This window comes from Sciurus vulgaris, assembly GCF_902686455.1.
Source record: "Sciurus vulgaris genome assembly, chromosome: 11".
Classification (NCBI taxonomy): Eukaryota; Metazoa; Chordata; class Mammalia; order Rodentia; family Sciuridae; genus Sciurus; species Sciurus vulgaris.
The window spans coordinates 62,867,246-62,985,354 of NC_136472.1; the positions used below are offsets into that span (position 1 = coordinate 62,867,246).

At 38.4% G+C, this 118,109-nt stretch overlaps 1 protein-coding gene and 1 long non-coding RNA gene across 4 annotated transcripts; one reads left to right on the top strand and one right to left on the bottom strand.

Annotated features, from left to right (window-relative positions):
• Window positions 1-11,842: 11,842 nt before the first annotated feature.
• Window positions 11,843-117,581, top strand: DENND5A (DENN domain containing 5A). 3 transcript variants are annotated; one of them, XM_079104254.1, is made up of 23 exons: window positions 11,843-12,257; window positions 49,591-49,662; window positions 50,419-50,528; window positions 53,321-53,978; window positions 61,924-62,111; window positions 81,589-81,906; window positions 83,108-83,323; window positions 84,399-84,633; window positions 88,340-88,490; window positions 90,117-90,210; window positions 92,612-92,743; window positions 94,801-94,953; window positions 101,463-101,547; window positions 104,125-104,209; window positions 104,676-104,804; window positions 109,975-110,096; window positions 111,281-111,426; window positions 112,145-112,263; window positions 112,649-112,830; window positions 113,515-113,597; window positions 114,134-114,257; window positions 114,849-114,985; window positions 116,519-117,581. In XM_079104254.1, exons 1-23 carry the CDS (start codon window positions 12,149-12,151, stop codon window positions 116,594-116,596), a joined length of 3,726 nt encoding a protein of 1,241 aa, XP_078960380.1. In that variant the 5' UTR covers window positions 11,843-12,148; the 3' UTR covers window positions 116,597-117,581. The 3 variants fall into 3 exon arrangements, with proteins under 3 accessions (XP_078960380.1, XP_078960378.1, XP_078960379.1); XM_079104252.1 differs by having other exon boundaries at window positions 11,844-12,257; window positions 114,849-115,017; window positions 116,517-117,580; XM_079104253.1 differs by lacking the exon at window positions 49,591-49,662 and having other exon boundaries at window positions 11,844-12,257; window positions 114,849-115,017; window positions 116,517-117,580.
• LOC306640213 lies at window positions 56,914-61,917 on the bottom strand. The gene is made up of 2 exons (XR_013757769.1): window positions 58,721-61,917; window positions 56,914-58,678 (listed from the first exon to the last, which is right to left on the bottom strand). It is a non-coding gene; the product is annotated as an uncharacterized lncRNA (long non-coding RNA).
• Window positions 117,582-118,109: the final 528 nt, after the last annotated feature.

Here is a 118,109-nt window from a genome sequence, read left to right on the forward strand (position 1 = left end):
GAGTGCCCCTGAGTTCAATCCCTGGTACCCCAATAAATAAATAAATAAATCCTAGGGAGAAAACATTGAAAGTACACAATGATACAACTAGTACAAGAAAAAAACATGAGGTTTAAATATTACAAAATATATTAGTGAAATTACAAAGGTAATCAAGCACTTCCCCTTCAAAAAGCCTCAGGCTGATATTTTTCAGGTTAAGTTCCAACAAATGAGAAATCTATCCAGTTTATAAGACATATAATTTTCATTCCAAGTCTAGTGAAAATAATGCAATAAAAGTACATACTCATTTCACTTATGAACCTCAATGCAAACAATCCTAACATTGTATGTCTACATCCAGGCCTTATATTAATATATATTATATTAAATATGTTATATATTATATTAACTTTATATATGACATATATATCAAGACTAAAGACTTTAAAATGTGGTATGTATACAATGAAATATTACTAAGCCTCAAAGAAGAATGAAATCATGGCATTTGCAGTCAGTTGAACGGAACTGGAGAATATCATGCTAAGTGAAATAAGCCAATCCCCAAAAACCAAAGGCCAAATGTTTTTTCTGATATGTGAACACTGATCTATAATGTGGGGAGGGTATAGGGAAGAATGGAGAAACTTTGGATTGGGCAGAGGGGAGGTGGGGTAGGAAGGATGGTGGAATGAGATGGACATTATTAACCCTATGTACATATCTGATTGCACAAATGGTGTGACTCTGCATTGTATACCGCCAGAGAAAAAAAGAAGTGCTCCATTTGTGTACAATGAGTTGAAAAGCGTTCTGCTGTCATGTGTAACTAATTGGAACAAAATAAAAAAGAAAGAATAAAGAGTTTAGCTGGGCACAGTGGCACATGCTTGTAATCCCAGCAACTCAGGAGGCTGTAGCAGGAGGATCGCAAGTTTGAGGTTGGCCTCAGCAATTTATCAAGGACTTAAGCAATTTGATGAGATCCTGTCTCAAAATAAAAAGGACTGAGAATGTGGCTCAGAGGTAAAGCACTCCTTAATTCAATCCTCAGTATTTAAAACAAAACAAAACAAAACAAAAAAACAGTTTATCCTAGACCATACGGACAATTTAACATCTGAAGAATTTATTAGTGTAATTCACATTGAGGAGAGAAATATTATTTCTGTATATTTGGGAAAAGTTGGTAGAATTATACCTATAAATGATAAAATTGTAGATATATGATAAAATACTACCAAGTCAGTTATGGAGGGGAATTTCTTTAAATTGATAAATGGTTTACCAAAACCCATAGCAAAAAGGCTTTTCGTGTGTGTGTGTGTATGTATGTAGCTAGGCATCAAACCCAGAGCCTTACACATAGGTAGGCATGTATTCTACCCATGCCTGCAATTTTTTTTTTTTTTTTTTTGTACCAACAATTGAACTAAGGGGCACTTAACCACTGAGCCACAATCCTGGCCCTTTTTATTTCTGAATTTGGCTAAGTCGATGAGACTGGTTTTGAACTTGGAATCCTCCTGCCTCGGCCTCTTCAGACACTGGGATTGCAGGTATGCACTACCATACCCAGCTCAATATCATTCTTTTTTTTTTTTTTTTTTTTTTTAAGGACTTTATCTTTTTTTTTTTTTTTTAATTTTCCAGTTGTAGATGGACACAATAAATTTATATTATTTATTTGTATGTGGTGCTAAGGATCGAACCCATGCCTCCTGCATGCTAGACAAGTGCTCCACCACTGAGCCACAACCCCAGCCCCTAAATGTCATTCTTAATGGAAAACTTTAGATGCATTCTCTTTAGAGTTGGAATCTAAATAAGTGTTCCTGCTATCATGAGATTACCTGCTCAGTGCTAAAAAGAAAGAGAAATGTGAGGCATGAAGATTTGAAGAGAAAGGGAAAACTGCCATTATTTGCAGCTGACATAGGACTACACACACACACACACACACACACACACACACACACGCACACCACTTGCGCAGTAGAATAAACAAAGCTAAACTAAAATCAGGTTTTAGTATGATCGTTGGACATGTTCAAATGGCCCTCCAGTTAATAGGACCCACCATCTTAGAATCTTTGGAATCTTATCCTTATACCACAAGGTGACCTCTCCCCCCAGTAATCTGTTTACAGCTGCTAATAGAATAAAAAGCGCACAATGTGATTGGATTTTATTTACTCTTCTGTCTCTCCCAACTAACCATGAACTCTTTGAGGGCAGGAACTTTGCTGATGAGAGGGAGGGTTTATGAGGTCTCCACCAACTGGTATTGCTTGAAGAAAGGAAGAATAAAAGGGACCAGGGATAGTAGCTGCAGGGAGAAGTTGGGTCTGGAGCTTTCTGTTTAGTGGTTAAAGACTGAATCTGAAACCTAATCAAAGGTTGTGAGTAGTGGAATCTCAAGTTTTCTACTTTACATTGACAGAAGAGAAATGCCATTAGAAAAGTTGTGAACTTGAAGTCTAGAAATCCGAGTTGGGACGTTCATGATAGTGACCAACATTGTCAAATAAACTCCAGGTTTGTTTCTTTTTCCTTTATTTATTTATATGTGGTGCTGAGAATTGAATCCACTGCCTCTCACATGCCATGCAAGCACTCTACCACTGAGCCATAACCCCAGCCCCAGGTTTATTTTTTATTTTTGTTTATTTTAAATAAAGATTTAATAAACACAAGTTGTGTGTTGTAGTTTTTAAATTGACCAGATATTTAGCTTAGTTTAATCATTACTGGTGGTGATATGGTAGCGAGAGAATCCATTATAACATCTGATATTTTGGAGTCGGTTTTGAGCAACTATATACCAGGTGATTGGAGTAACAGGCTTTATGCTGCAGATCCAAACATGATTTGTAGACTACCAGTAACTGTAAGAACTCTCCACTGTAGCTGTGATTCAGAAGAATAGGATCTGAACTATCATAACAACCATTGATGCCCTGACAGAGTAAGCCAGCTTACTGCCTTGGCCACTGCAATCTTGTCACATCTTCAACAAAACTGGACATGGATATTGGTATCTCTGCAACCCTACCTGCCCAAGGAATGCTGCCTAAAGTAGCAGGAGAATGACTTGTTTCTTGTTTTTCCATTCAAATCTCTTGCAAGTACTTTTAATTGTGGAATCTATTTTGTATGCAGAATCCTAACTTTTAAGTGTTTATGTTTCCAGCCTATGCAAGGCAGTAAAGAATAATTGGTTCCAGATATATAATATACGTGGCTCAATGCAAATTGAAGGTGCCCAGAGTCCATATTTGAAAAGCAAGAAAAAAATAAAGTGCCATTAAAAATACTAAGAGATGGCCCAGTATGGTATTGCATGCCTGTAATCCCAGCAACTCAGGAGGCTGAGGTAGGAGAATCACAAGGTCAAGGCCAGACTTAGCAATTTAGCAAGGGCTAGGGATGTGGTTCAATGGTTAAACACCCTGGGTTCAATCCCTGGTACCAAACAAAACAAAACAAAACAGAATAAAAAGATAAACACTTTTCCTTTCATCTAGTCTCCCTCTTGACTTGTCATGCTATTTTTATTTTCTACTTAATGTCCTAAGAAAAATTACAATTTTAATTACTTGAATTTTACTTTTATCTTTACATTTTCCAGTGCCAGTTTTTAATATGAGTATTTACATTGTGGAATTGCTGAAATTAACACAATTCTATTTTGTAGCTTTTACATTCACAGGTATTTCATTCTTACCAGAATAGTAGAAATGCTGAAAAAAGTAATCCCAACTGTTGATCGAGCCCAGAACCTCACACCTGGTAAACAATACTCTACCACAGAGCTACATCCCAGTCCTTGTTATTTTGAGACAGGGTCTTGCTAAGTTTCCCTGGCTGGCCTGGAACTTGTGATCCTCTTGCCTAGACCTCCTGAGTTTTTGGGATTACAGGCATGTGCCACCATTCCAGACTTTATTTCACTTTTCGATACGTACATGTTCTACCAACACCCTCTGCCTTTAACTTAATGATGAATAAGGAAGTACTAAAAGGAAAGGAGATACAGGCTGCCCTATTTTTCTCTTTCCGTTGTTTTTAGCAAGTGATTCATTAATAGAGGTAGTCAAACTAATAAGAATGTGATAGACAGGCATGGTGGCACATGCCTATAATTCCAGGGACTCAGTTTGAGGCCAGGCGAAGCACTGTGGCACACACCTGTAATCTCAGGGGCTTGGGAGGCTGAGGCCAGGAGGATCACGAGTTCAAAGCCAGCCTCAGCAAAAGCAAGATGCTAAGCAACTCAGTGAGACTCTTGTCTCTAAATAAAATACAAAATAGGGCTGGGGATGCGGCTCAGTGGTTAAGTGCTCCTGAGTTCAATCCCTGATACCCACCCCCCCCAAAAAAAAAAAAAAAAAAGTTTGAGGCCAACCTCAGCAACTTAGAGAGGGCCTAGGCAATTTGGTGAGACCCTGGCTCAAAATTAAAAATAAAAAGGACTGGAGGGTTAGGCACGGTGACGATGGCTTGGACGGCTGAGGCAGGAGGACCACAAATTCAAAAGGGCTGGGTAAAGTACCGCTGTATTCAATCCAGAGTACTAAAAAAATGAATAAGTGATAGAACACCATTGCCTTCTTGATGTTAAGGGCTAGTTTGAATGGATCAAACTCATGGCCCACATGATAGGCAATCTACCACTAAGCTATGCCCCCAGCCCCCAAAAGGTGAAGCATTCCTTGACACTCCAGCTTATGCAGTTGTAGATGTAACTCCTTGTCCTGGCTTCATCTCTCTGAGGTCCCATCTATCACATATGCACTGGAATTCTCTACTCCTGGGGGATTGCAAACATTATAAGGGAACAGAGGCGGTAAGGAACAAACATGCATAGCTGATAGACCTTCAGTTATGTACACGCTCCTTTGGCCCACCAGATGTCACTTATAAAACACGAATTCAAAAATAAGATTATTTAGAATTTTAGGTCAGCAACAGCAGAGCATTAAAAGCAAGTGTGTGGCTCTTCTGAGCACAGGGCCCTGTGCATAAGTGCAATGACAACCAGGACAGTTCTGGGCACAAAAGGAGGAGGAACGGATGTTGAGAGGTCAATGACCATATCCAGTACAGACTGCTTGGAAACAGATAAATGGGAATAGAAGGTGAGAAAGGTACAGAGGACCAGAGGAAGCCATGTGATGAAAGAGCACAGCAGATACTGACTTAATACTTCTGCAAGTCCTGTGTCCTGCAGTTCACTAGCCCTGAGTTGGGCAATGCAAAGATGTGCAACCCCCCACTGCTAGCTCATAGTGGCTTTCGGTGAACTAGAAAAAGATGCCCCTTTCTTCAGATACTTTACTGCCATCTGTTGGAAAATTGTCATAATAATGATATTAGCTAATAATGACTGCAATGAGTGTCAGCAGCAACCTTGCCTGTTACCCTCAGGGTACCCAGGGTCAGAGGCACAAATGCTCATAACTGGAATCCTGAACTTAACAACTTAGCAAACAATGTGTGGCAGGTCAGAGCCCCGCTACACTCCTAACTCCCAGCCTCAGAGGTAGTGAGTTAAATATCAGAACTAGTGATTCCTTATTTTATATTGTTTTACTCCTGGCTACCCATGACGATTATTGTGCTGGGGTCTTTTAGATCACTTCCAACATTTGACAAAGCCTACTTCATGGAATAATTTTTTTTTTTTTTTAATCTGGGAGAAGACTAAAAGAGCCAATAACAACAAAATCCATTCATTTTTGCTTTTGACTGGAATTCTAGCAACTTTGTGGTCCACATATCTTATGCTAATTAAAGGTTTGAGCATTAGATATAATGTATATTTTTAGTAATAAATATAAGAAACTGACTATAAATTTAGTTTGTTTCAGAAACAACATCTTCCTTATAGGGTCCCTGGGGTAGGAAGGCAATGAGATGACGTTTAAAGACGCAGACAGTAGAAGCTACTACTTATGTTCAGGCCCTTCTTCTCGGAGGTGTTAGGTCAAAGATTTGAGAGACAAAGGTCCTGCCTTATGTCACATCATATGAATAAAACTCAGACTTCCTGGCTTCTGAGCCAGGAAATTTCTCAGCTTCCAAGAGTAGGCAACTGCTTCTCTCTTCCTCCTTCTTTCTCTTGAAATTTTATGAACCTTTATTCAGATTCATAAGGAAGAAAAACTTTTTATTAACATTTGCCAAAAGATGATTGTACATTGTGAATAACTTGTATTAACCACTATAAACGGGTGGTAGAACAAACCTATAATCTCAGTGACTCAGGAGGCTGAGGAGGGAGGATTGCAGTTTTGAGGCCAGACTCAGCAACTTAGCAAGACCCTGTCTCAAAATAAAAAATAAAAAATAAAAAAAATAAAAGAGTTGAGAAAGTGGCTCAGGGTAAAGTGCCCCTGGGTTCAAACCCCAATACCAAAACAAACAAACAAAAAATGCAACTATATTAATTCTCTTTTAAGAGTCACCATTTCTAGTGACCCGATGACATTTCTTCCCACAGAGCACATTAAACTATACTCTAAAAGCAGAGCAACTCCTTATGTATGTATATAAACCAAGTGTTCCCCAATACGTTCTAAGACATGATGCTTTGAGAGAATCAGTTTCTCTTCATTACAGTTAATTTTTCATGTGTGTGTATGGTGCTGGTGAATGAACCCAGGGTCTCACTTATGCTGGGCAAGCCCTCGACCACAGAGCTACACCCCTGGCCTCCAGTTAATTCTTTTTATTTTATTTTTTTTAAATTTTATTTATTTATTTATATGTGATGCTGAGGATTGAACCCAGTGACTCACACATGCTAGGCAAGAGCTCTACCACTAAGCCCCAGCCCCAGCCCCAGCCGCAGACCCCCAGTTAATTTTTGATATGTTAAAAGTCTAGCCATAGGGCTGGGGATATAGCTCAGTTGGTAGAGTGTTTGCCTTGCAAGCACAAGGCCCTGGGTTCAATCCCCAGTACCGCAAAAAAAAAAAAAAAGTCTAGCCAGGTCTGGTGGTGCATGCCTGTAATCCCCACACCTCAAGGGGCTGAGGCAGGAGGATCACAAGTTCAAAGCCAGTCTCAGCAACTTAGTGAAGCCTTGAGCAACTCAGTGAGAACCTGTCTCTAAATAAAATACAAAAAATGCTGGGGATGTGGCTCAGGGGGTAAACACTAGTTAAAAAAAAGAAAAAAAGTTTTGTGGCACTTTAATTCTTTAAAATTCATTATTATAAATTTAATCATTTGTTAGTTGAATATATTTTCTCTATATAACAATTATTATATGTATTTGTCATATCAAAGGCAGATTGAAGCAATCTAGAAAACTGATACTGATTCTGCCTTAATTTTATAGTCAACATGAAAAAATACTAAAATATTCACTTTTCAATTGCATTTTTCACCATTTATGAAGGTATCATTTATATACAGTAAAAGCCACCATTTTTTAGTATAGTTCTTCTAATTTATGGCAAACAAACAATTGTGTAACCATCACCACATTGAAGATGCACAACAATTCCATCACTTTCCCAAATCCTTGAGAGCTCAGCTACAGCTAAATATATCTTTCCTTTGGGATCTGAGCCAAGGGCCTTTCAATTCCCCTCACTAGACCATCCGGCCTTTCCCAGGAAGCTCTTGGCCCCAGGCTGATGGGAATAACAAGGCCACTGTGTTCACAGTCCAAGGGAGAAGGCTGGGGGCAGCACGTATAAGGCCATCTGTCCTGACTCTAAAGGTTGTCAATCCAGGCAGACACAGAGGGGAGAGAAAAGGGGTTGTGGGATACACCAACTGAGTCATTCCTTGGCTTGGAAACCCAAAGATACTACTTTGTTTCCTGTGTTTGACCACCCCACCCTGCCTCAGCTTCCTCAGATAAACAGGGACAGACACACTCACTTAAACGTACCATTATTTATGCTTGCAAAAACACAATCATACATCTGATATATATATAAGCATGTACATACATGATCACCCCTATATACAATTGCTCACTCACATTGAAATAGGCATATATATAGAGAGATACACACATACATACTGCACATGTTCTCACAGTACTTTTGGGAAGCTTGCATCACTTGGGGACATTATCAGCAATGAACTCCTCCTCTTGCTCAACTTGACACTTCCTTATGGGTGTGGAAGCCTGAGGCTGACTCTTTGGGGCTTTTTTGTTGCTGTGGGTTATGGTGACTGAAGGGTGATGGCTTATTTTCAACAAATTTAGGGAGCTTGTGTCATTCAGAGAATGACATGAGGAGCCTGGTTAGAAACAAACTGTCGTGGGCTAGTGAGACAGTAGAAGGATATGGGAAAGTGAGGGTGTGTGACTTGTTTTGTAGAGATGAATTATAGATAGTAGTGGGTGTTATCATTTATTATGGAGGAACTGTTATTCTGTAGGATCAGAGGGATGTATTTCAATTTGCATAAGCTGGAGTCTTCATTGAGCATGGGACAGGAAAGGTTTGATTACTTGTGGATTCATTGACTGAATTTTTTTTTTTTTTTTTTTTTTTTTTTTTTTTTTTTTTTTTGGTGGTGGGGATCAAACCCAAGGCCTCAGTGCTGGTCAAGTGCTCTACCACTGAGCTACATCCTCAGTCCTCAGTCCTTTTCTTAATTTTTATTTTGAGATAGTGTCTCACAAAATTGTGGAGACTAGCCTCAAACCTGTGATCCTCCTGCCTCAGTCTCCCAAATTGCTGGGATTACAGGCATGCGCCACTGTGTCTGTCCAGCTGGCTGATTTTTCTGAGCTGGGGAGTAGACAGGTTCTGTCTTGCTGGAAGAAGCACCCATACTAGTAGTGTGGTGGTGCAGAACTGTAATCCCTAGTAGTAGAAGTATGGACTACCTCAAGGAGGAATAAAATGAGGCATTGTTAACATTGCTTTGGGGAAAGAAACTGAGCAGCTGAAATCAGGACCCTCTGCAATTAGACGCAGAGGGCTCCAGGAGTCTCCAGTGGAGAACTCTTAGAAGAGGTGGGGCTCCAGCCCATTCTGTAGGAGTAAAGGACCAGAATTAATCTGGTTTTAGCCTGGCATCTGTCCTTATCTCTATCTTCCCTTAACCTTTCTTTTACCTGGGACCAAGGTTAGAAAGAAAATATAGGAAGGGGTGAGGGGCTACTCCAGCCTCATTGCCTATATGACGTGGCAGGCAGGGGAAGGATTTTCTTTTCTACTTAACACAGTGTCCTACTGCTCTTTTCCCCTTAGGCTGAGGGCAAGAAAGAAGATGAAGTTCCTGTTTCCTGAGATGTTTTGCTTGTTTGTTTGTTTTTCTGGTAAGAGAAGGTTGTTGGCTCAGGCATTCTTGGATCCAGATAACTCTTCTTCCTTCTAGGAGGTACCACTCTAAGGTGAGGCAGCGGGACTTCATTCTAAGACCTGAACTGCTAGGTTGCTGATCAGGCTTAGGTAGGGTCAGATGTTTATTTGCTCTCTCATGTCCTTCATGCTGAAATGGGTGCTCTGGATTACCACTTATTAACAGTATATTATGTCCTAGATATTTAAAATTCCTTTTTTCATTAACTTAAAATTAATTTATGAATCTTGAGTATAATCTGGTGAGGGGTAAGAATGATGAATCTCATTTCAGAGAGATTAATGATATGATATGATGTCTTAGTTTATATAGGTATTAAGAGTGGGAGTGGGGATTGAAATATTAAATCATAAGAACATCCAGTTCTATATTTCTTCTGGCTCTCTAACAAGCAATCACTCTGCCAAACATATTTCCTACTGGGAAGGAGATCACTTTACAGTTGAGTATTCTGGGCCTCTAAGCCGTTACATTTCCCAGAGCAAATTAATACAGTTATGCTTTTGTTTTTACTTGTGTTTTATGAGTTGAGTTAGTATGAGAGGTCTTCTAGCACTTGGTTACTCTGGACACAGTGGATATAAGGTTTCTGGACTTCTAAACTAGGGCATTTATTCCTTTTCCAGGGCTTTTTTACATCACCCCCAGAGTGATCATTCTAAGATGTGGGTCAGATCTTTTTAGTCCTTGGCTTAAATTCCTTTAATTTATCCCATCTGCACACCTGATGGGATAAATTCTTTAACCTGGCACTGTCCTCCCTCTTCCTGATTTCAACCCCTTAACTGTCTCCTATCTTAATGGATTACTTGCTATTGTGAAAACCCCTGGAGATTGTGAAGTTACTTTCTCCTTCCCACTTTTCTTGGAGTGCTGGGGATTGAACCCAGGGGCCTCAGTGCTTGAGAGGCAAGCACTCTACCTAAACTGAGCTATCTCCCAGCCCTCCTCTCCTACTTCTCGCCCACCAGTTAGGGCAGGTTAGATTCAGGGAGGAACTGGTGCTATGGTTTCCACTGATGTTGCCTGTGACCTCCAGGTCATCCCCCCCAAGAGAACCAATACTTGAGAGAAGTACCAGGGAGAGAACCCAGGAGAATGCCCAGGCTCAGCCCTTAGGGACGTGAACTGCCTTCTACTGCCCTTAGTGGCAGCCTGCTGGAGCAGACCTTTCTGGAACAATAATAATTGTAATATTTAACAAGTGCTCTATATTCCAGGCACTATTCTCACTATTTTACCTATACATGCATTTGTCTTATGTAATCTCTCAGTTCCCCCACACTTCTCCCACCTGGGAATTTAACTCGGGCGATTTACCACTGAACTACATCCCCAGCCCTTTTTAATTTTTAATTTTGAGACTCGGGTCTCGTGAAGCTGCTGGGGCGGGCCTCGAATTTGCCAAGGCTGGCATTAAACTTGGGATCCTCCTGCCTCAGCCTCCGGAGTCGCTGGGATTATAGGAGTGCACCACCACACCTCACTTGTTTTATGTAATCTTCACAAAAACAAAACAAAGCAAAACAAAACTATACTAGCCAAACAAACAAAACCATGACTGTTGGCACTTGGAGATTAACTAACTTGCTTAAAGTCATACCAAAAAGGACAAAATCAGAATTCAAATATGAGAATTATTTCTAGAGCCCATGATGCCTCTAATCTCATTTCCAGTAAAGTCACATCTGCTAGCTTCTGGGGTAAACGAAATTAGAGGGTCCCAAACCAAGGACCAGGAGGTATATTTCCCTCTGCCTTATATTCGTATTTCGCACAGGAAGGCTGGCTCAGGAATGCACGGAATATTCTCACAGTTTGAAGAGAAAGGGGAACTTCCAAGTGGCAGGAACCTCTGAAGACTCCCAGAGAGAAAGCGGGGAAAGCTCGTGCGTGGGAAAAGGCCTGGCTGTGGGTGGGGAGCAGCGAGCAGACCGCGAGGTCGTAGTCCAGGTTTTTGTCTCTTAAACTCAATGTAACCTTAGTGAAGTCGTTACTCTTTCCTCAGCCTCCGTTCTTTTTTTTGTAAATTAAAGATAAATATAAGACGGAGCTGATCCGCGCCAAAAGAAGGGGCATCCTCAGTTTTACTGGGGAAAAGGCCCAGCACCAATGCCAAGGAGAGGGGGCAGGGAGAATGCGCTGTGTGGGGTTTGGGGCGACAGCCTGGCAACAGGATTGGGTGGGCTTCGGAGCTCAGTCCTGCGATCCCATACCGGTGACAGGGCCGGGCTAAGGAGGAAATCTCCGGACCTCGAATGGGTACATAGGTGGCGGCACATGGGCCAGGGTCGTGGCTCTGCGGGATGCGCCCATTCTCCCCACACCTCCTCAGCACTCTCAACCCGAGTCGCAGTCTCCGGGGATGCCTGTTACAGGCGGCCAGGCAGCCGCCGGCCGCGCTGCGGCGACCGCCCGGGAAGCTGCAGCCGGTGGGGGACCGAGAACATCACGTCATCCTTTCCGCCAGGCGCCCGCCCCCTCCCCGACGGCGCCTGCGCAGGCGCGGCGGGAGGGGGGTGCCGCGGCGGGGCTCTCCCGGCGCTTTCCGCCCTTCCCCAGGTTCGCTCGGGCCGCGGCGCTCTGGGCTGGCGGCGGCGGCGCGGAGCGAAGGTGTCCAGGATGCGGCGCGGGGCGGCCCGGTACCCCCCTGCCCCGTCACGGCAGCGGCGGCCGCGGGGACCGGGCCAGGATCGGGGGCGGCGGCTCGAGCCGCGGTAGCGGCGGCGGCGGCGGGAGGGGCGGCCTGAGGGCGGGCGGGCCCCGGGAGCGGGGGCTCCGCGCCGCTCCGCACAAGCCGGCCCGGCTCGGCCCCGGCGCCATGAGCGGCGGCGGCGGCGGAGGGGGCTCAGCGCCCAGTCGCTTTGCTGACTACTTTGTCATCTGCGGGCTGGACACCGAGACCGGGCTGGAGCCGGACGAGCTGTCGGGTGAGTGCGCTGAGCCCGGCCGCTTCCCCGCACCTACTGCGGCCGGCGACCCCGGGGGAGCCTCCCCCATCCCGCTTTGTCCCGGGAGCCCGGCGAGGGTCGGCCGACAGGACGCAGGGCGGGCGCGGGCGAAGGGGGCGTCGAGCTGGCGGAGGGGGACGGGATAAGGGGCCCTGCGCGGGGAGGAGTCCCAACCGCCGCTCGGGCGCTCTGCGCCTTGGGCACTAAGCGATGGGGAAGAGGGAAGGGTCGTGTGCACTCCGACTGGTTGTAGGTCGAGTGACTTAGTGTAAAATAAAGGGAGACTTGTCTTCCAATACCCTTCTGGGAGGGAAGAACGCATCCCGCGTCCTAGTCAAAGTAAGTTCCACTCAGACTTTTAAAAAAAGCAAAACAAAAACTTGGTGTCTTTATCTGGCCTCTTCCCAAGAATCCTGCGAGACCAGTTCCTTAAAACCGTTATAACCCGCCTGGGTTTTCCGACGGATTGCAGTTCTGCCTAATCTGGGACATAAAGAACTGAACTTGGGCAGCACCAAGAATATGTGAACTCCCATGGCACTTGAAAGAGCTTGTACTCCAGGACCATAACTTTTTTATGAAAAGCAATTTATGTCCTTTATGAGGCCAGGGTCATTTGTGAATAAAAGGGCGTCATCCTTCTTGGGGTGGCTGTGTTGTGTTGTTTCTCAAGTCGTCTTTCAAAGGGGGAAGTGGTGAGGGGAGGAGTGGCCATGGGCCCTGATCAGATTTGGAACTCACTGTGGAATTGTGTCAGAATTATAAAATCCCCGTGAATTCCACCCACGGTCATCCAAACCTTTGAATTGTAATAGTGTTGAAAAGTTTTTGTCTGAAGTATCCAGTTAGTGGGTGGAGGTTCGTTATGTTAATACTTTAAAATTATGTCATCTTGATTTGGTGAAGAAAATTCCTTTCCACTCTTTCTTTTTTCCTTTCCGTTTTCTCATTCTTTTTTGGTACTGGGATTGAACCCAGGCCACCACACATGATCTGTCATGATGTCACAGTTTGCCATGAAGTTTCTCTTGATTTTTGTTTTTGTTTTCAGTACCTGGAACTTAACCCTACTGAGCCACATCCCCAGCCCTTTTTGTTTTTTTGTTTTGAGACAAGGTCTCCTTAAGTTGCTTAGGGCCTTGCTTAAGTTGCTGAGGCTGACTTTGAACTTGCAATCCTCCTGCCTCAGTGTCTGGGTTTATAGGCATGGGTCACCATCCCCACAAAGTTTCTCTTTTGAAAGTAATCATCCTCTTGATTAATTTTACTTTGCTTCAGAGATGACAGGACAGTTTCTTTTCTTTTGCCACCAGAAAAATTCCAGTGTTTTTTAATGAAAAATATAGGTGCACATTACAAATGACAAAAATGGGTGTCTTTTAAAAATATGACAAATTGATGCTTTATCAAGGCAAAAAATAAACTGTTTTCTCAGATTGATAGCATGTAGAGAAAAAAATCACGAAGCCTTTTGTTGGGGTAGCTTTATTTATTAGTACCAGGGATTGAGCCCAGAGGTTCTCTACCACTGTGCTACATCCCCAACCCTTTTATTAATTTTTAAAATTTTGAAACAGAGTCTTGTTAAGTTGCTGAAGCTGACCTTGGACTTGTGATTCTCTTGCCTCAGCCTCCAGAGTGGCTGGAATTAAAGGCATTTGCACTACACCCAATTGGTTAGCTTTATTTCTTCAAGTTCACTATTTTAGGTCTTCAAATTCTCATAATTCTGATTATTTGTTTCTTTTGTATTACATTTGTGACTTTGGGATGATATAGTTGATGGAATTCAGTGCAAGTTATTGGTGCTAGAAGCGAGCTCGGGGAGGAAAATGAGGCCCAGGAAGCACAGTAGGGCCAACATTCTACTAGGTCATTGCTTAATCTTTGTCTGGTGCTCCTCTCATGACACTAAATTGAATCTCTTTGGCCTGGCTGGAGGTCTTAAGGGGGGGGGGGATATATATATATATATAACTCAGCATAACTCAGCAGTGTTCTACTACTGAGCTATGTCCTACACCTCCAGCTTATTTTCTTTTAAATTTTAAATTTTGAAAAAGGGTCTCTCTAGGTCACTTACAGCTGAAATTCATGATCCTTCTGCCTCATCTGACTGGAATTGCAGGCATGTGCCACTGCATCTGCCTCTGACTGGATGTCTTTAGAAAATAGTAGCATGTTGAGGAAGAGTAAAAATACCAGTCTCAATAAAAGAAAATTAAAGGTGGAGTAAACCAATGTTATTATTGTACTGTGCTTTTGAGTGTATGATAAATTGTATAGAAACTTGGTTTTAGCAAATGAAGACAATGGTTGGCAAATGGTAAAACAGGAATGAAACTAGGAAGTTACTCTTAGTGAGGGCATGGTTTTTGGGGTCTGCTATGCTACCAACTATTTCTGTGATTGGGGGGCAAGTTTAATAACCCTGCTAGGGAAAAGTGAATATAGATATTATTATAATTCTCTCTTTTTTGCGGGGGAGGGGGCGGGTACTAGAGATTTAACCAGGGGCAGTTTGCCACTGAGCTACATTCCCAATCCTTTTTATTTGAGACAGGATCTCACTAAGTTGCTTAATGCCTCGCTAAATTGTTAGAGGCTGGCTTTGAACATGCTGTCTTCCTGCCTTAGCTTCCTGAGCTGCTGGGATTACATGTGTGTGCCACCATGCTGGGCTGTTCTCTTTTAATGAATATCTGTTAATTTCCTGGCTTTTCAGCAAGCTAAAATTATATCCCTGTGTAAATTTATTGGGAGAATAAAAGGGAATGAGTTGTATAAATGTATAAGGAAGGTTATTTTCGCCAGGCGTTGTGGTGCATTCCTGTAATCCCAGTGATTTGGAAAACTGAGGCAGGATTACAAGTTGGAGGAAAGACCCTGTGACATGAAATAAAGAGGGCTGGGGATGTAGCTCAGTGGTAGACTTCCCATGAGTTCAAAACCCAGTGTGGCACAGGTGGGAGTGGGTGGGGGAGGGGCAGGGCCTTTTCTTTCTTAAAATGTGGTTGTACAAATGGAATATGAAGATCATTTATCAGTAGGTGGTCTTTGTTAGAACAGATATTGATTGAAGGATTAATTTTACCCCCTTCACTCATTTCTTATGGGAAATCTGGACTACCCAGAGGAAATTTTTGAATAACAATACAATACAATAATAAATAATATTATATAATAATAGATTATTATACAATAATAAATAATATTTGAATAATAAAACAATACAAATAGCTCACCCTGCTGAGACTCCCCAGGGTGCATTTTCTTTCCTTTGCCTTCTCCATACCTCCCAAAGTGATGATGTCATAGTCAGTGAAACTACAGGAAGTTGTGAATTGCACCCAGGTTCTCAGAGAGGTACTGAGGAGTCTGTTTTCTCCAATTAAAGTAAGTTATATACCTCACCCAGTTTCTGAACTTTAAAAAAGTGTATCCAGAGCAAGTAAAGCAAAGATGCTTAGTGTTCCTTCTGGTTTTGGGAAAAATTAAGATTCTTTCCTCTCCTTTTACAACAATTAGCATGTGGAGTTGCTGTGTTGAATATAGACTCAGATCCTCCTGCCTCAGCCTGAGTCACTGGGATTACAGGCATGTGCCACCATGCCTTGCACCATCTTTCAGCTGGATTCACTGTTCACATCTTGCCCCATTTTCTTTGTCACTTACATGTATGCCCCCTCTATATTATATATAGGTAAAACAAACTGTATTGAGATATAATTCACATACCATACAATTCACCTGTTTAAAGCATAAATGATTTTTAGTATATTCATAGTGGTATAGGCATCACTACAGTTAATTTTAGATTATCACTCAGATATTAATCACTCTGTCCTTGAAACCTGTACCTATTAGTAGTTACTCCCAAATTTCTTCTAATCTCTAAACCTCCAGCCCTAGCGGGATATCTTATTTAAAAGGAAGAAAAGCTGGTCATGGTGGTGCATACCTGTAATCTCAGCAACTGGGGAGGCTGAGGCAGGAGAATCACAAATTCAAGGCCAGCCTGAACAGTTTAGCAAGACACTGTCTCTAAAATAAAAAGAGTTTTGGGGATGTAGCTCAGTGGTAGTGGTGCACCCCTGGGTTCAATCTCCAGTACCAAAAACAAAAACCAACCAAACAGACAAACAGAAAACTACACAGAAATAGAGCCTGTTTCTCCTAATTTTATAGAGATGAAATGATTGTAAAAAGTTTAGTGAAGGGACTGTGTTTGTGGCTTAGTATAGTCAAATAGAGTGCTTTGGTATGGTATATAAGGTCCTGAGTTCTGTCTCCAGCACTGAAAAAATAGAGAGAAGAAAAAGAAAAGTTCGATGCGCCAGTTTCAAACTGGAATTCAGTATGAACTAAACTTAAATTTTTATTTTCCTTTGCCAGTTTGGTCAATTCTGGGCAAATTGTCTCATGGTCGGTCGTCTCTACTTTGAAGCTTAGATTACTAGTTGTAGTGGAACTCAAATCCTGCTGGCTTACCTCAGGCATCTGTGGATACTGCCAGAAGTCAAGGTGCTGTAATGGAGATTTCCTAAGTCATGTGTTTTCTTTTGTTTGTAAGGTAGAAGAAGGAGGAAGTCAGAAAAGACTAGCACACAGGAAATAGAGTATCCCAAGACAGTTAAAAGCACGTATTGAATGTACTTGGAGAGAGCCTATATTCCTAGAACGTAAGAGAATCCCATTTCACTTCCTCAGATAGGAAAGATCACATAGAAAATAGGTGGATTTTACTTTAATGACACTGAGGCTCTGTTACTCTCTTCTTGGGAGGAAATCCTGAGTCAGTGTTTGGTGCTTAAACCAAATTCTTAGACTCTGCTTAGCCCTTCCTTCCGAGGTTAAAAATAAAGTTTACTTTGCTTCAGGCCTCCTTTGGCATACCCTTTTCCAGGCCTATATCCTTTTATAAACTTAATTTTTTTGGCCAAGTCTGGTGGAAGGTATACTTGGGCTTGGCCTAGTTCCTCAATTCCTGTTTTGTTGTCCTTTGGATTGGAATTACAGTCAGACGACTTTAGAGGTTTCTCAGGGACCTGCATTCACACGTGGGAACCTATACTTGATTTGTTTTAGGTTCCTGCTGGATGCGACATAGAATCCAGTGAGAGAGCCTCTCAGAACCTTGTGTCTTTTGGAAGTCAGTGATTAAACGCTGCCTACCATTGCCAGATTTTTAGATTTAGTTCTTGAAAGTTATTAAGTGAGGCAGATACTAATCAAGTGCCTACGTTTCATTTCCATGATTGTTGATTTCAGTTTGTAATATTTAGAACTACAGGGCTGAGTTCTAAGAGTGGCAGAGTCCTGTCACCAAAGGGAGTATATGTGCCAGATCTCAAGGTGTTTTCAGTATATTCCTAGGAGATCAGATGTAATTCTAGGAGATAAGATGGCAACCATTGCATTTCTCAGATATTATACTTAGAATATTTGCTTGTTTGACATCCATGAGATTTCTCATACCTTCCTGTGAAAGGTTAGCCTTTATTCTTGTTCATTAGTGTGATGATTAAGTCAGGTCAAAATTTTGCTAAGCCATCTGAGTCTGCTGAGTGAACTGAACTAGCTGGGTAAGTCCAAAGTACTTTTATGGAACACTGAGATGCTTGAGCAGTGAGAAAATCTGTGGAGATTCCTCTCATTAAGTTTCATTCCCTGGTGAGTGTGAGATTCCTTGATTTCTAAACTGTTTTCAGTTGGCAAAACACAGTATGTGTGTGCATTCATTTATCTTGGTCACAGAATCAAAAAATGTCAGAGCTAGATATCAGAGATAGTCCAGTCATTGCTTTTGGCAGATGATAATGATTACCCTTGTAAATGGCCTTAAAATTTCTTAGTATACTTTTAAACCCATTTTAAATTTTTCAGCCCCACTCAAATAAAATTTTCTGTCCAGTGTCACCTAGTAAGTTAGAAAGAACAGTTAGAATCCAAGTCTTCTGTGTGCTCACTATTGATGTGATTTTTGTAATTAAATTTAATTTTTTCTTATAGTTGTGGGGAAACTGAAGCCATGGCTTAATCATTGCATCTTGAGTGTGACGTGGCTTGGAATGAAGTGACTTCTTAGTGGTTCATCCCCAATGCATTTTGTAGTAGAGATAGCAGACCACTTATTTTTTTTTAAATGTAATTAAGGTCGATTATTTTTTCTTCTCTTTACATTCTCTCATTGATTGATTGTTTATTTGTAGTTTCAGAATATTTAATATTTTTTGCCTGAGATATGTTTCTTTGATTAAAAAAAGAGAAGAAAAAAAAAGATTCGCATTTGCTAACCTCAAAAATTCCTCCGAATAGTTTTGTAGTTTGCGTTTTTTCTGATTGTAGTTTGGAGTCTGACTGTGATGTCCAATTAACCATATTCTTTGTAGTGAAAAGATATGGGAAATGACCGAGAAACGTGTAGATTTTTTTTTTTTTATGCTGGCGATTGAGCCCAGAGGTACTATATCCCTTCAGTACATACCCACCTTTTTTTATTTTTAATTTTTATTTTGAGATAGGTTCTTGTGAAGTTGTTCAGGGTCTTGCTAACTTGCTGAGGCTGGACTTGAACTTGTGATCCTCCTGTCTCAGCCTCCTGAATTGCTGGGATTGTTGGCGTGTACCACTGTGCTTGGCATTTTAGGATTTAAGGCATTAAGACAGAAGAGAAATGACTTAGATATAATAATCACAGGCCATGATTTATAGGACAGTAAGTAGATAATCCCAATTTACAGCAGATTACTTGTGCTTTTGTTATAAGACATTAAAATTACTTTGCAGGAATGTCAAAGGTCTTGGTTCTTTTCTCAAGATCAGGAGTATCATCTCTTAAGTCATTTTCTTTCCTTGCTTTTATGCAAAACATACATAAAATCTGCAATTTTTAAGCGGTTTAAAATGAATAATTCAATAGTATTTGGTATATTCAGTGTTGTGTAGCTTATCACCCTTATGAGTAGTTCCAAAACATTTCATCACCCCACCCACTAAAGAGTAGCTTTACCTCTTTTCCCAAGCTTGTGGCAAGTACTGATTAGCTTTTGGTCTATGTAAATTTACCCATCCTGGATATTTTGTACAAATGGAATCATGCAAGCAAGATGTGACCTTTTGTGTCTGGCTTCTTTTACATAGTATATATTAAGGGTTCATCTTTGTTATAGCATGTGTCAGTAATTCTTTCCTTTTTATGACAGTACTATTCCATTTCATGAATATATCACATTTTATTTATCTATTCATCTGTTGATGGACTTTGGGTTGTTTCCTCTTTCTGGCTATTGTGAATAGAATTTCTGTGAACATTTATGTATCAATTTTTATTTGAACACCTGTGTGGATATACACTAAGAAGTGATATTGGTGGATCATATGGTAACTCTGTTTAGCCTATTAAGAAATGGCCAAACTGTTTTCCACAGTTTCTTCATATTTTACATTCTTACATGCAGTGTATCAGGTTTCCACTTTCTCTACATCCTTACTAGTACTTATTTTCCAAATGTCGATGTCATTGTGTTTTAATCTATATTTCTTTACTATTAAGAGATTTTTAAAAGGTACTTACTAACCCCTTATATTATTATTGTGGATTATCCATGTATACTTGCTATTATTTCTCTATTTGCTCTGGGTTTTTAGGGGACATGGGGAAAATTGAATTGGGGTGCTTTTGAAGGTAATTATTGATCTTTCATGCTTCAGAAAACTGATGAATCTATAATAGAAGTGGGGAGGGTAAATGAATGTGGTTTATAGGGTAGTTTATAGGTAGTTCTTATGGGCTTCAATGTCAAATTACCACAAACTATCTTTTTTTTTTTTTTTTTTTGAGGCACTGTGGTGTATCTTTTTATTTAATTAATTAACTTATTTATTTTGCAAACGGGGTATTTTAAAACAATATGATAATTTATTTTATCACTGTTCCAGAGGCTAAAAGTTCAAACTCAAGGTGCCAGCAGGCCACAGTTCCTCAGTGGCTCTTGGGGAGAATAATTTCTTGCCTCTTTGAGCTTTTGGTGGCTTTTGCCATTCCTTGACCTCTGACCACACTAATCCAATTTCTGTCTCTGTCTTCACGTTTGTCTTTGTGTTTTTTCTTCTTTGTATCTATCTTATAGAATTCTTGACATTGAATTTTAATTCTACCCAACTAATGCAGGATGATCTCATCTCAAAGTCCTTGATTATGTCCATATGATCCTTTCCCCAAATAAGATAGCATTGATTGGTTCTGGGGATTAGGATATGGTCATACCTTTTGGGGGCTACCATTTAACCCATTATAGAGGGCCTAAAGGGTTATCTTGAATTTCTTTGTGAGCAAGAAATATAGAGGAGTAAAAGGGGACAGTCTAGAAAGAATGGTTAAGTAGAAAGGAGCCCAATAATACTAGTACTGTTATAGTTACTATACTTGGTATTCAGAGATGTCACAGGATTTTAGGATAGATAAAAATGACTTAGATATAATTTTATTTGATAGAAACCATGTAACTCAGACAAGAAATCAAGTTTCTGCTAGGGTAGAACATTATTATCTAAAATTAAAATACAAGCATTTCATTAACAGCCATGGAGATGGTAGAAAAAGTCAGATTCTGTTTTTATTCTTATCAGCAGTCACCGTCATTTCTTTTTTTTTTTTTTTTTTTTGTGGTGCTGGGGATTTGAACCCAGGGTCTTGTGCTTGCGAGGTAAGCACTCTACCAACTGAGCTATATCCTCAGCCCATCACCATCATTTCTAAGCCTAGAATTTATACTATATTCTTTTAAAATAGGCAAGTTAGTCTTCACTGATGATAAGCAAGAGTAAGTTAGAATTTTCAATCTTCTTATTTTACAGAGGAAGAAATTATAGCCGAGAGTGTTCTGAGTAACTTGTCTTGAGTTCTCAGCTGGTGCCAGAGCTGAGTCTTGAATTTGGGGTTCCTTAACTCTTAGGTGACTGGATTTTTTTTTTTTTTCCATGATAAAATGTGAAGCTGTACAAACTTATCAAAGAATTGAAGGTTTGTGATTATTTATACATTTTCCCCCTTTAAAGTAGAAGTTCTCTACTAGGGCAATAATGAGGATAGTATAATCTAGAGGTTACTTGTGTTTAAAATTTAGCTCTTCTGTCTTTCCTCCTTCCCTCCATTCATCCCTTCATCCCTCCTTCCCTCTTTCCTTCCCTTCCTTCTTCCTTTCCTTCTGATTGAACTCAGGGGCACTCTACAACTGAGCCACATCCCCAGTGCTTTTTGTTTTTTATTTTGAGATAGGGTCTTACTAAGTTGCCAAGACTGGCCTTGAACTTGTGATCCTCCTGCCTCAGCCTTTTGAATTGCTGGAGTTACAGGCATACACCACTATTCTCTATGTCTTCCTTTAACTATTTGTGTGACCTTGGGCAATCTCCTTTTCAGTTTTTTGATCTTTAAAGTGGAAGTAGAACTCATCTCACAGAGTTCTTGTAAGGATTAAATGAATCAATACACTAAGTGACTTGGAACAATGCCTGGCAAATGGTATCTGTTAAATGTTCACTATTACTAACATTTTTATTGTTTTCATTTAAATTCCTTTATAATTTTGACATTGATGAGAAGTTATGATAGGATAATAGTACTGCACACATTATCTCATTTGGGCTTGTTAGCAACTACATGAGGGAGATTTTATTAATCTCATTTTATAGATGAGAAAACTGAGGTATAGCACAGGTAAGTAACTTGCCTAAGGTTACACAGCTAATGTGAGGAAAGACTGGGATTAAAATTCAGATCTGCTAGAATTCACTTTTTTTTAAATTAAAAATCCGTTGAAGTGAATATATATACTCATATCAAAATATGCAGTGATAATATTTTTATAAACTGAATATACCCATGTTGCTAGTACCCCAGAATCTTTTCTTATACCCCTTTCAGTCTTTTCTTATGTCCTACCACTCACCAGTGGTAACTGTCATTCTGACTTCTAAGAGCATAGATTAGTTTTGTCTGTCTTTGTACTTTATATATGATCATACACCATGCTTTTTCATGTCTGGATTCTTTTGCACAACATTATGTTGAGAGAATCACTTCATGTGTAGTTTTGGATTGTACATTCTCATTGCTGTATAACTTTTCATTGTGTAACTTTACCCTGATTTATCTCTCAGTTTACAGTGGATGCTTGAGTAGTTTCAGGATTTTGAGTATTATAGTACTAATGTGTTGTGAACATTCACATATGTTCCTTTTTGTGAATATACCTTTTGGTCTGTTGGGAATATATTTGGGTGTGGAATTGCTGGGTCATAGGTATACATATGTTCAGTGTCAATAGGTGTTGCCACACAGTTTTCTATAGCATTTGTACCAATTTCATTCCTACCTGTAGTGGATGAGATGTAGATTGCCCCCCATACTCAACAGCACTTGGCATTTTCCTTTCTTTTCATTTTGGCTATTCTGGTGGTTACGCAGTGATCTTACATTATTGTTTTTGAGTGTTCTGGATGACTGATGAAGTCGAACACCTTTCAAAAGTTTATGGAACATTTTGTATGTATCCTCTTTCTTGAAGCATCAAGATCTTTTTGCTATTTTTCTTTGTAGGCTTTCTTTTTATCTTATTGGTTAAATGGAATTTTATATATGTTCTGGGTATGAGTATTTTGTTTTATGTATTGCCGTTTCTTGTATTTTGTATGTTCCCTTCTTGTCCACTTAATGGCGACTTTCAAGGAACAAAAGTTTTGAATTGTAATATTTATCAGTTTTCTCTGTGTGTAGTGCATATTGTATCTTTGCTATTGCTGAGTCATGAAGATGTTCTGCATTTTCTCCTAAAGAGTTTATTGTTTTTACCTTTCACATTTAGATATGTAATCCCAGAGCTAACCCTTCTAAATACTATGCTGTAACACTGCTCTGTACTGGATGAAAAAAAGCTCCCCATTTTTTTTTTTTTTTTTTTTTTTTGGCTATTTTTCAGCTTTCTACAGAGTGAAAGAGAAACATTTTCATTGCTCACAGCTGGGCTTGAAGTACAACAAGGCTTTGATATGACCAATACAGTGCTTTTAATGCACATTTTGTAAAACAAATGCTAGTCTTTGTGCTTTGATATAGTACCAATTTGTAAGACTTTAGTGGTTAGAAAACTCTGTAAGAAAAAAATTGCTATTAAAGGTTTTAAGGGAAAGGAAACTTTCTCTTTTGTTATTGAGGACAAATTTTCAGGAGGTCCCCGGATTCTTAAATCTTCTTGTATTTTATAGGAAAGAAGAGGCTTCTGGGTGGTCCCTGATAAACTGGTTTAAAATTTGAACTCAAGACAAACCAGGTTTCTTGAGATAGCCGTATGTACTGCCCTGGGCTCACAAATGCATCCTGTGAAGTGGATATATATTGCCATTTTCATGCAGTAGAAGCTTCTTTTTTGGGAAGTATTTAAGAACTTTCAGGGCATTCCTGTGTCTCATTTTTAAGGCTAAAGGTTTGGTGGCAATTCTTTATATATGATAGTCCTTTTTTGGAAGAAAGGAGCTAATTTTTGTTAAATATCACTTGTGCTTTATGTTTCATATGCTTTACACACACACACACACACACACACACACATACAATATCTATATATATATCTTTGTGTGTGTGTGTGTGTGTATATATATATATATATATTTTTTTTTTTTTGGTACTGAGGATTGAACCCAGGGGTCCTTAACCACTAAGCCACATCCCCAACCACTTTTTTTTAAAAATTAAATCTTTTTTAGTTGTTGATAGACCTTTATTACTTATTTATATGTGGTGCTGAGAATTGAACCCAGTGCCTTATACATGCTAGGCAAGCGCTCTACCACTGAGCCACAACTCGGCCTAAGTTGCCTAGGGCCTCACTAAGTTTCTGAGGCTGACTTTGAACTCACTATCCTGCTGCCTCAGCCTCTTGAGCTGCTGGGATTATTATAGAGATTTTATTACTTTGAGTCCTGATTGATGTAATCATTGCTTATCAGCAATTAGTTAGCTTCTTTCCTCTTGGATCAGGAAGAGATGAATGGGGATGGGTAGAAGATGGGTTAGCAGAAAACCATGGGCATGTTTTGGCAATATTGAAGCATCCCATTTGAACAGAAATATGGTATTCAGAGAATGATAATTGGGAGAAAAGGTTAAATAGTTATACCAGATACACCAGATGGACTATATGATAAAAGAATAGTGGGGGAAAAGAGAGATGACTATGTTTGACTTTAATAGCATGGAGACTATCAGTTGCCACTATTACTTCTATAAACAATCTAGTTGTAGGAAAATCACTATCCTATTAGTTGTTTCTGCTGGGATCCCCATTTTAGCATCTCTTATAAACCTAATAAAAGGAAAGGAGGAGATTGTAGGATTGTTGGTGTAAATGTATTTATTTTCAAAGTTTGTCCAGACAGGAGGGCATGAGAGATGTAGAACACTGGACATTAAGAAGGTGGAGAGAAAGAATTGATATAGTGTTTGCTCTTTTGGATTCTTTTAAAAAACCTGTAGCTTTTCACTTTTGGCAACATTAGTAGCTTTAGTTTTTTTTTTTTTTTCCCCCTGTGGACTGGTAGAAGGCCTTAAGCACATGTCTCTTATATTCTTCTTACTAATCTCAGTAACTGGCAGGTTGGGATTACATTTTATCCTTATTTGTTAACTTTCCCTAGATTTTTACCATTCCAGTAGTAGCATGGGAAAGCTCTGAGGGACAGTCTTTTTCCTGCTGAAGTGTGAGGCAGTTTGGAGATTGTTGGTGCTTCATGTAATGAAAGAATCCAGGTTTGGGGTTGCCTTGATTGAGGAGGAACCCTTTCATGACCTGTGTGTTGAGGATATCCTCTGCATCACAGAGGAGAACTTGGGACTTCCTGGCTCTTTAGCATTGTTTTTTTTTTGTCTGCCCCCCCGCTTGGTACTAGGGAATTCAGAGGTGCTTTTCCACTGAGGCATATCTCCAGCCCTTTTTATTTTTTATTTCCAGACAGTCTTGCTCATTTGCTGAGAGTCTCACTAAGTTGCTGAGGCTGGCCTCACACTTATGATCCTCCTAAGTCACTGGGATTACAGTTGTGTGCCACCATACCCAGCTGACTCATTAGCATTCTGCTGAAGATGATTTACTTTTGAAGGTTTCCTTTCACCAGAATTGTGCTTCTTCTTTTTTTTTTTTTTTTTGCTGTGCTGGAGATTGAACCCAGGGCCTTGTGTTTGCAAGGCAGGCACTCTACCAACTGAGCTATAGCCCCAGCCCAGAATTGTGCTTCTTGACTACTCTAAAATCTGAAGTTCTAAGGTGATAGAACCTTAGCTGGGTATTTGGAAAGGAGTTTCTAATTCCCTTTTGCTTCATCCTCACTGGATATTTCCTTCATAAAACTTATCTCAGGGATGGATGCAGTGAAACTTAAGTAAAATGGTATTTGTGAATTTTTAATGAATTCCAGGTGGGATGTATGTGTGTACACATGTATATGTGTACATGAGTGTGTGTATATGAGTGCATTTTTTTTTTTTTTTTTACCTTTTGCAGGCAGGATTTCTTGTTCCATGTGTTAAAAAGAGGAAACAATTCATTGAGATGTGGATAATTATGGAAAGTTTGATTTCCATAATTGGTTTCATGAAGTGTCATGTTGATCTTTTGAGGAGGAATACTTTTGATTTTCTAAGATTTTAAAGTACATATGTGGAAAGCTCTAGTAGTGAAGTTTTTAAAGCATTGGTAAGAAGTGTATTTTCTTCTTTGGAAATATTATCAAAACATATAGAAAGTGGCTATTGGTGAAAAGTCTGGGAAGGAATAATTATTATTTTGGAATTTTGTTCATGAGATGACCTTGCTTTCTTTATTTGGTAGTCTGGGAAGGAGGACCAGTGCTGACTCAAGTTGTAAACTTAAATCCAGTATTGGTAGATTTGTACTGCAAAGTATTGGGTTATGAATTCCACATACTCTCTCTTCCCATGGGAGATTTTTAGTAACAAGGCAGGGAATGATGGGTATTTTCCTTTATGCTCTCAATGAATAATATAGCTATGCATCGCTTTAAAGGTGATGAGTCAGGACTCCTACAGTTGTTTTGGCTTTGAGTTGAATTTAAAGTTTTGTTCATTTATGTTTTCAAACATAATGTTAATATTGTATAACTACATCAGATAGACATTGCTGTGGTTTAATGGAAATACAAATGTGTTATTCTAGTATTCAACTTTTACTTAGTTGCAAATAAATAGGAAGAGTTATTTTTGCCTCTCTATATTTTTGTACTGATAGGAGATGGAAAAATGGTTTCTTTCTACCCCATTAGGGTTTTTGGCTTGGTTAGAAATTAAATTGACACAAGACAGATTTACAGGAGAAAATCCATTTGAATAATGTATATATGAATGGGAAGGAAATCTCACAAGACTTTTGAAGAATGGCCAGATTATAAAAGCCTACATAGCATTTAAAAAATATTTTTCTTTAGTTGTGGATGGACCTTTATTTTATTTATTTATATGTGGCACTGAGGATCAAACCTAATGCCTTATACATACTAGGCAAACACTGTACTGCTGAGTCATAACCTCAGCCCTTACATAGCATCTTGAGCTATGGAAAGGAATGGGGGCTTTGGGCTTTTGGAGTGGCCTGGAAACAAGATTTGGGAGGGTGAGGGGAGAAAATGTATGGTGAATAAAGGTTACTTTGTTAATCACATAATATGTCTCTGAGGTAATTTGTTAGGGTGAACTTCTCTCTTTGAATGAGGTACTTTTACTAATGTATCTACCTCTATAGATGTAAATTTCCTTTATATCAGGGCAGCTTTTCAGAGCTACTCTCCTGTGTCTGCAGCTTCTTAAGAGAACCAGCTAGAAATATGCCTAACAAGTGTATTTTGGAGTGACATAACTTGGTCCTAAGACATATTTTGGGGTGGGTGTTCTGAGTCCCTACATACTTTTAATAGTTAAATCAACTATCATTGCAATATTGAAATGGAAATTAATATTCTAAATTCTAGGTTTAAAAAAGTATCAGTTCAAGAGGAATGCACTATTCAATTATTCATGTTGTTTTAGTGTATTCTTTTTTGTCATACAGATTATACATGTTTATTAAAGGAAATAGATAAGTATTAAAAAAAAAAAAAGGCAGTCACTTGTACTCTGACCTTCCAGAGGCAGGGCTTTTTTTTTTTTTTTTTTTTTCTTTTTTCTTTTTTGGTGGTGCTGAATATTGAACCCAGGGCCTTAGTGCATGCTAGGCAAGCACTCAACCAGCTAAGCTATATCCCTAGCCCCAGAGGCAGTATTGTTATAGAGTAAGGACCTGCTATGGAGGTGAGGCAGCTGCAGTGGTCCTTAGTTACCTTTTTTGCAATCATGCTGAAAGGATTTCAGACATGTTACTCAGAGTAGCAGGTATGAATTTATTAGAAGGGACAGGAAAAGAGAAAAAGGGGACACTTTTAAAGGGAAAGAGTGGGTCCTCTCAGAGAGGAGCATACCCCTCTGGCTCTCCTATTTAATTGGGGGTCTCAGGGAAGCTTCCTGAAAGTCCTGCCCAGGTCTACCTCTTGACTTTTTTTTTTTCTTTGGTTGGGGTGGGGTGTGGAACACCAGGGATTGAACCCAGGGGTGCTTAACCACTGAGCCACACCCCCAGCCCTTTTTTATTTTTTATTTTGAGATTGGGTCTCTCTCAGTTGCTTAGAGCCTTGCTAAATTGCAGAGGTTGCCTTTGAACTTGTGATCCTTCTGCCTCAGCCTCCAAACCACGGGGATTTCAGGCATATCACACTGTGATGTGCCCTCTGGACTTTTTTTTTTTTTTTTTTTTTTTTTTGGTTGTGCTGGGGATCAAACCCAGGGCCTTGTGCTTGCAAGTCAAGCACTCTACCAACTGAGCTATCTCCCTATCCCTGCCCTCTTGACTTTTGATGACAACAGGATTGCATCATACTTTTAAGTTTGCACTGCACATGATCCTACCCATGGAAGGGAGGTTTGCCATGCTAAAAATCCAAGGCTATTCCTGCTCAATTCACAATAGCCAGACTGTGGAACCAACCTAGATGTCCTTCAGTTGATGAATGAATAAAGAAACTGTGGTATATATATACAATGGAATATTACTCAGCCGTAAAGAATGATAAAATTATGGCATTTGCAGGCAAATGGATGAAATTGGAGAATATCATGCTAAGTGAGATAAGCCAATCTCAAAAAGCCAAAGGATGAATGATATCGCTAATAAGTGGATGATGACTCATAATGGGGGGAGGGAAGGGTTAGTGTTAGGGTTAGAGTTAGGGTTGGGGGGGCAAGTATGGAGGAAGGAAGCACTGTATAGAGGGAAAAGAGGGGTAGGAGAGGTGGGGGGAAGGGAAAAAATAACAGAATGAATCAAAAAAAAAAAAAAAAAATCCAAGGCTATTCTAAGTCACTTTGGTTCACATTGACCAGTTCTAATTATCACATCTCTCTGAATTCTGGAATCTAGTCTGTGTAAAGGTTCAAAGTTCCCTCCTTCAGGGTAACTTGGGTTCTTCTTATCCACAGGTAGGAGGAGCCTTTTGGGCCTGCATTTCTCCTGCAGATAACAGGTTGTTTGCTGAGGAATGTAGCATATCCAGGCAGGGCTGCAGGTAAATCACTTGTTAAAGCATGGGGGGCGGTCAGCGTAGTAGGCCCAATTTATAGAATTATCCCCTTAATCATATATTCTCAGTGCTCATGTCTGTTACCTATTCTTATAACAGTGCTTAATGTATTTTAGGGCTAGACATGTAACTCAGTAGCAGAATGCTTGCCTTGCACAAATAAGGCCATAGATTCAGTCTTTAACACTCCCCAAAAAAAGTTTATTTAAATTTTTTCTGTGTTGAATTGTTTTAAAATATCATATATTACAAATAAACTGTCATTTTTTTTGCAATTTATTGGAAAGTATTTGGGCTTAGAAAACATAACCTTAAAGCAGTGTGCTTTGAACTAAGGAGATTGGAAGACTTCAGAAGCAAAATCTCCTGTCTTCCTTCTGTTCCTTTGGTTCTTTCTGCAGTGAGTTATAGAAAGTAAAATTCCTTTTCCCTCAGTTGAGTCATAACAACTACAACTTTTCTCCCCCAAAGTAAGTCACAAAACCTAGAAAGGTCGCTCTCTCTCTTCTTTTTCCCTTGGTCCCATATTTCAGAGAGGTCCTTCCCTGTTGTGGGAGAAGGAATGATGCCCAGAGAGGCTAAGAAAAATTTGAACAGATAGGCCTTGCTGGGTTTTCCCCTTCAGTCTCTTAGCATTAGATAACATATATTTTTTTTTTTTAATACTGGGGATTGAACCTGGGGCACTTTACCACTTAGCTACATCCCCAGTCTGTCCTTTTATTTTGAGATAGGGTCTCACTAAGTTGATTAGGGCCTCGCTAAATTGCTGAGGCTGGCCTCAAATTTGTGATCCCCCTGTCTCAGTCTCTCAAGTTGCTGGGATTACAGGGGTGCGCTTCTGCACCCAGCTAGATCACAAATGTGATTTAACAATCACATTTTTGTACTGCTGTCCATTCTTCATTGAACCTGAGCATAGGAATAGTTAGTTTTCCCTGGGCTTTTGGATGTACATTTCTGAAGGCTCCTGTGTCACATAAAAGTTGATAAAGTTGTTATGCTTTTTCCTTATTAACTTGTCTTTTGTTAGTGTCAACTGTGACCCTTATGATGGAGGAAGAAAGGTATCACATCTTCCCACTCTATGAAAGTTCTCTCTCTTTCTTTCTTCTTTTGTTTTCTTTTTTTGTAGGAGGTGCTAGAGATTGAACCCAGGGGTACTTAGCCACTGAGCACATCCTCAGTCCTTTTTATATTTGGAGACAGGGCTGAAGCTGTCTTCAGACTGCCTTAGACTCTCAAGCTGCCGGGATTACAGGCATATGCGACCAGGCCCCAGCTCCTGTTTCTTTTAATACCTTTTGTCCTGCTTTAAATTTTTTTTTGTATGGTTTTTCATATATACCACCTATTTTTGTGGTAAACAAAAGTAAAACCACTGTTGTCTCTTCATATGTCTTGAGTTATGTGTGTTAAGGTATAAAACTTCATTTGGAGTCACATTTACTAGACTTCTAGCGTGCTTTAACTGTTCCTCTGTTTTCTTTCCTTTTGTTTCTAGGTGTTGATTTCCAATCAGGAAAATTGTTAATCTACATCATTATGCCATAATTTTTCCTTTGAGATTTGTAGCATCTGAGGTTCTCTTTGTTAAGGAGTCTGTTGTGGTTTTCTCTTGTGGGAGACCTGTAATGGATGCTTTAAAGCAGTGGTTTGAAGTAGTTGTTGTTTCATAGATCTCCTTTTTAAAAAAAAAAATATTTTTTAGTTGTAGTTGAACACAATACCTTTATTTTTATGTGGTGCTGGGGTTGGAACCCAGTGTCTCCTCACATGTGCTAGGCAAGCCCTCTACCACTGAGCCACAACCCCAGCCTGCTGTTTCATAGATCCCTTTGAAAATATGATGCAAGTGGGGCATGGTGGCTCATGCCTGTGTTCTTAGCTACTGTTTGGGAAACTGAGGTAGGAGGATTCTGAGTTCGAGGTGAGCCTAGTCAACTTAGTGAGATCCTGTATTCAAATAAAATAAAAGCACTGGTATCTCAGTGGTAGAGCGCTTGCCTAGCATGTTTGAAGCCCTAGGTTCAATCTGTAGTCAACACACACACACACACACACACACACACACACACACACACACACACACACACACACACACACACACACACACACGATCTGATGCAAGCTTTCCCTAGCCTTATCAGTCTGGATTGTTTCATGTTTTAGGCTGCCAAGCCTACTGCACGTAAATCTTGGAACAATTCTTTGCTTTGTCTTGAAGTTATCCTTTGTTACTTTCTTGTGCTGGAAGTAGCTTCCTACATATATACATCTTCATTTCATATATACAACTTTCTTAGTTAATTCAATTTTGGCAAAGCATATCCTTCCCTTCCCAATAAAGTATGCATGGAAAGCACATTTAAAAAAAGATTAAGTGTCTGAAAATGTCTTTCTTTTATTCTTTACTTTATTGATAATTGGACTGAGTATAGAATTATAGTTGGCAATAATTTTCCCATAGGATTTTGAAGACATTGTTCCATTGTTTTTCAACTTCCAATGTTGCTACCGAGAAGCCCAATCTGTTCATATTCTCTGTCCTTTGTAATTCTTTCTTTCTGGAAATGTCTGGAATTTCCTCTTGTTCTTGGCATTGTGAAATTTCAACATAATATGCCTTATGGGTCTGTTTTCATTTATTGTGCTAGAGCCTGTAAGAACACTTTGAATTTGGAAATTCATGTCTTTCATTTCTAGGAAATTCTGTTCAATTATTTTATATTTTATTTATATTATTTTTATGTTATTTTATTTATATTTTATTATTTTCTCTTTTAAAATTTCTTCATGGAATATTATTATTTGGATTTTAGAACTCATGGACTTGAATCCAATTTCTTACTTTTTTTCCTATAATTTTATTTGGCTTTGCTTATTTCTGAGGTTATTTCCTCAAGTCTATTTCCCAACTCTTCTATTGAGTTTTCAAATGCCTTTTTTTTGTTTTGTTTTGTTTTGTTTGGTACCAGAATTGAACCCGGGGAGCTTAACCACTGAGGCAAATCCCCAGCCCTCTAATGCCATTTTAATTTTTAAAGTTTCAAAAATATCCTATGTGGTGGTCCACACCTGTAATCCCAGCTACTTAAGGTCACCCTCAGCAATTTATTGAGACCCTATCTTGAAATAAAAATGACTGTGGGTTAGTTCAGTGGTAAAACATCTGTCACTTCCATCCCCAGGTGGGGGGAATTATCATCCTACTCTTGTTTCATGTACACTATGTAGTATGTTTTAAAATCTTTGAGGATATTTATTTACTCTTTTTTTGGTATTGGGGATTGAACCCAGAGGTGCTTTACCACTGAGTCAACTCCCCAACCCTTTCTATTTTTTATTTTTATTTTTTTAACCTTTTTTTTTTAATTAAAATCTTTTTTATTTTTACAGACTTCATTTTGATTCATTGTACACAAATGGGGTACAGCTTTTCTATGATTGTACACAATGTAGATTCACACCATTCATGTAATCATACATATACATAAGGTAATACTGTTTCATTCTACTGTCTTTCTTTCTCCCACCCCCTCCCACCCCATTTTCCTCTACACCATCCAAAGCTCCTTCGTTCTTCTCCCCACCATCTATTTTTTATTTTGAAACAGGATTTTGCTAAGTTTCTGAGGGCCTCACTAAGTTGCAGAGGGTGACCTTGAAATCGTGGTCCTTCTGCCTCAGCCTATCCAGTTGCTGGGATTACAGAGATGCACTACCATGCCCAGTCTCTGAGGATATTTATTATAGAAATTGTTTTGTATGTGGGAAAACCATTTTGTTAGAAATGACACATGCTGACAGGAGACTATATTTTACTAGCATACTAAATTTCCTGTCATTATCTTTTTGTTTTTTAAATAACTTTATTGAGTTATAATTTACGTACCATAAAGTTTGTTTAAGGTGTACAATTCAGTACTTTTTAGTGTAGTTACAGAATTGTGCAGTCATCACTGTAATTTTTTTTTTTTTTTTGACACTGGGGATTAAACTCAGGGGCACTTGACCACTGAGCCACATCTCCAGCCCTATTTTTGTATTTATTTAGAGACAAGGTCTCACTGAGTTGCTTAGCACCTCACCATTGCTGAGGCTAGCTTTGAACTCACAATCCTCCTGTCTCAGCCTCCCAAGCCGCTGGGATTACAGGCGTGCGCCACCGCGCCCAGCTGTAATCTTATTTTATCACATTTTCATCGCTCTGTAATGAAACCTGGTACCCATTAGCAGTCACTTTCACTTCAGGCAACCATAAAGCTAGTTTCTGTTTCTGTAGATTTACGTATTCTAGATATTATAGTTAAATGGGATATGATTTTTGATTTTTAAAACATTCTTGATACACTTTATTTTGGAATAGAGTTAGAGAAAAATTGATAATGCAGGAGAGTTCATACATACCTCACACTCAGTTCCCCCTAATATTTGCATCTTATATTATTAGTGTGGTACATTCATTACAATTAATGAACAAATATGTTGTTGTTATTATTATTATTATTATTATTAACAAAAGTCTGTACTTAGGTGTTGTTTTTGCCTAATATTCTTTTTCTGTTCCAGGGTACCATTCAGTATATATATATTACATTTAGTTGTCATGCCTTCTTAATCTCTTCTTGACTGACAGTTTTTCAGACTTTCCTTGTTTTTGATGACTTTGTCAGTTTAAAAAAAAATTTTCCCCCCTGGTACTGGGGATTTAACCCGTGAGCACTCCATCACTAAGCTACATTCCTAGTCCTTTTTATTTTTTATTTTGAGATAGGGTCTTGCTAAATTGCTTAGGGCTTTCCTTGCTAAGTGCTGAGACTGGTTTTGAACTTGTGATTCTCCCCTCCTCAGCTTCCTGAGTCACTGGGATTAAAAATCTCTGCCACTAAGCCCCGTGACTTTGGCAGTTTTTGAAGGGTTTTGGTTAGATATTTTGTTGAGTATCCCTCAGTTGGCATGTTTGTGAGGTTTTTCTCATGATTAGATTGGGGTTATTATTTTTGGGGGCAGAAGATATCAAGACATAAAATGCCATTCCTGCCATATCTAAGATACATATAGTTGACATGACTTATCAGTGTTGATAACCTGGTAATATTGTGATTTTTCTTCAATGTAAAGTTAACTCTTCTTTCCTTCTTTCCATGCTGTACTCTTTGGAAAGGAGGTCACTGTGGACAGATAAGACTTAAGGAATAGAAAGTTATATTTCACTTCTTTGGAGCAAAGTGTCTACATAAATTATTTGGAATTCTTTTGCATGAGAGAGTTGTCTGTCTTCATTTATTGATCTATTACTTATTTGTTTTGGTACAGACTCATGGATATTTATTTTATAATTTCAGTTATAATTCAACTTCGTTATTCAGATTGTTTGAACTTTGGCCATTGTGAGATCTTTCACTTGATTTGAGTGTCCCTTTGATGTGCCTAAGTTATTGTATTTGTTTTTGTAGTATTTCCTTACTTTCTGACACTAGAAAATGCTCCAGGCTCATTTTGTATGTTTCTTGCTCTGGTTGTAGAAGCAGCCATTTTGCCAAGGGACTCTGGTTCTAATGGCTCTGTTTACTGGAGAATGGTATTAGAGACTAAGATGTGTGCTTGTTGTGCTTGCTGTTACCAGGATGATGTTTCTTGGGCATTTTTTTTCCCTGTATAATTTATATTTCCTCAAGGTTATGCTATTATTTATTATTTAAAAATTAATTTAGCAAAGGACTTTTTTGTTTTTAGTTTTAGTCTTTTTTCCCAGTGTCTCAAAATTTCTGGCTTTCTGTTTACATTTAAGAATATTGACCAAGTGTGGTAGTGCATGCCAATAATTCCAGTGGCAGGGGAGATGAGGCAGGAGGATTGCAAGTTCAAAGGCAGCCTTAGCAATTTAGTGAGGCCCTAAGCCACTTAGCAAGACTATGTCTCAAGGAAAAAGGAGTGGGGGTACTAGGGATGTGGCTTATTGGGTTCAATCTCCCATACCAAAATAAATAAATAATAAAAAATAAGGGAAAATAAAGATAATATGCGGAGAAAAATACCAAACAAAACAAAATCAAAAACTGGGCGTTGTGTTGCGTTGTGTAATCTTAGTAACTTGGGAGGTTAAGGCAGATGGATTGCAAGTTCAAGGCTAGCCTTAGCAATTTAGTGAGGCTCTCATGCTCCATGCAATTTTAGTGGGACTTTGGAAGACCCTGTCTCAAAACCAAAAAGGTCTGGCAATGTAGTTCAGTGGTAGAGCATCTCTGGTTTCATTCTCCAGTACCAAAGATAAAAACAAAAAAACAAAAACACCAAACCCATCACCACCACTACAACAAAAAGACCAAAAATAATAATACATTAGGAAACTGACTGGATGTTCTGTGTACATAGGTGATTTTGGTGACTGAGAAGTTGACTGTAGAATAACCTGGTTGCAGAGTTTCTTCCCTAAAGGTATCATTAGTATATCTGTGGATCTTTTTTCTTGATCTGCTCAGGTTCACAGAAAAGACTTTTCCAGTTCTCTGTCTTGAGTGCATAATCCTAGCTACCTGCTTTCTGAGAGCCAAGTATTAGAACACTGGGGGTCTCAACTTTCAGCATGTAAAATTTCTTTTACTTCCCTGTTTTTAGAATGAGATACCCTTGCTCTCATCTGTGTCTGTGGTTTTCCAGCTGTTGGTGTTTGATACCTCAATTTGAATCCCCAAGTATAAGTACCCATTCTTTTATTTATCCTTCGTAAAGAATAAGCTTCAGTTTTCTTTTGAAATGGAGGAGGCCACATGGAGGGAAAGGTTATGGGGTATGAGGTCCAGTTGGTTGTTTTTTAAATAATTGAGATATAATTAATATAACTTTACCTTTTTTAAGTGTACATTTTCGTGTTGTTTAATATATGTATATTTTTTTTTCCTCACTATATTGCGCAACCATCACCACTATCAAGTTTGAGAATATCTCAGTCTTTCCCAGTAGAAACTGCATAATACTTGGAGTTAATTAATCCCAGTTTTCCCATTCCCCCATCACCTGACAACCACTAATCTACTTTTTTCTTTCTATTCTTGACATTTTATATAAGTGAAATCATATAATATATGGTCTTTTTTCCCTAGCTTTTAGGATTCATCTGTCTCATAGCCTATTACAGAACTTCATTCCTTTTTTTTTTTAATTAAAATTTTTTTTTATTTTTGCAGACTGCATTTTGATTCATTGTACACAAATGGGGTACAACTTTTCATTTCTGTGATTGTACACAATGTAGATTCACAGCATTCATGTAATCATTCATATACATAGGGTAATACTGTTTTATTCTACTTTCTTTCTTTCCCCCACCCCCCCCCACCCTATTTTCCTCTACACCATCCAAAGTTCCTTCATTCTTCTCTTCCCCCTGCCACCCCCCTCTTGTATATCATCATTTACTTATCAGAGAAAACATTCGGCCTTTGGATTTTTGGGCTTAGCCTATTTCACTTAGCATGATATTTTCAACTTCATCCGTTTACCAAAAAATGCCATAATTTTATTCTTCTCTATGGCTGAGTAATATTCCATTGTGTGTATATACCACAGTTTCTTTATCCATTCATCAGTTGAAGGGCATCTCAGTTGGTTCTACAGTCTAGCTATTGTGAATTGAGCTGCTATGAACATTGATGTGACTGCATCACTGTAGTATGCTGATATTAAGTCCTTTGGGTATAAACCAAGGAGTGGGATAGCTGGGTCAAATAGTGGGTCCATTCCAAGCTTTCTGAGGAATCTCCATACTACTTTCCAGAGTGGCTGCACCAATTTGCAACTCCACCAACAATCCCCACATCCACGCCAACACTTATTATTGCTTGTGTTCTTGATAATAGCCATTCTGATTGGAGTTAGATGAAATCTTAGGGTAGTTTTCATTTGCATTTTTCTAATTAACAGGGATGATGAGCACTTTTTCATATATTTGTTGATTGCCTGTATATCTTCTTCTGTGAAGTGTCTGCCCATTTCCTTAGCCCATTTATTGATTGGGTTCTTTCTATTTTTAGTGTAAATTTTTTGAAGTTCTTAAACTTTGGAGATTAGTGCTATGTCTGAGGTGTGTGTGGAAAAGATTTTCTCCCACTCTGTAGGCTCTCTTTTCACATTATTGTTTCCTGTGCTGAGAAAAAGCTTTTTTAGTTTGAATCCATCCCAATTATTGATTCTTGCTTTTATTTCTTGCGCTATGGGGATCTTGTTAAGAGTTTGGTCCTAAGCCAGTGTGATGGAGATTCGGCCTACCTTTTTTTTTATTTAGTGAAGGGTCTCAGGCCTAATTCCTGGATCCTTGATCCATTTTGAGTTGAGTTTTGTACAGGGTGAGAGATAGGGGTTTAATTTCATTTTACTGCATATGTATTTCCAGTTTTACCAGCACCATTTATTGAAGAGGCTATCTTTTCTCCATTGTAAGTTTTTGGCACCTTTGTCTAGTATGAGATAACTGTACTATGTGAGTTTGTCTCTGTGTCTTCTATCCTGTACTATTGGTCTGCCTGTCTATTTTGGTGCCAATACCATGCTGTTTTTGTTACTATTGCTCTATTGTAGAGTTTAAGGTCTGGTATTGTGATACCTCCTGCATCACTCTTCCTGCCCAGCATTGCTTTGGCTATTCTGGGTCTTTTGTTCTTCCAGATGAATTTCATGATTGCTTGTTCTGTTTCTATGAGAAATGTCATAGGGATTTTAATTGGAATTGCGTTAAATCTGTATAGTACCTTTGAAAGTATGGCCATTTTGACAATATTAATTCTGTCTATCCAAAGAACATGGGAGATCTTTCCATCTTTTAAGGTCTTCTTCAATTTCTTTCTTTAATGTTCTGTAGTTTTCATTGTAGAGATCTTTCTCTTTGATTAGATTGATTCCCAAGTATTTTATTTTTTTTGAGGCTATTGTGAATGGAATTGTTTTTCTCATTTCCCTTTCAGATGTTTCGTCGCTTATGAATAAAAATGCTTTAGATTTATGCGTGTCGATTTTGTATCCTGCTATTTTGCTGAATTCATTTATGTGTTCTAAAAGTTTTCTGGTGGAGTGTTTTGGATCCTCTAAATATAGAATCATGTAATCAGCAAATAATGACAGCTTGAGTTCTTCTTTTCCTATTCGTATTCCTTTAATTTCTTTAGTCTGTCTAATTGCTCTGGGTAGTATTTCAAGGATGATATGGAATAGAAGTGATGAAAGAGGGCATCCCTGTCTTGTTCCTTTTTTTAAAGAGAATGCTTTGAGTTTTTCTCCATTAAGAATGATGTTGTCCGTGGGCTTAGCATAAATAGGCTTTACAATTTTCAGGTATGTTCCTATTATCCCTATTTTTTCTAGTGTTTTGAGCATGAAGGGGTGTTGTATTTTGTTGAACGCTTTCTCTGCTTCAGTTGAAATGATCATATGATTCTTACTCTTGAGTATATTGATGTGATGAATTACATGTATTGATTTCCGAATGTTGAACCAACCTTGCATCCCCTATATAAACCCCATTTGATTGTGGTGCACTATCTTCTATATGTTTTTGTATGTGATTTGCCAGAATTTTGTTAAGGATTTTTGCATCTGTATTCTTCAGAGATATAGGCCTAAAATTTTCTTTTCTTGTATCTTTGCCTGGTTTGGGTATGAGGGTGATACTAGCTTCATAACATGAGTTTGGAAGGGTTCCCTCCTTTTCTATTTCCTGAAATACTTTGAGGAGTACTGGAATGAGTTGTTCTTTGAAGGTGTTGGTAGAACTTGGCTGAGAATCTGTCTGGTCCTGGGCTTTTTTTGGTAGGCTTTTGATGGCTTCTTCTATTTCATTGCTTGAAAGCGATCTGTTTAAATTGTGTATGTCCTCCTGGTTCAGTTTGGGAGGAGCAAATGTCTCTAGAAATTTGTCGATGTTTTTGGTATTTTCTGTTTTGTTGGAGTGTAGATTTTCAAAGTAGCTTCTCATTATGTTATGTATTTCAGTGGTGTCTGTTGTGATATTTCCTTTTTCATCATGAATTTTAGAAATTTGAGTTTTTTTCTCTCCTCCTCTTTGTTAGTGTGGCTGTTCCTCCCTTCGCTGACCCACATTGTTGTTTTTCATTTCCTCCTCATGTAATATTTTGCTAAGAATATTCTGTAGCACAGGCTTTCTATTTGTAGATTCTTTTAACTTTTGTTTATCATCATAGGATTTTATTTTGTCTTCAAATCTGAAGGTTAGTTTTGCTGGGTATAGGATTCTTGGTTGGCACCCATGTTCTTTCAGAGCTTGAAATATGTTGTTCCAGGCCCTTCTATGTGCACCACGTGACCCGGCTGCCTTCACTGTTTCTGTTGAGAACCCAGTGATAATTTCAGTTATTTCCCTCCTGAATGTAGTATATCCTTTTCTGTCTCCTGTCAAGATTTTTCTCTTATCTTTGTTTTCTAAAAGTTTGAATATGAAGTGTCTGTGTATTGTTTCCTTGGTATTTATTTTACTTCAGGTCCACAGAGTGTCTCAAATCTGTATGTTTTTGTCTTTTACCAAATCTGGTAGAAATTTGTTCACTATTTCTTCTACTTCATTCTTTCTACTTTCCTCTGGAACTCCAGTTATATGTATGTTAGTCTTGTTGCTCCACAGATCTCTGAGGTCCCCTTCTCACTGTCTTTTCTTTCTCTCTAATCTTTTTTTCTCTGTTCTTCAGATTGGAAAATTTTTGTTTTTCTCTTTTTAAATTCACTGTTTCGTCTATCATCTCTAATCTACTGTTAAGCCTACCCACTGAATTATATAATGTATATTTCTCTGTTGAGATGTTTTTTAATTCATTATTATCATAGCTGTTTTAAAAATCTGCTAATTCCAATATTGAGGTCAATTCAAGGTCAGTATATTGGTTGACTTGTCTTTTGAGAGCAGATCGTATTTGCTTGTTTGTTTGTTTATGTGTTGAGTAATTTTGAATTGGGTTTTTTTTCTCTCTCTCTTTTTTTTTTTTTTGATACTGTGGATCAAACCCAAGTGCGTTACCACTGAGCTATATCCACAGCCTTTTTTTATTTTTCATTTTGAGACAGGATCTTGTTAAGTTGTTGAGGTCCTTGCTAAATTGATAAAGTTGGCCTTGAACTTTCAGTCCTCCTACCTTAGCCTCCCAAATTGCTGAAATTGTAGGTATTCACCACTGTGCCTGGCTTGATTGTGTTCTTGACAGTTGTAGAGGCTGTGATTTCTGATTCTACTGTTACCCTCTTCCATAGAGCAATGATTTTTGTTTTGTTAACTGTTTCTTTTCAATGAGTGGAGAAAATCAGTTCTTTTTTTAAATTTATTTTTCCTAAGTTGTTTAGGGCCTTGCTAATTTGCTGAGGCTGGCCTTGAACTTGTAGTCCTCCTGCCTCCAGTCTTCTGAATAAGTGTTCCCCCTCCCTCCTTTTTTTTTTATTAGAGCTTTATGGTTATGCACAGTAGTTGGGTTCATCCTGACAAACTCATACATGCGTGGAAAACTCATTTCTTTTTTTTTTTTTTTTTGTGGTACTGGGGATCAAACTCAGGGCCTTGTGCTTGCAAGGCAAGCACTGTACCAGATGAGCTATCTCCCCAGCCTCATTTCTTTTTTAAAAATATTTTTTTTTCGTTGTAGATGAACACAATATCTTCATTTATTTTTTTTTTTTTTGTGGTGCTGAGAACCAATCCCAGTGCCTCACATGTGCGAGGCAAGCACTCTACCACCGAGCCCCAGACCCACCCTGAAAACTCAGTTATTTTAGTCCAAATTTGGTAACTTGGTGTCTGCTCCATATGTGCGTGGTTCAGAGATGGACTGGAATTGTAGGCAGAGTTCTAACACGGATTTCGAAGTACCCCTTTCTAGTTTTGTGTAGAATTTACAACCCTCTCGGTTGCTGTGGTTGTCTTAAAGTTTGTTCTCTGATTCTTCAACCTGGGGTTTTATCAGAATTCTAGCCACCTCTCATGCACAGACTGGGACATGTCTAACTGGAAGCCACCCAGTGTCATTATCTTTTTTGAAGTGTTGACTGAACTCTTTCCCTGTCAGAATTTGCCTGCTTTTCATTCTCTACTACCTTTAAGTAGTATTTTTTTTTTTTTATTTTTGCAGTGCTGGGAACCAAACTCGGGGCCTCACCCATACAAGGCAAGCGTCCTACCACTGAGCTAAATCTCCAGCTCTAAGTATTTGTTTTTTGTATTTTGTCCAGAGTTCATAGTTGTTTGCAGGAAAGTTCATTGATAGGAGCTGCTCTGCCATGACTGGGAATAGAACTTTTATCAACTAGATAAAAATTATTTTGTTGACAAAATCAATTTTTTAAGTTGTAGTTTCACAGACATTTATGTTATCTTCCCATTTTCCTCTAAGGTGCCAGATGTTAAGAATGACTTAGCACTGCTTCTTTTTTTTAAACACTTTTTAAATTTGATGTAAATCCTCTTAAGTGTCTTTCAAGTTTTCCAAATTGTAATATTCATCTTATTTCATATATGTAAAATCTTTAAGATGTAGATGTAATTGATATGTCCCATAAACAGTTTTCTGGTAAATGATGGTTAGTTTATTTTGCTTCAGTTGAAGCATCTTGGTCTGTTGCCATAACATAATATCTAAGACTTGTAAAGAAAAAAGGTTTATTTTGGTTCATGGTTCTGGAGACTAAGAAGTCCAAGATTGGGTAGCCACATCTGGTGAGGATTTTGTGCTGCTTCAATATGAAGAAATGTGGAAGGGCAAGTGGGCAAGAGCAGAAGAGAGAAAAGGGGGCCATACTTCTGCAATAAATAATAATTCCTGTGAGAGTGCCATTAATCCATTCATGAGGGTTCTGCTCCCATGACCTGACTACCTCCCAAAAGGCCCCATCTCCCAACACTGCCTCATTGAAGAATTAATATTCTCAAGCATGAACTTTTTGAGACACGCTCAAGTCAGAGCACTTAAGTTATGTTGTGGAATAGCTTTGTGTAGTACAACATAAAGGTCAAGGTATCACCATGTGGATTTTTCCCATGTAACTGTTTGGAATATGCCTTTTCATATTCATTCTTACCATTTCAAAAATGTCATTGTCTTTCACAGATGTAATACATTGAACATAAAAGTACAGCTTTTGCATTTTGGTGATATTTCCTGATGACCTTCTAGGCTAGGCAGAAAGTTTTGAAAAAAAATTTTTTTAAACTTACATGTGTTTATGTTTAAAAGGAAAGAATTCTCATCTATTCAATATAGACTTCTTATGATAGGAAAGGAGTATAATGTTGCCCTGATTTAGGTCAGCATCAACCTGGAAGTGGTCATTTAGTAGTGCATGTATCTTACCTGCTCATTTAGTTTAATCTGTAAATGGTCAAAAGTTTCTTGCCCAAATTAGGAGAAACATTTGGAACTGTGGTTTCTAATTTTTTTGAAAATTAAACAATGATTTTATTGCTTGAGTATGTAGACAAATTTATGCCACCAGGGCAGAGGCTATGAATGACTCCAACTTTGGGGGACCACCTGCTTGGTCTTATAATATTGAGCCAATTAGTAAAATTGTCTCTCTATCAGAATCAACCTTATCCTTTGTCTCTCTCAAGATGCTTTTGAACATTTAATTGGTCTGTTGCCATAACATAATACCCAAGACTTGTAAAGAAAAAAGTTTTATTTTGGCTCATGGTTCTGGACACTAAGAAGTCTAACTTTTTAAATTAAATGGTAAAGATCCTCAGGAAGATTAGACCCAAGTTCTTTGCATTTAAGGATTCTTAAGATTTTATTACCAGTCACGAAGTGTACTTGTAGAACGTTATGTTACTTCTTCCCTCAGTATCGCACCTGTTTGTGACCCTTCTTGATCAGTTTGTAAATCTGTTCCTTCATGTTGTCAGATGTCAAATCAGCCACATGGGGACACTATGGTGATAAGGCAGAGCCTACTGAGACAGGCCCTTCCCTAAACCATGCATGTGACCCATGATGGCTGTGCTCTGGCAACTTTTTTCTAACTTTTAAGAGTTATGGAACCCTTTGAGATCTGATGAAAATTATGGATGTCTCCCCAGAAAAATGTACACATCTTCATGCAAAATTTTATAAAATCACTTCAAAGAATTCAGAGCTTCCTTTGAAACTTCCTGGTTTAAGCAACCCTCATTTAAGGTTATTCAAATCAAATTAGTATCAGCAGACTAATAGCATTACAAATATTTTGTTTCTGACTTGATCAAAGTAGAACAAATAAACAAAGAACTCATTAGAAGTTCTTGTAAGGCATGTAAGCTTTTTAAAAAATCTGCTATGATTGAACTGTATTACCCCAGAGGCAGATTCATACAGACAGACCAACACTTGCTTGATTAATTTTTTTTTTTTGAGGCCAGTTCTAAGTTGCTGAGGCTGACCTCACACTTGGGATCCTGCTTCCTCAGCCTCTTGAGTAGGTGGGATTACAGGAGGGCCCAGTTTTTTTCTTTTTTTTTCCTTTAAGGAGATACATAGACAGGCAAAAACTGCTAGGAAATATTCCAAACTGCCTGGCATGTTTTGTCATTTTACTTGCTTCAGAAGAACACTGAGGTGAAGGAAAGATAGCTGTCAGGAATTCCATTTAGAACTGTAGAGTTGGAAAATGTCTGAGACTGCCTGTTATGACTTCTCCTTTTATAGGTGATGAAATTTAGGGATCTTGAATAAATTTTAAGTTACTGTTAGAAATGTTTGTGTTTTGTGTTGGCAAAAAATTACTTGTTATTTCTAGGAAAGTATGACACTTGTGATGTATTACATGTAATATTGTTTGAATTTCCAAAGGTTATTAAATGATTGAATAATTAAAGTACTTGTGATATATAGGTTTCAGGACATAGGTCTATGTAGGTGTTTTTGAAGCATTAAGTTTCCTTACTGTTGTTTTTAATTTTTTTTTTTTTTTTGGTACTGGGGATTGAACCCAGGGCCTTATGCATATGAGGCAAGCACTCTACCAACTGAGCCATTTTCCCAGCCCTGTTTTTAAATTTTATTTATTTATATGTTAAGACAGGGTCTTGAAAAGTTGCTGTGGGTCTTACACAGTTGTTGAGGCTGGTCTCAAACCTGGGATCTTCCTGCTTTTGCAGGAGTTGTTGAGTTGCTAGGATTGTAGGCATGTAGCACCAGCCCTGGCTTTATTGCTTCTTTTTAAAACTCAGTCCTCAGTAAATGATGAATGGTTGAACTTTCAATAAAAATACCCTAGGTTTTGTCAGTCCCCTTCTTACATTCTTTATAGGGTGACTGAAATGAATATAATTTATTCTCAGGGCCCTCATACCTTTTATTCTTTTTTGGTACGGGGGATTGAACCCAGGGGTGCTTTACCAACTGAGCTACATCGCCAGTCCTTTTTATTTTTATTTTGAGACAGGGTCTCACTAAGTTGCTTATGTTCTTACTAAGTAACTGAGGCTGGTCTAGACTTGTGATCCTCCTGCCTCAGCCTCCAAAGTCTCTGGGATTACATGTGCACACCACTGAACGCAGCTTCTCATACCTCTTTTTATACTTCCTTTCCCCTTGCAGTGATAGTGTGTTCCTGCTACTGGTTGTCTCATTCATAGGGCTTTTGTTTTAATATTGGCCCCCTGAGTGGTGTTTTTACTCAGAACCAGGCCCTTTGATAGGAAGGGAGACTCTTCCCTCCACTGCTTTGAAGAAGGGCAGGAAATGAAGTGTTTGTGGAGGGGATGGAGACTCTAATAGCCACCTTTCCCCTCCCTCCTTTTTAGCCACACTCCAGATCAGGTCTCATGCTTACCTCTAGTTCTACTCTTTATCACACTGACTGTTTATGATTCTCTCCTTACTGTGCTGTTCTCTGAATTCTCATCATGTCTTGGGGCTATCTCATATGCATCAGGAAAATAACTTTCTTACAGGACAGTGGTAGCTGCCCTGATTTCCTGTATATTAAGATATAAATATATTTTTTTTCCTGAGGGGATTTTCTAGCCTAGTTAGGAAGAAATGAGCAAACTGACAACTAAAGAAGCTTATGAGAAAGAAAGTTATCTTGTCTCAGAACTGAAGACAGTTTAAAAATGTATTTTGGGAATGTAAGTCTGTAGACAAGATCATCATATCAGGTGCTTATTGCTTAATTACTTTGTTCAGTAAGTGCAGGCTTGCCATGGTTGGGCTCAGAGGAGGTGTTACTGAAAGCAGAGACCACCTCTACATAATCCATAGCCCTTTATTGCTGTAGCTATTGCCAGCTGCTTTCTGATTTTTGCCAGTTTTCCTGAGTGAAGATAACCAGATGTAATCTGGTAATGAAATGAAATATGCTCAAAAAGAAAATTTCAGATGAGTTGATTTGGAAGAAGCGATCAGGAAATGAGTGGACGTGAAATTGTGAAACTTGCTTTACTCAAAAAAAGAAGGTTGGATCATGTCAGAAGTTGAAAATTATGAATAAATGGGCTGTTTCTTCTGAGGGTGAGCAAAACCTCCGAGTAAACGAAGATGACATTTTTAGTTATAAAAGCAATAACTCTGACTGGGATTACTTTTAGTTTTTGAAGCAGGTTCCTTAGAATTATTATGAACTTGTGTTTGTATGTGTGGCCAGAGGTACTAGGGATTGAATTTAGGCACTCTACCACTGAACCACATCCCAACACTCCCAACCCCCCTTTTTTGAGATAGGGTCTTGCTAAATTTTTGAGGCAGTCCTTGAACTTGTGGTACTCCTTTCATGGCTTCCCAAATAGCTGGAATTACAGGTATATATCACCATGCCCTCCATGAACTCTTTTTAAGAAACCTGTGAGGTGACTCTGCTGTGATTTAGGGTGAGGAACTTTCTAACTTTAGACCCATCTCATCCTGTGATGGTGAAAAATGCATCTTCCTTAATAATTATCAGCCTCTTAGTTCCATAGCAACTTAAAGAAAACTGTAGTTGGAACAATTTTTTCTGTCAAAACCTGGAGCCTCCCAGAGAATTACCTCTCTGTGAAATGATTTTTTTTTTTTTTTTTTTTTGTGGTGCTGGGGTCCTGGGGATTGAACCCAGGGCCTCTACCGACTGATTATTCATGTGTGTGCATTCATTTTTCTTTTCTTATTTTTTTAAATTATTCTTTTTAGTTATACATGACAGTAGAATGCATTTTGGCAAATTATACATGCATAGAGTATAACTTATTCTATTTAGGATTCCACTCTCATGGTTGTACATGATGTGGAGTTACCCTGGTTGTGTATTCAAATACAAGGCTAGGAAAGTTATATCCAATTAATTCAACTGTCTTTCCTATCCCGCCCCCTTTTCTTATTTTTTAAGTTGGTGTTGGGAATCAAGTCCACAGCCTCACACATAACTAAGCAAGCTTTCTACCACTGAACTAGGTCCCTTGTAAGATTCTTTTTTTTTTTTTTTTTGAGTGTCAATTTTTAGAAATTTATTGGTTCTTTTTAGTTATATATGACAGTAGAATCCATTTTGACATAATTATAAAAGCATGGACTATATCTCATTCTAATTTAGTACCAATACCTCTCTTTCCCTTCTCCTTCTGCTACCCCCTGTTCCCTTCCCTCTACTGATTTTTCTACTATTTCCCTATAGTTGTTATTTTAAATTAATTTCTATGGATGTACATGATGGTGAGATTCACATATGTACATATATGAAAGTTATGTTAGATTCATTCTACTGTCTTTCCTTTTCCCATCCTCCTCTCTTCCCTTTATCCCCTTTGTCTACTCCACTGATCTTTTTTTTTGCAGTGCTGGGGAGTGAACTCAGGGCCTTATGCTTGTGAGGCAAGCACTCTACCAACTGAGCTATATCCCCAGCCCTGATTTTTTTTTTTTTTTTCTTAAATATCCTGTTCTTATTTTGGGTTAGCTTTCACATATCAGAGAAAATATTTGACCTTTGGTTTTTTTGGGATTGGTTTATTTCACTTAGCATGAATGTCTCCAGATCTGTCCATTTACCAGCAAATGTCTTAAAGTCATTCTTCTTTATGGCTGAGTAATACTCTATTGTGTGTGTGTATGTGTGTGTGTGTGTGTGTGTGTGTGTGTGTATACATTCCACAATTTCTTTATCCATTCTTCTGTTGAAGGGCACCTAAGTTGGCTCCATAGGTTAGCTGTTGTGAATTGTGCTGCTATAAACATTGATGTGACTGCATCACTGTAGTATGCTGACTTTAAATCTTTTGGATATATGCCAAGGAGTGGGATAACTGGGTCAAATGGTGGTTCTATTCCTAGCTTTTTTTTTTTTTTTTTTTTTTTTTTTAATTGTAAACAAATGGGATACATGTTGTTTCTCTGTTTGTACATGGCATAAAGGCATACCATTTGTGTAATCATAAATTTACATAGAGTAAGGTTGTTTGATTCATTGTTATTTTATTCCTAGCTTTTTGAAGAATTTCCATACTGCTTTCCAGAGTGTACTCCAATTGCAGTCTCACCGACAGTGTGTAAATATATCCTTTTCCCCACATTCTTGCCAACGTGTAGTGTTACTTGTATTCTTGATAATTTCCCTTCTGACTGGAGTGAGATAAAATCTCAGTGTAGTGTAAATTTGTATTTTTCTATCTGCTGGAGATGTTGAACATTTTTTCATGTATTTGTTGACTGTTCTTATTTCTTCTTTTAAGAAGTATCTGTTTAGTTCCTTTGTCCATTTATTGGTTGGGTTATTTGTTTCTTTGGTGTTAAGGTTTTGAATTTTTTGTATATCCTGGATATCCTTATTTGAGGAGTAGGTGGCATAGATTTTCTCCCATCCTGTAGGCTCTCTTCACACTCTTGTTTCCTTTGCTGTGCAGAAGCTTTTTAATTTGATACTATCCTATTTATTATTTATTTTAATTCTTGTGCTTTAGCAGTCTTGTTAAGAAAGTCAGTTCCTGAGCTGATATGTTGGAGTGTTGGGCCTGCATATTCTTTTAGAAGGTGCGGGGTTTCTGATCTATTTTGTAGGCCTTCAATCCACTTTGACTTGAGTTTTGTGTAGGGTGAGAGATACAGGTTAAATTTCATTCTACTACGTATAGATTTCCAGTTTTCCCAGTGCCATTTTGTTAAAAAGCTATCTTTTCTCCAGTGTATGTTTTTGGTACCCTTTTCAAGTATGAGATAAGTCAGTATTTATGTGGGTTTGTCTCTATGTCTTCTCTTCCATTGGTCTTCATGCCTGTTTTGGTGCCAACACCATGCTGTTTTTGTTACTATAGCTCTAGTATAATTTAAGGTCTGGTATTGTGATACCTCATGGTTTGCTTTACTTGCTAAGGATTGCTTTGGCTATCTGGACCTCTTATTTTTTGAAATGAATTTTATGATTGCTTTTCCTATTTCTATGAACAACATCTTAGAATTTTGATGGGAATTGTATTGAATCTGTATAGAGCTTTTGGTAGTATGGCCATTTTGACAATATTAATTCTGCCTGCCTAAGAACATGGGAGATCTTTCCATCATTTAAGATCTTCAGTTTCTTTCTTTAGTGTTTCATAGTTTTCATTGTAGAGGTCCTTCCCCTCTTTAGTTATATTGATTCCCAAGTATTGTATTTTTATTTTTTTTGAAACAATTGCAAATGGCCTTTTTCAGCAGATTTAGGAACTCTATTAGTTTATGGTTGTTGATTTTGTAATCTACTACTTTGCTGAATTCATTATGAGTTATAGAAGTTTTCTGGTGGTGTTTTTTGGGTCTTCTAAATATAGGATCATGTCATTAGTAAACAGTTTGAGCTCTTCTTTTCCAATTTGTATCCCTTTAATTTCCTTCTCTTGCCTAATTGCTATGGCTAGAGTTTCAAGGACTATGTTAAATAGTAGTGGCAAAAGTGGGCATCTCTGTATTGTTCCTGTTTTTAGAGGGAATGCTTTCTTACTGTAAGATTCTTGAGGGTAAGTGTTGGGTCTGGTTCATCTCTATCCCTACAGTACCTAAGTTCTTTATATAACATGATAACTCAGAAAATAGGTATAGAATTCAACTCAGTTGTCCTTGATCTGGTTTCCTATGTTTTTCCATGACACTTGTTAAACTTACTTGTTTGAGCTATTTAGGCACATATAATTTGTCCCCAACCCCTTAGGAAAAGCAATATTTGGGGTGATTTCTTTCAAGTAAAACCCTAATGACTTGATAGTTAATTAGTATCAGTGGAGCTCTTTATTATATCTTATTGTAGTGTTTTTCAAACCATGAATTGTGGTCATTAGTGGGTTGACAATCAGCTTTTACATTTTTTTTTTTTAGTCGTAGATGGACACAATACTTTTTATTTTATTTAGTTTTATGTGGTGCTGAGGATTGAACCCAGTGCCTCATGCATGCTAGGCAAGTGTTCTATCATTGAGCCACAATCGCAGCCCCAAGGATTTTTTAAAAAAATGATAGAGTAGAAGATATGAGAGGGCATCACATATGGTAAAGGTAAGTATTGTTTTATGAAGTTTTTGTCTTAGGTAAATTTATGTCTACACATACATGTATGTGTTTATTACTTCATGACAATGTATAATGTGTTTGTACTGGAGTCGTGGTCAAAAAGTTTGAATAACACTGCTTTATTGTAATACTTTGTTATTTCATTTATCATATAGCATTATGCCAGTACATACAGGCTTCTAAAGCCAGGGATGGTGCCAGATCTTTCATTTCAAGTACGACTGAAGGTAAAAACAAAACAAAATTGAGAAAACCCAAAGCTTTCTGGTGATTCTTACACGTCTTCATTGGCATTCTGTACCCTGTGACCTTCTAACTTTCTTGTGCTTTTTTTGACCAGTAGATTTTTCAGATTTATAGCTATGTAGGTGGTGGGTTCTTTGTTTTTCCCCTCCTCACTTCAGTATTCTTTATTTCAGTATACTCTACTGTTTTTCAGGAGGGGGAGGGGAGAAACAAAGAATTTTAGAAATTTGGAATGATTCCAAACAGAATAGCTTAATTAGATTTACCCTGAAGTCTGCTTTCTTGGTGTTCTTGTATCTTTTAGTCTCTTTTTTTAGTGATCACAGAAATGTATAGCTTATTCTGAACTTACAGTATTCTGCTTCTAATGATGTTTTCAGTTGACTTTTAACAAATTAAATGTGACTTTCAGGGAAAGAAAAAGATATATACAGTCCTTTGTCATTCCTTGTTCTTATTCCCCTCTCCTCCATGAAAATTGACTATTGGTTTTATAGTAATAATTTCATTTGAAAGAAAAGCAGAGAGCTAGTGGTGTCCACTATTAACCATATTATACTTTTTCAGCTTCTTTACTGATCTAATAACTTTAATGCCTTTCCTATTCTTAGATGGTTGGCATACTAACCCCTTTGCCTTTATTTCTGTACCTTGCTGGACTCCCAAGCTCAGACAGGCATAACCCTGTGATTTAAAGGAACTTATAGAATTGATTTGTTTCATTCTTTTTCTTATAGGAGAAAATTTTGAGCAGACACCATTGAGACGAACATTCAAGTCGAAGGTCCTTGCCCGATATCCTGAGAATGTAGAATGGAATCCCTTTGACCAAGATGCAGTGGGAATGGTTTGTATTTGTCAACTACAAGTATAAGATTCTTTACAGTTATCATAGAATTATGTTCTATTATCATAGAATTATGAGTCCAGTCTGTGGTAGCAGTGCCTTTACCCCAAGTATCAGTCAGTACCTTTTGGGGGGCAGGATGAGGGAGGGCGGGTACCAGGGATTAAACACAAGGGTGCTTAACCACTGAGCCACATTCCCAGTCTTTTTAAAATTTTTTATTTTGAGGCAGAGTCTCACAAAGTTGCTTTGGGCTTTGCTAAATTGCTGCAGCTGAATCCTCCTGCCTCAGTCTCCCAAATCACTGGGATAGGATGCACCACCACACTGTCCTGTTTATCAGTACCTTTTTCTTTTTTTGTAAAAATTTGTTCTAATTAGTCATACATGACAATAGAATGCATTCTGTATGTATATATATATATTTTTTGCATTAAATAAATATAAATTTTATTAAAAACACTCACATAGCATTATCAGGAATGATATAATAATAAATAGCTTTCAAATAACCTGCATTCATAACGTTACAATACTTACAGTATTTATAACCATCCTCAGATTTTATAAAAAAACTAAACATCTCATGAAAATGAAATAACTACGTTAAGAAAATAAAGCATAGAAAAATGCACACAGACGTTTATTATCTTAGTGTCGAACTGCAAAAATCTCCTACACAAGTTAACCACTAGCTTTAGAAGTGAACTGTACATCACTGTGCGTCAATCAAGATGAAAAATTCATTCAAGTAATATATATATATTTTTAAGTTGTAGGTGGACACAATACCTTTGTTATTTATTTATTTATTTATTTATTTATTTTTTGTATCTTTATTTTTATGTGGTGTTGAGAATCGAACCCAGGGCCTCATGTGTGCTAGGCCAGCACTCTACCACTGAGCCACAACCCCAGCCCCAGTAGAATACATTTTGACACACTGTTATCAGTATCTTTTGAGGAAGGAATTGTAATGCAAATTGTTTGTGATTCTGCATTTTGGTCAGTGTATCAAATATATATAAAATATCATAATGTTTTCTTTTGTGTCAGACAAATATGTAGTATAGAGTAAGTGAATTTATTTTGGAGTACTATGCTATTGATTGCTTATTGCATTGATATTACAAGACTGAAGTTTCAAGTGGTTTTCTCTCATTCTCCATAAATATCTGAGTAATATGGCAGAAATGGGTCTTTTTTTTTTAATAATAATTTTAGATAGAACAGCATTTTAAATCTCATGGACAAGAATACTACTTGGAATATTCTAACCTTTATTAAATATTTATCTTGGGGCTGGGAAGATAGCTCAGTCGGTAGAGTGCTTGCCTTGTAAGCACAAGGCCCTGGGTTTGATCCCCAGCACCCAAAAAAAAAAAAAAAAAAAAAAAAAAAAAAAAAAATATATATATATATATATATTTATCTTGTAGCAGGCATTCTAGTAAGTATTTTACATAAATTAACTCATCTAATCCTAATATCCCTTAGATAGGTAATATTACAGATAAGTGAATTAAGATCTAGAGAGATTAAGTAATGTGTTCAAGGTCACATGGCTAATAAGAGTTGCAATACTGCAGTTTGGTTCCAGACCCCCTGCTTTTGACCACATCTTTATACTGCCTCTTTTACATTTTTCATAGCATTCTATGGTTTTTAGAGGATGTTCATGTTTGATGCACACAATAACTCTCTGAAGTGGGCAGAGTAAACTGTGTTATTGTTGTTTCACAGATGAGGAAACTGAGTCTTAGAGAATCTAAAGTTTTTGACCATTGCTTATTTCATTTTTACAGTCTATATTTTAGAAACACATAGGTTTCAGAAAATTAAGTTCAAGGCTAATGTGTGCAACATAATGTATGTAGGTCCTTATATTTGTTAACCCAGGCTATTATTATTTCATTTATATAGCTAGGTTTGTATAAAATGGGAAAACAAGAACTGATTGATTCAGGGCAGTTTAATTATCTAAGCTTTTTTATATAACTCATCTGAGTTAAAGTGAAAAGTTTATCCTGGTTATGTCATCTTCTTGGATTATATATGAAATGAGCATGTTTTTTGATGTGAAAAGAGAATGTTTTATTGATGACAGAATGTTATGATCTAGTAAAATCTAAATCTATTTACATGTTTATTTTATTTTTAAGTATACATTTGCATATATCTGGTTTTCAGATGTATTTCCTTAATATGTATCTTACTATCATGCTGTCATGCTTGTCTACCTAAATTTTCCAAGGGATTGAACCCATAAGTACTTTGTCACTAAGCTATTTACCCAGTACTTTTTATTTATTTATTTTGAGATAGCATCTTGCTAAATTGCTGAGGGTCTTGTTGAGTTGCTGAGACTGATCTCAAATTTGTGATCCTCGGTCCTCAGCCTCCTGAGTACCTGGCATGTGCCATTGTGCCAGGCCAAGCATTCTTCTACTTCCATATCTTCGTATATTTTGTTCCTGTCCTTGAAATGCCTTTCTTTTGTCTATAAGATGAATTTTAGTATAACCCCACTTCTGAAACTTTTTCTGATGTTTTCAGACTGAGTTGTCCGTTTGGTGTTCTTCCAGCACTTTGTATATACTTTGGTACAGCTCTGATGACTGTATTATAATTTTATTTACTTGATTGTCTTGTATAAGAATGAAAGAGTTTAAGACAAATAGATATACATTCAGCACAGTAGGTGCTAGATAGGTAGGTATGTAGATAATGTGTTCAGAAGAGGATCAGCAGTGAGTGAGTGTTCTTACTACATGTTGCCTTATCTTTTGCAGCTATGCATGCCTAAAGGGCTGGCATTCAAGACCCAGGCTGATCCCAGGGAGCCCCAGTTCCATGCCTTTATTATCACAAGAGAGGATGGCTCTCGAACATTTGGGTTTGCCCTCACATTTTACGAAGAGGTGACTAGCAAGCAGATTTGCAGTGCAATGCAGACCCTTTACCACATGCACAATGCTGAGTATGATGTTCTACATGCTCCCCTTGCTGATGGCCAGGACCAGAGTGGCATGGAAGATAGTGAAGGCACTCCTGGGACCAAACTTCAGCGCTTCAACTCCTATGACATTAGCCGGGACACACTCTACGTCTCTAAGTGCATCTGCCTCATCACACCCATGTCCTTCATGAAGGCATGTCGGAGTGTACTGGAGCAACTTCACCAGGCAGTCACTTCACCTCAGCCCCCTCCTCTGCCCCTTGAGAGCTACATATATAATGTACTCTATGAGGTGCCACTCCCACCTCCTGGCCGGTCCTTGAAGTTTTCGGGGGTCTATGGGCCAATAATCTGCCAGAGACCAAGTACCAATGAGCTTCCCCTATTTGACTTTCCTGTCAAAGAGGTCTTTGAACTACTTGGGGTGGAGAATGTGTTTCAGCTCTTTACTTGTGCCCTTCTGGAGTTTCAAATCCTGCTCTATTCACAGCGTAAGTCAGTGGTTACTAGAGCTTTTTGCCTGCACAGGGCCTCCCTGCTTTCCATAGTCATGAACAGTGAGTGACTTTATAGTCAGTTGGACTGACTGTAAAGGTCAAGGCTGTTCCAGTTTGAGTAAAACCCAGATCTTTTGCAGGTAAGTAGGGGATGAAAAACTGATGAAACATGAGAGGGCTAACATTTTTGATTGGTCATCCTCATGACCTTTTGCTCGGCACTCCAGTGTCAGAGGGGAACCCTACCTCCTAACATTCCTACTTACCAAGGCTGAAAAGAGGGGCAAATGGTAATGGTCACCAGAAGTAATATTCCATCAGTTCTGCTCTGTCATTCCACAGGGTTATTTTTGCCCCTTCCTTAGACTGACAGTAAAATCAAGGATTCACAAAAGATGATCCTTTAATATATGAAGAAAATGTATTAGAAAAAATGAGTTTTGCTTCTTTCCATTGTTTGTTTCACTGAATTCGTTTTATAAATGATCAGTTGAATGTGAGCAGCAGATTTGGAAAAAATAGTGGGTCGAACAGAAGGAAACAGGGGCTTATTTAATAAGCCACATAAATAATATAAAATTTATTCATTCAGGATATTTACTGAGAGCATACTATGTGCCAGGTATTGTGGTGGACAAAGCAGATAAAAATTTTTTCTATAGTGGGAATTATATTTTAGTGGGGAAAGAGTGGAAGTCAATGAATACATTATACAGCGTGGAAGGTGGTTAATAAACTGAGGAAAATAAACTGGGAAAGGGATAGTATTTGAAAAAGAAATTCCAGTTTTTAATGGGGTGTTTAGGTTAGGCCTCTCTGAGTTACCTGTTAGTGTCCGTAGCAAAAGTATTCGCAGTAAAAGGCACAGGAAGTATAGGGGTCTGAGGCAAGAATGTGCTTTGAAGAAAAATGAGGAAAGTAGGTGGATGAAGTGAAGTGAATGAGAAGGAGAATAGCAGGAGATGGTGGTTAAAGACTTACTAGGAGGCCTGATCGTATAGAGTTTTGAAGGCTGTTGTAATGACTTTGACTTTTACCTTGAGGTATGCAACTATCAGAAGATTTAATTTTTTTGCTCTTTATTTAGAAATAATTTCCAACTTATGGAAGAGTTGCAAGGAATGTTCAAAGAACTCTTGCATACCTGCTCACAAATTTACCAGCTGTTAATATTTTGCCGTATTTTCTTTAGTACTCTTAGTATTCTGTATGTGTGTGAACATAGCTGAACCATTGAGAGTTTTTACAGACACCATATCCCTTGACTTTCTGAATGCTCAAGCATTTATTTCCTAAAAATGAGGACATTCTCTCATATAACTGTGGCATTATCAAGTTTAGGAAATTTAACATTGATACCATATTTAAGTTTCACTATTGTCTGGTAATGTCTGTTATTGATAATTTTATTTCTGCTCCAGAATCAGTTACTGCATGCATTGCTTTTAGTTGTCATTTTCTCAGCCTTTAAATGTCTTTCATAACGTTAACATTTTTGAAGAGTACAGGCATGTTATTTTGTAGAATGTTCCTCATTTTGTGTTTGATATTCCCACATGATTAGATTCAGGTAATACATTTTTGGCTGGAATATCACAGAGGCAGTATTTTGGTTCTCTTAGTGCCTTATATCAGGAGGCACATAATGTTGGTTTTTACCACTTTAGGAGACATGTATTGTCATTCTGTCTTATTTTTGGGTGATGTTAATTTGATCACATTACTTGGTTAAGATTGTGCCTGCTGTGTTTTTTAACTGCAAAATTATTTTCCCATTGTAATTAAAAAGTAATTTATGGGAAAACGCTTTGTGTACTAGTCCTCTTTTAGTTATACAAGATAGTAGAATGTATTTTGACATATGTTCATGGAGTATAACTTTCCATTCTTGTGGTTGTACATGATGTGGAGTTACACTGGATGTGTGTGCATATATGAACATAGGAAAGTTATGTCTGATTCATTCTACTGTGTTTCCTCTTCCCATATCCCTCCCTTCCCTTTTCCCTTTGTCTAATCCAATGAACTTCTGTTCCCCACCTCCCTCCCCCATTGTGTGTTAGCATCCACATATCAGAGAGAACATTTGACCTTTGGTTTTTTGGGATTGACTTATTTGACTAGCATGATAGTCTCCAGATCCAGCCATTTACCAGCAAATGCCATTAAGTCATTCTCCTTTATGGATGAGTAATATTCTATTGTGTATATATACACATTTTCTTTATCCATTCATCTGTTGAAGGGCATGTAGGTTGATTCCCATAGCTTAGCTAGTGTGAATTGAGCTGCTGTGAACATTGATGTTTGCCTAATAGTTTTAACATCTACTAATTGTTCTGACCTGAATCAATATATTTCTATGATGATTGAAAAATAGTGATTTTCTAATTCCATTTATATTTAGTAATTGGCATTCTACTACAAGGAAGAACATTCCATTCTTCCTTATTTGTTTATTATTATATGGAATCATAGATTTTAATTTTGTTTAATAGGTTACACTTTTAATTTTGTTTAGTAGGTAATATTTATTTTGATACTCAGATTGTTCCAGAAATTTGATCCAGAGGCAAAGGACATTTAACCTTCACAATGGCAAGACTTCTACCTTTGGCTCACTGATGTATTCTAAGTGTTAGAATGGTGACTGGTATATAAGAGTGCTCAAACGTTTTCTGAATGAATGAACAACTTTTAATAGGATATTTTAGCCACTATCTAAAGAGTATATTCCCAAAGGAGGAATGGAGGAAATCCAAGAGTCTATTTAGAAGGCCATTATAGTAATTCAAGTGAGAGATGATGCTGGCCAGGACTGAGGAGGTAATCATGAAGTGGTATGAAATGATTGGAGTTTGGGATCTAGTTTGAAGGTGATACAATGGAAGTGATGTTGAATCAAAGAGCACATATCCCATGTAGAGTGAATAGCCACAGCCTGCAGTTCATTTCTTGTGGGAATACTGGCCTTATGTTACTTAAACTTTTTAGTTTTTTACAAGGACCCAGAATTTTTTTTTTTTTTTTAAACATGAAGTCTGTGATTTTTAAATGTTGACAGCAGCATTTTTGCTAAGTCCTGCAGGCCAAACAAAAAGCATCTGTAAGGTGACTGTGGTTCTTGAGGCTTCACTTTGTAACTTCTGGTTTAAAATAGAGTCTTGTGTCAAATAATGACTTTTTGGTCAATGGCAGACTGCATATATGATGGTGGTCCCATAAGATTATATAATCTAGTCATAGCTATCTTTGTGTAAGTACACTGAGATGTTTATACAAGGATGAAATTGCCTGATGATGCATTTTTCAGAACATGTCCCAATCATTAAGTATCATACAACTATACTATATAAAGTTGCAGACTCTTGTCTGTATAGGTCATTTCTTTCCTGGATGTTTTTTGGCTGAAGCTTAATGAAAATACTTTGAAACAGAGATTTGATTGACTAGCATAGGCTTGTCTGGTTTAGAACAGAAGAGAAAAGAGGAAACCAAACTAAATAGTTAGGGTTTTAGAAGAGACAGCTGGTATTTAGTTTCCTGAAATGCAATGGGGATGTATAGAGGCAAGGACTGAAATAATATGATGAGGGGCTGAGATTGTGGCTTAGTGGTGGAGCGCTTGCCTAGCACATGTGAGGCACGGGGTTCAATCCTCAGCACCACATAAAAATAAATAAATAAAATCGAGGTATCTACAACTAAGAAAAATTTAAAAAAAAAAGAAATAATATGACAAATATGATGGAAAAGAGTAATATTATTCCATTCGAGATCCTTCTGTATTTTCCAGAATATGGGTTCTTATTTCATAATAAGAGTTTTAAAAGGTATGAATGCAGTTGACAAGATTTGTGTGTAAAATGGAATTGAATTCAGTTATGCTTAGCATGGATGAGAAAAAGCTTTTTCCAGAAATTTCCTGGGCATTGCTAAGGTATGACTCAGTTTGAAGTGGAGTAGATTGCCATTTGTTGGATATATCTTATGCTGTTATTAATAATATACTTGAAACAATTCAGGTTGGTTTTCTTAAAATGATGTTTTTAAATTTTTGATTGAAATTCATCATCCTTTTGTAGATGAAAACCTCTGTGGCTCAAAATATACCAGTACCACTGCAGTTGGTGTTGCCTGCTTCATGTCCTGCCTTCAGAATAGAAGAGTTACTCAGGGAAAAGGAATCCAGACTAAATTGCAAGATTCAGTGTGTAACCCTTTCAGTGACTTAACTGATAGATTTGAGCAGTGTTTTGTTTGTTTGTTAGGTTAGTTTATGTTTTATTTTGGTCCATATGGAAAAATTTTAAATAGTATTATTTTTTAGTGGTGCTTTATTTTCGTGGTGCTGGGGATAGAACCTAGAGCCTAATGCATGTCAGGCATGTACTCTACCGCAGAGCTAAAACCCCAACCTTAGTGGTTGTTTTAAAGTAATGTGTAGAACAAAATCTCTTTACCTGATGTGGCTTAGTAGGGTTGTTCATAGCATACTTGAAAAAGTCAGTTACGTCTGGAAATCCTAAAAATGATATATGCATTTATTAAACATTTTAACTTAAGACATGTAACCGTAGTCACCAATCTTTTGATGATGAGTCTAGGCATTTCCATTGATTAGGGGTCCACAAATTAGATGTCTGTCTTGCTTTTCTTACATAAACCACACTCGTAATATGTTGTTTAGGTTTCTAATTACTCTTTAAAATTTGCTTTTTAAGTGGAATGTGAACTTAACCGTGCAAAAAACCTGAGTGAAGACTGCCTCTAGATTTTTGCAGTTTCCCCTAGTTGTTTTTGCTTAATTGCCTCTTGGTATGCCTATTCAATTACAATATTTTTTTTAGTGATTTTGCATTTACTCAGTCTTTTAAAAACATTTTATGTGTTTAGAAAAACGACCATTCTTTTCTATTTTTCTTTTTCTCTCCCTCTACCTCTCTCTCTCTTTTCCCTTTTTTCTTTTTTTGGCACTGGGGGTGCTTTACCTCTGAACCACATTTTTTAAAATAGGCTTTTGCTTATATCTCTTGGCAGTCTCTGCATCCTTGCGTGGATGCCACAGATTGCTGGATCCCTGAGGCATTATTTTTTAGACTGTCCTTCAAGGTGGGATGTTGCTTTAAAAAAATTAATGTACAGGAAGAAAACCCACAATTAGACCAAAAAGCCAAAAAATTTGAAATTTAATTTAATTTGCTAATTCAAACTTTACATGACGAGAAAGAGGTTAACCTTGAAAGGAATTATTATCTCTTCCAAAAGAATTTTGTTTCTGGGAATGCCACAGATAAGTGCATCACAGGAATTTCAAACAAGTGCATCTTCAGAGATTTCAATCTGAGGCAAATAAAATTATCCACCCTCCCAGAAACAAATGGTCTGAGTTTCAAATACTAGATTACAGTCATCATGAAAGATAGACTAGAACAAGATTTCTGTACTGTTAAAAACCTTGCTTTTATGGAATAGTTAAAGCCTTTCTTTTTAAACTCTAGCATGCCCTGATTTGTCCTTATGGAGTAGATGTTCCCAGACCCTGCAGTTCTGTACTGAATAGAATATCCAGTGTCCAGGAAGCCTCACAACAATGGCATTTCAGGAACTGCCATACTCAGAATATCTGTTGGTACACTGTGAGAAGTTACTGTCCTTAAACAGAACTGTCAGGAATGCCAGCCACATGAAGCAATATTATCTGTTTTACTGACTTCAGGTGAGGGAAGGAAGAAGCTTTTTGCTTTTCTTGTGATTAAAATGACTTCTGGTACTTACCTTTTTTTTTTTTTAATCTAGAAATTGTATGTGTGTACACTGAAAGAAGGGAATATTCTGTCAAATGTTTATTTAGGATATGTGTTCAAGCAATGTGTGGAGTATAGTGGAGATGGATTTAAATATCAGTTGAAGGTTTTCTCCCATGCCTTTGCACTCCTTTGAAATATTAATTTTTAATTTTAAAATAAATTGTTACATTTGGGATTCTTAAGATGCTTGTTCTTGGGTGGATTATTTATAGATATTCTTATCTCAGTGGGGGAGCAATCCTTTGTACTAAATTGGTTTTTTTTTTTTTTTTTTTTTTTTTTTTTTTTTTTTTTTAATGGTACTGGGGTTTGAATTCAGGGCCTCCCACAAGTATTCTCCCCTAGCCCATTGTTTATCTTTTTTTTGGGACAGGTTTCACTTTGTTGCTCTTGGACTCAAGTGATCTTCCTACCTCAGCATCCTTGGAACTATAGGCACATGGTACCAGGATCTCTGAGCTCGGTTTTACTCACTGATTGGCTATATCACTGATCTGTCAAGTGCATTAGTTTCCCCAAAGAAGCATATAGGCAATTTCACGCAGTTACTCAAAATGTGGTTTTTTTTTTTTTTCCTCTCCCTTCCCTTTTTGGTGGTACTGGGGATGAACCCAGGGTCTTCCACATGCATATGCAAGTGCGCTACCACTGAATTATATCCCCAGCCCATTTTAATTTTGTTTTGAGACAGTCTCTCAAAACTGCTGAGGCTGGCAGTGTATCCTCCTTCTTTAGTCTTCTATAGGTGTGTGCTGCTGGGCCTGACTCAAAATGTTTTAAAAAATGAATTTTAACTCTTTAATTCCTATTTATTTGAATTACTTACTTGATATCTTTCTACTCAAAATATACTTCTGATACCAAATACAAGAGGGTTTTCCTCATACCAATCAATTTTCCAGCTTTCTAGACGCAGTTTAATTAAATTCTGATACTACCTGAAGTTATTACAGACCCCACAGGGAGAGGCCCAGTCTTACAAAACTACCCCCTCTTAAGATGCCAATGGCTAGTCAGGGCCAAGCTGTTGACCTTCAGGCTATATATTTGGGAGGTTCCCACAATGCTCTATTTGTATTTGATAATTTGCCAAACTGGCTTACCAAATCCAGGGAAGTGGTTTACTTTTACTCATTTATTATCAGTAATGATACAACTCAGGAACAGCTAAACAGAAGAGATATATAAGAAAAGGTTTGGGGGTAGGGGCATATAGCCTCCATGCCTTCTCCCTGTGTTACCTCCCAACACCTTAATGTAGTTTGCCCAGATCTTTGAACTATCTTTCATGGAGGTTTTATTACTCTGTAGGTCTGATTGATGAAATCTTTGCTCACTGGTGATTACTTAAATCTCCAACTCCTCTCCTTCTCCTAAGATTGGGGTTGAGCTGAAGGTCCCAACCCTGAAATTGTGCCTTGGCCTTTCTGGTGACTAGCACTCATCCCGATGCTATCCAGGTACATTCCCTGCCTTCCCCATCCCAGTCACCTACAGTCATCTCAACATATAAAAGTTTTCAGGGGTATGTGAAGAACTGGGGATCAAGACCTAATATGTATTTAGCACAGTAATTAAAAGTTATTTACAGGTCATACTCTTTGATTAGCCAGGAGCAAGGCGATAGGCAGCTTTCAAAACTTAATTACTAACACTGTTTTGGCTTCCATGTGGAGTGAAGACTCTGACCACTGTTGCTTTTCTTTTTGTTCTGTGTCTTCCTGTGTAATTAAACATATGCATGCAACATATTCTGGGGTAGTATCTGGAGCAAGGTGTCCGTTATAATTTGTTTATTTCCACACTAAATTTTATTACTAACTGGACCTGTGTGTATGGGATAAGGGGATAGTATCTGGAGGAAGGGGCTGTTTATTATTTTTCTTTATTTCATATTAAATTTTATTATTAGTTAGACCTGTGTGTGTATGTGGAGGAATCTCTAAGTTGTCTCTGACACCTACGAGGTAGTCACACTGAGCATGTCCTTTCTGAAGTTTATCCTGATCCTTTGTAATGTGAAATTGCTTTGAAGGTTTTAACTTACTATTTGAGAAGCAAGTACCTCATTTTTGACTGGTTTGTGTGTGTTTCTTTCTTTCTTTTTTTTTTTTTTTTTTTTGACCTAGATTACCAGAGACTGATGACTGTGGCGGAGACGATTACAGCTCTCATGTTTCCTTTCCAGTGGCAGCATGTCTATGTCCCTATTCTCCCGGCTTCTCTCCTGCATTTCTTAGATGCTCCTGTTCCATACCTGATGGGCTTGCATTCCAATGGCTTGGATGACCGGTCAAAGCTGGAACTGCCTCAGGAGGTGAGAGCCTGAATATTGGTGCTCTGTTCCTAATCCAGGTTTTGAAGGGGGGAAGCTTTGGGATAATCCCAGCATGGTGTCACTAATTTTTTTTTTTTTTATTTTGGGGGACACGAATAACTTTTTAGGAAAAAAGTATAATCAGTAGACATTTAGCTCAGTTTATATTATTCCAGAGATATAATCTTTTATTACCTGACATTATAATTTTTAAAAAAATCGTCTTTTTATATACTTTGTCTTTTTTTGTACTGGGGATTAAATCCAAGGGCATTTTACCACTGAGCTATATCCCTAGTCCTTTTTATTTTTTATTTTGAGACAAGCTCTTGCTAAGTTGCTGAGGGTCTCACTGAATTGATGAGGTTGGCTTCAAACTTTCAATCCTCTTTCTTTAGCCTCTCATATTGCCGGGATTAGAGACGTGTGCCACTGTGCCCAGCATCATACACATTTTTTCAAACATGGTATTTTATATACTTTTTTCCTTCCAGTATGATTATTGAACCCAGGGGCACTTTACCACTGAGATATATCCCCTGTCCTTTTCATTTTTTATTTTGGAATAGAGTTTCACAAAATTGCTAAGTTACTGAGACAGATTGGGATTTCCTACCCCAGATTCCTGACTAGCTGGATTGCAGGTGTGAACCCTTATAAGCTGGGGTATTTTACATATGTACATTTATTTATTTATTTATTATGTGGTGCTGAGGATCGAACCCAGTTCCTCACACGTGCCAGGTGAACACTCTACCACTGAGCTACAACCCCAGCCCTATTTTACATACTTTTAAAAACATTTATTAGAGAAATGTTTTATTATGTAAAATTCTATAGATAAAATACACAAAAGAATATCACAGTGAATCCCTGTGTTCTCAAAATCCAGCTTCAGTTGTTCTCATATGTTGAGCTGAATTTTATCTCCTGATTTTTACTTTTCATTTCTTGTTATTTTAAACAAATCCCATATAATATAATTTAATAAATGCCTTAGAAGTTAGACACATATTGATAAGTCAGTGGTTTTCTTTTATAGGCCAGAGTTGGTCTATAGAAGTTGATCTGATCATAGTGTTTCTTGTGGTCCTGAGCCAGTTTTGAAACTCTCAAGACAAGGAAAGTCTTGAGAAAATACTTTTCCTTTCTTGCTTCTATTTCTTGCTTCATTCTAAAACAGGTTGTGAGCATGTTTAGAAAAAGATTATTTGGAAGCTGGAGATGTGGCTTAGGGGTGAAGCACTTGCCTAGCGTGGGCCAGGCCCTGGGTTTGATCCCCAGCATCAGTGATACACCAGCACCACCAAAAAAAAAAAAAAAGAAGAAGCTTGCTTCATTTTTAATTTTATGGTCTACCTTTTCATATTTTGTCACTGATAAGAAACTATATTCAACATCTTCCGCAATTAGAGAAATACAAATCAAAATTAGACTGAAATTTCATCTCATTCTAGTCAGAATTGCAGCCATCAATAATAAATGCTGGAGAGGATAAGGGGAAAAAGGAGCACTCTTACACTCTTGGTGAGATTTTAAATTAGTACAGCCACTAAGGAAATCAAGATTTCTCAAAAGACTAGAAGTAGAACCACCATATGATCTAGCTATACCACTCCTCAGTCTTTATCCTAAAGAAAAAAAGTCATTGTACTATAGCAATACATGCATACCTATGTTTATAGTGGCATAATTCACACTAGTCAAACTTTAGAATAAGCCTGGGTGTCTGTCAGTGGATGAATGGATAAAGAAGTTATGGAGTTTTATTTGGCTAAAAAGAAGATTGAAACCAGGTGTGGTGGTGTACACTTGTAATTATAGTGGCTTGGGAGATTAAGGCACATGGATCATAAGTCCAAAGCCAGCCTCAGCAATATAGCGAGACTCTAAGCAACTTAGTGAGACCCTGTCTCAAAATAAAAAATAAAAAGGTCTGGTGATGTGGCCTAGTGGTTAAATGCTCCTGGGTTCAATCCCTGGTACCAAAATAAAGGGGGGGGGGGGGGGTGGGAGGAAAGAAAGAAATTACGTCACTTGCAGGAAAATGGATGGAATTTGAGAGCATTAAGAAAAATAAGCCAAAGGGTCATGAGTTTTCTGTCATATGTGGAAGGTAAAGAGGGAAAAGGTAGGCAGGGGAATCTCCTGAAAATTCAAGGGAGACCAGTAAAGTAGAGGAAAGGGACCAGGGGAAGGAGGAAGGGAGGGAAAGGGCAAATCTTGGGAAATGATACTGACCAAATTGTATTGTTATTTCATGTGCATATATAAATATGTAACAAGGAATTCCACTATTATGTATAATTATAATGTACCAATAAAAAATATGGGGGAAAGGAGGATTTAAAAAAAAAAAAAAAAAAGGCAGGCCTGGGAAGAAGATTTTGGGAGTACACATAACTCTTGTTTCGTCTCTCTCTACCAATTCTTTTTTTTTTTTTTTTTTTGCGGTGCTGGGGATTAAACCCAGGGCCTTAGTGCTTGCAAGGCAAGCACTCTACCAACTGAGCTATATCCCTAGCCCTCTACCAATTCTTTTCCTCCAATGCTGGGGATTGAACCCAGGACCTTGCACATGGTAGGCGAGCTCTCTACCGGTCACCTCTAAATACTTTTTTTGCGGGGGATGATCTAAAAAATATATATACATATGGGGAATATGTGTAGGAGATCTCTGAACAAGAGAACATTCTCATAGAATTGCATAGGAACAAAACTCAATTGGGCATCTGGGAATTGTCCTTGGTGAATGCCCTGATAATTAGACCATATTTGTGATACTTAAATTATAGTCAAGTGCATGTTTTTGCTCCTTTTCCTCTTTCCTCTGGTTTAGAATAAAAATATCTTCCTCGACATTTCCTTCTCTTTCTCCTTTGATTCCTCTGAAGTTTTTGTTCTTTGGGGTGGCACAAAATTAATTAAAGAAAAAAAGAATTAAATGATGGAGAAAACTGTTGAGTTACTGGATTTTTTGTATACTTGTTTACTATAGCCATAAATGTTCATGAAGAGTAATATCAAAGACTGGAGAAAGAAACTTTTTGGTTTTTGCTTTAAGCAAATATATATATATTAAACATTTTTTATATTTTTAAATTTGTTCTAATTAGTTACACATGAAAGTAGAATGCATTTTGACACATCATACATAAATGGAGTACATGATGTAAAGTTAAACAGATTGTGTAATCATATATGCATATAGGGTAATACTGTCTGATTCATTCTACTATCATTCCTACCCTCATGTCCCCTTCCTTCCCTTTACTCCCCTCTGTCTAGTCCAAAATACCTCTATTCTCCACACTCCCCCTACTTATTGTGAATTAGCATCTGCATATCAGAGAAAACATTTAGCCTTTGGTTCTTTGGGACTGACTTATTTCTAAGCAAATGTATATTTAACATTGATAGCTACTTCTAGTTAATCTAATTCTGATTTTGTAAAGTCAAAATAAGGAATAACAAGAAATGATTGAAGATGGAAGTCCAAGGAGGGATGCTATATGCATAATCTGGTAAATAGGTTATTAACCAAAAAGGCAAATTTCTCAGTATACGTGGAACAAGTTTCTGGTTTTTTTTTTCTTTGGTACTGGGGATTGAACCCAGTGGCACTTAACCACTGAACCACATCCCCAGCCCTTTTTTGTATTTTATTTAGAGACAAGGTCTCACTGAATTGCTTAGGGTCTTGATAAGTTAGGACCTTGCTAAGTTGCTGAGGATGGTTTTGAACTTGCTATCCTTCTGCCTCAGCCCCCTGAGCTGCTGGGATTATAGGTATGTGCCACTGTGCCTAGCTTGGAGCAAGTTCTGTTCCCTCTTGGATCATTCAGCAATGATCTTTGTGTGCTTCATGTATGTGGATATATAAGAGGGTGCTTGGAGACCAGCAGTTTTCTTAATGGGACTGTTTGACCACTTTTGCAGCACTCCCCATCACTACTGCTGCCTTTGTACATGAGCTCCTGGCTTCTCCCTGGACTGCTTGGGAGAGAGTGGTGACACTGGGATGATAGAATACCAGTGTGTGCTTCATAAGTAGTTCGAGGGTCTTGGAGTCCCATTTCACCCAGGGTTTTCCTCTGAAAGTCACATATTTTAGGACAGTTAAGAGCTAGTAACCAACCTCTGCGATATTTGAATCTGTGTAGTCCCTATGGAAAATCCTAGACTGGGGAGAAGAGAGCTGTCCTTCTAAGGGAGAGAAGCACTATGAGGTTACAATAATTAAAGGGGAGTGATAGTGTCTTTGAAATGTAATTTTGAGGTATCTCAGAAATGATCATGTTTATAGTGAAAAAGTCAACAATAAAATTATTTCAAATTTTATTACCCAGAGATAACTAATTTCAGCATCTGGTGGATATTTTTTTTTTTTTTTTTTTTTTTTTTTTTTGGTACTGGCAATTGAACTGAGGGGTACTTACCACTGAGCCATATCCCTGACCCTTTCTATTTTGTATTTTGAGATAAAGACTTGCCAAGTTGCTGAAGCTGGCTTTGAACTTGGAATCCTCTTGCCTCAGCCTCCCAAGTCTCTGGTATTACAGGTGTGTGTCACTGTACCCAGCTGGTGGACATCTTTAAACTATGTGATATCTTAGCCAGGTGTAGTGACACACGTCTGCAATCCGAGTTACTCATGAGGTTGAGGCAGGAGGATCACAAGTTCAAGACCAGCCTTAGCTACTTAGAACAAACCATGTGGTATCTTTAAACTCTGCTTTGAGGCAGGACTAGGGATGTTCACCTGGTCTGTGCCAAAGGCCATCATCAGGGTAGCAAGGTAGGACAAACTTGGTTTCTAAAAGGGATTTCCTCCAGAGGGACAGAGAGTGTACATTCCCTAGCCCCCCAAATTGGAATTCATCAGTTGTTGCCCAATCTTTGGGCATCAAAAATCTATAAAAAGCCCTTTGTTTTTTTTTTTTTTTTTTTTTTTAAAACACCAACATATGAGCACTCAACTGACCCTGAGCAAGAGAAAGTGTTGAGCTGATTTTGTGAGGCATCCTTTGTTCTGTGCTTCTCTTTGAGGCTTCATTGTCTGAATCCAGGAAGGAGGCATTTCATCCACAGCCATGTCAGGGAAGTAAACAGGGGATATTAGAATAAAGAGGTATCACTTTTTTCTTTCTTGGTTGTTTCTTTCTTGCCCCTTCTTAGAACACTCTTAATAGTTTTTCCCTAGTAATCTGTACGTTGAGCGTCCCATCAGATGTGAGGATAGACTACTGGGATAAGCTGGCTGTGGTTTTCTTCTTAGTAGGGGTAATAGGGATTTAACCCAGAGGCCCTTTACCACTGAATATATCACCAGCCCTTTTTTATTTTTTATTTTGAGATAGGGTCTCATTATGTTGTTTAGGACCTTGATAAATTGCTGAGGCTGGTCTCAAACTTGAGATTCTCCTATCTAAGCCTCCCACGTCGCTGGGATTACAGGTGTGAGCACTGTGTCCAGTGCTGACTGATTCAGCATTAGAAACTCAGGGTTGAGAAAAGGACATTATGACCCCTCCACAGGAAGAGATTTGGGAGACTTTTGAATTTGGGAAATTCACATGATCAATTCCCCAGAGTGGCCAAGCTTCCCATGGCCCTTCCAACAATAGAGATTAACAGAGGAAAACTGATCACTTGGGGTTTAGTACATCTTTTAGGCTATTACTTCTCTCAAGAGCTAATAGGCAAGAACAGGGCTCTTGTCAGCTAAGGAAGGAGTACCCAAAGAGTTGGTGGTAGGTTTATAATTTGCTTCTGTTTGCCATATTTCTCTGTATGCTGGGAGAAAACAACATGAGGCTTGTATGAGCCTAGAAATTAAATGGCTTTCTTTTTCATTTTGCCTTCTTTCTCCTTCCTTTCAACCCATTTTTGCAAAGAATGTCTAGTAGTGTTTGTTGGAGGATCCTGTTTTATCTTCATATGGTCCATCTTTGTGATGTGTCTGAGCTACTTTCTCTTCTCGGCCACCTCTGACCAGGGGATATCCATAAATGTGGACTCATCATTTGGAGTTTATAAAATTCTTTATAGACACTCTATATTTGGTTCATAGCAATGGGAGAAAAGCCAAGCAAACATTGTTTAGTGGATTTAGTTTTTAGCTTCCTCTATATTTCCATTTAGAGAAATTGCTTTTTTTCCTCCAAGGAGAAGAGAACCAAGGAAATAAATGATCACATTGTGTGCCTCTCTGGTGGTCATAGTGTATTATTCTGATAGGTGCACGGATTAGGACCTGTGAGGCAGGTGATCTTTATGACAAGGTGAGTTCATTCTGTTTTTAGTATCTTTTTTGATTGGTTGGCCCAACAGCATTTATAATTTTAAAATCTTAAAAGGAATGAGCAAAAATTAGCCAATTTGGGGGCAAAAAGTATTTATTTGATCCTTTAACCAGGGAGGACTCAAAGTTGTTCTTGTGGAAGAACTCTAAAAAGTGAAATTTAAAGAGATTTTTCTAGTCTTTGAATTTCTTGAGTTGAGAAAGCTTTTTTAGTTGTATGTTGGTAGGCAGACTAATTTATTGATTCAGCAAATGTTTATTGAATGATACATGCAGGACCTGTAAAACATACAGTTTTAATTAGATTGAAAGTTTTTGAATAGCTATGTTAAGCTGGTCTTAATCATGTTACCCTCTTGCCTCTTTCAAAATATGATTTATTGGCACAGGGATAAACAGGTCAACAGAATGGCATTTTGATATACAATTGGAGATACCATGTCAAAGGAGAGACTACTTAATGATGATGCTAGAAAAATTGTATATTATAGTTTGTTTCTAGAATGTCCCCCCAAAAGCTTGTATGTTGAAAGCCTGGTCCCTAATGTGGCAAGATTCATAGGTTGGGTGTTTAGGCAATGATTGTATCATGAGAGCTCTGACCTCATCAGTGGATGAATCCATTTGATGGATTAATCATTGGATTTCCTGGGAGGTGATGAAAACTACAAGCAGGTGGGACTTGGCTGGAGGAAGTAGGTCACAAAATTGGGGTCTGTGTGACCTTGGAGATTCTGTCTGTTCTTGGTGCATGTGTGTGTGCGTGAGCATTCATATCTCTCTCTCTCTCTCTCTCTCTCTCCCCCTCCCCCTCTCCCCCCTCCTCCCCCTTCCTTCCCTTTCTTTCTCTCCCTCTATTTTTCTCTTTTTCTGCCATGAGTTGAGCAGTTTTCCTCTGCCCCACCCTCTACCATGATATTTCTTGCTTGAGGCCAACCAACCATGGACTGAATTCTCTGAAATTGTGCACCAAAATAAATATTTTCTCTTCTGAATTGTTTTTGTCAGGTATTTTAGTCAAGTAACAAAAAACTAAAAAATAGAGGGAAAATTAAACAAGGAGCCGTATCTCATGCCACAACAACCTCATGCCATAACAAAATCAATTTCAGATGGATTTAAAAAGTTTAAATGTCAAAAGCTCATGTTTAAATCTTCCAGAGAAGAAAATATCAATGAACACCTTTCTGACCTCTGCATAGAGAAGTATTATATAAACAAGGTACAGAAATCACTATCCATAAAGTAAAAGATTGACATATTTGATTTTCTTAATAAAGAAAAAAGATATCTTAAAGATAGCTAGGAGAAAATATGAATAACATCTAACTCATGAAGAGTTAGCATCAGGAAAATACAAAGTACCAGGTGTGGTGGCACAAGTCTGTAATCCCAGCAGCTCTGAATACTGCAGAAGAATCAAGAATTCAAAGCCAGCCTCAGCAACTTAGCAAGGCCCTACGTAACTTAGTAAGACCCTGTCTCAAAATTTTAAAAAGGTCTGGGGATGTGGCTCAGTAGTTAAACACCCCTGGGTTCAATCCCCAGTACTACCAAAAAAAAAAAAAAAAAGGAAAAAAAGAAAGAAAGAAAATTAAAGATAAATAACTATAAATTATTAAGAATGTTTGATAAGCAACACAGTAGAGAAATGGCATAAGAAATGAATAGAAATTACACAAAAATGTACATTTCTTAATTTCATTAGCAAAGAAGTATAAAGCGTATGTACCACGCAATACCATTTTATTCTTTCATTGACAAAATTATAGAAGTGTGAGAATACCAAGTTTTGAAAGGGATTTGAATCGGGTTGCATTAGAGTACTGGTAAAAATATAAATTGTTGCAATTACTTTGGAATGCAAACATGATCTACCTTAAAGTTGAGTATTTGTATACCATATAACAGTGCATAGGGAAAATGTTTTTCAGGAATAATGGGGAACCATGTTATGTAGTGATCCTGAGATAGGAAAGACTTTGGCACAAAAAGATTAAAGAAGAATAAAGAAGTTTAAAAGTATGAAGTGTATGACTTATGCAGGTTCCCGTTACAGGTGTAGGTGAATGACTGTGAGTATCGTACAGACCTATAAAGTCACTTTTCCTTTACTAAACTGCCACTTAGGGCTATGGGTGTACATGTGCACTGGGTTTGATCCTCAGCACCACATAAAAATAAAGATATTAAAAAAAAAGAACCACCATTTAATAAAGTCAAGGCAAGGTAGAGAAGTGTTCAGATTTACATTTGACAACATTTTTCTGCTAGGTAAGAATGTATGGTAATGGGTGATAGTGTCTAGCATATAGGATTTGTTTTTTTGTTTGTTTTGTATTCCAATGACAATAATAGCTTCTACCAGGATACTAACAATAGAGAAGGAAGAATTGGTAGTATCGATGTGGAATGTATTTAGAGGTGGAGGGAGAAAACATTATCTTGGATAATTTGGTGTGTGAAGTAAATATGAATATACTGAGCTGAAATCTCCTTTTGATCAGAGGCTCAGAATTTTTTCTTGGAATGTACTTTGTGGGTCAAAGCATATGAGCATATTCAGCTTTCCAGAGCAACATTATTTTTCCTCCAAAATGGTTATACTCATATGGAGCTTAAACTGCCGTATTAAAATTTCCCTTTGTATTATATTCTTTCATTTAATATTAAGGCGGTTTGCTTGATTTTTTTTTTTGCATGGAATGAGTATAGTCAGTGTCTTATTGTGATCTTAATTTTAACTTCCCTATTACTAAAGAGAGTATGCATCATTTATATTTATTGACCATTTTCTGTTTCTGTTTCCATTTTTCATTATTTACAGATTAATCCCAGTCCCTGGGCTATCTTGTTACAATATCTTCTAATGAGCAATTCGTGCTTATTTTAATTTGTCAATCTCTCTTTTGTGCTTAGTATTTTGTGTTTTAACAAATGCTACTCTATTCTGATATCAGAGATAATTTTTCTCTCATATTTTACAAAAGTTTTAAAGTTTTCCTTTCAAATTTAAATAATTAATATGCATAGAAATAGTTTCCATGAATGATGTGAGTTACAGATCTAATTGTATTTTTCCTCCTTGAATAACTTATTGTAAAGCATAATGTGTCATGTAGCCTTATGTCACACCGACCACTGATGCTCCTGTCGTGTGTCAGATTTCTATATCTGCATGATTCTAGTTTGGATCAATTGAACAATTTGTCTCTCTGATGTATTCAGTTGAAGCATTTGTCCCTGAACATTTGTACCTAAACATGGTAAAACCAAAAGACAATACATAATATTAGGTAACAGGAAAGTGTTCTGGTACATATAGTAAAAGAGAATTGAAGGTATTATTTCCAAATCAAAGTTTATTGCCACATAAATTTCATCAAATACGAGTCTACCTATGAGTTCAACACATCACAATGAACTCCTTTTATGGTTCTGTTCTTTGCTTTATGTTTGTTCCAATAGTATTTGATGTTTTAGATATGCACACCAAGAGGTGACATGAAACAGTAATTGGGATCATTATGGTTAACCTGAGCTTGTTGGCATCAAGGGAGTGTTGAGTGATGTTACAGGGTGTCTAGAGTGAATGTAGAACCTGACTGAATTATGCATTTTAAAACAGGCAGAAAAGTATGGGCACAGTGGTCATCAACAGTTTCCAAATAACCAACAGCTGGTTTATGGGTGGTATTTGTAATACTAAACACCCACAGAATTTGGTCCCCAGGAACATCCTTGCTGTGCAATTGAAGAATCAATTGAAGATTTTAACACTCGAGGACCAAATACTGTTTCTGTATTTCTCTTCTTCCTAATCTGTTTCATTGGTCAGTTCCTTCACAAATACTATATACATTTAATTAATACAACTCTATAGTAAGTCGTGATATCTGGTAGGGTAACTGTACATGCTTCAGTCTTTTTTTGGTACTGGGGATTAAACTCAGGGGCACTTGACCACTGAGCCACATTCCCAGCCCTATTTTGTATTTTATTTAGAGACAGGCTCTCACTGTGTTGCTTAGCGCCTCGCAGTTGCTGAGGCTAGCTTTGAACTCTGAATCCTCCTGTCTCTACCTCCTGAGCTGCTGGGATTACAGGTGTGTGCCACCACCCCTAGCTGCTTCAGTCTTCTTTAGGAAAGTTCAGCTGTCCTGGAATCATGGGATTTTTCCACATCAATTTAGAATGAAATTATAAAATTTCCTTAAGAAATCCTGTTGGGATTCTGATTGGAACTGCCTTGAATCTGAAGATGAATTTTGGAATGATTTGTGTCTATAAGGTACTGAGTCTTCTGTCCATTATTATAATCCTTAATTTGTTTAGGGACTTTAAATTTTTCAACAAATATTAACAATTATATCCATAAAAATAAGACCTTGAAAACATACAGAACAGTGTAAATATGATAAGCAGGAAACAACCCATACCCTTTATTAGGAAAATGGATAAATAAATTATATGTTGACATGGTGGAATATTATAGAAGATAAAAATTTAATATATCTACATGCAACAAAATGGCTGAATCTCAATGTTTTTTCCTTTTGAAATTTTTTTTGTAGTTGGGGATGGACAGAATGTCTGTATTTGTTTGTTTTTATGTGGTGCTAAGGATTGAACCAGTGCCTCACACAGGATAGGCAAGCGCTCTGCCACTAAACCTATTAATTTTGGTGGTGCTGAAGACTGAACCTAGGACCTTGTACAAGCTAGGCATTCATGTTGCCGACTGAACTACATCCCCAGCTCCCTGAATCTCAATGTTGGTTGAAAATGTGCCAAAATACTGCTTAAAGAATGATAATTCCAGGGCTGGGGTTGTGGCTCAGTGGTAGAGCACTTTGCTAGTATGTGTGAGGCACTGGGTTCGGTTTTCAGCACCACATAAAAATAAATAAAATAAAGGTCCATCAATAACTGAAATATATACATATATATTTTTAAGTACAAAATGATAATTCTAGTATAAAATTAAAAATCTTATATAAAATTTAAAAATTAACCCAAGGCAAAAAGTAAGTATAGTTACAAAAAATTGTTTAAAATTCAGGGTAGCTGTTCCCTGGGAGCAAGAATGTATAGGTTGGGACATGGGGTTGGAGAGGAGCATTTAGGGAGAGAAAAGTAGTGTCGTTAATGTTCTAGTTTGTGGATTGGGTTTGGGGGGGAAAAAGAGGCTGTAAGATTATCTGCAGAAAGTTATTTATTTACATTCCTAATAACAATATATGACATGTTTATTTTCTAGTAGCTGTCAGCTTTGGACGTTATACATTTAAAAAATTTTTACCAAGCCAATGGAATGAAAATTTAGGTGAAAAATGTTTTGTTTGCACTTCTTGGTTCAAATGAAATTGAACACTTTTTTTTATATATTTGAAGTTAACTAATAGAAAGTTTTTTGGTTTGCCTTTCATGCCTATTCCCATTTTTAAGTTGGGTGAATTATTTTTGTCTCAGTGATTTCTTTGTATATGAACTTTTAATGTTATGTGTGACAATAATTGTTTCCTAGATTATTGATCTTTTAATTTTCAATGGCAGTATTTGCCTCCAAGATTTCTATAAAGTTTAGAAAGCCAAATTCCACCCTAAGATAGAATCATAATCTTTTATTTTTTATTTCAGTACTTTTGCAGGTTGATTTTAATTTTTTTACTGTTCATTATAGATAATATCAAAAGCATGTAAGAGAAGAGAGGCTAGTGTCCATCATTATTCAGTAATTATCAGTTTATGGCTCTTCTTCTTTCTTCCTCCTCCCCTTCCTTCTCCTTTTTCCTTCCTCCTTTTTTTCCCCCTTTTTCTTTTTTGGTGCTGGGATCAAGCCCAGGCCCTCACGCTTGCTAAACATGCCCTCTACCACTGAACGACACCTCCAGCCAGTCACTATATCCTCCCTCTCCCTAATCTCTCTGATATTATTATTATTATTAATATTTTGGTACTGGTGGATTCAACCCAGGGACTCTTAACAACTGAGCAACATCCCCAGCCCTTTTTATTTTTTATTTTGAAACAAGGTCCCACTAAATTGCTGAGGCTAGCTTTGAACTTGTGATTCCCTGCCTCAGCCTCATGAGCTGCTTGGATTACAGGCAGTATGCCACTGTGCCCAGTTCCTACTGAGTTATTTTAAAGCAAATTTCACACTATTATGTCATCCAATTATATTCAGTATGTATGTGTAAAGATAAGGACTCTTTTGTTTGTTTTTGTAGTGGAGATAGAACCCTGGGGTGCTCTACCACTTAGCAACACCCCTTTTTATTTTTTATTTTGAGACAGGTTCTTGCAAGTTGCCAAGAGTGACCTTGAAATTGCAATTCTCCTGCCTAAGTCTCCCAAATAGCTGAGAATATGGGCGTGCACCACCACACCAGCAGATAAAGATTCTTTTTCTTTTTCTCAGTAGTTATATATGACAGTAGAATGCTTTTTGACACATCATATATAAATGGAATATAACTTCTCATTCTTTTGGTTGTACATGATGCAGAGTTATACCAGTTGTGTAATCATACATGCACACAGGATAATAGTATCTGATTCATTCTACTATCTTTCCTATCCCCATACTTGCTCCCCTCATTTCACTCCCCTCTGTCTAATCCAAAGTGCCTCTATTCTTCCCTAGCCACCCCTCACCCTTATTGTGAATTAACACCACACATCAGAGAAAACATTCGTCGTTTGGTTCTTTGGGATTAGCTTATTTTACTTAGCATAATATTCTCTAGCTCCACCAATTTACCAGCAAATGCCATAATTTCATTCTTCTTTAAGGCTGAGTAATATTCCATTGTGCATGTATATCACATTTATCCATTCATCTGTTGAAGGAACCAAACTAGGTTGGTTCCATAGTTTAACTTTTGGGTATTGAGCTGATATAAACATTGATAAGGCTGTGGTGTCACTGTAGTATGCTGATTTTAAGTCCTTTGGGTATAAACTGAGGAGTGGGATAACTGGATCAAATGGTGTTTCCATTCCATACTGCTTTCCAAAGTGGTTGCACCAATTTTCAATCCCTTCAACAATGTATGAGTGTACCTTTTTCCCCCACTTTCTTGCCAACACTTAATTATTGCTTGTATTCTTGATAATTGCTATTCTGACTGGAGTGAGATGAAATCTTAGAGTAGGTTTCATTTGCATTTCTCTAATTGCAAGAGATGATGAAGAACATTTTTTCATGTTCTTTGATCAATTTTATTTCTTCTTCTGTGAAGTGTCTTTCAGTTCCTTAGCCCATTCATTGATTGGGTTATTTGTTTTTTTGGTGTTAAGTTTTTTGAGTTCTTTATATATCCTGGAAATTAGTGCTGTATCTGAGATGTGTGTGGAAAAGGTTTTTTTCCCTTTCTGTAGGTTCTCTCTTCATGTTATTGTTTCCTATGCTGAGAAGAAGCTTTTTAGTTTGAATTCCTCCCATTTATTGATTCTTAATTTTACTTCTTGCACTTTAGGAGTCTTGTTAAGGAAGTCAGATACAAAACCAACATGATGAAGATTTGGGCCTACTTTTTCTTCTATTAGGCACAGGGTCTCCATTCTAGTACCTAAGTCTTTGATCTACTTTGAGTTGATTTTTGTGCAGGGTAAGAGATAGAGGTTTACTTTCATTTTGTTACATGTGGATTTCCAGTTTTCCCAGCACCATTTGTTGAAGAGGCTATCTTTTCTCCAATGTATATCTTTGGCACCTTTGTCTAGTATGAGGTAACCATATTTATGTGGGTTTGTCTCTGTGTCTTCTATTTTGTGCCATTGGTCTACATGTCTATTTTGGTGCCAATACCTTGCTGTTTTTGTTACTATTGCTCTGTAATATAATTTAAGGTCTAGTATTGCTATGCCTCCTACCTCACTCTCCTTACTAAGGATTGCCTTGGCTATTCTGGGTCTCTTATTTTTCCAAATGAATTTCATAACTGCTTTTCTTATTCTATGAAGAATGTTATTGGGATTTTAATAGGAATTGCATTGAATCTGTAGAACACTTTTGGTAGTATGGCCATTTTGACAATTTTAATTCTGCCTGTCCAAGTATGGGAGTTCTTTCCATCTTCTAAGGTCTTCAATTTCATTCTTCAGTGTTCTGTAGTTTTTATTGTAGAGGTCTTTTACCTCTTTTGTTAGATTAATTCCCAAGTTTTTTTTTTTTTTTTTTTTTTTTGAGGCAATTGTGAATGGGATAGTTTTCCTAATTTCTCTTGTAGTGGATCATTGCTTACTTCTAGAAATGTATTTGATATATGGGTATTGACTTTATACCTGCTATCTTGCCGAATTAATTTATGAGTTCTAGAAGTTTTCTGGTGGAATTTTTTTGATCTTCTAAATATAGAATCATGTTGTTGGCAAATAGTGATAGTTTGAGCTCTTTTCCTATTTGTATCCCTTTAATTTCTTTCATCTGTCTGATTGCTCTGAGTATGGTTTCAAGGATGATGTTGAATAGAAGTGGTGAAAGAGGGCATCCCTTTCTTGTTCCAGTTTTTAGAGGCAATGCTTTCAATTTTTCTCCATTTAGAATGATGTTGGCCATGGGCTTAGCATAGATAGCTTTTATAATGTTGGGATATGTGTCTACTATTTCTGGTTTTTCTAGTGTTTGGAACATGAAGAGGTGCTGTGTTTTTGTCAAGTGTTTTTTCTGCATCTATTGAGATAATCATATAATTCTTGACTTTAAGTCTAGTGATATGATGTATTACATTTATTGATTTGTGTATGTTGAACCTTGCATTCCATGGATGAACCCCCCTTGAATGTGGTGCACTATCTTTTAAATATATTTTTGCATGCCATTTACCAGAATTTTATTGAGAATTTTTGCATCTATGTTCATCTGGCATATTGGTATGAAGTTTTCTTTCCTGAATGTGTCTTTGTCTGGTTTTGGTATAAGGGTGACACAAGCCTCATAGATGAGTTTAGAAGGGTTCCTTCCTTTTCTATTTCATGAAATAATTTGAGAATTTTTGGCATTAATTCTTCTTTGAAGGTCTTGTAGAACTCAGCTGAGAATCCGTCTGGTCCTGGACTTCTCTTGGTTGGTAGGTTTGGGCTTCTCTTGGTTGGTAGGCTTCTGATGGTGTCTTCTATTTCATTGCTTGAAATTGATCCGTTTAGATTGTGTATATTCTCCTGCATCGGTTTGGGTAGATCATATGACTAACTTTGGTTTGAAGTCCATTTTGTCTGATATGAGGATGGAAATCCCTGCTTGTTTACTCAGTTCGTATGAGTGATATGTTTTTTCTCAACCTTTCACCTTTAGTCTGTGGGTGTCTTTTCCTAGGAGGTGAGTCTCTCGTAGACAGCATATTGTTGGGTCTTTTGTTTTAATCCAGTCTTCCAGTCTGTGTCTTTTGATTGATGAGTTTAGGCCATTAATATTCAGGGTTAATTTTGAGATATTATGATTTGTATTCCCTGTAATTTTGGTTTATTTTTGGTTTTTACCTTGACTTAGTTTCTCCTTTGATTGACCTTTCCTTTCGTGTAGTTCTTCCCTTTGCTAGTTTTCATTGTTTTTTTTTTTTTTTTTTCATTTCCTCCTCTTGGAATATTTTGTTGATAATGTTCTGCAGTGAGACTTTCTAGTTGTGAATTCTTTTAACTTTTGGTTATCATGGGAGATTTTTAATTCATCTTCAAATCTGTAGGTTAATTTTGCTGGATATAAAATTCTCAGTTGGCATCCATTTTCCTTCAGAGCTTGATATATGTTATAGCAGGACCTCCAGGTGTTGAGGGTCTGGGTTGAGGAATCAGCTGAGATCTGAATTGGTTTTCCCCTATATGTAATTTGATTTTTTTTTCTTTTACAGCATTTAAAATTCTATCTTTATTCTATACATTAGTAATTTTCATTATAATGTGTCTTGGTGTGGGTCTGCTGTAATTTTGTACAGTTGGAATCATGTAAGCCTCTTATACTTGATTTTCCATTTCATTCTTTAGATTTGGGAAGTTTTCTGATATTATGTCATTGAAAAGATTGTGCATTCCTTTGATTTGTATCTCCACACCTTCATCTATTCTCATAAATCTTACATTTGGTTTTTTCATGTTATCCCATATTTCTTGGAAGTTCGATTCATGGTTTCTTAACCATTTTCTCGGTGCAGTCAACTTTATTTTCTAGAGTATATATTTTATTTTCATTTTCTTAGGTTCTGTCTTCCAAGTGATCTAGTCTGTTGGTGTTACTTTCCATTGAGTTTTTAATTTGGTTTAGTGTTTCTTTCATTTCAAGGATTTCTGCTTGATTCCTTTTTATAATCTCTGCCTCTTTATTGAACTGATCTTTCACTTCCTGTATTTTCTCTCCAGTACCATCCTTTATTTTTTTGAAGATCAGTCTAACTATGTATTTTATAAACTTTCTCTGACATTTCTTCTACTGTGTTGTCTATGGATTCTATTGTTGGAACATCTTGGTTTGTTTGAGGCACTTTGTTTCCTTGTTTTTTCATGTTGTTTGTGTGCCTTCTTATCTAGTGGTATGGATCTAAGACAGTACAATTTCTACCTTGTAAGCTTATAGTGTCCCTGTAGGCTTCCAGTCTCACCTTTAAGGGGGAGACCAATATTAACAGTATCCAATACAAACAATATTTCACCTTAAACCAAATGGCTCCTATTAAGGCATTTACAGTTTTGTCACAATAGACAGAAATGAAGTATTCAATTTTTGTCTACATTATAAACTGTAAGTTTGCTAAAATAGTTTACCGTTCCAAATGATGGACAATGAGGGAACAGAAGTAGTGTAAGATATGATGTTTATGAGGGAGAGGGAGAGAAGACAGCGGTAAAAATTTATAGTAAGAGCAAGGGAGGAATTAATATAGGTTGGCTCTTAGAATGAGAGAAGTGAGAAAGAGAATCCAGGGAGACAGGTAGGTGAGAGGAAAATATATACAGATTTTTTTTAAAGTAAAAATATAAGAATACACAACAAAACTGTCATATACTATTCAGACGTCCCATTCCTCAATAAAATTGATGCATGAAAAATATATGGATTTAAAGATGGTAAAGGTTTGAGAGAGAGGGTGAAAGAAGAAAAAATGAGGAAAGTCTCAATGAAAAATGGAATGATTGCTTCCTTTGACTTTCAAAAATTTTCTCAGTTTCTCTTCTCTGCTGATAGGTGGGGCTGTGAAGTTTGATGTTAGCTCTAGTCAAGGGGTGGCCGAACTAGTTGGGTGGGTGAGCCAATAGCAAGATGCCCTTATACCCTCTTCCAGTCTTCCCACCCGTTATAGCTTTCCCCCTCCATCCCTGCACACTTCAGGAGTCACTGAGCTGAAGAGAGCAGTTTTCTCCAGTTTCTTCAACCTGTACTCCCCCTGGGAACTGCCCCTAGTCTCCGGCTTCCCACAGGCTTACCAGACCCAGACTGGCCCATGAAAACCCAGCTGCAATCTGGTCGACCTGGGCTTCAGCTTCCCCAGGCCCTGTCTTTCTGCAGTCCCAAGATCTCAATGTCTTTTCAACTTACAGAGAGATCACCAGTGATGCGCTCACACAAAGGAGCGATCCTGCAAAGAGGCAGCCAAATGGCAGCCATTACCATACCAAGCAGAAAGACCGCAGGTGCAGCCAGACCCACAGGTATCCCAATATATCTCCAAGCCCTGGCCTGAGTCCCCAGACCCAGGTGGCCACACCCAGAGATGGCAGAGGGTGGCCATAGCTGCAAACCTACAGACTCTGGCTGTTGTCCCAAGATGGCGGCAGACGCATGTAACCAAACCTGTGGATACTGTGACAATGGACTTCCAGGCAACAGTGGGCAGCAGGCGATCAACTGGTGTTGAAAGGGAAAGGGAAAGGGTGGATGATGATGAAGAGGCAGGCAAACAGGCAAATGGTTATTAATTTATTAAGTGGACCAATTCACTGGTTAGATTGCAACTCTTATAATCTAATCATTCACCTTTGACTGTTTCCTGCATTGTTTACATGAGCTTTAAGGGGGACACCTCATATCTAAACCATAAAAATGATTATGAGATAAACATACAAAAATAGATGACTTTTCTGATCGAACAAGAAATATGTGAGACCTCTGAAAATTAGTAGAGGGAATGTTGAAGAGCTCAAGGGTTATGACTGAAGTCAGACTAGCAGAATTCAAATTCCAGCTCTATTTACTAGATATGTAACCTCAGACATGTCATTTAATCTGTCAGTTTTGTCTGTAAAATAGGAATAGCTAGATATTACCAAGTTCTTTGTTCATCCAGATTACATAACCTGTCAGTATTATAAGAGAGTGCTGTCTCTGTATCCTTTTAGAAGCAATCATAAGACCAGAAGGAGGCATAGGAATCATCAAGATTAGCCACCAAATCTTACAAATCAGTACTGAGACTCAGAAAGGGATAAACCACTCAGTATATTCAGGGTCATATAGAAAGATAGTGACAGAGGCAGAACTGCAGCCTAGACTTTCTAATGCCTAATGTTCTTCTCACTGACTGTAGAATTCATGAATGTATCAAACATTTAACAATAATATACTATATGTGGGACTTAGTGGTAGACCACTTGCCTAGCACATGTGAGGCACTAGTTTGATCTTCAGCACCACATAAAAATAAATAAAAAAAGAAAGTATTGTGTCCATCTACAACTAAAAAAAGTTTAAGTAAATAAAATATTTTTTAAAAATACACTATATGTGAAATTTCTGTGTTAGATGCTTAACATCTGTGACACATAATATCCTCACCACTCTCTAACTTGTTTTAAACTTTACCTCCATTTTATAGCTGAGGAAAAGAAGTCAAGTAACATCCTTTATGTCTCACAACTGGAAATTGTCAGGGAAAGATTAGAACTCAGGTCTATCTCATTTCTGTGTCCCAACTTCTCACATATTCCTATTTCAGGTGTTTTCCCTTCCCTCTCTTGTTCTTAACCTTTTTTTTTTTTTTTTTAATTTTAGATGTTGATAGACCTTTATTTTTATTCATTTATTTATATGCAGTGCTAAGAATCAAACCCAGTGCCTCACACATGCTAGGCAAGCACTCTACCACTGAGCCACAACCCTAGTCCCTCATTATCCTTTATAAAATTTCTTCCTAGATGTTCTGGAATTGTTTGTATGACTCATCCTGTTTTGATTGCCAGGCTAACCTCTGCTTTGTGGATGTTGACAACCACTTCATTGAGCTGCCAGAGGATTTGCCTCAGTTTCCCAACAAATTGGAGTTTGTTCAGGAAGTCTCTGAGATTCTCATGGCATTTGGCATTCCCCCTGAAGGAAACCTTCATTGCAGTGAGAGTGCCTCCAAGTTAAAGAGGCTCCGGGCCTCTGAGCTTGTCTCTGACAAGAGGAATGGGAACATTGCTAGCTCCCCTTTGCATTCCTATGAGCTCCTCAAGGAGAACGAAACTATTGCCCGGCTGCAAGCCTTGGTCAAGAGGACTGGGGTGAGCTTGGAAAAGGTAAGATGCTGTATATGAGTCTTAGAAATTTGATTTGTTCTTGAATGCTGTCCTGGTTGAATAAGGTGTGGGATGATAAAGCTCCCAGTTCAGCACAAGGCATATTTGTGTGCAGTGAAAGAATGCTCTGTGTGAGAGACTGATTCAGCTCTAGAGCAAATGTGATCCTGGCAAATGCTATTCAAATCAGAATCTGGATAGCTTCTCCCATGCATGTCAAGGAGATCCTGCTGCAATTCTGTGTGAGCAGAATTGACTCTGCAGTCACTACAGCAGAGTGACTTGGAGGGATGGTGGTGGTAATCCTTGTGTTCAGACCTCTTTCAGATTCATTGCCGTGTGAGTTTCACAGCAACCTAAGGAACTTAGGACAGGCATTAATCGTTTTATAGCTGAAGAAAGCAAGCTTTAGAGAACCTAAGTGGTTTTGCCAAAGGTTCAAGCCTAGCAAATAACTGAGCTGAGGCTAGAACTGGTCCCCTTAAATTCGAATCCTGTGCTCCTTTCACTGATGCACATAACTTTTTGTTTTCTGACTTTGGTGAAACTAAGCTTTTTGTACTTGGTTACCTATCTGCCTATCTTAACTCTCCCATTCTTATTGTTAAAAGTACTTGTGTAAAAGTGATATGTAAACAAATGGGCCAATGTAATATTTTTGTTGGATTTTTTTCTGGTTTTTTTTAGTAGAACAGCCCCCCCGCCAGGTAGTAAGTAGGGAGATTAAGAAGATTAAAAAGGGTGTTTTTGGATCCCCCCCCACCCTCCCCTTTTTCTTCTAAAAAGAAAAAATCCTTAGGCAGAAAGATAAGGAAAGTGACATGGGGAAGAAATCCAAAGAGGTGGAGAACCACAGTCTGACCTTGATGCTTTGTATTAATGTTTTCTCAATGACTTCCTACATTACCTTTTTCTCCTGGCCCTTGAGATAATTAGCACCTTTTCCTCTATGGCTGAATTTCTCTGTTCTTATCTCCATTTTCATTGAATTGCTAGATACATCCAAATGGAGCTTTTTAACTTTCCTCCGTGATCAGAATCCCTTTATTATTTTTTTTCTTCTCATTTTCCCCTTGTTTTTTTCTCACCTTCTTACCTTTGCTAGTAAGTAAAAGACCACTGGAAAAAAAATCAGAAAATTTGCATTTCTTTTGAATAAAATGAAGAACATCTGTACTCAGCTGTTGTTTCATTTTTGTAGCTGGAAGTGCGTGAAGACCCCAGCAACAATAAAGATCTTAAAGTTCAGTGTGATGAAGAAGAACTCAGAATTTACCAGCTAAATATTCAGATCCGGGAAGTTTTTGCAAATCGTTTTACTCAGATGTTTGCAGATTATGAAGTGTTTGTTATTCAGCCCAGCCAGGATAAGGAATCCTGGTTTACCAACAGGGAGCAGATGCAAAACTTTGATAAAGTGAGTGTAATATTGCTGGGGAAGAGGTGGTTAGGAATGAGAACTTCAGTTACATTTGAAGTAATTTAAAATGAGATATTCTTTCGCTTTATTATTGGAACAAGTGGGGGTTTTTTGTGGGAGAGAAGTTGTGGGGTATGAGGATTGAACTCAGGGGTGCTTAACCACTACCACATCCCCAGCCCTTCAGCCTTTTTAAAAATTTATTTATTTATTTTAGGGGCTGGGGCGATAGCTCAGTCGGTAGAGTGCTTGCCTTGCATGCACAAGGCCCTGGGTTCGATCCCCAGCACCACAAAAAAAAAAAAAAAAATTATTTATTTATTTTATTTTGAGACAGGGTCTTTCTAAATTACTTAGGGCCTAACTGAATTGCTGAGGCTGTGTTTGAATTTGTAATCCTCCTGCCTCAACCTTCCACTGGGTGGAACAAGTTTTATGGTCTTCAGATGTTGGTAAGCTGAAAGGTCTTATTGCTTAAAAACAGATGTGCTGATTATTACTATCAGGTGATTTACACTTAGACAAAGGATTCTCTCTTCCTTCTCTTTTCATCTTCTTCTCTTCCCTACCCCACTTCTGTCCTCCTTCCTCTCCCTCCTTCCTTTTTGTGCAGTACTAGGGAAAAGGACTCTTAAGGCAAAGCTGTTCATTTAGATTTATTGGTTGCCTCAGAAGATTACATGAGTAAATTTGTAACAGTATGAGTGTTTTAAAAAAAGAAGCAGCATGGGAAGCCTGATACAGTGGTTCATTCCTGTAATCCCCACCACTCAGGAGACTGAGGCAGGAGGATCATAAAGTTCTAGGCCAGCCTCAACAACTTTGAGTCAAGCAAGACCCTGACTCAAAATTAAAACAAATAAAAAGGAGTGGGGATGTAGCTCAGTTGTAAATACCCCTGGGTTCAATCCCCAGTACCAAAAATACCAAACTAAAACAAACAAGAAGAATGAAGGAATTTTGCAGTTTGTTTTTCATAATGATGTAGAAAGCTCCAGAAGAATTCACCTACTGCATCCTGTAGACATGTTGCCTTTGCATGTTAATAACTGTTTCCTTTTGATCCCACCAGGCATCTTTTCTGTCAGATCAGCCTGAGCCCTACCTGCCTTTCCTCTCAAGATTCTTGGAGACCCAGATGTTTGCTTCTTTCATTGACAACAAAATCATGTGTCATGATGATGATGATAAAGACCCTGTACTCCGGGTGTTTGATTCCCGGGTAGACAAGATCAGACTGTTGAATGTTCGGACGCCTACTCTCCGCACATCCATGTACCAGAAGTGTACCACTGTGGACGAAGCAGGTAAGGCCTCCTGGGACCTATACATTTTAGCCTCTTGGACCTTGTCATTAACAGGTCTCTGTTTCTAAACATGCTAGCCTCTTCCTCTGTTTCTGCCTTTGCGTATGTTTTTGCCATTGCCTGCAATGCTCTTGTTGTTTTTGCCTGGCAATCTTGTCATTCTTTAACACTTATGTCAGTTGGGAATGGGCACTGTTGTAAGTAATAGATAACCTAATCAGCAGTGGGTTAAGCAGAAGGTTATTTTTCTCAAGTTAGGGAGAAGTTCAGAATTGGTTGTTGCTGGTGTTTGCTCAGCTGCTCAATCAGGAACTGAGAATTCTTTTTATTCAGCTTTCCTTAGCATGTTGGCTTTTATCTTTATGCTGATAACTTCATGGTTATAAGAGGCTTTTTATATACACATGCAATCCAACGAGAGGGGAAAGTTGATACCAGCTGTTTTTTCCCCTTTCATCAGAAAGCTAACGTTTTCCTGAAAATTCCCTATCACCTGTCTTGAGTATCATAGGCCAGAGTCATGTTATTTGTCTGCCTTTAAGTGCAAGGAAGGATGTGAAAGTGAATCCTGAACTGAGCGCAATGCTACCCTGAATAATATTGAAGTTCTATAATCAAGAAAGAAGGGGTGAATGAAGTTTGAGTAAGAAGTTGATGTTTGTCAAAAAACCTAGCCTACATCCCTTGCTCTCTGAAGCCTTCTGTGATGCCGTAGTCTGTGCCAGTTGATTCTTCCTCTGTGCCCTTTGGTGCTTTGCTCTTGCCTCTACTCTGTAGTTTTTTTCTTTTCTTTTCTTTTATGGTCCTGTTATTATTAGGGAACAGCTTAAGTGTGGAGAATGTATTTACTCTTTTTCTTACCCCTAATCCTCCATGCCTGGCACACATGGATATGAAAAGTTATGGACTACACAAATGATTAAATATGCCTTTCTGTTCACAGGGACTAATCTATAATCTAGATCAGCTTAGCTAGTTTAACGTGTTAGATTAAGTAGTGGGTTCACTTCCTCATGGTATGATCAGTTTCTTTATTGTATTTTTGTATATTTTTATTGATTTGTTTACCATATATTATTATAACTACCACCAGATATATGCCCAGCATCTGCTAATTGCTCAACAAATATTTGCCAAATGAACGAATATGCCAGGCTTTTTTTTTTTTTTTTTTTAAGGTTTTGAGGATATAAGTGGTAACAGTTTGAACGAAGCCTTGCTTTCATCAACCTTACTTCTACCCTACTTCCCTTCCCTCCCCTCCCCTCCTCTCTCCTCCCCTCCCCTTCTCATATAATACTGAGGATTGATCCCAGGACTGCCCTCTCAATGAGCTACATTCCCAGTCCATTTTATTTTTTATTTTGAGGCAGCATCTCACCAAGTTGCCAAGGCTGACTTTGAACTTGTGTTCTTTCTTGCCTGGCCTCCTGAGTAGCTGGAATTATACGCATGCACCTCCATGCCCAGATCAATCTTACATTTTCTAACCTTCTGTCTTTACTGAATAGTTTCTCTCCCAGGTTTTTCATTAAGATAGGCACATTACCTATATAAATAACACTAAATCCTGTCTTAGGCTTTGGACCTGGGCAGTTTGGACGATTTTTAAAAACTGTGGATTTAGCATACCATCTCCTAAATCAACATTCAAATCAGGACTCCATCCCTTTCATTTTGTGGAATACTTGGAAATGAGAATATTTTGAGTATGACACACTGGACTAAAGTGAGACCTCTGGTTATAGCTAGAGGCTGTAAGGCCAGATGCTATAGTCACTTGAGGCCCTACTCATCTGCCATAAGGGTTGAGGCAATTAGTTTTTATCCCTTTTATAATCCATCTATAAAACACTGAACACTGCAACATACTGATTTGAATCACTCTTGTCTCAGTTGTGGCCAGAACATTTGGTGTCATGGGCCTGTTAGAATGTGGGTTTTGGAATATGGAATGGAGAGTTAACTAACCCTCACTTATATTGCTTATTTTAGAAAAATGGGTGTCCTAGAGATGCTTCAGACAGCTATCTGCTTTGCTTCCAGAAATCATAGGTCAGTCCTTGCCATTGGTATGTCCCTTAGGTATGAACCAGATATACACACTTCAAATATGCTTGAGCAGGGCTCTTGGCACTAGCCTCAGATACTTAGCCTTGTGGAGTAGTGTAGCCATCTCATCCCCTCCCATATCTTAGCTTCTTGAACCAGTTTGATTGGAAAATGGTAATAATGTAACTAAAGACATCTTATTGGAGATCCTTTAAAATATTTCATTTTATGATCCATTCAAAGTTTTGTTGAATGAGAGAAAAGGGCAAGGGGAAGTAAAGAAAGCCCAAAGACGAGATGACTTGACCTCGAACACATAGCAAGGCCAAAGGTTGAGATTTTCTTACATGACTCTAGAAAACACTGGGAGAGTTACTAGCTTTTAAAATTTTTACTCTGTAAAAGTTTTGAGATATAATTGGCATATAACAAGCTGCATATATTTAAAGTGCCAGCATGTGCTTACACTTGCATCAAGAACTGGTGGACATACTATTACCCTCAAAAGTTTCCTCAGATCACTTTGTAATTGTAGATTTTTAAATAAATGTCACAATATAGTCGAATACTGTTAATATCTCTGCTAACTCTGACAGTTGTGTCAGTTCTGTCAGTTTTAATCATGATTAGTTTTTTTTTTTTTTTCTTTCGTCATGTGTTATGTTATCTGGCTTCTTTGTTCACCTGGTGTTTTAGTCAGCCTTTTCAGTCCTGTGAGCAAGAAAAATTAAAGGAGGAAAAGTTTATTTTAGGGGCTTATGTTTCAGAGGTCTCATCCATAGAAGGCCAGCTCTCATCAATCCAGTCATTTTGTCTCCTAGCTTTCTTGCATTGTCTCAAATGTTAGGTTTTAGGGGACATCTAATATCTAACCCTCACACCTGGTAATCTTTGATTACATAAATTTTATCATTTGAGTCCTGGATATTTTTGTATTCCTATAAATATTCTTGATTGTTGTTCTGGGATGTAATTAAGTTATTTGGAAATAGTTCGAGTTTTTTGGGCTTTCCTTTTGGGTTTAGTAATTTATTTGAACTAGAGAATCCTTTAGTCTGTGGCTTATTATTTCTCACTACTGAGGCAAGACTCTTTTGAGTTGTCTATTTAAAGACCTATAAATGATGAGGTTTTCTTGACTGGTTTTCTAGCCCTGGATAATAATTGTGTAGACTGTTCCTTCTAAAGTTTTCAGGTGATTCTTTTTCCAGCCTTGAGTGGTTGCTTTACTCATATGAACTAATCAGTTAACCTACTGAATACTCAAGTGGGGGACCCCCCTGCAGATCTCCTGGGTTCTCTCTCCTCTCTGCTACCATTTCTTGTTAACTCTAGCCACCTTGGTCTCTTTAACTCAGGGAGACCACTGAACTCTTGTCTAGATTTCCCCTCCCAGTGTCACAGCTTGGAAACTCAAAAGACAATTAACTGAGGCAGTTTTGAGAGTTACCTCATTTATTTCCTGTATCTCAGGGACTACTGTCCAATGTTTTGAAATTCATTTTTTTATATATTTTGCCTGGTTTCTTTTTTCCTGTTATTTTAGGAAGGAGGGTAAAATCATTCCTTTTTACTGCATCTTGGCTGAAGTGGAAGATAACTTCTTCTAAAAAAAAATGTTTGACTTGACTTTTTAAAAAATATTTTAATCCAGAGAAAGCAATTGAGCTGCGTCTGGCAAAAATTGACCATACTGCGATTCACCCACATTTACTTGACATGAAGATTGGACAAGGGAAGTATGAACCGGGCTTTTTTCCTAAACTGCAGTCTGATGTCCTTTCTACTGGGCCAACCAGCAACAAGTGAGTCAACCCCAGAGATTCCCTAACCTAGCTCCCAAGCCACAGTAGCAAGGGTCATCCATATCTGAGCTGGAGCTAGTATCTTCCAAAGACCTCAGAATTTTATAAAGCAAATATGGAGAAGACCAGACTACGTAGGTTGTTTGCTTGTTTGAATAAGAAGATAGGTGACAGAGTCTGTCAGCTTCTGTGTCCACCATTGAAATAGCTGTACATGCCTAGAACCCACAAAAACCCAGCCTGCAGATGGGTTAAAATAATCTCATGCCTGGCTCCCATATATAGTTTTTAATAAGTGGAGCCTGAACTGAAAATATATCACTTAGCTGGATTGCTGTACTTTTAGAGATGAGTGTGTATCAAAGCCTAGACAGAGTTGAATGACTGTAGTTTTGGATCTATAATTTTTTGTAGATGTTTTCACATAGATAAGTCTGTGTTCCTTGGGGAGTTCTCTCTTTCATTCAGTTACTGCTTTTTTTTCTTTTCTTTCCCTTTTTCTTTTTTCTTTTTTCTTTTTTGTTCTATCAGAAAAAAAGGCTGTTTTATTTATTTTTTTATATTTTTATTTTTTATTGTTTGTTCTATTTAGTTATACATGACAGCAGAATGCATTTTGATTCATTGTACACAAATGAAGTACAACTTTTATTTTCTCTGATTGTACACAATGTAGAGTCACATCATTCATGTAATCATACATGTACATAGGGTAATCATGTTTGTCTCATTCCACCATCTTCCCTTCCCCTGCCCCCTCCCCTCATTTCCCTCTACACAATCCAATGTTCCTCCATTCTTCCCTTATCCCCTCTCCCCCGTTGTTTATCAGCACCCGCTTATCAGAGAAGATATTCAACCTTTGGTTTTTGGAATTGGCTTATTTCACTTAGCATGATATTCTCCAACTCAGTCCATTTACCTGCAAATTCCATAATTTTATTCTTCTTTATGGCTGAGTAATATTTCATTGTGTATATATAGCAGTTTCTTTATCCATTCATCTATTGAAGGGCATCTAGGTTGGTTCCACAATCTAGCTATTGTGAGTTGAGCTGCTATAAACTTTGATGTGGCTGCGTCACTGTAGTATGCTGATTTTAAGTAAAAAGACTGTTTTAAATTTAACAGTAATCACGTGTAGTTAACACACATTTACAGCAAAAAATCCAAAATGTCAGCTCTTAAGAAGTCTCACTTTAAAGAAGATATTCAGTAATAAGTTATCTTATTCGCTACCAACACTCTCCCAAATTCTCTAGACTACCATTCCTCAGTATTATTTCCTTATTCTGAAAAAATATCTATAATTTCTGGGTCCTTTTAAAATAAGAAATGTATTAATTATATAAATTAATGGGATTTATTGTGACATTTCTGTTTATTAGTTGCTGCTTTTATCTCTGAACTATCTCTGGTGACTTCTTGGTGGTTTCCTGTGCCTCGCGTTGGCCTCCTAGACATTCAGGTTTTCTCCTGTAAATTGACCTTACTCATTTTTAGTGTTTTTTGTTTGTTTTGGAGTTTTGATGCTGGATATGCACAGGCTAGGCAAGTGCTCTGTCACTGAGTTACAGCCACAACCCATAGTGGAATGTTGTTAATTGTCTGCTTTAATTCTGTCAGGTGGACAAAAAGGAATGCCCCTGCCCAGTGGAGGCGGAAAGATCGGCAGAAGCAGCACACAGAACACCTGCGTTTAGATAATGACCAGAGAGAGGTGAGATACTGAAGAATGACAAAGAACAACCCTGTTACTATGCTATACCTGCCTTCTCTTTATCACTTCTTTGGTCTCTGGTCTGATTCATATACCCCAGCAGTAACCTTTCCCCACACAGAAAGATTAATAATAGGTCTAGTTCATATATGACACTGGTCCTAAATCATGACAGTTCAGAATGGAGGATGTTTTGTAAATGGCGGCCTGCCACTGACCTTGGAGATCCTGTCTGTACTCACTTATGCATGATACATACTCATTGGTTGGGAAGAAATTTTTAAAGTTGGTGAGGCATTTTTGTTTTTGTGATATGGTAGGAAAGGATTGAATTTTGTTAGAGTGAAAATGAGGAGTATGAACTTGGTTTAATGTTGCAAATCTCTGAATCTGAGGAGCACGGATACTTTTTACTATTTTTTTGTTATCAATTTAAAACAGTTAATCTTGACCTTTTTTCTTAGGGGACTAAAGGAGAAGGATGATGTTAGATGTTTGGGGACTGAGGATTGTCAAATTTATCTCTTGAATCCTCATTACTTTCAGGCTGGGTTTCTCTACTCTTTTATAACTTGTTTCTAATAAAGTTTCTAGTTCTAAACTTCAGGGTGGAGACCCTGCCCTCATAGTTGCAGAGAAGTTGTGAAAATGGGGCTTTACCTTATAAGCCTATTTCAAGGAACTTCTCTTTGAGAGAAAACCCTATAATTTTTATTTTACACATATAGAACCCAGTATAACATTATGGTTTTCACATGTGTCTGTTACTTCAGTGAGTAGGAAAATAAATAATGTTTTGCTTTTGCTGTTTCTTTTTTTTTTGGTACCAGGGATTGAATCCTGGGTGCTTAACCACTGAGCCACATCCTCAGCCCTTTTTATATTTTTATTTAGAGAAAAGGTCTTGCTAAGTTGCTTAGGGCCTTGCTAAGTTGCTGAGGCTGGCCTTGAACTTGTGATCCTCCTGCCTCAGCCTGAGATTATAGGCGTGCACCACTACACATAGCCTTTGATATTTCTTAAAGGAATAATGTAAAACTAGAAAGTTTGGTTATGAGTGTTTAACTGTTGAACTACAGGGTATATAGTCTTGCTTAGACTTTTTTGTAAGGGTGGTATTAGTATTGGTGTTGTTTTAAAACTGACCCCTGTTGTTACAGTTGAAAATTCAACATGGCAATTAAAATTAAAAAACAAAAACAAAACTTTAAAAAAACAAGAAACTTAACCTCTGTGTCTTCCATCTCACCTCTGTATTACTTTTTTCAACAGTATTTGAGTGTGCTTTTTTGATCAAAATCACTTGAGGTAAGCACTTTGAAATATAAAGATGACAAGGAGGTAGCCTTGCCCTCAGGGAATACCAGTTTATTAAGGGGGCAAAGTCAAGTAATCAACAAACAAAACCACTTGAAATGGGAGTCAGCATCTGTTTCTCGTAAGCAGATCAACCTCTAAGCCTTTGAAGATTGATAGACTTATTAGAAGAGCATTTTAAGTAGAGGAAATGGCAGGCTCTAAAGCTTGGTGTGTGAATATTTTGGGCAGATATTTTGGAGGGGAGAGGTACAGAAAATATCTAGCAAAATAGGAGACAGGGAACAATAGTCCAGATGACAGAAATTGAATTCTAACCTTGGGAGTTGGTGGTAGGGGCAGATTAAGGGGCCATAGCATAGAATGGACAGAGTTGTGCTGCTAGAGTAAATTTGGGAGAAGGGAGAAGAGAAGTATAGGGTAAAAATGTTGGTTGTGAACCTGGGAAATGACTGAAAAGATGTGTGTTTACTGTATTAATGTGGATTCTATCTAAACAAAAGACATATGGAAAATCACCAGCATATTGTAGAAAAGTAGTTGTTTGAGTGTGGTCTTATTTTCTCAGGCCTTAATTTAATATTTTTATTTTTTTATTTTTTTGAGCATATGGAATACTAGGGATGAATCCAGGGCCTCACACATGGTAGGTAAGCTCTCTACCAACAAGCTATGCCCTCTGCCCTCAGGCCTTAATTTAGGAAGGGTAGAAAGAGTAGATATTTTTGATATGGGCGGAAGAGTAATTTCTCTCAACCTGATGGAGAAAAAGATTTTCTCAAGGTATTCTGAGATTTGATTGGATTTGCACACTGAGCTAGGCATGCTGTAGCCATGTGTTTTTTACCTCATATCTTTAAATCACAGATAATTATAGTACTCGTAGTACTTTATCAGCAAAAATAGAAATCATATTATCTCAATATTTCCATTTGGTACAAGAATTGCAATTGCATTTTAAACTTTTTGCTCCTGACCTATCTGAGCCAAGAGGCAGGCAAGAAAATGTGAGGTGATAGTGCCCTCTTCAGGCACCCATCATTATTGGTCACCTATGGGCTTTTTATTTTTCTGTTTGATGTAGAAGTATATCCAGGAAGCCAGAAATATGGGCAGCACCATCCGCCAGCCCAAACTGTCTAACCTTTCTCCATCAGTCATTGCCCAAACCAACTGGAAGTTTGTAGAGGGCCTGCTGAAGGAGTGCCGCAACAAGGTGAGCCGTGGATGCCTCTGTATGTGTGTTGTTTCTCTTAGCAACAAAAGGAGACCATTGCTTGGCTCTGACTCCTTGATTTAAAAAATACTGTTAATATAATGAGATAAAACTGATAAAACTAATTTTAAGGTTCTGTTAACTTGGAATTAATTGTATTTGTTTTAAATAGGATAATACCATTGAGAGCAAGCATGCTTTGCATGATATAAGCTTAATTTATATTTTTAAAAACTGAAAGATAGATATAGGTTTTTATTTTTTATTGGCACTGAGCTCAGGGACTTTGTCATTGAGCTGTATCCCAGTCTTTCTTTTTTCTTTCTTTTTTTTTTTTTAATATTTCTAGTTGTAGATGGACACGATAACTTTATTTTTTCTTTTTATGTGGTACTGAGGTTCGAATCCAGTGCCTCACACAGACTAGGCAAGCACTCTACCACTGAGCCACAACCCCAGTCCCAATGCTACCTTTCTTGAAAGAGTGTTTCTCCATTATTTCAGGTTTTGAGATTCATGTCCAGGCAGTGACAGCTTTGTATGTCCACTGGCTAGATAAATAATAGCTGTGAAAGGCATACCATTTTTAGACATAGTACTATGTCTAAAATGTGCTTCTTAGAATTGAAGAAAAACAGTAAGCAGTCTAACACCATCAAGTTTTGGCTAGCATGTGGAGCAACAGGTGCAGTCTACTGTTGGAAATACAAATTGGCATGGTCACTTTGGAAAACAGCATAATATTATATGGTAATTCTTCTCCTAGGTATATTGCTTGGAGAAACTCTTGCAGTGTGTCCTAGGAGATAGGTATAAGAATTTTAGAGACCATTCTTTGTAATAGTCCCAAACTGGGGGAAAAACCAAAGGCCAATCAGTAGGACAATTAATAAGTAATTTGTGGCTTTTTTATTTAGTGAAATGCTATACAGCAGTAGAAGTAGGTAACAGTTATGCTCATCAACTTGAATGAATTTCACAAACATAAAGTTGTGTGAAAAAGCAAATCACGAAAGAAAATATACAGGCAAAACTAAATTATATTGTTTAGGGATTCCCATATAGATGGTAATTATTCCCTTAGTTTCTGTAGTTTCATTGTGTAAATTGTCACTTCTAGGGTGAAAAGGTGATGAAGAGGGTACAGGGGATGCTTTAAAGGTAGAGATGGACAGTATTTTATTTCTTAACTTGGGTATTTTAACACACACACACACACGCACATATACAAACACAAAATATTAAGAGTTGTTGCTCCTTCAAGCTAGTTTGAGGGGTGATTATTTTTCCTGCTTTTTAGATTTTTAGATGTCACGAATTTATAGCATAATTAAATATTACTTAAGAACTTGGACTCAAGAGTCAGGCAGATAAGGGTTCAAAGGCTAGATCTGCCTGTCATTTGCCATGTGACTTTGGTTAAGTAACTTAAGTTCTCTGACCTCAATTTCCACATCCGTAAATTGAGAATGATAATAGTTATCTTTTAGAATTGTTGAGAGGCTTAAATGAGATATTGCAATGCTTGATATAGCACCTCCTAACATACATTTTAATAAAAACTGTAATTATTATACAAATTTTCCTTTTTTTTGGTTATAGTTTTATAATAAGCATTTGAAGATATTTACCTAAAAGTAAATTGTCCTTCTCATTTTTTATCCTCTTGACAGTTATTTCAGATATATTTTTAGATTATATGTGTGCTTGAAATTTTGTTTGAGGTTATGTAAATAGTGAGAATCAAATGATTTGAGAGGTGAGTGTGAATGAAGGGTTTTATTTGATTCTTTTCATTTTATAAATGCAAAAGCTAAATCCAGAGTGATGAAATCCCTTGCTGAGGGTCATATGGTGATTGCTATATTCTCATTTTTTTCTTAACTTTTAAAGTATGCACCCCTCACAACTGACATGAATGGATATACTGTGTCCCTGGAGCTTATTCATTTTGTCCCTCCCTGCCTAGCACATGTACTGTGCAAGCTACCACAGCCTTTTCCAGTTGCACGTGATCCTGCTCACTGTGCTTATCTATCCTACTGACCGATTCCTAGACCAAGAGAATGCTGGTAGAGAAGATGGGCCGTGAGGCTGTGGAGCTAGGACATGGGGAGGTGAACATCACTGGGGTGGAAGAGAACACCTTGATCGCTAGCCTTTGTGACCTCCTGGAGAGAATCTGGAGTCATGGGCTACAAGTGAAACAGGTAATGTAACCTCTTCTGTTGAGCCAACTATCTTCCTGATTTTACTTGCTAGCCTCCTCCACACTTCTTTTCTCCAGCTGACTGGCTTTGAAGAATGGTACACAGGGCTCATGGAATGAGACATATAAATAAATAGCTGAACATACAAATAAATGTGATACAAACTTTTTTTCTGTAGCCTGCACTACAGAACATTCTCATCAAAATATTCTATGAGGAGGAAATGAAAAACAACAATATAGGTCAGGAAAGGGAGAACTACCATAAAGAAAAAGCCAATCAAAGGAGAAACCAAGTCAAGCTAAAAATCAAAATTCCAGGAATCAAATAGATCACAACACAATAATTCTGGGTGACTTTAACACACTGCTGTCAGAATGCATGAGAAAGTGCTTTCCCCTCCAGAGTCCTAGCAGTAGAGTATGTTAGCTAACTTTGTATTTTTGCCAAAGGAGAGAGAAAACAGTCTTTCATCTGCAGTTTTAATTTACGTCTCTCTCTTTTTTTTTTTTTTTTGTGGTGCAGGGGATTGAACCCAGGGCCTTGTGCTTGCAAGGCAAGCACTCTACCAACTGAGCTATGTCCCCAGCCCCTACGTTTCTCTTTTTTAATGAGTGACGTTAACTATCTTGTTTATTAATAGCAAATTTTATTTTCTTTTTCTATGATTCAAAAGGGTTATGATTTTGTCAATTTACATGTTAGGAGGGATAGCACTTTGTGATATGAGCTGTAAACATCTCCCTTAGTTGTCTTTTTTGAAAAAGTTTGTTTATGATGCTTCTTTCCTTAAAAAATTGATTTTTATGTAACAAAAAGTAGCAGTGAAATAATTTATGACTTGGGGATTTTGAGTCATGAAAGGTTCGATAGTTCTTGCTAACACCATATTTGTAAAGAAAAATTTTTCAAGTTTTCTTCTTATTATTTAATGGTTGTTATTTAAAAAATATCTTTGTTACATGTGGAATTTATCATGGCATATAAGGTAAGTATCCCTATAACACTTATTGACTAATTCATTTTCCCAGTGATTTGAGATGATGTTCTCTTTATACATTTCAATTTCTATATGTATCTTGAGGGTACTTACATCTGGGCATTCCTTTTTGCTAGACCAGTGTGATACTCTTAAATTACTTAGGTTTTGCTGTGCTGGGGATTGAACCCAGGGCCTTGAGCTTGCAAAGCAAACACTCTCCAGCCCATTATTTAGGCTTTTAAAAATGCCATAATGTGTTTTAGTGCTGGTCCCACTTCTGTGTTTATTTTTTTCACTAAATTTAGCATCAGGTGATATAGCTTAAAACTGTTAAGTTTTCATTGAGATTTTGTTAAATTTATAAATTAATTTACAGAATAATATGGTCCTTCTATTTGTAGAAAGACTATTTTTTTGGCTTCAGTTGTATTTTAATTTTTATTTTTAATAGTTCGCACATTTTTATTGACAAACATGTTAATATATTTTTGTTACTGTTATATATGTCTTCCATTAAATCTTCCAAGAGATTGTTTGAATATATGTAAACTACTGATTTTTGTATGTTGATTTTGTACTTGGTAATCTAATTGAGCTATCTTACTGTTTGTGACAGAATCTAAAAATAAAAAAAGGGGACCTCCCCTGGTCAACTCAGGGGAAAAAAAAGTAAACTTCATAAATCTGTGTGTTTGTCACTTGTTAAAAATTGCGTGGGAAAAAAGTTGAAGGTCAATCGGATAGCTTCTGTTTGTCAATTGGCCATTGTCTGGGCATAGAGAAAGAAAACTTGGAGCTCAGGAAGTACCAAACATACTCTAAGAACCTTTCACTAATTGTACATTCCCAGTGGAAAAAGGTTTGTCATTAACAATTTTTTTATAAGTAGGTGGTTTAACCAGTTAAGATTTGAGAGAAGTTCTTAAGAAGTTGAGTGTTTGCTTTTTACCACTTAATACCCAGAGAGTTTCCTTATTACAAAATACTGTACTTTCAACTGGTGATCAAGATACTTAATCCTTTATTTTTATGTACTTTTAAATTTGAAAGGAACTTGAACATTTTCAAAAAGCAGTTTTATCATGGAAAAATTAGAAAATACATTTTAGTATCCAGAAACTGTTTATTCAGATCTTACAGTATGCTAGACATTGTTGTAGGCACATGAGATACTTAACAAAATAGAACAGCTCTACCTTCCTAGAGTTTTTGTTCTCATGGGTGTGGCATCAATCTGCCCTATCTGTCCTTCAAAACATTTTTCTGTGTACATATGCCCATCCACATACAGCTGTATATTTATCCAATGAATCATAATTTCTTACCTACCATGATAGCTAAAGTAAAAAACATAGTATCAAATGTTATCAAATATGTGGAGAATTTGGAACCTTTGTACATTGCTGGTGGGAATGAAAACAGTGCAGCCACTTTAGAAAACAGTCTGGCATTCCTCAAAATGTTAAAGTGATTGTCATATGACCCAGCAAATCTACTTGTACTCAAGAGAAGTGAAAACATAATGTCTACACAAAAACTTATACACAAATGATGATAGCAACATTATTCATCATGGCCAAAGAGTGGCTGATAAGTGAATTAACTCAAAGTGGTATATACCATACAATGGGATGTTACTCAGCAGTTAAATGGAATGAAGTACAGATACATGGTACAACGTGGATGAACTTTGAAAACATAATAAATGAAAGAAACCAGACAAAAAAGACTACATAGACCATTTCATTTATATAAAAATACCCAGAATAAGCAAATGCATGATAGAAAATACATAAAGGGTTGCTAGAGGCTTAGAGGAAGGGAAGAATGGAGAGTGATGCTAAGGTGTATGGTTTCCTTTTGGGAGGGATGAAATTTTCTAAAATTAGATAGTGGTGATGCTTGTACAACTCTGTGAGTATACTAAAAACCAGATTTTTTTTTTTTTGTACTGAAAAAGGCACATTTTTAAAAGTATGAGTTTTTAAAAATTTTTTGTTTTTAGTTGTAGATGGACCCAATGCCTTGATTTTATTTATTTATGTGGTGCTGAGGATTGAACCCAGTGCCTCACACATGTAAGGCAAGCACTCTACCACTGAGCTACAACCCCAACCCTAAAAGTATGAGTTTATTGTAATGTAAATTATGTCCCTGTAAAGCTGTTTTTAAAAAATCCGAATGGGATCATACTGTACCTATTTTTTTTTGGGGGGGGGGGGGTACCAGGGAATTAACCCAGGGTTGTTTAACCACTGGGCCATATCCTCAGCCCTTTTTATTTTTTGAGACAGGTTCTTGCTAAGTTGTTTAGGACTTCACTAAGTTGCTGATCCTAGCCTCAAACTTGTGAACTTCTTGCCTCAGCTTCCTGAGTTGCTGGGTTTACAGGTGTGTGCCTCCTTGCCTGGCCCTAATGTTTTATAACTTGATTTTTTCTACTCATATCTTTACTACAACCTAGCCATTTTTTAGGTGATAATATAATATTTACTTAAGAACTCAGCTGGGTTTGAAGTATGATTCCTACTTAATACTTCATGAAACTGAGTAAGGTACCTAATTTCTCTAAGCCTATTTTCTCACATATGCAATAGTTTTTTAAAAAAATTTTTTAAGATGTTGCTATACCTTTATTTTATTCATTTATTTATAAGTGGTGCTAAGAATCAAACCCAGTGCCTCACACATGCTAGGCAAGAGCTCTACCATTGAGCCACAACCCCACCCCTGGAGTTTTAAAAATACCCACTTTCATAGAGTTCTTATAAGGATTTGGTAAGATAATCAAAAAGCATTAAATTCAGAGCCTAGTTTCTGGGAGTTTCTCTGAAAATGTTTTATTTATTCTAAAATCTGTTTTAATTACTCTATCCATTGTGTATAAGTAATACTGTGATCATAGACTTTTTTGAGTGTTAAAAAAATGCGTAGTGAACCCCTAAAATTTTGAGGGTTCTCTAATGTAGTACAACTTGAACTATGAGTCAGAAAGGCTTGGGTTTGAATCCTAGCTTGACTAAAAATGACTTTAAATAAGTGACTTGCAGTTCGTGAGCCTCTTCTTCAAACCCACAAAAAGTAGGTAGTTCACAAAACCTACCTTCCAAGGTTGTTGTGAAAATTATATGTAATAAAAAAATAAGAACCTGGCCTATGATGAGCATGCAACACATGACAGCTGTTGTTATACTGGGCTCTACTTGAAGCATTTGTTTTTTTTCTCTGTAACAAGTGAGTAAGAGTACATATAATCCTTTTAGCATTTTCATCTCTTCCAGATTTTTAATAAAACATATAACCTCAAAAACTTTAGTATTTAATCATAAAAATCTCTAGGGAGTTAGACTTCTTCCTACATTTTAGAAAATAATACTTTTTATCAAGCCAGGCGTGGTGGCGTATGCCTATAGTCCAAGTAACTCGGGAGGCTGACACAGGAGGATCAAGAGTTCAAAGCCAGCCTCAGCTGCTTAGTGAGGCACTTAGCAACTCAGTGAGACCCTATCTCTAAATAAAATATAAAAAAGGACTGAGGATGTGCCTCAGTGGTTAAGCACCCCTGGGTTCAATCTGTGATACCAAAAAAAAAAAAAAAAAATAGTACCTTTTCATTATTTGTTCTGAATCTGTCCTTGAGGCTTTTTAGCAATATTCTGCAAGAATTCTGACAGCATGGGTAATTTCTTTTGGAGTCCATTTGATTCCTGTCTCATTTTGGATAGATGGGCAGCTTGTGAGAAACAAATGCAAAATAATAGGGACTTTTTAGTTGTGGTTCCATAGTTCCATTTTATTGAGTCCTGGCTCTGGAACTCTAAACATGAATCCATGACACTATCTCCAGAGGAAAATGATGGTTGTGCTTGCTAGGAGGGCATTTATGTCTTCTGTGATACATGTTTAGTTGGAGATTTACCCTATGTTGGATTCATACCAACATGGTCTCCTTAGTTCCCTATTTTACTAGCCTGTGTACAGACCACCTTCCTCCTGCTAAAGCATTCTTCACTTATGTTCTGGTCCAGAGGTCACATCCTGTTCCTTTCTCTCCTCTATCATGCATTGAGGTGGTGACTAAATTCAATCTTAGAGGGTGATCTCTCTGGGAGCATCTTTCTGAGCAATTACCCACATTACCTGTTTAGAAAGTAGAGAACCCAAACAGCAGTGTTTACTGCTGATCCCTTAAATTTTGTTATTAGCCTTGACTGCTTGCATGCAGTGCTGCCTGCAGCAAATTTCATAAAACCTTTGTTATCTTCACCAATCTCTTGTCTTTTAGTACAGGAGATGGGCTTTCATTTCTAGTATGTTTTTCTGGCAATTAGAGGTGGTTTGGGTTTTACATACTGGTTTTATAGCTGCTGTCATTTGGGAACTGATCTATGCAAAGGAGTTCTTTCTCATCTTTTCATGCTTAAGGAATTCTTGGAGAATCTGGTGTATATAATGTGTGGCCATATCCCCAAAACAGACTGTATTGAACCTTGTAGTCTCCAGCAGCTCCTTTGCAAAAGAGGGAAAAAAGCCAGATGTGGTGTTACGTGCCTGTAATTCCAGCTTGTTGTGAACCTGAGGCATTATTATTATATTAACCATAGTTGATCTCAGTTTTGCACTTAAGAGCCAGCCTACCTTCCTGCAAACTTCTTCAACTATACCTTCAATGGTAAAAACTCATCATAGTAGGTGATTTATTCTCCCCAGTCTTCACTAAGGGCAGGAAATTTAGAAGCTATCTCAAAATCTCACTGTCTGGATGTATGTTCTCCTATGCGTAAATTATCATGCTCTGCCCAGGCTGACCAACTAACAAATTATTTAGAGGTTCATAGGTATTAGCCTTTTTTTTTTTTTTTTTGGTGGTGCTGGGAATCAAACCCATGGCCTTGTGATTGCATGGCAAGCACTTTACCAACTGAGCTATCTCCCCAGCCCACAGTATTAGCCTTTTAATTTTCTTTCTTATCCACTGGTCCCTTCCTAGACTCTCTTGGACATTTCCTTTCTACTCTTTTTTTTTTTTTTTTTCTTTTTGCGGTGCTGGGGATTGAACCCAGGGCCTTGTGCTTGCAACGCAAGCACTCTACCAACTGAGCTATATCCTCAGCCCCCTTTTCTATTCTTAATGGGAGATAGTTTCCTTTTTCTGTGCACTTTCATTCTTTGTTTCTCCTGGGTTTTAGTAAGGGAATATAAGTTGATATAGGGGATCAAAACAACAGTACAACAGTACAGATATACCCCTCCCCCCCAGTACTGGGGATTGAACCCAGGGCATTCTACCACTGATGTACACCCTTTTTATTTTTTATTTTGGGACAGGGTCTCACCAAACTGCTGAGGTTGGCTTTGAACTTGCTATCCTCCTGCCTTAACCTCCATAGTAGCTGGAGTTACAGGTGTGCACCAACACACCCAGCACAGTACAGATCCTTTTTAACAAAAGCCTGAGTCAATATGTTAAAAACTTTAACCTCTAAAATCTGAACTAATAGGTATTTCTTCCATGCATTGATTCCAGGGGAAATCAGCCTTGTGGTCTCACCTGTTACATTATCAGGAAAACCGGCAGAGAAAACTCACATCAGGAAGCCTTAGTACCTCAGGTAAGTTGGTGTCTTACACCATTGTGGAAAAATCCCTTCATCCACTTTCCCATCCCTCACTGGAGTGATGTCTACAGCCAACTATCTAAGGCCAGTGAAACCTTTGCTGTTTTATATATGGAGCGATCAGGCTTCCTTGAACCACAGAGCATACCAAAGCCACAGCATTTACTTTCCTTGTATGTTCCTATACCCTTTTTAAGAAATTATTTTTATTTTATTTATTTATTTTTATGTGGTGCTAAGGATCAGACACAGTGCCTCACACATGCTAGCCAAGTGCTCTTCCACTGAGCTACAGCCCCAGCTCTCCTATACCCTTTTGATCAGTGATAGGAAAATTAAAGAGCAAGAGGCTCGGCTTAGAATGAATTGGGGTTTTACTGGGGTGCTGGTGTCCTGTATTTGGAGGAAGTGGTTTTTAGAGTCTTACTGCTCTGACATGCATTGAGATTATCATTCCTATTAAGTCAGTGTCCTTCCTTAGAATTGAAAGTCAACAGCCTGCCTGGTATGCATTATCTTTTATATTTCCTTTCTGTTTCTAGTTTAATAAAAATGTCAGTTTGTAGGGAGGCTAGACATCATTGAGTCCAGACCCTTTATTTTATGAGAAAAATGAGTCCAGAGGAGAATTGAATTTACTTAAGATCATGCAATAAATTAAGAAAAAAGACCAGGTTAGGAACCAAATCTCTTGTTTTCTGGTCCAGTGTTTTTTTTTTTTTTTTTTTTTCCTTTGGCAGTGCTGGGGATCGAACCTAGGGCCTCATGCTTGCAAGGCAAGCACTCTGCCAACTGAGGTATCTCCCCAACCCCCTGCGGTCCAGTGTTCTTTATATCATCCTGTAGTGTATCTTCCAGGATGGTCTCCCTCCCATTTTTTTGGAGGTGGGGTACTGATGAGTGAACTCAGGGATACTCAACCACTGAGCCACATCCCCAGCCCTATTTGTATTTTTTTTAGAGACAGGGTCTCACTGAGTTGCTTAGCACCTTGCTTTTGCCGAGGCTGTCTCAGCCTTCCGAGCTGGGATTACAGACATGTGCCACTGAGCCAGGCTCCCTCCTTCTTTTACTACTTGGATGCATTTCACCCTGGCACTATGCTTTGTTTTCCTCTCACTAGAGAGTTTGTTTACTTTTCTTGGATGTTCTTATCTTAATGATAAAGATCAGTTAAATGGGGCGAAAAATGGGCATGAACTCTGCCCTTGAACTGAATGTGGGCAGATGATTGACTGAAAACCAGGAACAAAAGTTCCTTAAGTAGCCTTATGAGGAGTTTTTTTGATCTACTTTCTGTATATGAAAGCAAAGAGTCTTCTCAGGAAGGCTGTACAAGTTATTGCTAAGGGATAAACTATAACCAAAAATTCTGAACAACTTGGTGGTGAAAATACTTAGTTTTAGCCGGGTGTGATGACTCACACCTATAATCCCAGTGACTCAGGAGGCTGAGTTGGAGAATCCCAAGTTGGAGGCTAGCCTCAGCAACTTAGTGAGACCCTTGGTAATTTAGCAAGACACAGTATACCTATACATGCTGAGTATTTAATTCAGTGGCCAGTTTAGTGTGACCCTGTCTTAAAATAAAATAATAAGGACTGGGAATGTAGCACAGTGGTGGAATGCCCCTGGGTTCAATCCCTAGTACTGAAAAGACAGGAAGGAAGAAAAGAAGGGGGAATGTGAGTGAGTGAAGGAGGAAGGGAAGGAAGAAGAAAAGAAAACCACTAAGTTTTAAACTGTGGGCCAGACATGAAGATACAAAGGTGGTATAGCTTCTCTTCTCCTAGAGGGCATAAACATTTTGCTTTATACCTTCTCTTAGCTCTTTTGTTGCCTAATTTGAAGCCAGAATAGGACATGAGTATTAGCTCCAAATGGAAACACTGCTTCCATGGATTGTGATGTGTGCACAACGGATAGGATCCAGGAGATCTGTGTTCCAGTCCTGACTTTGTGACTTGGTGACCTAGGCAAAGCAGCTAACTTCTCTGAACTTTAATGTCTTCCTCCATTTAGTAGGGAACTTGTGATATCTTCTTTGGCCATAAGTTATTAGAGAATTAAATAATATGCATAAAATATAAAATCTGCTCTCTAGTAGGAACCTAATAAATATTTATGAGCTATTTTTTCCCCAGAAGAATAATGGAGACAGTTTATTAGATACATTTTATCTGATCAAAAAAAAATTTTGTCATTTAAAGTAAAATGATTTCTTAAGCCATTACCAATTAACCAACTGTTTCCTATAGAAATTTGTGGTTTGAACTAGACAAAGTGTCTCACACCTGTAATCCCAGCAACTCAGGAGGCTGAGGCAGGAGGATCACAAGTTTGAGGTTAGCCTTAGCAACTTAGTGGTACCCTTAGTGACTTAGTAAGATGTCTCACAATTTAAAAAAGGGCTAGGGATTTAGCTCAGTGGTAAAATACTCTGAGTTCAATCTCCAGTATAAAAAATTTAAAAAAAGAAAGATAAATTAATTTGTTATTTGAGATGAAGGAGAATATTTAGCTATTTAGATATTCAGATGTCTTTGGACATAACCAACTTTGTTGTTCTAGGAATACTTCTTGATTCAGAACGGAGGAAATCTGATGCCAGCTCAGTCATGTCTCCCCTGAGAATCTCCCTGATTCAGGATATGAGGTCAGTCTTGGCTCACATGTAATAAACCACTAAATCCTATTTTCAGTTGTCGCTTGGGTATCCACCTTAGACAACAGAATCTCAGTGGCTATTACAGCATCTTGGCTAACCAGGAAGCCCTCCTTACTGATCTTGTGCTTCATGATGCATTTGTAAAGCTGTACAAACTGGTTTTCTAGAATTTTTGGAGAACTATTCCAGGTGAAGGAACATAGGAGAGTTTCAAAGTCCCAGGGTTAGCCTTTTTATTTTTTTGAGGGCTATACTATCTTGTTTTCCACAAAATTATGATGCTCCTGTTTGGCAAATCCACATGGATGCCCACAATTTGAAGAATAAGAGAGATGGAGTCTCCCAGATGGGATAGAGCTTCTTTACCAAGATCCTTTGGCTTTACATGTGAGATATTGGCAGTGAATTTATCTCCTGCTCCACCCTCCACTTCCTTTTTTCATTTCCCCTTCAGGCACATCCAGAACATTGGAGAAATTAAGACTGATGTGGGAAAGGCCAGAGCATGGGTTCGACTGTCTATGGAAAAAAAGTTACTTTCCAGACACCTGAAGCAGCTTCTGTCAGACCACGAGCTCACCAAGTAAGGTTACTCCACAGAGTAGAACCAGCTTCCCAGGAATGGTGGGAGAGATTGGAAACCCCCTCTGTGGGAAGGGGGAGTGTTCAGTGTGTTATTTCTGCTGCATTTAGCTGATCTCAGCTTGCATATAAAATTTTTGGGTTATTCTCCATCTTTATCTGTAGAAGAGTATTTCTGCTGTTTTCCCTTTATTCTCGATCTGCTTGCCTACAACTAGCTTTCTTAAAGAGATAATAAGGGCTGGGGATATAGCTCAGTCGGTAAAGTGCTTGCCTTGCAAGCACAAGGCCGTGGGTTCGATTCCCAGAACAAAAAAAAAAAAAAAAAAAAAAGAGAGAGAGATAACATAAAGGATGAGGTCTTCCTCTCATTCCTTCAGGTGACGTGTATAACTCTTGTGTTTTTTCTTCTGTCTTCTGTCCTGAGGAGCAAAGAATTAGAATTAAAAAGAAAACTTCTCTTATCTCTTGTTCTCTCTCGAGTCCAAGGTCAGCCCAGAGCAACAAATTCTGTGTTCTTCCTCTCTGGTCCCTGCCTAAGTCTCACTGGAGCTTAGAGGGGACTTCTAGATAACACTCCTACAGCTTCGTCCTCCATACTTTCTACCCAAAAAGAGGGAGGATTCTCAGGAGCCACTAAACCTGCAGTTCTTCCTCTTGATTTTTTTTTTTTTTAATTCCCTGCTTTTTTATTTACTAGAGGAAGAGGAGAGAAGTGCTGTCCCTCTTTTTCCATCTTTCCTTGATGACCAAAGGATATATTTGGCTCTTTTTCATTGGCAAGTCTGCTGGGCTTTTTCTTTTTTTTTTCTTTCTTTCTTTCTTTTTTTTTTTTTTTTTTAATTTCCTTAAGCATCCTCTCAAGGTGTCCTTTATTATGTGATTTTTATGAACGATATAGCACAGGAGTGGACTTTGGAGAAATTTTGTGTAAGCCAATTGATTAAATTTGAAGAACTGATTTTATTAAAAATGAATAATGTATAATGTAACCGTTTGTGTGTAAATCACAGAAAGAAATCAGGTTTAAAACCTTGATAGGTTAAGTTGGGAAGTAGCAATTCTTAAAATGCTTACATTTGACTCTGTAAAGGGACAAAAAAAATGTTTAGGACTAAAATTTGAAGATTGAACTGGGTGTAGTGGTGCATGCCTGTAATCCCAGTGGTTCAGGAGGCTGAAGCAGGAGGATTGCAAGTTTGAGGCCAGCCTCAGCAACTTAGTGAGGGCCTAAGCAACTTAGCAATACCCTGTCTCAAAATAAAAAAAAATAAAAAGGTCTGGGATGTTGCTCAGTGGTTAAGTGCCCCTGGATTCAATCTCAGGTACCAAAAATAAATAAATAATTTAAAAAATTGAAGACAGGACAACTGAAAGAAAACAAGTGAACAGGTAAACCCACCATTTGGAAGGGAAATGCTTGCACACCAGATTCTGTAGGATAGTTATGTGTCCTAGAGAAAATCTCCCTTTGTACCTGTGTAGGCACCAGAGCCAGATAGGGAGTTATTCCTGTGGACCAGTGTAGGGTTGTCTGTTAGGAAAACTGCAGTCAGCAGGAGGATAGGGCAGAGTGACACCTGAGAGGGTGTCAAGCACAAGAACTTTATGAATGCTAGACATGGATAGGTCCAGGGTTATGAACTTTAGGGCCTCAGCAACAGAAAACTGGGCACAGACCTTGGCAAGGTAGTTATTATTATTATTATTTTGAACTGCAGCCCTACTAGAAGAGATACACTTGAACTTAATTCAGTACATAGTACCTTCTTACCCAGTATTCTAAACCCTGTGCTCCTTCACTGAGTGAAAAATGAGGAGAGTTTTGCTTCCACTCATTGCACTTTGGGGAATAGGGAGAGATAAAAGACACAGAATACTTGACACTGGGTATTTTATAAAGAGGTTTATTTAGCTCATAGTTTGGGAAGCTCAAAATTCAAGATCTGGAGGCCCTATCTGAAGGGCTTCCCTGGCTGTATCGTAACATGGTGGAGAACTGGAAAAGGCAATGGCTGCTTGTAGAAGGGATGCAGTGCACAGGATGGCCTTCCTTTATAACATTCTGCTCTAATGAGAATGTACTTCCTCCATGAGACCAATATTAATCCCTTCTGAGGTTGATGCTCCTGTGACCTGATTACCTTCAATTAAGCCCTACCTCTTACAAATTCTACCATATTGGCATCACCAAACTGGGAATCAAGCTTCCAGCCCATGAATCTTCAGGGGACACACTCAGACCATATCCATACCATAGCATCCTCTATCCTGTATCCTCTTACCTTTCACCTAAGTTTGCTTAAAGTTCCAGCCATATCATACCATTCACCCTTTTCTGAATGTCTCCAGCAAGTTCTTGTCTGTATTTCTATATAACCCTAGTGCCTCTCTCTACCTCGTCAGTTTCTTCAAGAACTACTAGTGATTTTCTTCACCAAAATCTTCCTGTACTCCCCAGAGATGTGATCCATTACAATAGTTGTTGATTCCTGCTTTACTTTTGATGTGCTATCATTTATTTGTTTGTTGCTTATAAAAATTTGTGTTCTTGAGGGTATAAACTGTGTACCTTCCCCAATACTGAGCATGTTGCCTAGCACCTAGTAGGTATTCAAGCAGCAAATATAAAATGTGTGCTTAGCTTTATAGACAGGAGAACAGCTTATATCTTGATAGAATGTTCTTGAGTCTCTGGGATTTCCAGCTAGTTCTCAAGACTCTTTGCAGCTTGGAGATAGGATAAGGTGGAGGCAGGATAAGGGGGCTATGTATTCACAGTACTCATTGAACTATAAATTATAAAAGAACAGATTAGTTAACTCCTATGTGGGAAACCCAAACTCTTTCTCCTTGACTTCTCTGTAGTGACTAATGCCATATAATGCTTCCTTTACCTTGAAACTGACATTATATGGCTGCTATGACCTCTTCCCATCCTATCGCCTTTCTCACCTTACTCTTTCCAGGATGTTGGCTTCCATAGTCCTCCAATCTCAGCATACCTGCCCTTTCTTTGTCACTGACTCACTTGTGTGCACTTTCTCACTTGGTGATCTCAGCTGTTCTCATGACTTCTCTCACTTCTAAGCAGGTGACTATCACTTCTGAAGTTTCTATTTCCGATGATTCTTTACAGTGCCATTCCTTCCCCCACCTCCACCGCTTCAGCACTGAGATTGAACCCCGGGGCACTCTTACCACTGAGCTATGACTCCATCCCTTTTTATTTGTATTTTGAAACAGGGTATCACTAAATTGCCCAGGGTTGCCTCAAACAAGTAGCTGGGATTACAGACATGTGTACCATACCTGGCTCCAATCCTGTTTTTATTTCCATTCAGATACCTTAGTTGTGGCTCAGAACAAAAGCAAGCTTTACAGTCTGTTCACTGTAGCTACTTTTCTCTCTAATTTTTGTTAATGTCATCACTGTTGGTTCTAAACATTCTTCCCCCTACTCTTCCCTACATTCCAAATTTGGAGTCTGTTTATTTTTTAATTTTTTTATTTTTTATAACTTTATTTTACTTTTTAATGTGGTGCTGAGGATCAAACGCAGGGTCTCACAAGTGCTAGGTGCACATGCTACCACTGAGCCACAACCCCAGCCCATGGAGTCAGTTTTGACTCCTTGTTTTGTTTTTACCTTCCACATACAGGTCTCCAGTCCTTAGCCTCTGAAATGCCTTATTTTATCCTCATACTTTTTTCACCCTTCACCTGTGTGAACTTTAAGTTTCCTGAAGTTGATCATGGCTCTCCCTTTACTGAGGAGAGATCAAATCTGCTGCTGAGATCAAATCCAGTGCCTCACATGTGCTAGGGAAGTGTTCCACCACTGAGCTACAACTCCAGCCCCAAACTGCAAAGTCTTTAGCTTGAAAATTTAGGCTCTTCCTTCATTTGACTGTAGCTTAACTTTTCAACCTTGTTACTAACTGATAACATCCCTAAACCCTCAACTCTAGCCACACTGGTTCCATATTTGTCCTTCATCCTCTCCAACACCTGTCTAAATGCGTTGTTCCTCTTGTTCTAGAAAGCCTTTCAGGACTGACTATTGAAGTTCATGGTGGGGCTTTTTTTTTTTTTTTAATTATTATTTTTTAGCTGTAGATGGACAAAATACCTTTTTAAAAATTTTTTATTTTTATATGGTGCCGATGATCAAATCCAGTGCTTCACACATGCTAAGTAAGCACTCTGCCACTGAGCTATAACCTCAGCCCTCATGGTTCTTTAAATTCCCAGAAAGAGCCTTTTATTTGATAACTCATTATGGGTAGTCTTATACTGTGGTGGCTACCAATTTATTCACTTAGACTGTATTAGAGGGCAGGTACTTCCTCTACATAATAAATAGCCCTTGATTGGTGTTGCTTGAAGGTACCTTATAAACCTGTCATGGTGGACTCTTACAGATCTACTGAATTCCATACCTTTCTGGCCTTGGTGATTGCAGCCTGGGCAACCAGGACAGTTGTCTACTTTGGTTCTCTGTGTATTTCTCTTTGGTGAGGGTCTGCACATTTGGCTCTTAGTGTCCCCTTTACTTGGGGGAGGGGAGGATATCATGCTGTACAACTGCAGAAGGCCTGGAATGTTAGGCAAAAGAGGTGGCCTTTGATGAATAGGTAATGGATGGAAGGAGAAAGCTTCAAAAGAGGGCAAGGACAAGATCTGGACAGCTTTTCCACACGTTACCTGACCTTTCATCCACATTCAGAGCAGTGTTCTGACTTGCAGCTCTAAAGTCTGCTGAGGGTTTGAGGCTAGGTCTGGTAATGGTGATCACAGACCTCTTGCTGTTGCTACTCACATGCCATACACTGGAGCGACAGCTTAACTAGAAGGTTGAGAGGACCTGTGTCATCCCTGATGGAATTTTATTCCAGCCCTCAGTTAAGGAAGGGAAGTTCTAAGACCTGTCGTACTCAACATTGTAACATCAACCCTTAGGCACAGGTAGTGTTCAAATTTTTTTTTGTTCCTGTGGCTCTAACCCTCAGCTACACAAAGCAGCTAACTTTGTAACTTTATAGAGTGGCCCTAAGAAACTTGAGGCTTGATGCTATATGTTTTCCTTAACTGTTTCTAGAACTAAGTAATTCTAGCTTCTTTTTCCCTCCTTTTGACTGGGGACTGATGTGCTGTCTCCTCTCCAACAGGAAGTTGTACAAGCGCTATGCCTTCCTGCGCTGTGATGATGAGAAGGAGCAATTCCTCTATCACCTGCTCTCTTTCAATGCAGTTGATTACTTCTGCTTCACCAATGTCTTCACAACGATCTGTGAGTAACCCTGTGCCCCCCATTGGCCTCTCAAGGCAGTTTTTATGCACCGACCTTGGGTGCTCACTGTCCTCTCTTTAAGGAAATATTTTCCTTGTACTTTTTATAAGCCTTTTGCTAGGAAGAGCAGCTACTTTCTTGGAGGTTGTGCTTTCTCTAAAGTTTCTTGTTCTTATTCTGAACCAAGGAGGGCAGTGCTTTTGACCATCGTGTGGTCAGTGTTGTTTCCAGCACTGCTCTGGAAGCCTCAGGCAATGAAAGTAGAGTGGGGTGAGGTGGGAAATGCACCTTCCACCTTACATACCTATGAAGTTTCCCTTTATTTCTGACCTGAGAGGCCACTTAGCATCACAGATTTTAGAGCAGGACTAAGGGAGCAAGATCACTTCCCAAGGTAACAGAAAGAACTTCAAATGGCATTGGGACATTTGAGCCTGGGCTGGCTCTGCCCCTAACTCATTATGTGTCTGTTAGCAGAGTCCAGCCCTGCTGTGGTCATCGGTCTCCTATTTTCAGATTGGGGAAGAAGAGAGTTCAATATGGTCTAAGACTCTTTGAGCCTACTCTGTCCACTATCAGGATTCTCTCCTGGGTGGGGGTAGTCTCTGAATTTGCATCATGACTACTTCTTTGACCAGCCACTCTGATGCCTCAATACTCTTGTTTCTGTCACATCTTCCTTCTCCAAAAATAGGACTGTGAGCTTAGCAGAAGTAGCACCAGATTGGAATTTAGAACACCTGAGGCAAACTTTTTTCCTCTCTGCCTTGGGAAAGGGGTGAACATCAGTGTGGCCTCTCCTAAGGTTGTTATGTTTGTTATTAGCGTTCATGAGATGAGAGATTAAAAAGTGTTCTGAAATGCAACTCGATGCAGTGCCAAGAGTTGGTGATATTATTTGAAGAATGGGTTCACTTAGCTCTTAGCCTGCTCTTAGATGGGCTTGAATTTTCTGTTTGAGTGGAAATGCTGGGAGGAGTGAGATTGAGTCAGGGTATTAAGTAATATTCTAAGTCAGCCAGGGACTAGATTCTGGGGCTCTGCTGCTCCAGGATTCTGCTGCAGCTGGTATAGCAGGGGCTACAGTCATGCTAGTATGCCATGCTTGGGGCAGGTCAGGGCCTCATCAGGTATGGGAGGGATTTCTGAACCCCTTCAATGCCTTTGTGACTTCACCTGTACAGTGATCCCATACCACATTCTGATCGTACCAAGTAAGAAGCTGGGGGGCTCCATGTTCACCGCCAATCCATGGATCTGTATCTCAGGAGAATTGGGTGAGACACAGATCCTGCAGATTCCCAGGAACGTGCTAGAGATGACCTTTGAGGTATGTGTTATCTGGGGTGCATAATCCCAGGTTCTGTGGGGATCTGGGTTTGCAGGAGCTGCTTTGGAGAGTTTTCTGCAGGGTTTTGTGAAGGCCCTGTTCTGCAGTGTTACACATTAGCACAACTTCTGTGTCCTGAAATGAACTCAGGCTGGAGCCAAGAGCCAGCCCTGAGAAAAGGGAGCTTGCCCCGCCCATACAGTCTCTGACGTGTTTACTTGTCTGGACTTGCCTATTTCCCTGTGACTGGTTTGTCAAGGAATTCCCAGGTTCTTCAGAACCTACTTCAAAGCTGGGAGTGGTGGCTCATGCCTATAATCCCAGCAGTTTGGGAGACTGAGGCAGGATGAATACAAGTTTGAGTTTAGCCTCAGAAATCTAATCAGAAATTAGACTTAACTCAGTGAGACAGTTTTCAAAATAAAAAATTAAAAAGGGTCAGGGATGTGGCTTAGTGGTTAAGTGTCCCTGGGTTCCATCTCTGGTACCAAAACAAAACAAACAAACAAACAAAAAAGAGCCTCCTGAGCCCTGTTTGTATAAGTAGCAACATCTTCTTTCTCAGCCATGGGCCACCCAAGAGATAACACTGTGCTTCCAGACCAGGCAGTAGGTGGATCCGTGAGCTTTGCCCCTACATATGATGAGGGACTAGGTGGCAGGCATTCCACTCTTTTCTTCTATTTTTCTAACGTGCCGCTCTTTTCTCTTCTCATAGTACCAGAACTTGGGGAAGCTCACTACTGTCCAGATTGGCCATGATAACTCTGGGCTGTATGCCAAATGGCTGGTGGAATATGTGATGGTCAGGAATGAGACCACAGGACATACTTACAAGTAAGTGTTCCTTCAGCTATGCCCTGTTCTGGTGGAGCAAGGTGGACCACCAGGGGCTATTTCTGATGCTTAATTATATGCACTCTCAAGAAGCCTTGTGAGATTGTGATAGGCCTTCTGTTGGCTTTGTCTCATGTACTTGAAGCAGAAGGAGGATATCCAAGTGAAAAATGTATGGTATTGCTGTGCACAGGTTCCAGGCTACTCTTGCCACTCAAGTGACTTCTCTGGTGACACCCTGGGACAAACAGGGCTGTGGGGGTGTCTCCAGCTTGGATTCATAGCTTATCCCCAGGAATCAGCTTTGTTGATGGTTCTTGCTAAACAACAAAGGAAAGGACACTGGAGGAACTGGCAGCTCTGACAGGCATTGCCTGACCTTCAGGTTCCCTTGTGGCCGGTGGTTGGGGAAGGGCATGGACGATGGAAGCCTGGAACGGGTCCTAGTTGGGGAGCTGCTCACATCTCTACCTGAGGTGGATGAGAGGCCGTGTAGGACCCCGCCGCTGCAGCAGTCCCCCAGTGTCATCCGGAGGCTTGTTACCATCTCACCCAACAACAAGCCCAGTAAGTAGGAGATGGGGTTAAGCCCTTATGCTATCCAACCTGGGAATGGGCAGATCTCTGGGAGGCTGTGCAACTGCCTTAGGAAACACCTCTGCTGACAAACCTGCCTTAGAGCTTTGGCACCCTCCTCTCATGAATCTGTGAAGGTATGTGGCACTGTTCTTAGAGGCCTGGAAGGAGTGGGGAAAGCTCACAAACCCATTCTGAGTACTCTGAACTTTTTTTTTTTTTTTTTTTTTTTTTTTTTTTTGCGATGCTGCCTTGTACTTGCAAGGCAAGCACTCTACCAACTGAGCTATATCCCCAGCCCTGCTCTGTACTATTTGTGTGTGACCCTATAGAGGAAGAAGAGTCTACTTTCAGGCCTTCTTCATAGTTTCTAGGCTTCACAGCCAAGTCTTTGCCCTCTTTTGGTTGCCCCAAATTCCAGGGTAAAATGGAAATAAACTTTACCAGCATCTCATCAGGAGAGAACTCTAAGGTGTTAGCTTTGGTGATTTCTCCAAGATTTTGGAAAGAACTAGCTTAGCAAAGTTGGGTGGGCAAGAGTCTCTGCTTCCCAGGGTCCAGTTGCCCTGCCTCTCCCATGGGCCCTTCTCCCTATGTCCTCAGTCTCCTGCTCAGTCAGCTAAGACACTGTTAGCCTCTGAGATTGGTTAGGGATGTCTGCTTGATTTTTATCAGAGCTCAACACTGGGCAGATCCAGGAGTCCATCGGGGAGGCAGTCAATGGCATTGTGAAGCACTTCCATAAGCCTGAGAAAGAGGTGAGCCTTCCTACCCTCTACCCCAGGGACTTTATGTTGAGTAAGATGGAGTCATCTTGATATTGCAGTTACCTTGTGGTGCTCTTCTAGGTCCATGTGCTGTGGATATCCTGGGCTTTTAGAATGTATGTCTCAGCTAGTTTGGGATGCAGCAGACTCCTTCCTTTGGGCTCCTTGTCTCTGGCTTCTCTTTTTTCTCCTCTACTCTGATGACCCAGTGGAGTCTCTGGGCTCCCCCAGTGAACAGTGCCTATTCCTGTCTGCCTCTGGATTTACCTGGATCTCCCCAAATGATGGCTACACTGGCTTTGTCCTCCTTGAGTGTGACTCAGATCCATCATCTGTTCTTTCATCTGTTCCTTCAGCAGCTCTTCACAGAGCTTCCCTGAGCCAGGCACTGTGCCAGATGCTGGGGAAACAGACACAGTTCTTATGTCTCCCTCCTGGCTCTGGGCTGTGGGTTTGCAGATGTGGTGGTGATGGGAGGAAAGTTCAGCTGAGACCAGCCTATCATTCATCCCTGTTTTCTTACCTAGCGAGGCAGTCTGACATTATTACTTTGTGGAGAGTGTGGCCTTGTCTCAGCCCTGGAACAAGCTTTCCAGCATGGATTTAAGTCACCCCGGCTCTTCAAAAACGTCTTCATTTGGGATTTCCTGGGTGAGTGAGTTGGGCCAGGGTATGAGAGTAAGGAAAAACTGCAGAGAAGTGGGGCTTTGCTTACCAACATAGCATGGGTGCTGACTCTGGGGTCTGGATGCAGAACCCAAATCAGGCTACTCTCTAATTGAATCCATTTGTGTGCCCTGGTTTTTCTTGATGAGCATGACATGATCCCTCTTCCCTCTTTGTGAACTCACAAATCCTGAGAATTGGACAGAAGTTCCTTTCTAGGCTTCTGTTATTTAGTATGGGTTTAGTCCTGAGTCCTTACATTTTCTCCTTTAAATACAAAAGGCAAATTAAGAGCATTGGATCCCGAGCCTTGTGTGGTGCCCACTTGGAGAATTTTCATGCAAGAAACCATCATTGGAGCTTAATTGTACCTTCAGTCTAGGGGAAAGATCATCTTTATATCAAGGGCCACATAAATAAATTTTAAACATAAGGATCATTTTGAAATGTAATCAGTGATATCAGAGCATTCATTGTTCCCATGAAGTTACCTGTCTTGGAGAAGCCTAAAGAACAAAGATATTTTGATATGTTTTAAGAGTCATCATCATTGGAAAGCTTTTCTCCTCTTCACAGAAAAAGCACAAACCTATTTTGAGACATTGGAGCAGAATGAAGTAGTCCCTGAGGAAAACTGGCATACAAGGGCCCGGAATTTCTGTCGATTTGTCACTGCAATCAATAATAATCCTCGAAACATCGGCAAGGATGGGAAGTTTCAGATGCTGGTGTGCTTGGGAGCCAGGTACTGCAGCCCCAGGGTCCAGAGTGCACAGAAGCCAGCCTTGGAGGTGGTACAGGCGGGTGGGGCAATAGCTAGTCCCCAGGTGCCCCTGGGCAGAGGTTGCCTTGGAGAACTTCCTAGGGGCTATTCATTTCCTTCATTTATCCTGTTTATGTGTAGGGATCTGTGGAGGAGAGAATGTGTGTAACTAGGGAAGGTGGAAAAAAATGGTTAAAATAAAACTCCACTGGGGACATTTGAAGCAGAATATATGTAGACTTTCCTTCAGTAAACATTTGAATGTCCCAGGTCTTATGGAAAGTGACAGAACAAGCTTACTCAAGCAAGGTCCATGCCGTTTACAAGTTCATTTTTTCCTAATTTTAAAAAGCAGAAGATTGGGAGAATCCACAAAAAGAAGTACCCACTTGGGATATGCTTAAAATGTAGAGGGAAAATATCAGAGGCAGATTCATGGAGGAGTCAATATCGAGGTGCACCTTTAGTGGAAGGAAATAACACGTAGAATGTGGGAAGGGCAGTAATAGAAAACAGTTGAAAGGAGGCTAGAGGCAGTGAGAACCTGGGACACAGAAATATTCTCCCTGTGTTAGGACAACATTGTTTAATCAGGGGACTGAAATAATATGAATCTGATGTCATGGATGGAGTACATTGTAGTGGACAGGATTGTGAAGGGCTATTCCAGCAAATCAGGTAAGAGAGCATTTAACCCAAATGAACCTGAGACCATAGTTTATTAAGGCCACATAAAAGAGGAAGTTGACATAGTGGTTAAAAACAGATTAAGTCAGACATGATGGCACATGCCTCTAGTCCCAACTACTCAGGAGGCTGAGGAAGGAGGATTGCTTGAGTCTAGGAATTTGAGGCTAACCTGTCAACATAGCAAGACCCTACCTTAAAACAAAACAAAACCAGAAAAAAAAAAACAGACTTCAGAACCAGAGTTACCACATCCCACGTCAGATACCTACTATTGAACAAGTTATTTAACCTCAGTGTACCTCAATTTCTTTATCTATAAAGTGGGGACAATTATAGTACCTATCTCATGTCCTAGGGTTGTCATGAAGGTTAAATCTCTCATAATAGTGCTGGCACAGGCCAAGTACTGTGTGAATTAGTGCTTATTTTTCCCCATGGTGATAGCTGTGGGGAGGAGAGCTGTTCTGGTAGAGATTGCTCTTAGATGGAGGGAGTAGTATTGACTGCAGCCTGGTGTCTTAGTTCGTGTTGGGGTTCCCTAGAGAGGGGTAGAAAGTAGAGGAGGAGGAGAAGATGATAGGGCTAATTTGGGTCATATTGGTTTGGAAACCCCAGGGCTGGGCAACTCCCTGGGGAAAGCAAGCCTTATTATTATCAGGGAGGGAAAAGAAGCTGTGGGGAGCCATTAGTTTCTCCAGCTTCAGACTTGTCAAGGTTCCTCCTTGGCCCTCCACCCTCTTTTTTCCATTTCTCTTTCTTCTCTGACCATCTGGACCACTCCTGCCCACCAGAGATCACCTCCTGCATCATTGGATTGCCCTGCTGGCTGACTGTCCCATCACGGCGCACATGTATGAGGATGTGGCACTGATCAAAGACCACACACTTGTCAATTCCTTGATCCGCGTGCTGCAGACATTGCAGGAGTTCAACATCACGCTGGAGACATCCCTCGTCAAGGGCATTGACATTTGACCTCTCAGCACCAGCCAGCAGCAGGACCAGGAAAGACTCTCCCTGCAACTCTGCCTCTTTTTCCCAAAGGGACCTAAGCAAGTTTTGCAGGGGACAGAGAGATGTACACTTAATGTAAAAAGAAAACTAGAGGATTTTTGGAAAAAAATAATCTATTTTAGAGTTTATTTGCTGATTTGCTTTTTACACACTTTCATGTGAAAGAGTGATAGGGAGAGGGAGCGAGGTTGGTGCTGCTTATTTTGAAGCTGGTACCCTCCCTCGCGTCGCCACGCACTGGGAGCCTGTGGCCTCCCATACTGAGCCGGCGCATGTGCAGGGCTGTTCTGCTTCCTTGCCCTGCCGCGTTAATGAGGCCATTCTACATCGTTTTTAAACTAATGTTTTCTATATTAACATTATTATGGACATTTGGATTTCATGGGCCACACAAAGGTGTGCTGAGCAGGAAGCCCCATGCTCTAATCAAAGGGATTTTTAGTAGTGCCTCTAAGCAAGCACTGAGGAGTCAATCTCACTTTTTTTTATTGTTTTTTTGGTCAGTATTATTTGGGAAGGAGATATGCCAGAACGTGACTTTGTGCTGTCATCATGCACAGAAAATCACGTTGCTTGGTGGCACAGTTGCGCAGAAGTAAACAAAAGCATCTTTTAACAAGTCTTTCTTTTCTTTTTTCTTACACTTTATTTATTTAACCCTCCATTGTATGTTTTAAGTATTTTTCTTTTTTCTTTTTTTTAATGAAAGAAAAAGCTTGTCAAAGTCTAACTGGCTATGTTATTATTGTTAAATTTATGTTGTTTTGCAACTTAGAAACCAGCTACTACAGTATGGCCCACTTAATAAAACACCTGAAATAAAACTGCATGGATTGGGGACTTTTATGGGGGTTTTCGAACAGTGGGTGGCAGATGGTATAGCTTGATTGGCCTGAGAGGACCAGACTGTGCATCACCTCTCTTCATCAGCTGACTTGAAGTTGAGGACTGCCCAAGATGCCCCCAAGGGCCTGGCATCTCTTGGGTCCTTCTCCCTGCAGTGCCAGGAGATTTCATAGCTGTTAACTCAAATGGCTAATTGAGAAGGATATGGATAAGGTTATTTTCCTACTTCATAAAGGAGGAGACTGAGACACAGAAGGGAAAAGACTGGGCCAAGGTTATGAAGATTGTCACTTGACTGATACAGGATGTGCCATTTCTTGAGAGGGTGAATGCGACCATATGTAGGAACATAGGACAATCCCTCTCTACCCGGGATTGGAGCGGGGGCAGGTGGGATTTACACCCTTTCTTGAGAGAAGGGTGTGCTTTTCTAGGGATAGTAAGTTGAAGAACTTTGTGAGGGGTCTAGGAATCAGCTTCTTTCATTTATATTCTTCAACCAAGCTGCTTTGATAGAAAGCATA

Bases quoted from the DNA above. Each gene is read 5' to 3' on its own strand.
- DENND5A (XM_079104252.1), top strand. From the start codon at position 12,149: ATGAGCGGCGGCGGCGGCGGAGGGGGCTCAGCGCCCAGTCGCTTTGCT. The intron at 49,663-50,418 runs GTAAAAACAAAA...TTTTTCTTATAG, and splicing joins CATTTCAAGTACGACTGAAG to GAGAAAATTTTGAGCAGACA. The intron at 114,258-114,848 runs GTGAGTGAGTTG...TCCTCTTCACAG, and splicing joins CTTCATTTGGGATTTCCTGG to AAAAAGCACAAACCTATTTT.